The sequence below is a fragment of the Eurytemora carolleeae genome, unplaced genomic scaffold (assembly GCF_000591075.1).
Source record: "Eurytemora carolleeae unplaced genomic scaffold, Eaff_2.0 scaffold378, whole genome shotgun sequence".
NCBI classification, from domain to species: domain Eukaryota; kingdom Metazoa; phylum Arthropoda; class Copepoda; order Calanoida; family Temoridae; genus Eurytemora; species Eurytemora carolleeae.
In genome coordinates, this window is record NW_019396287.1 from 1 (window position 1) to 127,776 (window position 127,776).

General features: G+C 32.4%; 7 protein-coding genes across 17 annotated transcripts; 4 read left to right on the plus strand and 3 right to left on the minus strand.

Annotated features, from left to right (window-relative positions):
• Window positions 1–8,111: 8,111 nt before the first annotated feature.
• Window positions 8,112–10,703, minus strand: LOC111700195 (RE1-silencing transcription factor B). 2 transcript variants are annotated; one of them, XM_023471044.1, is made up of 3 exons: window positions 10,371–10,703; window positions 8,824–9,484; window positions 8,112–8,320 (listed from the first exon to the last, which is right to left on the minus strand). In XM_023471044.1, exons 1-2 carry the CDS (start codon window positions 10,696–10,698, stop codon window positions 8,862–8,864), a joined length of 951 nt encoding a protein of 316 aa, XP_023326812.1. In that variant the 5' UTR covers window positions 10,699–10,703; the 3' UTR covers window positions 8,112–8,320; window positions 8,824–8,861. The 2 variants fall into 2 exon arrangements, with proteins under 2 accessions (XP_023326812.1, XP_023326811.1); XM_023471043.1 differs by lacking the exon at window positions 8,112–8,320 and having other exon boundaries at window positions 8,362–9,484.
• Window positions 10,704–18,726: 8,023 nt separating this feature from the next.
• LOC111700187 (probable phospholipid-transporting ATPase VD) lies at window positions 18,727–46,255 on the plus strand. Of its 3 annotated transcripts, XR_002764931.1 has the most exons (48): window positions 18,727–19,168; window positions 19,343–19,717; window positions 20,279–20,398; window positions 20,839–20,898; window positions 21,486–21,569; window positions 22,220–22,292; window positions 22,568–22,621; window positions 22,772–22,870; window positions 23,797–23,900; window positions 24,606–24,726; window positions 24,828–24,889; window positions 25,203–25,270; window positions 25,470–25,524; window positions 25,825–25,858; window positions 26,102–26,177; window positions 26,570–26,644; window positions 27,040–27,144; window positions 27,909–28,040; window positions 28,500–28,567; window positions 28,993–29,103; window positions 29,224–29,343; window positions 29,446–29,543; window positions 29,736–29,826; window positions 30,022–30,079; window positions 30,361–30,420; window positions 31,749–32,052; window positions 32,738–32,800; window positions 33,033–33,207; window positions 34,034–34,174; window positions 34,271–34,493; window positions 34,616–34,671; window positions 35,060–35,130; window positions 35,565–35,636; window positions 35,737–35,845; window positions 36,127–36,250; window positions 36,835–36,899; window positions 38,144–38,187; window positions 39,027–39,080; window positions 39,766–39,828; window positions 40,195–40,362; window positions 40,676–40,764; window positions 41,543–41,649; window positions 42,108–42,198; window positions 42,454–42,550; window positions 43,200–43,277; window positions 43,594–43,662; window positions 43,921–44,736; window positions 45,286–46,221. XR_002764931.1 is itself a non-coding variant. In XM_023471029.1 (47 exons), exons 1-47 carry the CDS (start codon window positions 18,762–18,764, stop codon window positions 43,985–43,987), a joined length of 5,040 nt encoding a protein of 1,679 aa, XP_023326797.1. In that variant the 5' UTR covers window positions 18,727–18,761; the 3' UTR covers window positions 43,988–46,255. The 3 variants fall into 3 exon arrangements, 2 of the variants coding, with proteins under 2 accessions (XP_023326797.1, XP_023326798.1); XM_023471029.1 differs by having other exon boundaries at window positions 43,921–46,255; XM_023471030.1 differs by having other exon boundaries at window positions 39,027–39,077; window positions 39,763–39,828; window positions 43,921–46,255.
• A 26-nt stretch (window positions 46,256–46,281) lies between these two features.
• LOC111700189 (protein N-terminal glutamine amidohydrolase) lies at window positions 46,282–75,256 on the plus strand. Of its 5 annotated transcripts, XM_023471032.1 has the most exons (11): window positions 61,204–61,275; window positions 61,405–61,438; window positions 63,509–63,623; window positions 65,958–66,024; window positions 67,381–67,603; window positions 67,888–67,934; window positions 70,701–70,773; window positions 71,661–71,710; window positions 73,600–73,672; window positions 74,226–74,308; window positions 74,668–75,256. In XM_023471032.1, exons 3-10 carry the CDS (start codon window positions 63,547–63,549, stop codon window positions 74,306–74,308), a joined length of 693 nt encoding a protein of 230 aa, XP_023326800.1. In that variant the 5' UTR covers window positions 61,204–61,275; window positions 61,405–61,438; window positions 63,509–63,546; the 3' UTR covers window positions 74,668–75,256. The 5 variants fall into 5 exon arrangements, with proteins under 5 accessions (XP_023326801.1, XP_023326802.1, XP_023326800.1 ...); XM_023471033.1 differs by lacking the exons at window positions 61,204–61,275; window positions 61,405–61,438 and adding an exon at window positions 46,282–46,344; XM_023471034.1 differs by lacking the exons at window positions 61,204–61,275; window positions 61,405–61,438 and adding an exon at window positions 55,474–55,616.
• Window positions 75,257–75,353: 97 nt separating this feature from the next.
• LOC111700186 (uncharacterized) lies at window positions 75,354–94,631 on the plus strand. Of its 3 annotated transcripts, none has more exons than XM_023471027.1 (17): window positions 75,354–76,997; window positions 86,566–86,826; window positions 86,965–87,244; window positions 87,361–87,877; window positions 87,963–88,046; window positions 88,104–88,156; window positions 88,291–88,866; window positions 89,142–89,779; window positions 89,870–90,543; window positions 90,648–90,732; window positions 90,817–90,866; window positions 90,940–91,780; window positions 92,216–92,304; window positions 92,771–92,861; window positions 93,005–93,106; window positions 93,275–93,442; window positions 93,703–94,631. In XM_023471027.1, exons 2-17 carry the CDS (start codon window positions 86,623–86,625, stop codon window positions 94,510–94,512), a joined length of 5,262 nt encoding a protein of 1,753 aa, XP_023326795.1. In that variant the 5' UTR covers window positions 75,354–76,997; window positions 86,566–86,622; the 3' UTR covers window positions 94,513–94,631. The 3 variants fall into 3 exon arrangements, with proteins under 3 accessions (XP_023326795.1, XP_023326794.1, XP_023326796.1); XM_023471026.1 differs by lacking the exon at window positions 75,354–76,997 and adding an exon at window positions 84,627–84,733; XM_023471028.1 differs by lacking the exon at window positions 75,354–76,997 and adding an exon at window positions 84,627–84,733 and having other exon boundaries at window positions 88,324–88,866.
• Window positions 94,632–99,096: 4,465 nt separating this feature from the next.
• Window positions 99,097–108,040, minus strand: LOC111700185 (myosin heavy chain, muscle). Its single transcript, XM_023471025.1, has 8 exons — window positions 107,951–108,040; window positions 106,352–106,412; window positions 105,674–105,801; window positions 104,941–105,123; window positions 104,492–104,884; window positions 99,919–104,412; window positions 99,635–99,861; window positions 99,097–99,577 (listed from the first exon to the last, which is right to left on the minus strand). The coding sequence occupies exons 2-8, from the start codon at window positions 106,395–106,397 to the stop codon at window positions 99,220–99,222; spliced, it is 5,829 nt and encodes a 1,942-aa protein (XP_023326793.1). The 5' UTR covers window positions 106,398–106,412; window positions 107,951–108,040; the 3' UTR covers window positions 99,097–99,219.
• Window positions 108,041–109,401: 1,361 nt separating this feature from the next.
• On the plus strand, window positions 109,402–121,408 carry LOC111700188 (uncharacterized). Of its 2 annotated transcripts, none has more exons than XR_002764933.1 (9): window positions 109,402–109,747; window positions 113,672–114,646; window positions 116,426–116,467; window positions 117,701–117,763; window positions 118,075–118,115; window positions 118,431–118,495; window positions 118,763–118,809; window positions 119,748–119,824; window positions 120,447–120,491. XR_002764933.1 is itself a non-coding variant. In XM_023471031.1 (9 exons), exons 1-9 carry the CDS (start codon window positions 109,687–109,689, stop codon window positions 121,346–121,348), a joined length of 465 nt encoding a protein of 154 aa, XP_023326799.1. In that variant the 5' UTR covers window positions 109,460–109,686; the 3' UTR covers window positions 121,349–121,408. The 2 variants fall into 2 exon arrangements, 1 of the variants encoding a protein (XP_023326799.1); XM_023471031.1 differs by lacking the exon at window positions 113,672–114,646 and adding an exon at window positions 121,319–121,408 and having other exon boundaries at window positions 109,460–109,747; window positions 120,447–120,485.
• Window positions 121,409–121,769: 361 nt separating this feature from the next.
• Window positions 121,770–127,642, minus strand: LOC111700190 (uncharacterized). The gene is made up of 9 exons (XM_023471037.1): window positions 127,579–127,642; window positions 127,411–127,458; window positions 127,084–127,234; window positions 126,780–126,873; window positions 126,324–126,406; window positions 123,394–123,508; window positions 122,618–122,677; window positions 121,920–121,983; window positions 121,770–121,860 (listed from the first exon to the last, which is right to left on the minus strand). Exons 1-9 carry the CDS (start codon window positions 127,593–127,595, stop codon window positions 121,845–121,847), a joined length of 648 nt encoding a protein of 215 aa, XP_023326805.1. The 5' UTR covers window positions 127,596–127,642; the 3' UTR covers window positions 121,770–121,844.
• Window positions 127,643–127,776: the final 134 nt, after the last annotated feature.

A 127,776-nucleotide genomic window follows, 5' to 3' on the forward strand; every position in this document is an offset into this window, starting at 1 on the left:
TAGAGTCTCTGCTATTTTAGCTGTTCATCACCAGAGCTGTTCCTACATTCTCTGCTATGTTAGCTTTTAATTACTGGAGCTGATTCTAAATTCTCTGCTATGTTAGCTGTTCATTACCGGAGCTCCCCATCTCTAATATAAGGATGAGGCAGCATCTGATTTATTGGGTATCCTAGTTCTTCTCTGTTTCCAAGATATCCCAGTGGGTTGTTCAGATGGGCTGCTACGAGAGCAATTAGTCCAGTTCTAGAAGCTATAGAGATGAATCTCTTGTTGAGGTCTACAAACGAGTTTGGAGAACTCTTATGTTTGTCTCTCCTAAACCAGCCTCAGAGTAAAGAGTGTCCTCTGATATACTCAGTGATGTGGAGGACTCCGCAGGTGTAGACTCCTGTATATTGAGGTGGAAGGAGGCCAGTGTCCTCCTTAATTCCCTGGTAGGCATGATAAAGATATATTTATCTGTTAGCTGTCTGTTAACCATCTGTTGTGCAAGTCCCCCAGCCTTCCTATACAAACGGGAGATTAAACTCTGCGTCTGTATTCTAGAAGTATCTGGGGTGCACTGTCCAATCTTCAGGTTCTATATTCTGCTTTGAATCAGAAAACAATGAGAAAAAGGGGCGAGACAAGGGGGTGGGGGGAGTTTAGTATGAGTAACCAATGCTGTAAATATTACAGGTACTAGTCAGCTATAAATGTATTAAATCATATTATTAGGTGGAAGGGGGTGACTCCTGCTCTATGTCATTCCTTGATTTATCTCTGTAACATTGTAAGGCCAAGAAGGCAGACCACCACATCCCAGAACTAGGATTACTTAATCCATTTTTTGACTAACCTCTGCCATCGTTTAGCCTCACAGTAATTGGATAACCTAAAACAAGACACCATTTCACTTTACTTCTTTCATATTGATAATTTGTATATCAAAAGTGTGATGAAATTCTATGCATTCAAAGATTGATGTCCATGAAAGTCAAAATGCCTTTTTTGACAGTTAAATTTCAGTCAATTACACAGTACACAGAACACTTTTAACATTGAAATAGTTTTAAAAATGTGTTTGGCTATTTTCTAAATCCAGAGACCACATCAAATTGGGAAAAATGGATTAATTTTTAAATGAATTATTTTTTGACACCCTACTGAGTATCTGTGTTCTGAAAAAAGAAATTGATTTTTAAATTTAGTAAAAACTCTCCAGAAGAAATTCTGTGGCAGTACTTTCTTCAGATTACTTCAGGCAAGTATTTGGGCTTCAAGTAATTAAGATCCTCAAGCTATCTAATGTTAAAAAGACACCAAGACTGCTGTTAAAAGATAATTGATAGTAGGTTTACCTGCTGATATGTAACAACGGCCAGTCTGTGTGTCAAACGGAAAAAAAGGAAAATCCTGAGTTCGTTGAAATGTTGAAGTTAACCGATGATAATAAGAATCTTTTAAACTGAATATTTGTAAAGAAGGGTTGCAGCCCATCCTGGGCCATTGTATTTTCCTTAAGATATATATTCCAGTATTATTTGTTGTTATATCCATGGATGTTAAGTTCTTGAAAAATATTGCAGCAGCATGAAAATTTGTTTGCAAATGACCAAAGAGAACTTTTTGTAACTTATTGTTTTTGTAAAAGTCCTTGTACTGGATTTCTAAATAATAATTTCTCTCAGAGCAGTCATTTTTAGTTAAAACTATTTCTGTTAAATTGCTGAATATCGGAAAACTAGTTTTAAACACTTTTTCTGATAAGTAGTAGTTTTGTTCATTCTGAAGTCTTATGTATGAAATTTCAGAGCAAGCACTAAGATTGCTTAAAGCTCCCCAGTTGTCCACTATTATGCTACCATTTTCTATTCTAAAGTATGCATTGGCTGAAGTTTTGGAGTCGGACAGAGCTTTTATATATTCTCTTTCTGAGTTCCAATCAACCATGTTTGTAACCTGTCTCTTAATTTTTTCTGTACAACCGAAAACCTCTGAAATATCATAATAATCTCATTTATATTACATAATCTTTTAAATCTATAAATTTAGCTTGTCTGTTTGTTTGTATCCAATCAACGTCAAAAAAGCTGAACCAATTGGGCGTGTTTTGTGGGACCTTACATGACCCCAGGGAAGGTTTATCAATGATCAACATTTTAAAAATTTGTGTTTAAAAGTTTTTAATTTTTGCAAAATTTTGAAAATGCGCAAAAAAAATATTATAAAATCTGCAAACTTTTTTTTGCGTTTGTTTCATACTGTACAAAGAGAAGATGCTCACAAATAAAGCCACAATAAAAGTTGAAATAGAAGATGGGCGCGAAGCGCCCTAAAAGCCTATCTTTTAAATTTGATATTATATCATTTTCATTTTTGAGAAGAAATTCTTCATATGGGCAGTATATCATTTATTTCATTAAACGCAGAAATAAACTATTAATTAAAGTTTTGAATACCTAGAGAGATATTCACTTTGAAATTTTCTCCATTTGAATTGCATAATTCTAATCTACCAAGCTGAGAGGAAAAGTTAATTTTTTCTTGATTTTTAACTCTTTGAATCCAGTTAATAGTTATATTCTGCCCATTATGAACTTCCAAGAAGAAGTTAACATCAACTTGTTCTAAATCAGGTGAATTCCACCCATTTATTTTAAATTGGATTTCAATTGAGTTGAGATCTGTGTTATCCCATTCTTGAACACTCTCTATACAATCTCCATTTGCATTTCTTTTCGTATTGAGTACAATGGTTCCAGTACTGCAGCTAATGAAATTTGCAAAGAAAAGAAGAAGTATTTTATTTAACATTAAAAACACCATTATTAAACAAGAACTGTGAGTGTGACATTGTCCTTATCAAGACCATTAACAGGAAGCATGTTAAATATTGAACAATAACAGGTTTGATTGGTTGAACAATTTACACTACAGAATATTCTAGGATAAAATGACTACACTTTTGGAAAAAAAGCCATTTATGAATTAGACTTGCGTGCATTAGATTACACAGTTCATAGCTTTTATCAATTTAAGAACATTATCTTTCAACACTTCTGGGTTCTAATGATTGATTTGAAACATATAGGATTAGGGTTTCCACAAAATGGCTAAATCTTTTGCGCAAAATTTGCACTATTTTCGGGCAAATTTTTTTTTGCGAACTTTTGCGCTATTTTTGCGCATGTAAACGCAATGAGTTTTGCGCTATTTTTTTTCGGCAATTTGTGCAAAACCGGAAATATTTTTTGCGAAAGTTGCGCATGAAACGAAATTTTAGTTTTGCGCAATTTTTTTTGCGCAATTTGCGCAAAACCGCAAGTTTTACGCAAAATGTAACTTTTTAGGCACATTGTCAAAAATTGATATTCTAAGCTTAGAATTAAACAACTGAAGATTTATTCCATATACAAAAAAAAATATTAACATACGAGTATGATAACGATTATACTACACTCAATTGGTTACTTCCAGTTACAAAAAGTTTAAATTAAGGGACCAAAATTAATAAAATAGAAATTAGAGAGTGTGAAACTTGGCAATATTTTAATCCTATTAAATAATTTCAAGTGACCCTTAAAAGCTTTGCCTAATAAAATAAGAATTATATTCTTAAATTTTTTTAATCAAATTTCTGAAATCTTTTTAATCTCATATAAAATAATGCAAGAAAGTAACCAATGCCTGAAGAATCCAGTTTTAGGAAATATGCATGTCCAAAACTAAAATTGTCGAGAAAATTGTGAGATTTGAACTCTTCATAACTATCATTGGTCAATTATGTAAAAGTGACCAATAGGAAAACATTCCAAAACAAGATTTTTCCAGAATTAAATTCTAAGAAACACACATCGACACCAACCGTTTGATATTTACGAAATTGCGGAATTGCGCAAAACTTGAGTTTCGCAAAAGCGGAATAGGGCAATTTTGCGCGAAATGACTTTTGCGAATGATTGCGCAAATTGTTGTTTTTTCGCACAAAACTGATGCGCAAAGAAAGAAAAATTTTGCGTTTTGTTCCGCAAAAATTGCGACAAAAGTTTTGCGAATGGAAACCCTAGTTTAAATGAACTAATTTAAAAAATGTTACCACTTGAAAATAAGTTTAAATGAGCAAAAGTCCCCTTGATCATTAAACAAGGTGTCCCTTATCAAATTAGACCCGTTTGGGGGACAAATCAGAAAATTTAAGAAAAATGAATTATTTTGAAAAATTTAACAAGGCTAATAGAAATTTTTTTGTCCAGAAAATGCAGTTCAAATAAACGTCAGTTCAACTCACGGTACATTCCAGTTCATTTCATGTACCGGGCCGAATTTCAACTTCAGTCTGCAGGGCAAGTAGTACAGTACAAAGACTGTATAAAACCAAACTGGACTGAACGCTAAATGAATGATCTCTTTCTATTGAAATTTATGTGAATTCAATTTAAGTTTAATCAGCAATTATTTCTATTGATTCTAATTTCACTATTGTTGCAGGACAAGTATGGGAGAGAATATGAAGAGTGAAACTGAACAAGAAGAAGAAGAAGAGGATGAGGAAGATGAGGATGAGGAGGAAGAAGATCATGAGGAAAATGTTTTCTTCCCGATAGACAATCGTTGCAAGTTCTAAATTCTGAATAAAATGCTGGCTTACAAGTTGCAGCTCTCAATCTCGGAATGAAATGCTGCTTACAGCTTTAAATCTCGGAATAAAATGGTACCTTGCAGCTCTAAATTTGGAATGAAATGTCGGCTTCCAGCTCTAAATCTCTGAATGAAATTCCAACTTTCAGCTCTAGATCTTGGAATAAAATGCTGGCTGGGAGCTTTAAATATCTGAATTAAATGCCGGCTTGCAACTCTAAATTTTAGAATGAAATGCTGGCTGGCAACTCTAAATTTTAGAATGAAATGCTGGCTGGCATCTCTAAATCTCGGAAGAAATGCTGGATATGCAGCTTTAAATCTCGGAATGAATTGCCGGCTTACAACTTCTAGAAATGAAATGCTGGCTGGCAGCTCTAAATCTCGGAATGAATTGCCGGCTTACAACTTCTTGGAGTGAAATGCATGAAATGCTGGCTGGCATCTTTAAATCTCGGAATGAAATGCTGGCTTGTACAGCTCTAAATCTTGTAATGAAATGCTCTCTCCTAATTACTATGGGACTCGACACAAAATACATCATAATTATTATAGAGAAATCTAATAACTGCATGCGCAGGGCTTAGTTTCCATTTCATTTAAATTTAGGATCCTGGAATTATTCTGTAAAAATAGATAAGGCTCAAAAGCTGGATCCAGATTCACGTCTTTCACAAAAAAGTTGCAAACACATTGTCTTTAGTCAACGCACTTTATTCTTGACAAAAACTTGATTTATACATTGAAAGCTGATTAGTTATTATCAGGGAGCAAGGAATATTCCTTGCTCCCTGGTTATTATAGGTGTAGTGCATGGGTTCAACGAGGGGAGGAAGACCAGCCACAACCATTTCTCTTCCGAGCCACATTCTCCTCATTTTCTCGTCCGAGCCACCTCGAAATCCGCGTCCTTCGATTTTTATGTGTTTTAAAGTTTCTAATCCTTGAAGATAAAACTATTTTATGAAAATCTGGCCACGATGGGGCATAAAATATGGATACACTGAAGTATTGCAATGATTACATCATGTTGGAATCTTTGAAGCCATGAGAATGATGTCAAACTTTATTCAGGTAAAACTTAAATCTCTTTTGCCTCCGTAATGGCAAACCTTTGCGATATAAAATGAATAGCAAAATAGATAATGAGGAGAATGTGGCTCGGACTAGAAATTGTTGTGGCTGACCTTCCTCCCCTCGGTCAACTCCCTGCATTGAAACACTTCCCTTGAATCATTCCGAGTTAGACATAAAAAGCTATGTTAAAACATTGCAAATTATTAGTTGACATACCCACATCATATTAGATCGTCCATCGGTCTAAATTACGATTTCGGGACTAATCAGAAAATTTAAGAAGAATTAACTGTTTTGAAAAATTGAATAAGGCTAATTGTAAGAATTTTCTTGTGGAAAATGCAAGGTTTTTCGATTATTATGGGTTCATTTTGGCGTTAAAACTTGGAGATAATCTAATATGATAAGGGACGCTCTGTATATTAAATACGCATTTAGTTCTTAACTGTATTATTAAGGGGTAAAGGCAAAAACAGTTATTTCATCTTGAATGTCGTCTTCCCTTCAAATCGTCCAACAATTGATATTTACTCGAGACATATAGATAATTTGTAATGTGGTTTTCCAATCAAAATACGTTAATAAATATCTGAAAATGTCATAACATTGCTTTAAAATTTCTAACATTGTGTTGAAATGGTTCAAACTTTAGGGGGAGTTGTCCCCAAGCACGACTTAAGAAAATAACTTATCAGCAGTTTTTTGATGTGTCCGAATCCAGGAACTAAAAATTTTGCGGATCAAATAGATCCTATAAACACAATGCGCATAGATTTGAAAGAATGATTTTGAAAATATTGTAATCCTACTTTGTTATTTTGTAAATATTGTAATCCTACTTTGTTATTTTGTAAAAAATCTGTGTTTAAAAACATCAATAGATATGTATTGACCAAGAAATATATATATTTGTTGGTATTGACGAAAACCTTTGGTTAAAATACGTAACTAATAAAAAGTTGATCAATTCACAAAAAATGTGGAATCAAAATACTTCCAGTGGTCGGGGATTATGTTAATACAATTAAGGAAACTTTTTATTATTAGTGCATGATCCCTTACAAGCATTTTTCAAATTTGAAGTTTAGAAACATAAGGAAGCTTTTAAATGAAAACGTATCTATTTTTTACATTTTGATGCGTCTCCTCTGTTTAAAAGGTTTCTAGAAATCAAAATTGTATTAATATCTACGGCAACGACGGTTTGTCAAATAAACCAAATTAAATTCTTTCTGTAATTCTCTGAAAACAATGTGGTGGATAAACACTTTATTTTATATATATGTATTTCCATCCATTTCTTACTTCTATCCTCAAGAGGGGATCACAAAATGAGAAAAATACAAGTTGTAAACTAAAATATGTTAAATTAATAAACGTTAACCATGTTTATGACTGATGAGGATCGAGAGATCTGAAACAATTTGAATTAATAAATATGAGTACTGAGAAGCTGTTCTGATTATTAATTTATAGTTATATATATATAAACATATATATGCACCATGCAATATATATATATAATAATAACCAAAAAAACTCTGGAATATTAGGACGACTTTGAGAATCAAGTTTCATTTTAAAACAGTTCAATAACCTTGAAACGCAGCAATTGTGCAGTGTGAACAGACCCATTTCACAAAATAAGTGATTTTATAAGAGTCTAGTAAAACTATTTGCCTTCCATGCTGAACGCTATTTTATTGGACAAGATATTTAAGAAAAATTTTCCATAATTGTATCAAATCAAATAAAAAACTTTACAGTTTACACCTACCATTTATAAGACTGAAGTGACTATACTAAAAAATAATTGGAAGATTGCCCTTCTATATACTATTCTAAATAAATTTAGTTGGAAGACTTTTTAATGGTTCCGGGATAATTTTTATTGTAAATAGATATTAAACGTCAATTATATCAACCAATCTATCAATTAATCAATTAACTATAGCGATAAATTAAAAGATTCTCTTTGATTAATTAAAGAGTGTTCGCGAAAAATTAAAGGGGGTATATGCTTACGGCGAAAAATAATCTTACTTTCTATCTGTTGCGTCCGTAAAGAGAAAATTGTTAAAAATGACTCATACCGAAGAATGTGGCGTCCATAAAAATTCAGAAAGTTTCAATATTCGACTCGGATCATAAAAATACAATATGATTCCAAACAAATCATTTAGATATTTATACAGGTTTTTTGTGACATCCTTAAGTTCCGCTCTTAATGTTTTTAACCAAATTGATCCGGAAATAGTTGAAACTCCTAGATTAAGATTAATTCATATCCCATGTTTCGTAATCGCTCAGTTAGAGAATATTTTTTGTTGAAGTGTTTTTCGCAGTGTACCGAAAACCTGGGAATAACAGTCTAATCGTCTTGGAAAAACCTGGAAATAACTACCTATAAATCGTCTTGGATATGTTTATTTTTGTGAGAAAAAAACATTGGTTTAATTACGGAGATTTCTAAAAATCTGACATATCAACCATAAAGGAAGTATAGGTGTCATTGTTCAGTTATTTATCCGGTTTATTGGAACACTATATAACTAAGAAATTAACATAATAACTAAGAGAATTATATACATTCGGTAAAAAATTTATATTATTGTTTTGTCTGTGATAAAAAATTTAGAGAGGCTTGTATGTTGTATGTGGGGGGGGGGGGGGGGGTATTAATAATTATTGTGATATCTGAAATAAGGTTTGTTGAGTATGTTAAGAATAAAATAAAAATTCGAGCCTTTTTACATTAAAATATTCGATTCTCCATTTTGTGGAAGATTTTTTGATTTTACAATCTCTAGGAGCTGGGGGGCTATTGCATTACAGACAGATGTATCAATAATCTTTAATATTACTGGTTACTGGTTTGGAAGACAAGAAATAATATGACAACTATCACACTCCACATTTTTATAATTAAAAAAAATAAAACTGTGGATCCAGTCCGTATATGGGAGGTTTTCGAGATTTAACTTAAACATTTAAATTCTAAAATTGTAAAAACAAATATCACGAGAATTAAATAAAATTTCACAAAATAAATATACTTTAGCTCTATAATTGGAAATTTAGAAGAAGTGGTGGGGGGGAATTAGGAAAATTTAAATCACTGACCATGGACATTAGAGATCAAACTAATAATTATACAAATTTTACATGTTTTCATTGATGATACTGGCTTCCGGTGTTGAATAAATAAGTTGTGTAATTTCTAAAGGAGGAAAATGAAATGAATTATAAGTTAATTTATGTTGGCTCTCTTTGTGTTTTCTAACTTGTCCTGGACGCGTTGCAGAGTATTCACATAAATCACAATTGTAACGAATTCCCTCGTGTTTAACCTCTATGTGCTTCTTCAAGTCTCCCATCTGAGTTGCGGCGTATTCACATTGGTAACAGGGATATCTTATTCCTTCATGTTTTATCTCCTTATGTCTTTTTAGATATTTAGGCTGAGTCGCAATATAGTTACAGGTGTCACAAGGATACCGTATTCCATCATGCTTGGTTTCACAATGTTTCTTCAAATCCCCCCGCCGCGTTGCTGAATATTCGCATCGATCACAATTATATCGTATCCCTGCATGTTTTGATGCTATGTGTATTTTCAGAAGTCCTGTTTGAGAGGCGGTATACTCACATTGATCACAGGGATACCTAATCCCTTTATGCTTGCTGTCCGTGTGTCTCTTTAAAGTTCCTGATCTGGCAGCAACATATGGACAATGATCACAATGATGAATCAGTTTTGATTTCAGAGGATCCTGAATACTACCTAAACAAGAAGAAAAACATTAAGCATTTGAATTCTTAATCAGGAAAAACAAACATATATTCATCGACAATGCTAAGACAGTTTTTTTTTGAGAAATTGAAAATGAAAAATATTTAAATTATTTAAATTAAAATTTTTTTTCAAGTAAAGTTTTTTTCTCCAAAAATCACACCCATGTTCTGACTTTAAATTCAAATATTTCTCATAATTTAATAAATCAATATGTATTATGTAAAAAAGTTTTATTTTCACTAGTATTTAATTATATTCTAATATTGTTTTATTCTACAAGCCTTTTCCCCTTTAACAGTGAAAAAGTTTTGAAAGATGATTAACAAATAAAATTTCAAACATTTTAAAAATCTCGCCCTATGATTGATATCCAATTTTACATTTTCCCCAAGATCATCAAAAATCATTATCGACCCCCCACCCCCCCTCCCCAATTTGAAATCTATCAATTTACACGTTTACAAGTTTAGTTAAGAATTTAAGGGTGAAACTATTTTATCGACTCCCCCCCCCTTCCCCAATTCGAAATCTATTTATTTACAAGTTTAGTTAAGAAGTTAAGGGTGAAACTATTCAATCGAAACTGACGACTCATTTTTGCTGCAACACAAAAAAATTATTTAGTTCACAACAAAAAAATAATTTAATGAAAAATAAAAATTGAACAAATCTAAATTATGAATTCAGTAATTAAGGAATTAAAAAAATCATTAGGAAGTTAGATTTTTCAATTTTCAAAAGATGCGCCTCGAACCGCTGATTAAAGTCCTTTTTGTTCATTAAGACTTAAATTTTTTGTTTCTATGGTATGTGCAAGATGGATTTGAGCATTTTCATCAAAAAAGTGTCCCAGTTTTACCCTTAGAGTTGTAACCTTTAATTTCGTTCTCTTCTTTCTCCTCCTCCTTTATAAAGACTGTATAGGCGTCCTCAATCTCTGATTTATGATAAATAGGATAAACTATCGTTTCCTCTTTTATCAGGTTGGGGTCCATTTTTAGATCAGCGTCCATTTTCAGATGAGGGTTCATTTTCATGTGAGGGTCAAATTTCAAGTCTGGGTCTATATTGAAATTTACATCTTCTTGTTTAATAAACATTAAATCCATCGTCGGCCTAGAATATTCATCAGTTTCGTCTTCTGGGGCTTCCAGTTTTATTTCCGCTTTTATTTCACATTTCATCATTTCATTTTCCGACATTTTTTCTAGAAATTATGGATTAAGTTTAGAAGTTTCAGAAAGTTTAGAAAAGTTTAAAGCAAAAATAAAATGATAAGCTGTTGAGAACTTTCCAATACATTGGAAAGGAACCATGAACTTTATTTTCAATTTGGACAATTATTGAGGTCTGTTCTAGAGAACCCTATAAATTTTATTTAAGCGTTAGGCTAAGTAAAGAAGACTTCTATATCGAGCGTTGCGACTAGGACATTCAATGGGAAACAAGCTGAGCGCCGCGGCTAGGACAGGCCAGGGGGCCGGGCACTGCGGCCACACGACCAATTATATCCATGTGTTACATATGAGATCCATGTACAAAGTTGACACATTGACATGTTTAGGCTAAAAAAACACTCGATTTCCCCATTTTCTCAAAACTAAATAGATTTTGGTTTTGGTTTTGATTTAAATTTTAGAACCGCAATTAATAGGGGATGGTGATAAAAAGGTCGCAAAAGGCCAGTTGCGTTTTCGGCAGCCATAGCTGAAAAAATTGGATCAAAATTAACTTTGTGACACCAAATTTTGTACAGGCTGGATTTGGTCTTAAACATTGTGATAGAAGGCTGAAATTTTGCATGCAGCATCTTAATGTAATCATCCATACGAATCAAGGACACAATTTGGGATCGGAGGTCAACAACCTCCATTATGACTTCCATATACATTATAAAATTGGGATATACCAATTGGTTCACACCAATTCATTCATGAATAAGTGAAAGGTTTTATATTTTGATTGGAAAACATTATTGGTGGCAGTGTTAGTTTGCCGTATGCGAAATATGCCTTAAAATCTTGCGACTCTTCCTTGAAAGTTCTTCTGGATGCTCAGTAATCTTCCTGGTATGATCTTTTCTGGTCGAACGATTTTGAGCACCTTTATTTTCGGTCATCTAGAAAAATTCACTTCCTCTCAGACAATTTCAATCAAGAATTACTAATCCTTATAAAAAATGCTTTTCAGAGATATCCTTATTCACTATGTGGATGTGGACGCGCAGAGGAACCCCATCAAGAACACCGCAGTGGAGAAGAGAGCCACCGAAAATCAAAATATCAAGAAATTCATGCACCATCTATGTTTTTACTTATATCCTGAATTTTTTTATCCTTTGTAAACTTATTTTTCGACTTAGAGACTTCTGTTTTAGTCTAGCTTCTTACCTTATCCTTTGAAATCGTGTAGGCATTTTTTTAGTTCAAGTTCGTCAATCGTCATATGTCAGTCTTCATTTTTCGACTTCGAGGCTTAATTTATTTTTGTTGAAAATTAAGATTTATTTGTCGATTTTGACGATGGACTAAATTGAATTTTCAAAATGCCGGCAGGGTTGTCTAAGGTTAAGGTAATGAGCTAAACAAAACTGGAAAAATTAAGCAACAAAGTCAAAAAATGAAAACTAACAACGTCAAATTCGTCGATTTTGACGATATACGAACTTGAAATCTCAAAATGCCGGCCCTGTATTCAAAGGATATGGTAAGTAGCTGGACAAAAACAGAAAAATTTAGGCTCTAGGTCGAAAAAAGGATAAGGTAAGGTAAGCAAACCTAGACAAAAAACATCCATGATTTAAGTAAAAAAAAAATTATGATGAAGTTCTTGATATGTTGATTTTCTATGGCTTTCTTCTCCACTGTGGTGTTCTTGATGGGGTTCCTCTACGCACCCACCTGTGAAGTAGGATATCTAGTTGACTAAGAGGAATTGGATTGTTTCAAGAACTATTTAGGAGGGTGGGCGATGCAATCCGATAATTTTCGGCGACGTAAAGCCCAAAAAACATAAATTTTTTACGAAAATTAAATGACGATTTTGACCATGTGGGACTTGATAAGAGGAAAATGCCGGATCGAATATCGAAAGGCTATGTAAATTTGCAATTATTAAATTGAAGGTAATTAATGCTCTCTCAAATGAATTTGAAAAATAAATCATACAATTGTTTTCTATTTCCAATTTGTTGTTCGGCAATAGTTTAAAGAGGGCTGATCAGCTGTTTCAAAGTTTGAGAATTAGACGCGGCTTTTTGCATCCGTCCAACGTTACATTCGTCCAGATCGTCCTACGATACTTCGGACCTACCCGCACGTGATTTTTCAGCAGCTTCTAGCTGTTTTTGGTCCGATGAACTGTATGTCGGATGGTGTATCTTTCTATCTACGCAAATCCGCTATACTCCACTTCTGACCTAGGCCATCTGTGCTATGCTGCACATCCGACCTACTAGCACATGGTTTTACAGTTGCTAGATGGACTTGTGGCCGCAGCGTCCGGTCCCCTAGCCTTTCCTAGCCGCGGCGCTCGGTTCGATCTAGCCTTTCCTAGCCGTAGCGCGCGGTGACGCAGAAAGTGTCTTACCCTAACGCCTAACTCAGAACTTTTTTATTATACTAATAACTATAAATCTCTCTTTTCTTATAATTCATTGCGACATTCGTGAGTAACAAATATTGGCCGCTACAATTATCCGATTCGTTAACCATTTTCTAGCTGTGATTTGCTGCGATTTCCCAGGCTAGACAGTAGACATGCAAGGAAGTCACAGCCAAATTCATAGTTAGAAAATGTTTAACGAATCGGACTAATAATTGCCCAAAGTCAACGACATGTAAATGTTCCCTGAAAAAAATAAAAAAATAAAAATTAAAAAACCTAATAATCTGCTCTGAAAGTGAAAATAGTATTTTTTCACAACGAAATATTTTTTTGTTTCATTTTGATCTTTCAGGGCCCAATTTCATGGAAAAGAGAGAGAGATGTGTGTATGTGTGTATGCCGCGGTGCTTTGTGACAGTTCTAAATTTGTTGGCAGAATTCTCTCAGGGAACTGGGAATTACGCAATAATGCAAATGAAGTGCTGAAGGTGACTTTTAAAGTGAGAAAGGAAGTGTTAAACGATTAAAATTATTATAGAAAAATTATTGTGATTAATTTAGTTGAATAGATCTCTTTAAACCAACCGGATGCCAAAGTACAATGGTCATGCTCCGACATATTGTGACTCATCTTATTTGGGTCACATTATTAAAAACATTTAGAATTTAAAATTTATAATATAGTGTAGCATATTTTGGTCCGTTTGGTTATAGTATACGATTTTATGGTGGGATTTGTTAACCATAATTTAATAGAATATATTCGTGGACACAATTTTAGGAATAGTAGGGTACACCGTCCCTGAAGAATAAATAAAGTAAAAAATAGTTTTCACATTGCACCTAATTTGATGCCCAAATTTAAAATATGGTAATTTCCTAGTATACGATTTTTGGACCCCCCCCCCCCATCCAAAAATCGTTCCGGGTGCATCAGTTTTACATAAATTCATTGTATTTAAATTTTGAATCAGTTATACTTATTACCGCTGAATTTTTTTTTGTTTGTTTGGGGGGGAGAGAAAAATCTGAATTTCGACGAAGACCTGTTGTGCAGCATGGGACTAGAATCAAGATAAAACGAATTTCTAGTAGAGCGCCCTTGAGATATCTCACTTTTTTGTCTCTTCTAGTAGAAGTCTCCTAGCAAGGAAGAAATGTTGTAAATCTTAGTAAATTATGGTAACCGGTTTTATAAAGGAAGCAAGCAAATATAGTTCACTCTCAATCACTTGTCAGATAAAATTACGGGATACGACCAATGAGAACTTAGAAAATGATCAACTATAGCTTAAGTCAAGTTTGTACAAAACAAAGGGTTTTAACTTCACATTTAAAAAGTTTAAAACACTATTTTTAAACTGAGTATTTCTATTTCTTAGTCTGAAGAATACACAATACACATGCTTACTTCTAATTTGTAGAACCTTTAATGAAAACCCTCCGCTGGCAGGGAAAATAATTAAAAACTCTTTAGTTAGAAAGGTGTGTGGAACAAGAAAGAAAAGGTGGCTCAGAAAAGTTACGATAAATGCCTCAAATAAAATGTAGTTATTGAAATAATAACCAGATACAGTAAATTACAGCAATGATCTTTAATTGGTAGAATGAGTTTTTCTTCATCTGCGTTTACAGTACTTGCAATGTTTGCCTATTGGGCGAATTGGGCCCAATTGATAAATGGATATTTTTTTTCGTGATGAAAAAAGTTTTAAAATTTAAAATTTTTTAGCAGTTACAAAGAACAATGCTAAAGTCTAGGTTGGCTACAAAAGACATTAGGATTTTTTTTTATTATTTTATTCATTCATGCCTTTTTGTTTGCTTGATCCAATAAATGATGAAACGGCTGAACCGTGTGTATTGTCAATCCATTTTATTGGTTAACGCCGTAAAATAATGTTATTGCTTTTTGTCAACGATTTCGTTACAAGTAATCCCCTGGATTAATGATGTTTTCAAATTAACCACTTCAATATTACTAGGGTTGAAGGTTTAATTGAAATTTTTTCAATCCAAGTACTTTTTAAAATGATTTTTTTCTCACTTTTCTTTAATTTTTCACAGGTGTTTTTTTTCATATATGAATATTAATAATCCAGGACAAGGTTAAAAATTAAAGAACTTAATATTTTTTGTCATTATTGACTGACTGACTGACTGACTGACTGACTGACTGACTGACTGACTGACTGACTGACTGACTGACTGACTGACTGACTGACTGACTGACTGACTGACTGACTGACTGACGAATTCCGAATTCCTGTCTATTCTCGAATTACACTATTAATAGTTGCACCCAGCCTTCACAGTACAGAAGAGCTAGATTAAACTGCGTATATATTTATAAATATATTACTAATAGTTTGCGTACACTTGATACTTGATCCTTGTGTGTTCAGGTTCAGTCAATAGCTCATCTTACGAGTGTAAAGTTAAAAATCATTAACAGTGAGATAAGTTCTATGTAACGTTATATCTAAAGAAATTGTATTAAAATAGTTTTGAATATTCTATTTTACCTTTATCTAATACTAAATGAAAATCTATTTTTTTATGCCAACTTTAATCTACGCCATTTATATCTCAGGCGTTGATCTTATGAGGCAAAAAATTCTTACATTGGAGAATTAATTTTGACAACGATTCCATTACTTAAAAAAACATCTGATGCAATAAAAATATTGAATATGATAAGATAAGCTTGCACTACACTACTAAGAAAAGCAAATAAGAAAGAGAAAATTAGCATTAATTTTACATTATTTTATTTGATTTAGGGGGTGATTAACAAATTTCAGATCAAGACGAAAATTCTTCAATTTAATATTAATCCTCATCAATTCACAAATATCTGAATCTTAACGAAATTAAATTAATTTGTAATTTTATTTCATTTTTAAAGAGTGGAATGTTTCCTTTTAGTCTAAATGTTATTGATATAAGCAGCTGAACTTGTCCTTGCTTTAACCGAACACTTGTTTTTTAAATATATTTAATCGTTATCCTGTTAGTAAATTTAATACCTAAGCACTTTTATTTCTTCGTCTGAACGTCAAAGTACAGTAGAGATGAAAAATTACGAGATTCGAAAAAAATACACACGTTTTAAAAATGTAATTATTCAACCATATGCATTGACCAAGCTCACGAGACAGTTTGATATCCAAAGTGGCCACATCAATAGATTTTAAACATTAGACGCGAACTCAAGTTTTCTTCAGTCTAAAGCTGGTTAGAAAAGTAGAGTTTAAGTATACTATTATCAAGTTTGTCATCTTACAAATATCATCTGTCTTGCTTCCTTCTCCGATTTCAATCTCTTTAAAATCACAAGATCAAGAATATTTTAATTCTATGTGAATTTAAAGATAATGACGTCATCAGCAAAAATATATCTTAATTGTGCTTCTCATATCTATGAGCATCTTCTCTTTGTACAGTATAAAACAATAACAAAAATATATCTTAATTGTGCTTCTCATATCTATGAGCATCTTCTTTGTACAGTATAAAACAATAACAAAAATATATCTTAATTGTGCTTCTCATATCTATGAGCATCTTCTCTTTGTACAGTATAAAACAATAACAAAAAAAGGTGGAGGATTAAATAATATTTTTTGGCGCATTTTCAAAGTTTCACAAAAATCAAATACTTTTGGACAATTTGTAATTTTGAGCATCCATAAAATTTTCCTATGGTCATGTGAGGTCCTTCACAAAATTTGGGCCCGATTAGTTCAGTCATTTTGACGAATATTGGATACAAACAGACAAACAAGCAAGGTATATAAATATATGTATCATAGCTTACGATTCATTTTATTTTGATGCAGATCCGGATCCAGGTCATGAACATATCTTTAAGATTTAATGTTTTTTAACAATATAATATTTTTTAAAATATTTTTCTTCTTTTTTCGGTTTTTCATGCTGAAACTTCATGAACCATTCTTTCAGACATGAGGAAATTTTTGATAATCACTCTTTGTTCAGATTTGGGTTTTGGGAGTAAAAGATTTTTGTTTGCAGTTTTTGGTTGATATTTTGCCATTTGGATCCGGATCCGTGGATCCGCATATTTTTCAAGCCAAAAATTGGCGGATCCGACGGATCCGGATCCTGAGCACTGAATTTAGTTAAATTTTCTAAGGTTTTTATATCTCATATATTTGGAAGGGCTGTAAGTAATACAAACCCTTAAGAATAGAGTACCATGTAAACCATGGACTTAAATGTTTTAGTACCAGGGACGCGCGCGGTCAGAACATCTAATTGCTAGTACTAAGTCCATGATTTTTGAATAGTAACAATGTTAAAATGTACTCTATGCTGTACTGTACAGTGAACTGTGTATATGTAAATATTCCTGTATTCCTAATTCCCTGGTGAAAAACTAGAAATGAGTGCCAACTCTAGAATCATTATTACTGAATCAGTTCTTAGTTAGTAAAAGAAGATCTAACTCTACAATCCTGGTCTTTTATTATATATTTACTTTTCTGTTTCCCAGCATTTCCACTTCAAGTTATTGTCCGCTAAAAAAAAATAAAATTTAGGTTCCAAATTTACATGAGATGTTTGCAGCATATATTTTCTTGATATTGATTATATTGATTTATCATTCAGGAATACTGCAATGCTCTTAAAATAATTTTGTACAATTTCGCGGTTATTTATGGAATATTTTTTCAATATTAAAAAATGCAGCAATCGGAATACGCTTGAAATAGTCATTTCAACAAATGACCAAGAAAGAGTTAAAACAGATGACAAATATCATATTAAGGTCAGAATGGGGTTAACTCTATCTATCCCTGCTGGGGTACTTGAAAACCAGGATACGCGGGTGGGGGGGGGGGGGGTGAATTTGACCCCCTCTCTAAATCCTATGTTTGATGTCCAAATATAACAAATTATATATAATTGAAAAGCTCTAGACTTTGCTCTTCTTTATAATCTGCAACAAAAAAAAAAATTCACTTTTTTTTTGTTGCAAAATCCAGATATGTATATAGTAAAAATGTTTGCAAAAAATGTCAAAAAATAAAAAAATATACATTTTTGAAAAGCCCTTCACCATGCCATGATGTGTAATTAAGAAAAACTAAAAATGTTCAAATTTCTTTGAAGGTTGTCTGCAAATAATTTGCAAACCTTTCTTTGCAAAACTCGTGCTATCCGTTTTCCTTGTGTCATAGGCTTTCCAAAAAGCTAAAAATTATAAAATCTGATAAGTGATAACTAAAAGTGGGTCAAAGCAAAGATATTTAGTTTGTTACAGGAAAAGTAGTCATTCAGGCAGTGTACCTCAGGACTCTGACAGTTAGTATAAACGCACGGTTTTAGTCTTAAAGGAATAGCTATGGGTATTTAGGAAAAGTCAGAAAACAGCCTCCGATCAATACTTTTTGAGTTATGTAAAAAAAAACTACAGGGAGGGGGGTCAGGAATAGGGTTAAAGTGTTTTTTATCTGTTCAATGCAGTACCGCAAAAATCAGAATAGTGAAACATTGGAAATGAATATTGAATATGTATAAGATAAGGGAAGAGAAGGATCTGAACAAATCTGATTCAAAACAAATTTTCAAGAAATGCATGATAGTTTTGAAGAAAATAAATTAAGTTAGATAAATTTCAGAATGAAATAAAATGCCACATTTGCCTGCTGGTGGAGAAAAGAACAAAGCTTCTGAGGCGGAGAAAAATCCGCCAGAATCAGATCAGGAAAATCCACGATTACAGTCGGCGGATGCAGCCCCTGAACCAGATATACAAGACGAATATCTTGTTGAAAATGTCCGACCAGTGTTCCTAGGTCGGACCCTTTCCGCCGGGACGAATGATGGATTGGCGCCATCCGGAAAAACACAACTGCCCCCTATCAGGGCGAATACATTGCCTGCTAGTGGGGCGGAATCTAATTTTAGTGAACCTTTGATAGTAAAGTTACCCGTGACCAGTGGTGATCATAAAACCAGTTTTGCCAGAAACGTCATCGATGATGATGTTTTCTCAGCTGATACAAATAGCACGTCTAGTACAATTAGTGCACTTAGGAATTCATTTCTTAATGATTAAATGTGACTTTTTCTTTAATTCCATTAATTTTCTAAAAATCTGAAGTGTTTTATGACGAATCAAAAATTGTTTCAGAAAAAGAAAATTTCAGATTATTTCAAAATCAAAAATGTAATTTTAATTTTTCCATTTTAAAGAATGATTTTGTTTAGTGGATTGAGTGCTAATGATCTAAAAGAGGATATTGACGCGTCCTCTAATCTCCAGCCTCCGATTTCGGCCATAAATCCCATCTTTGCCTCCCATCCTCCTCTATCCAAAACTAGCAGCCATCCCATCCATCCCATCACACAGACGGGGGCCCTCGCCCCTCCCAGCGAAGAGGTTCGAGGGCGCAGTTTGCCGCGTAATGCAGAAGCTCCTCCTACTTCGTTTCCAAGCCCTATCCCACACTTTAAAAAGTTCACTGACCCGAAGGCCACAAAAAGTATATTTTACGATGACACCATGACCTCCCCCTTCCATAAGTCCGTTAATAACGTCAAGACTCACACGAGGTCGGTCAGCCATGGAGGTGTTCATTTCAGGCAGGAAAACTCGCAGTTTTTATTTATTCTCTATTTCCATTAATTTCAGCTCGAATCTGTAGTTTTCTTAGATCTTATTTTTAACTTTTTTGGGGGTTTTTGAAATTATTAAATATAAGAAATAAGTTTGAAATGTTGCATTTGTACCTACTTTTTATTCTTGATAATTTTCAAAATAATATTTTTTGGCCCCAACTAAGTTTAAAGGCGATGACGTCAGAAACCATGTTCGTGTTCGTGATTAAGATTCAATATCTAGTTACTGATTTCAAAATAGACATATAGAAGAAAATAAAACTTAACATCTTAGTATTTTGATTATATTCTATCGTAAACTTAGCACATAAATGTCAGAGTGTTAAAGAATATTTTTTATTTCTCATGACTAAATAGGGTTGAAATATTCATTTTCCCACATCGAAAAAATAACCAAAATATATTGGTTTCGTGATATTTTGAATATTTCACCTTCATTTTAAAGACATCTAATATCTACATAGTATATACCTTTTTGTTTTCCTTGGGATTTTTTTAAGTACTTAAACAACGAGAACTGTCTAGAACCCCCTCCTTGAGAGAGCGCGAAGCGGCCGCCGCGGCAGCAGCAGGAGGAGGAACACAGTTCAGTCAGAATCTACAAAACCAGAAACTAACCTCAGCGCTGAAAAAGCCCGGTCATAGGTAAGAAATAGAAAGAATTTGTAAGAATGTGTTTGGTTTATTGTTAGCTAACAAAAAGATCCGGATTCAGTTTGTTACAATCTACAGCAATAGCAGTATATAATTGGGAGCAGAGGCTAGTCCAGAAGTCGTCTTCAACTTGTTTATCCTATCTAGACAATTCTTGTCAGTAGCCTAAACAACGATTGGTTTCCAGGCCGGAAGTAAAATGTTTCTCATTTAAGTTATTTAACCCGACCGAATCGCAACCCTTAAGAGGGACGTAACTAAAATGAAAGTTGTTAGGTTTGACAGGTTTAAATAAATAGCATATGTCGATTTCTCTTTGCTATTGGTCGATTTTTTATTTTCACGGGCAAAGCCGGCTACTTCAACTACTAATAGAATTATAAGACTTAAAAAAGGTAAAAGTGATGAGGAATTAAGAAAATTATTTTCAGGCGTGTATTCTCTCAAGGAGGAGTGGGTAATCAGGAACCTTATAAACCAGGGCATACAAGGTAAACTTTACATAATTGATTTCTTTAAGACATTGCTGGGGACTCATTCTCATATGTCATGGGGTTTATCTATCATGGGGTTTATTAAGTATTTCTCGCACATTTTTGGATCAGATAAAATATGTTTTTAATTCGAATAATAAATGATAGTGAATTTATGATTAGTTACAATGAGGTGGTCCAAAAATCTTAAAAGTAATATCGGGGGTTCTTTCAATTCCAACTTTGATTTTTTAATATATTTATATTCTCAACCTTCTTTTTGTTATCTAGGACATTTTTCATTAAGAATTTTTGCTTATTTTTATTTGTTCGATTTAAATTTGCTGGGGATCAGGAAACTTGAATTTAAACCTCAAACAAATTAGAAAAAGAAAATTTCTACCAAAAATATTGACTTGTATAAAAAACATTGTAAATGAATTTACTTACTGTTTTCAGGGCTTTTGTTTAATTGTCTGTCTGTAAGTCTATTTGAATTTTGTATATCTATTATCTAAAGCCATTTTTTTTTCTTGTAAATGTTATTATCATCTAAAATGCATTTGACACATGAATAAATAATACTTTTTTTATTTTCTCGTTAGGAATGGAAGCAGAACTGATTTTTTACTTCCCCCCGATCATGAGGAGAGAGAAAGAAAGAAAGTTAATCCTATAAATCCTTCAAGGTCAGATTTTATAATGAGTTAATCCTATGTATTAATCCTTCTGTTTTAAGTATGCTAGCATTCTGTCGGACAGCTTAAATACTTAACAAATTCTACTTTACAAAAACCAGAAAATATTCATTTTTCGCCTGACAAAAATTTACATCAATGGTCTTTAAATCTTTTTATTTTGTTCTCGTATTTGTAAGTAATATTATTGTAGTATTATTCCTTGAAATCTTAAATGATTATGGATATACCATTATAATTTTTACACTAGATATTTACAATCATTTAGTTTGAACTTACTTCATAGCAATATATTTATTCATTTTTCTCATACACAGGGCGGATATAAGAATAGGGGGGNTTCATATTTGTTTTTCATGCTCTCCTTGTTACATAGAGAGTATTAAACACTGATTCGCTTACCGCAGTGTTTTGGAACTATTTCATTTTGACTGTTAGTATTATTGACCAAAAAAGTCGAACATTTTAAGATGTTTTTGAACTTTTTGACAGTTTCCAACATGAAAGGGGTTAACAAGTTCATAAATTGTTCTTACAATTTTGCTTGCAAAAATGGTAAGATTTTACAGTTATCTCTTTTTCAAATATTTTAAATTTATTTTGGCTGCGTGTTTAAGTTTTTTAATTTTTTATTATTCCAGGCCTGGGTCTCACAAACGTAATCACTCAAGAACTGATAGCATAACAGGCTTTTTTAGAGGCCATAGTAGACAGGTAAATAAAAGGGGTTCATTCACGATAGTTCCCTCGCCTGTTGCAAAAAAACGTGCTGTGTCACCCATATACTGGGTAAATTAGAAAGTTTGGTAGGAGTATTTGGATTACAAGCCTTAGATTTTGAGGTTCAGAGGTAAATATTAAGCATGGGTGTATATTTTCTTGAACAATTATTTTATCCCCCCCACCCTAGTGTAAAGTATGTTTGTCGTCTAGGTAAGTTTGGACTCAATTAATACTTAATTTGTTCTACAAACTGTATTTTCATTTAGAATTCAAGAAGCGACTCCATTTACACTCTAAGACAAACAACAACTAACTACAAGGTATTGTTTAAGTCTTCCAAAAAAAAAAAAAAAAAAATGGGCGCCTCTTAATATTGCTAACAACTAGTTATTTAACATGCCAAAGAAAATATGAATTCTGCGCCCCAATCTCTTAACCGGTAAAGTTAAAAACAAAATATTTTATTTTAGAAAAAAGTATTTTTCTGGAATAAACCTGTTCCAGCTGTTGAAATAGAAAGGAAACATAGAACAGTTGTTCCTAATCATCTTGTTCCAGGCTCACCAAAGGTTAGAGAGTACAATCTATATATAATATATATTTTGCTTGTCTGTCTGTCTGTTTGTATCCAATAAACGTCTAAACGGCTGATCTGATCGGGCCCAAATTTTGTGTGGGACTTTACAGAACCCCAGGGAAGGTATATGAATGATTAAAATTTTAAAAATTTGCTTCTAATAAAATTCTATTTTCAATTTGAAAATCCAAGAAATTAATTTTAAATTTTTTTTGGTTTTGTTTTACAATGTTAAGAAGAAATGTTCACAATTGAAATAGAAGATGGTGCGAAGCGTCCTAAAAGCTAAGTTATATAAAAACTAGGCTTTTAGCTCCCTCTTCTATTTCAACTTTTGATTGTGAGCGAGAATCTTTTTTTCCGGGGTCATGTGAGGCCCTACACAAAATTTTAGCCCAATCGGTTCAGCCGTTTTGACGTTTATTGGATACAAACGGACAGACAGACAAGCAAAGTATATACATAATTATATAGATACCTGATACGGTTAGTATGTATGTAAGTTCTCAATGTTCTTCTCAAAATACGTTTAAATAGTACGTTCTTAACGTGCGTCCTAAATGTGTGTGATCAATGTTGGTTCCGACTGTGTGTCAGATTGTGATTTTTCATTCAGCGCTGATACATCCTCCTTTGAATAAGAAAATGTTAAGAAAGGTTTTTTTATCAAAACGAATGTGAAAAAGTTTTTTTTTGGTTTGTTTCCGCATTTTGATTTTTTCTAATTTATTAAAAAATTAAGAACATGTGTTGGGGGAGAAAAAAATACATACAAATTTGTTTTTCAATAAATTCTAATTTGATATTTAATTAGTATTTAAAATGAAGTCATTATTTCAACCTGAACCACTTACTCTATAATTAATCATAAATCAGTTAATTAATCAATAAGTGATTATGAAATTATTAATCTTCTAGGATACTGAACATCCAAATCACTCTTTCCTCTCGAACAAGATTCGAACCACTAAGTACACCTTCCTCTCCTTCCTACCAAAGAACTTGTTTGAGCAGTTTCACAGGTATAATGTTTATGTACACAACAACTATTGCCTCATGCTTTATATATTTTATGTTTGGCCTTGATTCTTAATTTATTTCTATTAGTATGTTTTTTATGTTTGAACTTGGTTCTTGATTTGATTTTGGATGCTTTATATTTTATTATTGACCTTTTTGATTCTTGATATTTTATGTTTGGCTTTGGTTATTGATATAATTTTTAATGCTTAATATTTTATGTTTGACCTTCATTCTAGATTTGATTACTTATGCTTGTTTTTTTACGTCTGATGCTTAATTCTTTATGCTTATATGCATTAAAATAAGTAATTCGTGATGCTTTTGTTTAATTATTGATGCTTGATGTTTGATGCTTGATGCTTGATGCTTGATGCTTGACGCTTGACGCTTGACGCTTTATCCTTGATGCGTGATGCTTGATACTTGATGCTTGATGCTTGGTGCTTGATGCTTGATGCTTGATGCCTGATGCCTGATGCTTGATGCTTGATGCTTGATGCTTGATGCTTGATGCTTGATGCTTGATGCTTGATGCTTGATGCTTGATGCTTGATATTTTAAGTCTAACATTTTCATCGTATTAACCCTGCTGTTCATGTTTTTTTTGTCTGGAAGTCAATTGTTACAAACTGCAAATCACAAATGCTTGACATTTCATTAATTGCTTGACACTTAAGCTCTTAAAAATATGTTTTTAATTTAAGGTTTGCGAACCTGTATTTCCTGTTCATTGTTCTATTGAACTGGGTTCCTGCCATCAACGCTTTCGGAAAAGAGATCAGCATGCTTCCAGTTATCCTGGTTCTAGTAGTTACTGCAATCAAGGTTTAGTGTCTTAAGTCTCGTTAGAAGTTACTAAAAAAATGTCGATCCCTCCACATAAATAACCACTAAATGATGAAAAGTCTTATAATTGTTGTTTCTAGGATTTGTTTGAGGATCGGCGACGATTAACTTCAGACCAAAGAGTCAACAACTCGACTTGCAGGAAAACATCAAACTTTTTTATTGTCATAATAGTTTAATTTTAGATCGTTGATCACTTTTTATTTTCCGACTTAAATTTTCTTTCTTAATTATTACTTAAAAAAAGTCCCTACAGTTGGATTAACATCTTTTACTAACATCCAATATCTTATTTATTAGTACATTTAATTCATTCTCCAAGCTACCTTTTTTAATACTTTTTTCAATCCTAAAAATTTAAGTTTTAATCTCTGATTTGATTTATCGATTTTTAACGATCAATAGTATAGAAACATTCCGATAGAAAATTTGATTAATTGATTGTGTTATGATAGAGTATTTAACCATCAAGAGAGTAGATATGAGGCTAAATATTGGAAGGATATTCGCACTGGGGATATAGGTAATAAATTTATTACAAAATGTATTTAAAAAATGTAACAATGGAGAATTTTAGTCTCCGAAAAAAGAGATAAATCACAATGAAACTCAATACCCGAGGCATTTTAATGATTGAAATATTGAAATAATTGTAATTTTGTAGGGGTTCCTAAAAAAATAACTATGAGGTATTTAAAGATTTATTATATCTTTTTTTTCAGTTCATTTGTCGAACAATGAGCAGATTCCAGCCGACATTCTTCTTCTTCATTCAAGGAATAATATTTTTATGTTCACGTCTGGGTTTTAGTCCAGTTGTCTGTAAATTTGGTTTTTAGTCTAGTTGTCTGCTTACCAGTAACAAATCTCGGACATTTTCCGCAAAAATTTACCAGTCGGTCTCCAAAAAATAGAAAACAAACGGGGATAAACAATTTTTTGATCAGAAAAAATTTCTGTTATGGACATTTGGTACTGTTGTGTTTCGTTGATGCAGGGCCACCTAAAATCATATTTAATGTCTGTCATGGTATATGTTAGTTTATTTTTACTTAAAATAAAAATTAATATCTGCAGTGATGCCTCTGGACTTTGTTTTATTGATACACAGGTTAGTTATAGAATATTATTATGGAGTTCTACACGGTTCAGTTTTGACTCCTTCTTTATTAGTCCTGTTAACGTTTTGAATATATTAAATATTTCATATCTGAACTGGCAATATGTGAAAGGCAACTTAATTTTTTTAATATCTTTTGCTTCTTTTGGTCGTTAACACTGTATTGTGTACACGCTTTGCTTTTTCTTTTCTTCATTTTTTATTCATAATTTATATTCATCTTCCATTTTTTAGAATCTTGACGGTGAAACTAACTTGAAACAAAGAGAGATACCGAGAGGACTTAAACTTGGAACTGGACCTAATCTAGGCAACCATTCATTCATTTATTCATTGTTTAATTCATTTATTTATCCTTTCATTCATTTATTCATCCTTTTATTCATTTATTTATCCTTCCGTTCATTTATTTAACATTTTATTAATTTATTTATCCTTATATTCGTTCATTCATGTGTTAATATATTTTTTAGTATTAATCGTTTCATTATTTATTGATTTCATGAATGGGTTATTTATCCAGATAATACATGTACTTAATTTTTAAAAAAGAAAAATGATTATTTCCTTTCAATAAATGGCGGAATTGCATAATAATTTAAAATTTGTAATTTTAAATTTAATTGTTATCATTGTATCCTGTTAGCAATGACAAATCTGTGATCATGATAACACTAAATCTGACTGGTTATATTTTATCAGATGTTCAAGAGCTACGATGTAATCTAGAATGTGATGCTCCAACTACTAAAATATATAGATTCCACGGCAGCTTAGGTAAATCATCACCCCCCTCGTTATTTTCTTCTGCTTTGATCACATCCCCTCTCTAGTATCTTGTTTTTATTCAATTGTCTGTCTGTTTGTTTGTATCCAGTAAACGTTAAAACGACTTAGCTGATCGGGCCCAAATTATTTTTCGGACCTCGGATGATCCCAGGGAAGGTTTATGAAAGCTTACACTTACAAAAGTTTGTCACAAAATATTTAATTTTAGTAAAATGTTAAAAATCACGATGAAAATTGTGAATACGCAGAATTTTTTCTCATTGTTCTAAAGAAAACGCTAACAGAGAGAGCAACAATTAAAGTTGGACGCGAAGCGCCATGTTAGCTTAGTGTTAAAAAATGATTTAAAAAATATATCATTACTTATTATATTTTTTATCTAGTTCAACCATGGGGAGAGCGAATACCTGTTGGTAAAGATAATCTGATCCTACGAGAGTGTATGCTCAAGAATACAGACTATGTTGAGGGTCTTGTTGTATATGCAGGTAGACACATTTACTCATGTACTTGGTTTGGTTTGGTGCTGCATTATCGTAGAAATGTTTTTTTTTACTATTAGGTGATTGATGGATTTATCCTATGGCTATGCTAAATACCACAGAATAGCGAATCAATAGTTCTTTTAAGAAAGATATTAGAAGTTTTGGTTTGATTGATTGATTGATTGATTCATCATTTATTGATTTATTGATTGATGAATTCTGTTTGATTGATTGATTGATTCATTCATCATTCATTGATTTGTTGATTGATGGATTCATTCCGAAGTTATGTTAAGCACCCAGAACACCGAATTAATAGTTCTTTTAAGAAAGATATTAGAAGTTTTGGTTTGATTGATTGATTCATTCATTCATCATTCATTGATTTAATGATTGATGGATTCTGTTTGATTGATTGATTCATTCATTCATCATTCATTGATTTGTTGATTGATGGATTCATTCCGAAGTTATGCTAAGCACCCAGAACACCGAATTAATAATTAATAGTTCTTTTAAGAAAGATATTTGAATTTTTGGTTAAATTGTTTGATTGATTGATTGATTCATTTTATCATTTATTGATTTATTGATTGATGGATTCATTCCAAAGTTACTTCAGAACATCGAATAGATTTACTTAAGAAAGTTTTTTGATTTTTGGTTTGACTGTTTGATTGTTGGATTGATTGATTGATTGTGCTGACTGACACTCTACAAGAGATTTATTATGACTAATCTCATTTTATTTAATATATTTTGTTTAGGACATGAATCTAAGGCTATGCTGAACAATGGTGGTCCTCGATATAAGCGCTCTAAACTCGAGAGACAAATCAACTCCGAGGTTCTATACTGTGTATTTATTCTCTTCGGACTCTGCCTTATTGGAGCAGTAGGTTAGTCACCATTAACTCAGATTTACTAAAAATAAAAATATTCGAAATCTAATTTAAACATATATATGTTACACTCTAGTGCGTTCACAATGTTGCAAGCTCATATGTGAAATACAGGGATGAGGCTATAGAGTTGACTGTGTGGAATTGTTTGTATTACTTAAATTCATGATTCCCTGCAACTGTAAACTTAGATCTTTCTTTGCTAAATCATTTTGGAAGCCATTGAAAGCAGAAAACTTAATTTAACCTTATGGTCTTATATTTAGAGTTTCAGGTCGTCTTTGTGGGTTTTAGTCTTATTTCTAGTAAAACTAAAATGTCAATGTACATGAAATTATATTTTGTTTTTGATAAATCATTTTAGTTTTCTTCTCATGGTAAAAATTTGTGTTTTATTTTCAAAAGAAATTCACATTTTTTTCTTTTTTCTTATCCATTGTTCAATGTTTATTTTAGGCGCTGGTTTGTGGATTAACTCCTTCAATGTGACAGCTCCATTTCTTGCAATACTGGAGATAATGGATGTAAGATTAAAAAATAATAATAATTTATTTCTGAATCTGTAAAGAATCTAAAAAAAAGTTTGACGTTTTTATTCAAATGTGCTCTATAGTAAGCAGTTGGAAGGTTAAACGTTTTAGTCACGTGTATTTTCTTATTTTGGAAATGCGGATCCGGATTTAAAATTTTAATTTCTGATCTAGTAAATACTGGTTTATGCAAGTAACAACAAAAAGAGATGACAACTTGAGGTCTTGACAATTTTGGTCTTTTATTTTTGTCTTTGTTTGAAAATCTTGAACCGGATTTGCGAGAAAAACGGAAAAAATGATCCGGTTCTTCAGCACTATTATTATTATTATTATTAAAGGACAACCCATCATTCAATGAAATAGGGGTCGGCGCTCCTAGAAAATGGACTTTTAAAATATTATTATTATTATTTCAGGTAAACCCGTTGTGGGACGGGTTCCTTGCTTTCTGGACTTTCATTATCATTCTTCAGATTATCATCCCTCTCTCATTATATGTTACCATTGAGCTAACTAAACTCTCACAGGTTAGTTTCATCTCCTTTTTTAATTAATTTTTTTTCTGTAACTCCTTTCTCAAATAAGTCTCCAGTGAATTTTTAAGTCTTGAGTTTTTAAAATAATATCTTAACTTTATTATTATTTAGGTTTATTTAATTCACAATGATCCCCTCTTATACGATCCTGTCCACGAGAAGCGCGTGGAATGCCGCGCTCTCAATATTCCCGAGGAACTGGGACAAGTGCAGTACATGTTCTGTGATAAGGCAAGTTGACTTTAAATCAATTAATCATATGTTTTTTTAATGGAGAAAAGGGAATTAATCATTAAGCTAACGCATAATTATATATGTTTCTATTATGTTTAGACTGGTACATTAACAGAAAATAAGATGGTGTTTAAGCGTTGTAGTATAAATGGTCAGGACTTCGGGCATAATAGTTTCTCTCATCCAGGCAGTTCAAGGTAAATTTAGGAAAAATTTGGATTTAAAATAAAAGTTAAGCACTAGAGAAAGATTCATAGCTTAATTCGCTAATTCGAATTTTCTAGTATTTATTTCAATTATAATGAAAAAATTGATCTGTTTACATTATAATCATTTGTATACTATAGAAATGACACAACAAGCTCCAAAAATAATGTCATTTTTTTCAGGGCAATAATCCCCACAAATCCTAAGCTAGCTGAGTACCTGAATACTTTAGAGATTGGGGCTTTAGTTGACTCCACCACTCCACCCTCACAGGAATTCAATCAATTAATCAATCATTCTCATTTATGTGAATTAATTAACTGTAAAGATGATAAATAGGAAAAATTTGTTTTGCATTAAAACCTAATTTAAAAACAACCAAACCCTTTCTTTTTCATTTGATAAGACTGCAGAAGGTTTAAATGTTTTGAAAAAATGTTCATGATTGATAAAATGTTTGATATCCAGGGTTCCCTGCTCGTACAAGAATTCTTTCTATTATTAGCTGTGTGCAATACGGTCATAGGTGAACAATTTTAATATTTTTATAAAATATTAATTTTCCCTGAAACTCGTCGGGATTATATTTACCTGTACTCCACTTTTTATCCGTCGCTTCCAGCAATAAAAAGTAAAAATCCTGTTAACAAAAGATTATTGCTGAAATTGTTGCTTTTTGGAAAAATTTATTTTTTAGGAAACTAAAATTTATAAAACGCTTGCTAAACTTTCCTCCTGAATCCTTCCTTCATATGTTTTACGTAACTTTCATGCGCACATCATTCCATTTTTAAATATTTTTTTTAGTGGCGAACAAACCTCACAGGGATACAATGAATGCAAACGGAGTCATACAAAGTAACCCAGGTAACTGGATATATTCAATATTGACAGATAGATGGAGTGAGCCTACAGATTAAAGATTTACTGAAATTATTTTTTTTATTGGCATAGAGGTAAAAGAATAAAAAAACTGAAATAAAATTTTTAAAATTGACATAAAGATTTCTAGTAGATATAAGTCTGATACAATTTCAGAACTGAATTCGAGTTAAATTACTGGACTGGACAGTGGACAAAGATTAGTTTAGTTTGAAATCAGTTTGAGATGAGTTTGATATCAGTGAGATCAGTTTGAGATCAGTTTGAGATCTGTTTGAGATCTTTTTGAGATCTGCCTGAGATCTGTTTGAGATCTGTTTGAGATCTGTTTGAGATCTGTTTGAGATCTGTTTGAGATCTGTTTGAGATCTGTTGGAGATCTGTTGGAGATCTACTTGAGGTCACTTTACCAGTTCGAGATCAGTTGGGGAGAAGTTTTATCTTAGCTTAAGCTATGCTTTGTTCGCTAAGAGTTTTGAGTTCAGTTGAGTTTGTTTGTTAAGAGTTTTGAGTTCAGTTGAGTTTTGAATTTGTTTGTTAAGAGTTTTGTGGTCAGTTGAGTTTGTTCGTTAAGAGTTTTGAGTTCAGTTGAGCTTTGAGTTCAGTTGAGTTTTGAGTTTGAGTATTAAGTTCAGTTTAGTTTTGAGTTCAGTTTTCGTTTAGTTTGATTTCACTAAAAGTTGATTAAAGAAAGAGGAGAAAAATCTTATAAAGGTCTAGACGAAGAAGCTGTAAAATGGGGCTTTCATATGATTCATTTGAAGTTCAAAACATAGTCAATCCCATATTGAGATATGTTCTACTTAAAGATGATATTTGTTTAAGCTTGTACAAGTGAAAGAAAGAATTAGTGTAAGGGTAAAGAAAGTTGACTTTTAATATTTACTAGTCTGAGGAAAAGAAGAATTGGTATGTTGACTGAGCAATTAGAGTTTTTATTCTAAACTATTTAACACTTCACAAATTATTCAAACAAATTAGCATTTAGCACGCTGATAGATATCACTTTTATTACAAAAACGAGTTAAATGATTCATTTGATGATAATTGTAAAACATAAAATATTCCTTGTTTGAGAAATCTTGAAATGCAGCAAGGTCAAGCTAAGTGCACTGTGTAAATAAGTCAATGCACTTTGTACACAGCACACCTTATAAAATGCACTAAATAGTTTTATGTAAGTATTTAGTAATTTGAGATGGTTCCTTGCATGCTCATTACTCAAGTATAATCATCATTTCGGGTCAAATTATTAAATTTCAATTGCCAATTAAGTATTTTTTATTTGAAGATAAATTAAAGTCAATTTACAGGAACGGCGAACTCATCGCTTCGGCGTCCTAAGCGGAATTCATTAATTGCTCCGCCTTCCGCCCTTGCTTCATCATGTGCCACGCCCATTCAGGCATCACGTGAATCCTCTCCCTCCCCGCCTCCCTCCCTAGTATCTACAGTGTCATCTACAGCTGGTCTAACCACTCCTCCTGGTTCCCAGCCAGTCCGGCGACCAAAGTTTTTAGATTTTCTACCTGCCGGTGCTCGGCCCCTCTCCCCTATACAATCCAGCCCGGAGACAAGTCCAGCTGATTCACCAGCTTCCGGTCACAGATCATTAAGGAAATAATCAATTCTAAAATATTCTCAAGACCTTTTATATATTTAGAAAAATCTGTTTAATGTTGATTGCAAATTATAAGAATTATCTTTAAAATATTCTGATTTAATTGAATGATAAGTAATAACTTTGTTTTTTATTTAAAAATAGTTGATTCATTATTTTTTAAAGAATGATTGTTTGATCGTACGTTTATTTTTTATTTAAGAATGATTATTCAGAATAATTTACAATTTTTTTGTTTTTAATTTAGGATTGCTTGTTTGCTTACTTTAGTTTAAATTAAGAAATGGATTTATTATTTTATGGAAGCATGTTTCATTTTATCAATGGTTTGTTTAGTTAAGAAATTTTTCTGCTCATTTATTTCTTTAATAATTACAATTGATTAATTGATTGATTTGATTTATGTACTATTTTGAATCCTATCTCTAAACTTACTTCCTATTATACAATTGATTAATTGATTGATTAGATTATCTACTATGTTGAATCCTATCTCTAAACTTACTTCCTATTATACAATTGATTAATTGATTGATTTGATTTATGTACTATTTTGAATCCTATCTCTAAACTTACTTCCTATTATACAATTGATTAATTGATTGATTTGATTTATGTACTATTTTGAATCCTATCTCTAAACTTACTTCCTATTAAACAATTGATTAATTGATTGATTAGATTATCTACTATGTTGAATCCTATCTCTAAACTTACTTCCTATTATTCCAATTCATCACTCAGGTAAATAATAGGTTCAGGAAAGTACATGTACTACACACAACACAATGAACGCACTACGCAATGTTTAGTACATGCACAGCACACAATGCAATGAACAACGCATGTACTGTTTTCAGTACATAGTACGACGTACATGAAATTAAAAACGATTTCACACATTGCTGCAGGGTGAATGTTTAAACTTAAAGCTAAAAAGTTTAACGTAATTTACTCAAATTATTTTTTATTTTAGCAAAGTTAGCCGTTCATCTGTTCCTGCCGGGGAGATTCGGCCAATATTTGAGGCAGAATCCCCTGACGAACTGGCACTGGTTGACGCAGCATTTGCGTACAATTGTAAACTGATAAAGCGTACACCAGGGCAGTTGACGGTGTCCCTGCCAGGGGACGGAGAAGTAGAGTTTAAGGTAAGAACTAATTTATAATTATAAGAAATTTTAATTCAAGGTTGACATTTTCTATGAAATGGGTTTTTTTCTAAATCGCAAAAACTCCGTACCGAGTGTGAAAACTGTAAATAAGTGCTTAATCCGTGAAAAACAGCTTCCTCTTATCCCCGCGATCAACCTATTGACCTTTTGAAAGATATCCAGAAGGGTTGAAGATGTCAACCTGGGGTTACAACTAACTCAGGTTCATGGAAGCCCTTTACCTGGGTTTGCATGCATCCATGAATCATTAATAGAACAAAACCTGGGCGGATTAAACAGAGTCTCTGAGGCGTGTAGTAAATGCATATCGAAAAGGGGGGGGGGGAGGACTGATGGGGGAAGTCGACTGGGGGCCAGAAAACCCAGCGATTCCCTTTAATTAATCCATAAGCAGTAAAGTACGAACAACACTTATCAGGACTTTTAAGGGATTATAATACAAAAGTTTAGACATCAAGCAAATTATAATAAATTTTATCGTTATTATTAAAATACAAAAAAAAAACAATAACCACTCAAAACAACCAACCATGTTTAGGCGGGCCCAAACTGCATAGTAAATTGTGATTGCTTACTTGTAATATCTCATGCTTTGTAGTTGAATAAAAATATGAATATAAAATATTATTTTTGCATTCCAGACATCAATTGATGAAATATAGTTCGTATGCTTAAATAATCGGTTAAGGATCGAATTGCATAAAATCTTCATTGTCAAATATTTAAATTGCAAACAACCAGGTGCTATATTGTGCATTCTGAATAATCCACATGAAAATAAGAAAATAATGTACTATTGTAGATCCTGCATATTCTACCGTTTGACTCTGTCCGTAAACGAATGGGTGTAGTTCTACTGAATCCTAAGACAGGGAAGAAAACACTGTACTGCAAGGGGGCAGATAGCAATATGTTTCCCAGAATATCCAGACCTAAATCTCAGGTATACAACTATACAAACTACTAACCCCTAAAGCATAATTTTCGCAATGTGCATTTTATCTCGTTTAAGAATCTCGATTATAAATCATACTATCAGGAGGAGGAGGCGTTGTTGGAGTCTACTAAGAACCACCTGGATGTTTACAGTCAGCAGGGTCTCAGGGTCCTAGTGATGGCCTCCAGGGAGCTCGGGGACCCAGAGTACGAGGACTGGTTGGAGCAGCACAAAAAGGCGGAGAATGCTCTGGAGCGGCGTGAAAAGCTTCTGATGGAGTCATACAACTCGATAGAAAATAAGATGAAGCTTCTGGGAGCTACAGGTAGAAAAACATTTCGGGCAACTTTTTAAATAAAGTTCAAAATTAATTATCAATTAATGATAAAAAATGGTATTTTTTAATGAAACTTTTCGAACAAATCTTTATTCCAATATTTTTTCTAGGAATAGAAGATAAATTGCAGGAAGGAGTACCAGACGCAATATTCAGAATTAGACAGGTGCAGTACATTGTTTACTTTATTAGACAGGTGCAGTACACTTCATTGTTTACCTTATTAGACAGGTGCAGTACACTTAATTGTTTACCTTCTTAAACAGGTGCAGTACACTACATTGTTTACTTTATTAGACATGTGCATTGTGCAGTATACTACATTGTTTAATTAATTAAACAGGTGCAGTACACTAAATTGTTTACTTTATAAGACAGGTGCAGTACACTACATTGTTTACTTTATAAGAAGGTGTTGTACTATATTGTTTACTTTATTAGACGGTGCAGACACTACATTGTTTACTTTATAAGATTGTGTAGTACTATGTGTTTACTTTATTAGACGGCGCAGTACACTAAAAGTTGGTGTACCGTATAATGTACATGTTTAGGCTGGTGTGGTTGTATGGGTACTGACCGGGGATAAACAGGAAACTGCGATAAATATAGCATTCAGCTGCAGGTATCTAGTCAATTATTCTGATTTTCTGTAAAGTTGTAAACAAATATATCATTTTTTTCTTCTTCTATTCTTATAAAGATTTATTCTCAAAAATGATACTATAGTTTAATTTAAAGTTAAATTGTTTTTGAATATATAGGTATACAAAAATATGCAAAATTATGAAAAAATATATTTTTAGATTATTCACGCAGAATATATTTTCAGATTATTCACGCAAAATATATTTTTTATTATTCACGCAGAATATATTTTAGATTATTTACGCAGAATATATTTTAGATTATTCACGCAAAATATATTTTTTATTATTCACACAGAATATATTTTAGATTATTCACGCAGAATATATTTTTAGATTATTCACGAGAATATATTTTTAGATTATTCACGCAGAATATATTTTTAGATTATTCACGAGAATACATTTTTAGATTATTCACACAGAATATGGAGATTATCAAACTAAATTCTAGAAGTAGAGACGCTGCTGAATCATCAATCAGGTTTTTTATTTTATACTAATAACAGATATTTGTGATTCTTCTACCTACCTACCTACCTACCTACCTACCTACCTACCTACCTACCTACCTACCTACCTAGGAACTACCTGGACCAGGCTAAGCACTCAACGCGCACCCGGGATAAGCGTGCACTTGTAGTTGACGGGAAAACTTTGGTTTATATTCTGGACAAACGAGCAAATATCCAGGTATTTATTATCTATCTATCTTCTTATCATCGTTGTCTATCTCCGTCTATATTTATAGATCTACTTATCTAACTATCTATCTCTAGCTCGATCTATCGCTATCTTTCTCTTTCATTTATCCATGTATCCATGCATCCATACTTCCATCTATCCATCCGTCCACCCTCCCTCTATCCATCCTTCCATCTATCCTTCTAATGTATCCATGTATTCATCAATTCATCTATCTTTCTATCTATCTATATCCATTTATCCATCCATCCATCTATCTGCCTATCCAGGAACTGTTCCTGCAGCTGACTGAGCAGTGTTGTGCAGTGCTAGGGTGTCGAGCTACTCCTCTACAGAAAGCCTATATTGTCAGGATTGTCAAGGAAGAGTTAAAAATGCATACTCTTGCTATAGGTATGGTTAATCAATCAATCAGTTATATCAGTTAAATCAGTTAAATCAGTTAAATCAGTTAAATCAGTTAAATCAGTTAAATCAGTTAAATCAGTTAAATCGGTTAAATCGGTTAAATCGGTTAAATCGGTTAAATCGGTTAAATCGGTTAAATCGGTTAAATCAGTTAAATCAGTTATATCAGTTATATCAGTTATATTAGTTAGTCAAAGAGATAAATAGTTAGTCAATGAGTTAAATAATCAATTGGCTAATAACTATCAATTCAAATATACCATAAATTAAATTCATCAATTAATCAATAATGTAATTCATCTACTAATAAATTAATTAATCAATTTATCAATCAATTAATTAATTAATTAACCGATTTATTAATCAGTCAGTCAATCTATCTTTTAATCGATGTTTTCCATCAATTCAGTCAATATTGATAAAATAAATAATAAAAAATTTATTCACAATTCGTCAAGCAACCCATCAATCGATAAATCAATTAATCATTTAATCAATATGTCGAGTGATAATGAATGAATTAATTAATTAATTAATTAACTAATGAATAAATAAATGAATTGATGTAGGAGATGGAGCTAATGATGTATCAATGATACAGACTGCTGACATTGGAGTTGGAATCTCCGGCCAGGTAAACTTCATAACATGAATAAATTTGAAATCCTGAGGTTATCTACCCTTAACCCCCGCCCCCCCCCATTTCTTCCCTTCCTACCCCTCCCTGCCACCCACCCGGCCTCCCCGTCTAAATTCTTTCCCTTCAGTTACCTATTTCTTCCATATTTAGTTCCAGTTTTCCCGCTTTTGAATTCATCCTTCAAAAATTCACTAATAATATTCCCCCCCTCCTCAACACCCCAAGCCTTTGCATACACAGTCCAGAACTCTGAAGACATATTTGGTCCCAAAATTATTGACCTTAAGTGAAGCAACAGTTAAGCCTACACACAGAAGCTAAGAACAATTATACTATGATACAAGAGATTCAATTCATATTTTATAATTATTTACACATTATAACACATCATATAATGCATATTGTAAAAATCCTGAATCGAATATAAGATTGTTTTTGTTTTGTTTTTTGTTTTCATTGATTTAAAGAACCTTGAAGTGGTGGGTTTAAATTATTAATTTAAACAGAGAAACATACCAGAGGGTCCATAAAGAAATTGTATTTTAACATCAAAATGTGTTTTTCTTAAACAAAATTATTTACTCAATCCAACATTAAGAAATATCACTATGCATTAATGTAAAATTTATCTATGTGACGATTTCTTTCAGTAGGAAAAAATGAGATATCCAGGTTTTTTCTTTAATAAATGACAATTTTCAATTGTGGGTTCTCAGTAAAAGTCACTTGTGGATTTAAACAATGTTAGAATAAAACAGTCAGTTTTCAAACCAGAATACTATGAGGAAGGGGTAAAATATCAACCAAAAACTGCAAAAAAAAACACCTTTTTTACTCCTAAAACCAACATCTATACTTATGAAAAAAAAAGATTATAAAATTTTCCACATTTCTTAATGGTTTATCAAGTTTTAGGATAAAAATTTGCGAAAAAAATAAAACAAAAAATTTTAAAATTATTTTTTGTTAAAAAGATTCAGTAAATCTTACAGAAATGACCTGGATCCGGATCCATTTTTTTCCAGTGCGCATCCAGGATCCGGATCCGTATCAAAATTAAATGTATCCTAGGCACTGGTTTAACAACAGAACCACGTTGATAATCAGGTTCGGCCCTCTTTAAATAGAGACTCAGTTCAAATTTCAGTTAATGTCCATTTCAAAACTGACGAAAAGAACCATTTGCATATAACAATCCGTTTTTAGTAATTTGTTAAAACATTTTGTATAATTTCTAGGAGGGAATGCAGGCTGTCATGGCGGCAGATTTTGCAGTTTCAAGGTTAACTTTTATACAACATTAATTTAGTTTCATTTCATTTCAAACATTTACATTCGTTAATCTCGACATTGGTATTGTACATTAAACTAGGTCGTAAACAATTCATTAATGTGTGCACTAAACTAAATTTAAAACTGAACTGAAATCAAATTATATCATATCATATCATATCATACAGCTAGGGAAGTGTCCAACAGCTCCTTGACCTACAATCTAGAAATAATCAGATTTAAAACTGAACTTAAAGGGAGTGTTCGCGAAAAATGAAAGGGGGTATAGGCTGAATGCGATAAAAGAGCGCTTTGATCGCTACTAATTTTACTTCTATCTGTTGCGTCTATAAGGAGAAAATTGTTTAAGACGTCTCATACCGAATAACTTAGCGCCCATACAAATTCAGAAAATTGCAACATATGACTTAGACCGTAAAAAATCAATTTAAGTTCAAACAAATCATTCAGATATTACAACCTATAGTCATCGATTATCTTTCGCCACATTTGTGTATAGTTTATATTTATAATATTTTAATTTTTTAGAAAACGTTTTAACGGATTTCGAAAAATGTGAATGGTGCGTGCATTCTTCGATAGTTGCGCAAACAAAAAGAGAAATAAACAACTTCAAAACAAATTAACTAAAAAATATTACAACATATAAACTATATACAAATGTGGCGAAAGGTAATCGATGACTATAGGTTGTAATATCTGAATGATTTGTTTGAAATTAAATTATGATGAATGATGAATGATGAATGATGAATGATGAATGATGAATGATGAATGACGAATGACGAATGACGAATGATGAATGAGACCTAAACAATTTTAATTTAGATTTCGGTTTATTGAGCGGTTACTGTTAGTTCATGGACACTGGAGTTATGACAGGGATGTGGCAATATTTTAATTAACCTCTAGAGGCTGTGCTAAATTAACCTCTAGAGGCTGTGCTACATTCTTATTAATGTTATAAACTTGGAACTTGGAGCTGTTAAGATCTAGAATTTCTACCTTTTAGTGAATATTTTTGCATATTACAGCGGTGATTTCACACTTTGTACAACTTTTTTCTTTTTTCACATATTTTAATGATATTATTTACTTTTTTCCCCCCAACAATATATCAGTGTAAGTTTTCTTATTTTATTGCCAAGAACTGAATATCTCCCAACAACAGCTTAAACAGACTCACTTTAATATGGTTCAAATTAGTTCAACTTATTCGCTTGTGTTTCATTGTTCAAGAGATGTTTGAATTAAGAAAGAGTTTGTATTAAGTTCTGCTCATTTAAACCGATTCAAATTATTTCCGTCAGTGCAAAAGTTGCCAGTATTGTTAAACCTTTAAATAAATAATAATTTCTTAATAATTGATATTGAAAAAAGAAAAGTGCTATGATTGATTGATCTATTTTTAGATTCAATAATTTTATTGTGCATTCTGCAAAAGTAACAATAAAAGCATTTAGGAAGAATTTAAAAGTGAGGCTCTGGAAAAAACGCTTTTTTCATTATTTGTTATGAACATTTGAAATATTTTCCCCTGTTATAAAAATATTGCTCTGTATCCTAGACTGGGTCGGATGGTGTTGCACTTTTTCTTCAAAAATGCAACTTTTGTCTTTGTATGTTTCTGGTGAGCTTTTACTATTCAGAGAAACAAAATAATTTAATTTTTGTCACGTTTTCTAGAAATTTATAAACTTTTTTATACATTACATAGTTCTTTCTTTTCTTGGGGAATGAGGACGGAAAAAATTAATTACAAATATTAAACAAATTTTGATATTTAAGAACTAGGGTGGGTATTTCTTATTTTGAACCATCCTTAATTTTGTCATTTTTTAATAAGATTGTTTTTTTGTTTTGTTTTTAAAGCTAATTATAGATATATGAATTAGGGGAATCAACATTTTCTAAATACTTAAAATATTTAGAAATCCCCTGCCCTCAGGGTTACTTTCCTTGTATAAAGTAATGTTAAAGAAGGAATGTACTCTAGGTACCAGCTGTTCTGTGGCTGGTCAGGTCAAGTTATGATTGACCAGATGTACTTGATGCTGTTCAATCTTCTGTTCACCTCCCTGCCTCCTGTGGCAGTAGGCGTGTTCGATAGGAACGCCCCCGCGGACCTCCTTACTTCACAGCCTAAGCTCTACAGTGTTGGCAGGTCGGTTTCGTTTCAAAGGTTAAATAAAGGATTAATAAACCCATGGATTAATGGGTCGATGATCAAATTCCATAAACGGCTTTTAGATAAAGATTGAAATTTAAATTGATATGATGTTTGATTATCAAGTAATTGATTTATCATTGAGCTAATTAAGTTTGGAATTAATTAAATCTTTAACTGATTACTAATAGATAGAATAATAAGATTATTAAGATTGAATAATAGTTTGGAAATAGGGTTAGGAATAGTAGTTAAACAATTCAACCTTTTGATAAATATTTTTTAATAGTTGATCAATATACTATTCAAGGTTGAGTACTGTGTATAAACCCTATAGTTTCTGGATCAATATGGCTGAAGCACTTTATACATCAATTCTTCTCTTCTTCATTGCATTTGGTAAGTGTTAATTCATAAAGGGATTGTCGTTGTACTTTAATGTCAACCTCCATTTATCGAGGGGCATGGGCCCAGTTTCGTATTCAGGATTTTGTCCAGAGGGGGGCTCAAACTTTTTTTCTTTCCAAGGAGCGGGACTCATCATCCGTTGGTACCTAAAAACCCCTGAAATCCATAGATTTCATTGGTTCGGGAGGGGGGGGGGCTACACCCCCATAGCCCCACCCTGAATACGTATCTGGGCATGGTCAATTCAGAACGTCACCTTTAGCTAATTAATAATATGAAAGATACAGTCGTTTTTCTAGCATTAAAGGCATTTAATTCTGCAGTAGAATTCCAGTCGCTTCATTAGTATAAATTAACTATTGAAATGATCTTTACTAAGAGTAACATATTAATATCTTACTTATTCTTGATGAAACAGTGTTGTCAAGGGTACCGTTCTGAATCTGACAAACCACTGTAGGTCTTAGGAAATAGATTTTTAAAATAACTTAAAATTATTGACCTCAAGATCGTCTAGTTTAGGCCTCCTATCACACGAAGTCATGATAGAAGACTTTTAATTTAACAATTAATAAATCTTGATTTGATTTGATTTTTGAAAAGTGGATGAATAATTTTATGTATTTGCCATTAATTAATTTTCGTGATTTGATAATAATGTTGGAATTGAGTAGTGGTTTGATTTAGTTACCTAAGTTAATTAGAATTGAATGACTAAATCAAATATGACTGATTTAATAATTTCTGATTGATTGATTGTCATGCCTAGGAGTGTATACAGGTAGTAGTATAGGAGTATGGGAGTTTGGAACTCTAATCTGCTCCCAGTGTATTCTGGTGATGCTTATACAACTAGGAGTAGAAACGAAATCATGGGTAAATTTTAACTCTCTTTAAGGGTCTTTCCACAATTTTTGTGTAGACTGTCAAGGAAACGCGATCGATAAAAAATTTGTCTAATTTTTATTAAAATGTAAAAAATTGCTTTAAAAACTTACATAAATGTCTCACATGATTTTTCTTTCTCATTTTTCTTCTCCATTTCCTTTCTCATTTTCCTTCTCAATTTTCCTTCCTCATAATTCTTTTTCATTTTGTTTCCTCATTTTCCGTCCACACTTTTTATCTTCATTTTCCTATCTCATTTTCCTTCTCCATTTTCCTTTCTCATTTTCCTTTCTCATTTTCCTTTCTCATTTTCCTTTTCCATTTTCTTTCTCATTTTTCTTCCTCACTTTCCTTCCTCATTTTCCTTTATCGTCTCGTGCAAGCACAAAATACCCACCTTATTAAACATTTAATCTTAATCATCGTTTGCATATATAATATTTTAGACTGTTGTTCACTGGCTGGCCATGATTACGTCTGTAGGTTTATACCTTGCCTTTGGTCTCATTTACAATGCTGTCTGTAGTGAATGTGAAGGTAATATTATTATACTTTAAGAAACTCATAACGGAAATATGGTAAAAAGAAATTGAGGTTTTGTCACAAAATGCATCATGCGGTGTAATGCAGCATGCTGTGTTATATTATATAGACCTTTTTAAGGATTAACGAACCCGTATCTTGTAATGCAGCATGCTGTGTTATATTATATAGACCTATTTAAGGATTAACGAACCCGTATCTTGTAATGCAGCATGCTATGTTATATTATATTATATATACCTATTTCAGGATTAACGAACCCGTATCTTGTAATGCAGCATGCCATGTCTGATCCTAAACACTACCTAGTTCTTCTTATAACTGGAGTAGTTTCTGCGTTGCCCAGGTAAAACGTTGTTAATATTTTGTCTAAATTTTGTTTTTTAGCTGATTCCATGGACATGGAATTTGCTGAAAATTGTTTATGCCCCTCCTTACCCAACCAATTACGTTCCATATGGTTTTTCGGGGCTTTTTGGTAAGATTTTTAAAAAAGGTTTAACTTGGATGTGTTTTCAATATTTTTGGAGACCCCTCCCCCCCTTGAAGAATACATATAGAGTTTACATGTTAATATTATTGTAAAACATGTTTCATCAATCCTCAGCATCACAGTTGCATTTTAGTTCTGATTGCAAAGTGTTCTATATTGCTTCATGTTTTCTTGTTTGTTTCTAAATCCTGTAAAGTGTTGAGAAGAACAGATTATAATCGTTAGAAGCATTGTGCTGGGATCATATAATTTTATGGAAGGAGAAGAACATGTTTAGAAAATTCTTTAAACTGTGAATAGAAAAGTATTTTTTTCTTACTTGAGAAAGATGCCAATCTTACGTTATTCTATTTATTCCAAAGGATTAGTTTTTACTTCAAAGATTTTTTTGTTGATTTTACTAAAAAGAATCTTTTAAATCCCGGCGGACAGGACCTTAGATCTTACTCAAAAGTCTTGTCTTGATGTTGAACTCCAATTTATCAATTCCTTTTCTTACTAGGGTCTTTGGGAGAGTTATACAGAATACATTCAATCCATCGGATGTTATAATAGCTGTCAAACAGAGACGGTTTGCCAGGTAATTATATTAAACAGTTCGACACAGAGTGACAATGAAACAGACACTGTAAAAGTTCCGACACTGATACAGTTCGACTTTTTGACATTTCCGACATAAGGGCAGTTCGACAATGAGGCAGTTGGACAATTCNTGAGACAGTTTGACAGTGAGCCAGTTTGACAATGAGACAGTACGACAATGAGACAGTTTGACAATGAGACAGTTTGACAATGAGACAGTATGTCAAAAAGGCATTACATTGAGACGGTATGTAATGGTGCTATTTCACCTTTATGATTAGAAGTTACATCTTAGACCTATATTTAATTTAAAGGGATGAGGAGAAGAAAGTAGCTAAAGCAGCTTCTAATCAAGCTCAAGCTGGATTCAATAGATTTTACAGGTAAACATTAATGAGATAAAAATAATTTTTGAGCAAACTGATTTCAATTTTAAGTAGAACGACTGGAAGGGTATGAATTATAAATAGCATCTATTTTATAATAATAATAATAATAATAATAATAATTTTTATAATTGCAATCAACCTTTAATCCTTAGAAATCAGACTTGAGCTCCCACCCATAAGATTAAAATTTAAAGAAAGAAAAAAATAATTTTGTTACTCTTAGTATTATGAAACCTTTTTTTTTAATGTTAGATCCCCAAGTGTTGAACAGAATGCAACAGCAGCCTCCACAACCACTGTCGAGATGACCAACATGTAGCCTTAGGACAACATTATTCAGTGTACTTCAGCCAAGACTAATGTTCAAGCATTTATTTGAAAAATAAGATGGCCGATAACTAAACTAGATTGCCGACCATTTAACAAGATGGCAGACCATTTAGCAAGATGGCCGACCATTTAACAAGATGGCAGACCATTTATCAAGATGGCCAACAATTATTTCTCATTTCTCATTTTCTTGCCGTCATAGATGTAGTTTAACGATGGCACGACCAAAGCCAAGTCCAATATTTAGCCAACAAAGTTTCTGATGTCCATATTACCACTTCCAAATTCTCTTGACCAATGACCAATGGTCTCGGATTTCTAAACTTTCCGCGCCATTACAAATACTAACCCACGACCTAACTACAGTACTTAGGTTTACGTAGTTTCTTATTAGTATTTTATTTTTTCAGATAAAAAGGTTGTTTCATCCACGCCAACTAATAACTAGAAATTTTTACGGTGAGCAGATCATTATTATGTTAATTGTACAAATGCTTGTGCCATGAGCAATTATTGTTTTTTTTGGCTACTCTGTTGCTCTACCCACTTTAAATATTTCGGTTCCCTGAAGAAGAAATTATTATTTGAATTTATTAATCAAGATTTTTTTTCTTTGTCAGACTCATGTGAGCAGAATTAACATTTTTCTCTTAAAGTCGTCTGCAATGTCAACCAAATATTTGCCAAAGTATGTCTTTACTTCAGATAAAATGACTAAAGCTCAACACTTAATGATAGGTAGAAATAAGAAAAAGAGTCAAATTAAAAAGTTTTCAAAAAGATTTGGCCCAGGTTTATTGTTTATTGTTTAATTGAATTCGGAGTATTTAACCAAAAGTTTGGATTTTTTTCTAAGCTTCCGAACGCTCCTCTTTAGTGTACGTTTTATAAGCACCCTGGTAATTTTTTAATTTTGATCAACCTTAAATTTTTGTACATTTTGAACAACTGTGGAATAGAAAGTTTATACTTATTTCTTGGAAAAAACCCAGAAAATCTTACTTTTGAATAAAAATAGATTATATTCTGTCCAGTGATGACTGCACATATTGTACATAAATAGTAAATCAGACAGTTCTAGTACTTGACAAGCTTTCTAAGAACTCCGTTGCCAAAAGTTGTGCTCGTCTTCCGGTTTAAAGTTTTAAGGTTTTCGCCCCCTCATTTTTTAGAAATTATTATTCGCCATCATTCCGCCGATCCGCCATTGAATAAATCAACTCTTGATTCAAGCCTACACTGATTTCGAAAGCTCTCTTTTTCACCTTATTATCTTCTGTTTAAAAGAACTGAATATAAAAGCTCTAATTTAAAAGAATTTTATGCCAAATATTGTATTATCGCGCTAATCTTTTGTATTTAGATATTCGACATACTAGATCATTATTTATATCAATTTTTCATTTTGTATTGTTGTATTTAATTTAATTTTGCTTTTAGAAGATATGTATTTATATCATGATTTAGGAATTAAACATTTAGTAATTATATTATCATTTGTATAGCTGGTTCAAACTGGACCCAGGGACCGAAATTAATGAATTGGTGAGGTCGCTGAATTTCCTACTAGTGCACCGGTTCAAATCCTGAATCACCGATTCAATAACCCATGAGTATTCATGAATAAATTGATGAGTGGTCTGGCAGGATTTGAACCGGTGGTAGGGAGTGCAACGACTTCAAGAAATTCTTTAATTCCGGTCCGTCTTGTAATTAAATTGATCTTTTTATTGTAGCAATTATTATCACGAAAGCATATAAAGTATACTCTAAATTTTTTTATTTTTTATTATTGAAAGTCTACGGGTTTTTGAAGCCATTAGAAAATTGTCCATCACGCTCAACTGAAGAATCTGATAGAATTATGAATATCAATTGTAAACCTCCCCTCCCCCCCACCTCTTTCTCTTTGCGCATCTGTCCCTTTTTACTACTTCCGGAAAAGGGAAGTAAACTTCCGGTAAATGGAAGTAAAAGGGAAAAAATAAGATTGAATATGTTTCTTACCAATACAATCCTTACCTGTGATGGCCAGCTTACCATTTCATTTCGTCAAGGATTGTGTTTTTAAGAAAAAATATTATTTCTATGTTTCAAACTGTTATGCGTATGCCTAATTAAATTACTGTACATCACTGTTAACTCTGTTTATAATATCTTGTTGTATAGTTCTCAAGTAATTATACTTTGAATTGTAAATCTGTGATAAATTTACAATATTTTTACCGTCGTTGTGTAATTATAGAAATAATATGGATTGGTAGGATATTAATTAATTGTTTCAGAGGAAAATGTAAAAATATTTATTGTGAATGTATCGTTATTATATAGACGACGACAGACCAGGTATGATATTTATAATATTTAAATTGCCATTTTTCATTTCGAGTTGATTCACCATTAATTATATTTGATTTGTCTTATCATGATTAAAACATCGACTTCCCATTTCGAGTACATTTTCGAAAGTTTTAAATAAATAGGGTGCACAACATAAGCTAATCAATTTTCAACCAGTAAAATAAGGATAACAGTTATCCTTGATCAGACCAAGGTTGAAAGGGTTGACTGACAATATAATTTTATGAAGAATTATTAAGTATATTTCTTGATTCCAAGATTGAATTAATAAATTGTATAAATTATTCCCCTGGGATTAACACAGTACACGGTGTACTACAATTTCTCGTTAGGTTAGATAAATTTTCGATTTGCATGAGAACCCAATATATAATTTATTGGAATTCAATCAGAATAGAGATTGATCATCCTCTCAGTAGTATCTAGTATCTACCTTGGCATTATGGATTAAACATTAAAATATTAAATCAAAGAATTTCGTCCAGGACGGTAAATGACCGGTCGAAACTGAAAAAAATTTGCTTAGAAAAAATGTGGATTTTCGAATTTTTTGAAATTAATCAATATTAACAATAACTGTTTAATAAACAATATTTAAAAGCTAAAATATTTGCTTTAGAAGCCTTTTAAAGCTAAAAAGTTTTCCAAAAACTAATTGAGACTTTATCGCAAGCTCTGATTTTCTAATCCCAATTCTAAGAACGGTGGATATCAAGATTAATGCTGAACTCCTAATTTACTAAACCCATGGTTATTTTAATACGAATTCGATATCCAAGAAAGAAGTTTAAAATTTAACCAATCAGCGTGTCATGATAAGATGTACTCTTTAACTTTTGAAAACCGCTTGTGATTTCTGGTGTTGATGGTGTCATATCAATTGATCTAAACATCGATTAAAAAAAACGAAAGTTTTGGATTAATGTTTATTAAGATTAATGTTCAAAATGACAATAGTCCTAAAATATGTTTTTTAATAATTTCATATAACATGATTGAATTTATATTTGTTTAAATGCTCTAAAAGCCGGTTTGTGAACAACTGACTTTTTCAATCAGATATTAGTCCAATCGATATAGCATTATATCTTTAATTGTTCTCAAACGTAACTTTTATACAGTAGAAATATCCAAAAAGAAGATTCTAAGAAGAAAATCAAAAGTGTGTACATTGGATAATCAGATTAAGCGATCGGGATTAAGGATATCTTTCACTAAAGTTTTCAGCTCTGTTCATTGTACCTTTTCAACACAATGTCGTTGACTTTAGATATTTTATACAATAAACTCTGTTAAAATGTCTATAATATCAGGTTGCAAAGATATAGGGATTAGAAAAATTGAGTTTGGGGCAAAACTCAATTCCTTTAGATCAACTCAATGAATATTTTAAGAGAATCGCCATTATTTTGCAAAGTACAGAATATATAATGACTCACTAAGTAATTTATCATGAAATGTGTATAAAAACTATTGGTCACGGGCAACGGAACAAAGGAAAAACATGGTCAGTTTGTTTTGGTAAAAATTGCCATAAAATATGTTTTGATCCACTATTCTACGTATAGGTTCGCTTTCATTATCAGCAGAATAAACTAATGTTTTTAGTGACTATTTAACCGTCGTCTCATAAAGATGCAAATCTCCGTTGTTGTTCTAGCTTTCTGTATCAGTTTAGTATCCTCCCAAGGTTTCATCTACGGACCTCATCCCTCCTTGATATGCGAGGACGGATCCAGTGCATCCTGTCAATGTGATATTCCTCCCTGTAAGCTGGGAGGTAACTCTCCGACCTGTAGTTGTGAAGATGGTTCTACTCCTCGTCCTAAACCTCCCTGTCATGACGGGTCCTATCCTGACTGCCCTGGAGCTTGTCCTGATGGATCTGATGCTAGTTTGAGCGGAACATTCCTAGAACCACCATGTGCAGATAGATCCAGGCCTGACTTCAAGAAGTGTATATGTGCTGATGGATCAAGGTTACGAAGGGGACCTAAAAACTAAAACTAAATGCTTGAGAACGACAACGAAACACTTCGGACTGGATAAAAAGAATAATTGTTGGCTTGAAAAAAATCACTTTATGGATGTTCATCAAAACTTAATTTTTCTATGGAGAAGTTACTCCGAAAGATTTCAGTTTAGTGGTCTTTCCAAGACTTGAAACATTTATTAGGAAAGATATTATTGACAATCACTCAGGAGCTATGAACAAGGTCCAATGATAATTACAATTTATCTGAAACGATTATTTTTATTGGTGCTTAAAATTAAAAATACTTGTATTTTGTAAATGATCTGACTATTATGATGAGATTTTTTTATTACTGATGCTTAAAATTAAATGAAATAAATATTGAGAATTATATAATTTTAAAATTGTTTTGGTTTTCTTTTCTTTATTAAATATCTTTAAAAAATCATCAAAAATGATCAAAGACAATATCATTAATCAAACAATCTCGATTTATCTTTTTTTTAAATTACATTTTTTTGCCTTTTAGCTTAACTAGATGAGGTTTTTGTTATAGTTTGTTAGTTAAATTCAGAAAGCTGTAACTCTTAATTTTCCTTGACTGAATTTAAATGAATGCATTACCGTCTGAGATAGGTAGATAGATAGATAGATAAGTAGGAAAATAAAAGGTTTTGATGTTTTATCTTACTTTGAGAATACTTGTTATGACTAAGATGTTTATTTGTAGTTTTGTTAACCTCTAAACTCTGAGGTTTTCAAAGGGTTTTATTATTGAGAACCCTTAAATTCACCATCTTCAGAGCTTTAAAATCAGTATTGAAAGTTGAAACCTTTTTATTTATTAATCAGAACTTTTAACTCTTTCCTCTTAAACCAAGTGAAACTAAAGTAGATTGAGCGTTATATTAGAATCTTGTATGTTTTCATAACTCAAAAGATCAATTTTAAGAACTTGAATTTTGAAGAATGTTTTGAATATCTAATATGCAACCAGTGCAGAGCTGAAAACTTTAAAATGAGATATCCTTAATCCCGATTATTTAATCTGAGTATCCAATAGACACACCTTTGATATTCTTCTTAAACCGTTCTTTCTCGGACAGTACATAAAAATCAAAAACCGTTTTTTTTTTAAATAAGAGAGCACCTCCCGTTTATAGAATATAGATACAGGGCTTCAAAAAATAGTTCTACCTCTGCAATTTGGCTAGCTGTAGAAAACATCCAAAAAATTCATTTATTTTTATTTTCAAAATTAGCCATAGTGTGATTGAAGGATGGACAAGGAATGGAAGATCAAGAAGAAAGGATTAAAAACAAGAAATATAGAAGTCTCAAAATGTTTCCATCTGATATCATATTAAAATTTTAAAATATTGTAAAATTTAATTGAAATAAATTATTAAAGTTAAAAAATCTTAAATGGCGCGCAAAATTTCAAACTTATCGGCTTCATATGCGCGACTCTGATTGGTTGAATTTTAAACACTTTTCAGGATACAAGTACAAGATTAGGTTAGTCTCGATATTAAGAAAAAGAGAGGATCAAGCATTAATCTGTATATCCACTTTTCTAAAGTTTTCAGCCCGGATAAATTTTCTTTTTCTTTCCTTGTGCTTAATATTCATATTAGAGGAGCTACAAGGTCACAATGTCGTGCCAGTATTGGTGGGTCACACAAATTTGAGCTTCTTCTTATGTCTAGATCATTGTGAAAGTTTAAGAATCAATCATAAAGCGATCCTAGAATCTTTCCATCAGCGTTCGATTATCTTTTTATCAATCCTATGTCATAATGTGCCCTTCAATTAGCACTCACAGATATTCTTGATCAATTCCAATTATTTCATAGAGCATAATCGTTCTTTACATTTTTTTTCCAGCATGCAGCAACCACTTCTGTGTAGGTTCTATGGTTAACTATCTTTTTTTTAGGTTCTTGTAACTATCTTCTCTCGGTGTTAAAATTTGAAAAAACTGTATCAAAATGTTGTGTAACCTCAAATCGTCCATTAACTTAAAAGTCTTGAAAAGCGAAAAGTTGTCTCAACGACATTTCTGCCTTGGAATTAATTTGGTACTGTTGGAAAACCCTATTATTAACTCTTCATTCATTCCTTATCCTACAGCTGTCCCTAAAAACCCTATTTTGTAGTTTCCCCCCCCCCCCCTGAATTTATTCTAAAGTTTGAAAGGAAACGGATTTCCTGAAGTTTTCTCCGCTCTAAACCATCTCCCACACAAGCAGTTAAAGATACACTTAGTTGTTTAACTTCTTCTTGAGCCAACTTGAATGCCCCCCTCAACTTTAATGCACCCCCCCCCCCCACCACCACCACTACAATCCAGGCCAGGTTATAACAATAAAAAGGCTGTCTGATTATTAATGGTGCCCTTATAAACATATTATGATAAAGAATAAATAGGATATCCATGGGTTCATTAAACATGTAGGATTTTTTTTTACTAAATATAGATGAACTGATAGAAAATGATGGTTAGGTCTGCTATTGTAATAGTTACAAGTGTTTTTCTGATTCAATTTTAACTTTCATTACTTATTTTTAATTTTTTTACAATATTTTTAAATATATATATGATATCAGATAGAAATTTTTGGAGATTTCCATATTTCTTGTTCTTCATTTTCTTTCGTACATCTTTTAATCATATTCCGCTAATTTTGAAAATAAGAAGAAATGAATTTTCCTTGTAGTTGACCACTTTTTAAAGGATCTTGCTTTTTTTCTGAACCCTGTATTTAATTGAACTAGCTGTTGATCTTGCTGTCTTTCTTGGAACTCTATATAGAATTGTTAACTCTTGAATTGCATCTGATTAAGCAAAAACGCAATTTCCATAATATTTTCTTGTGGGTGGGGAGGCGGGTGGGGGAGGGAGAGCAATCATCTCACCCCCTCCCCAGGGTGGGACGTCTTCCAGTGAACGTATAAAATGCCTTTTTTTGCTGAAAAATAGGTGAATTTTTAATTAACATAGGTATGTATGGTAGTTAGCAGATACCTTTCTTATAAAAGTATAAGATTTTTTTGTAAAATCTTGATAAAAAAAATATTTAGCAAGAAATTCAACTTTACAAATCTTTAAATTGCCTCTTTTTTTTTCTTTAAGACTTGCTTAAGTTTTTTGTCTTGGAAGTGACGGTAGTTTGAAAATGAAAAAAAAATAATAAATGTTGAAATTAAGATTTTGAAAAGTCAGTGGTAGTGAGGGTAGTTTTTTATTTAAATAAAATTCTTGAATAAATGTTGATAAAAAAGTTTCAACTTGTCGGTGGTAGTGAGGGTAGTTTAAAATAAAAAAAATTTTGAAAAAAATGTTGATTTATAGATTTTAAAAAGTCAGAGGTAGTGAGGGTAGTGGCAAATTGAAAAATAAATTATTGAATAAATGTTGATAAAAAAGTTTCAACTTGTCGGTGGTAGTGAGGGTAGTGGGGAATCAAAAAATAAGTTATTGAATAAATGTTGATAAAAAAGTTTCAACTTGTCGGTGGTAGTGAGGGTAGTGGGGAATCAAAAAATAAATTATTGAATAAATGTTGATAAAAAAGTTTCAACTTGAAGGGTAGTGGGGAATTGAAAAATAAATTCTTGAATGAATGTTGATAAAAAAGTTTCAACAAGTCGGTGGTAGTGAGGGTAGTGGGGACTTTTTAAAATCTATATATAAACATTTTTTTCAAAATTTTTTTTTATTTTAAACTACCCTCACTACCGCCGACAATTAGTTGAAACTTTTTTATCAACATTTATACAATAATTTATTTTTCAATTTGCCACTACCCTCACTACCTCCGACTTTTTAAAATCTATATATCAACATATTTTTCAAATTTTTTTTTTTATTTTAAACTAACCTCACTACCACCGACAAGTTGAAACTTTTTTATCAACATTTATTCAATAATTTATTTTTCAATTCCCCACTACCCTCACTACCACCGACAAGTTGAAACTTTGTTATCAACATTTATTCAATAATTTATTTTTCGATTCCCCACTACCCTCACTACCACCGACAAGTTGAACCTTTTTTATCAACATTTATTCAACACTTTGAGGCCTCTCCAAATAGTTCTTTTGACATCGAGTTGTGGAGCAGGTAGGAGAGAGATTTAAAGAGGTTTGTAGGAGGAACGATATAGGGGATTGCTGTCTGTGTTTCTTCTATTATACTCTTTCCGAGTAAAAGGAAATAATGAAAGTCATAACTGCACCCCTTATGCAAAATGGGGAGGTGTAAGCCCTAAAACCCCATTGAGAGGAATCTTCCACAGCAGTCCAGTCCTCACAGCTGATCAAGTAAAAAACGGTATCATTGTGCATGGCTTGTATACCCATTAGGGATTAGACTCCTTCTTTCATTTACACCAGGCTGAAGATAAAGTCTTGATTTTATTCTATGTACATTTCTCACTTCTCCTGAAGGATATGAGATGCGCAACTAAACGCAGCGCTCCACCAAACTAAAACCTGGTCTGCTATAATGTAAATGAATAATTCAATTTGTGCTTTGAGATCTTTAACTTTTATGAAGCATTAAGTTTTACTACTTTCTACACTCTGAATTTATTTCTATTTGTTCAGGCCTCCGGGAAAAGGGAATATTAATTATTAATTATATTTAGCTTTAACAATATTTAAAACATTAAGTTCGTTTAATCAAAGGAACTACACTAGGAACCCCAAACTGAAATGTACTCAGTACTCTTTGGGAGTAAAGTTCCCACAACCTGTGATATAGTAGGACCAAAGCTTTAAAAAATACAAGTAATTTTCTTTATCTTGTGTTGTGACAGTAAATATTCAAGAAATTATTATGAATTTTTTCTTTGTTTCTTATCTTTCCATATTCTTGCCTTTTAAGTGCAAATTTTAAGCTTCAGATCTTCATTACCCCCTCCCTCAAATTCTCATACATAAATGATGTTTTTCCCCCGGATTCTTTGTTTTGATCTCCTCCCACTGTAGTACACACACATATTTGACGCATCTGATCAGGCAGTTCCTAGTCATTACTTGGTTTAATTAAAAGAAAATATATTTAAAATAAGTCCCAAGCTCGCCGCTCTCAGAAATATTCCACAATAGCACATTAATGAACTATATTCTGCAACTTTTCTGTACTGAACTTTTAAGAAATAAAAGTATTGCTATCCTCGATCAAATACAGTGAGGAACAGTGGAATTGAGAACAACCAAGTTTCCCAAAATGCGGTCACTTTACAATTACTGTTGAAAATTGGGAGAATAAGTATATCGGATAATTTATGAAGATTGAAAGTTGTAAAAACTCTTTCTGAAGAAATACAGACAATCTTTTTTTTTTCTTTTTTTTCATGCCGGCCCTGTAGTACACATCTCTGAAGAATGCAATGTACTATAAATCTTGATAATTTCATTCATGAAAGGGTGGGGTATTTAAGTTTTTTTTTTTAAACTACTTAATATCTCCTAAATCATGTCTTTCATTTTAAATAAATGGATTTTTATTAGATACAGCTTTTTACAGTATATTGTTTTTTTTTGTAATATTACCAACTATGTGTCTACCTACTATCTCGGTGTGCTGTCTACTCTTTAAAACTAGTTTTGAACTTGAAGTATTAGGACTGCAAAAACAATATTAAGTAGATGAATGCCTCCCGCGTGAATCCAAGACGAGTAAAAGTTATAACTTCCAAGTTAGTTCTGATGTAATTATCAAACAAATTTGAAATGTTCAGGTTTGCTGGTGGAATATCAAATATCAAATATCATGCTGCAGTACACACACTACCCATTCAACTTGAGAGAGTTACGAATTCTTCAACCCAACTCTCTCTCTATTCCCCTCCACCTTAGATCTAAACCACCATCATTCATAAAATTCAAACTCATATTCAGTTAATCTTTGGTCGAGGTAAAGCTAGGTATCACATTTGAAATCTGTTTTTGTTTTTGTTTATATATTGTTACTTTTATCTTTTATGACGTGATTATATTATTTACAAATATATTACTTCACCTTTGACTGGTCATTGAGGCCGGAGAAATCTGTGTGTTTATCTTTCATATAGTTTCCAGATTGCCGTAAAACTAAGTGGAGTTTACGCTAGCAATATATGAATGTTTTCCTCTTCAAATTAAGACATATATAATATATTAAGTAATATCTTTGGCGGCTTCTATGATCCTGTTTTATCAACACATTCCAATTCTTGTTCCCTGTTAACAGGGGTGAGGAGTAGGGTGTGGGGGGGAGAGTCTACACGTTCCCTTGTAGTGAGGTGGGGGGGATGGCTACCATGTTAAAATAAATCATTGCATTTATCAAGATTTGATTTATTGCAACATGAATTTTATTTGAATGCAACATTTAGGTCCCCCTCATAGCATGTTGACCATATCATAGATTAAGTGGATAAACAACACTTCAGCAATCTGTCTGTCAATTGTTCAGTTTACACCCTTGATTTAATTACCAGTTTGGAGAGGAGTTTTTTAATGAATAAAGTAGTTTGACTTACTTAGATACTTATATACAAAGATACATACTCCAGTAAAGTTTATACAAACTGCTCTCCTGGGATTTTATTTAATCCATCCTATCCACAGCTCATTAATCATCCATTACAATCCAATCCCATCATTCACTATCATTATTCAGTCAATCTATTTTATCAATCTTCATTGGCGTAACTAGGGGGTAAGGGAACAAAGTCTATGTCCCCCCCCCTCTAGCTACGCCTAACATTTTGGGGGGAAATTATCTTTGAAGGGGGGGGGGGCGATTTTTTAAAGAAAATGCAACCATGCGTGCATGAATAGTGATAAGTTTGGACTAAGTCATTGAGACCTCATATTTGGGAATATATAATCACCCCCTCTTACCTTTATCTTATACAGAACCTTTTAATATTCTTTTCATGTCATGGAAATTTAAGTTGGAATAAAATTGACTGTATTAATTTGTATTTGATTTAAATAATTCAAGATGGGTCTAGAAGGGGGGGGGGGTAAATAGGGTACTGAAAGGTGAGGGGGGGGGTAAGGTTATGGTAAGTGGTTGGGGTGAGGCTGGTGGGCGAGGCTGAAATCAATAGAAGTTGAGGCCGCAGCACACATACTTAGTTCTTGGGTTAGTGTCATACCAAGCAGAGTCCTCTCCAGTCGATACCTCACCACCCTCCCCATCCTTTTCTCTCCAATATTCTCCGATAAATCTAGTTTTGGCGGACTACCGCGAAGGGAAACAACGCATCATGATTTAACGGTATAATTATAAAACATTTTCAACATTTTTTTTTACTTGATGGATGCCATCTGACCCTAATAAAAACCCAACTTTTTTTTTAAGTTTATTGATTTCATGTTTTTTTTTTAAGATGCCCCATTATTAACTTTCGGTTTGACATGGGGTGGGTGCAATATTTTAGAATAGAAGTTCAGAGGTTTTAAAAGAATATACTTGTATGATGAAATTCAACCTTGACATTCTATGTGTAAAGTGCTGTCTAGTTTTAGGGAGCTTATAAATTTGTAATTCCGAAAACTTCAATTTTTTTTTGCATTTTCGCAATCTTTTTGGTTGTGCTATTAGAATATAATTTTTTATAATAAGGTTTTACAAATTTAATGGGATTAAAATGTTAATTTTAAAAAACAGTTTTAATCCATCTTCTCTCATTTAAAAGAATTGATTATTACTCAAATCCAATCCCAATTTTTGCAACCTTGCAACCTGATGTCTTCCAACTTGCAAAAATAAGGATTTGAAAATTAGAGCAGGAGCAATTGTTCAATTCTTTTATTGAAATAATTTAGAAGGAATCTATATTTTACACACTTTACACGGCTTATTTTTTTAGCTTTAATTGTTTCGTAATTCCAAATATATAGCAATAACAGGCTTCCTGGGCCAGTCTTCATGTTAGTAATTATCTTTGCTCTTGATCCATCAGCAATCCAGGCTTCTTCTGATATTTAAATCGTATTATAATCAAGTAATTTGCTGAATATTCTGTTTCATTGGGCTTCCATAATTCATATAATAGTTCACATCAATAACAGTTCTGTGAGGTCCTTCCAAAGATTTAAGCCCGATTGGTTCAGCCGTGTTAACACTCAATCCCTTAAACTGTGTGTACAAACTTCTTGAAAAGTTTTGTTTGTCAGGGTTTCAATTTAGAATTGTTGAAAGTTTGATGAATGCCAAGTTCTTGTGAACCTCTTTTCAGTCTTGTCAAAGTTTCAAAGTTGAATTTAAAGTTGTGAACTAGTCTGACCGCAACTGCAGGATTTCTTTCTAAATACACTTAAGAAAAAAAAAACTTAACTTTTTAAAGAAAAAATAAAGAAAGAGAAGAATTAAAAAACTGAAAAATAGTGAATAATAGAATGCATTAATAATTAAAGTTAATTATAAAATGGCAATGGAGAAAGTAAATCAGAAATGAAGGGTAGATCGTAGTAGCTTGAAAAAGAAGGGAAGGAAGGTTAAGGAGAAAGGACAAAAAGAAGAAAATGGAAAAACACTCTGGACTAAACAGGACTAGATGTGTTCGGTTTCTTTGATTTTAATTCTGTCAAATTCAGCAATCTTTTTAAACTTACACAGGAATTGAGTCGTTGCCACAAACTTAATTATTTTAAATCCCCATATCTTTGCAACCTGATGGTGTAAACCTTTAATATTTTAAACTTATAATTTTATCTTTTGAATACATAGTTCGTACGACATTTGATTGCATAGATTAGAAAATCAGAATTTTCTTTTACTTCTTTTTGAATTTGCCTATACAAAAGCTTAAACGAGAGAAAAAGAAAAATTCATGTTTTATAGGTCAAATTGGGATTTTATAAACATAATGTAATATGGTGCTTTAGAATTCTTATTCTACGTACATGTTTGTTTTGGTGTAGCCAAATATGTAGTTTTATACAGCCCACTGAACACACACATTAATTTATAAATTACAGCACAACGATTATTCTCATTATTTAGAAATATTCAAAGTTTAATAGTGACCAAGTATTAAACAATGTTGATTTAAACTTGATTTTCGCTTGCATTATTCACTATTATTTTGTATTGTTGTATTTCAGTTTCCAATGATTTTTAAAAATAAGTTAAATAAATGATTGATAATCGTAATCGTATATCTAGAAATAGAAAATCCAACTCAGTTTTTAACATTTTTGTCAAATGACATCCATTTATTTAACTATACTGACTTTTAAATGCTACTATGCCCGCAAAACATTTTGTCCTCGTATATTTTAAAATAAAAACAAGAAAAAAAGTTTCTTTGAAGGCCACAATCTTAGATTTTAACCGACTGTAAACATTTCTTGGCATAATTAAAAGTTTCTTCCATATATGCCTAGCTTTAGATATATTCTCTAATCCTAGGAATTTCTAAACAATAATAGAATAGATTATGCTGTGCAGTTGAAATGATAGATTCATTCCGTTTCATTTAATTTCTGATCAAAAATGGCCTTTTTTATAAATATTTTAGAAAAAGTTCCATTTAGTGATAGGGTATTGCTTGGTTCGTTTTTTAAAAACTTTAAAGGTTTTTGGATTTTATCGTAAACATTTGCTTTTCTGACACAATGCCTTACCTTAATCCTTAGAGAAAAATATTCAAAAAATGATCGTATTTGTGTGCAAAAAACAATCGTTTTTGGTTCGTGTTTCCCTTATATTGCTCTTAGGATAGAAATATTGCAAAGATTAATTGAAGTAAACTTTTACAAAAAAAAACAATTTTAAAGTATTGGAAATTAACAGATTGCAGACAGAAACAGTTAGGTATTCTTCTACGGATTCTGAGACATGTTTATAACAGGTATTTTTCACTAAAATTATTAATGGCCGTCCGCCGCATTTGGGGTTAAATGGGAATAAAAAGGTAAACATATCATTATCAATAGTAAAAGTAGAAATAAAAAGTTTAAAATCATATTTTAAAAATTCATTTCTAACATTATTTATTTTTTGCTTATATCTTTAATATTGTAGGAGAAACTCCTGATGAAGCCAAAATATTCGGCCGAAAAATATTGAGAAGAAAATTATTTAAGTCTAGTGATAGAGAGTAGGGTGTGTTAAAAACTATTTTAAGTTCAAAAATCATATTGATATGGGTTTCAATAGAACCGTCTTGAAACCTCTAGTTCAAAGAGGGAGGGAAGGCGATCCGCACCTGTTTGTCATCCAACTTGCTGATGACGTCACAAAATGGGTTTGCAGCATGCGCTTACTCCTATGCCATCCAACCCTCACCCGTTGGCCTTCTGTAAAAATTTCTTGATTCGTATATGCATAGTGCATAGTTGTAGAGTCGCAGGTTAAACAACTGGAACATGGTTTAGGTTTAGGAACCGGTGAGGATGAGAAGAACAAAGAGAAGCTCTTAAGGTTATTCATATAGGAAGCAAAAACCCTCAGAATGCAGATCACGGAAAAGGTCCGGGAATGCCGCCTTTAAAGTAGACTGCATGCAAGAACAACCTTGATGTCCAAGTAGTTCTGGAGATTAGTCATAAGAACTGGTAGAAAGAAAGGAATACTTAAACAGTTATAAGAATACACAATGAAAATTAGTTACAGATAGAGCAAGAATAGTCTAGCAAAAATCTTTTCTGGTCAGTGATCAGCAATATTTTCACACAGAGGAGAACAGCTTTCCACTTTGTCTTGACAAAGGGTTAGTTAACCACCTTTCTGAACACCATGTTGTGGTATCTTGTCAGGTAGTGGCCTATGAAAGGTCAACAACAGGAATACAAGCCCTCATGACAAAAAAGGTCTTGAGTAGCACGGCAACCCTTACACGAATCCTAGGGGGAGCCAATGCTTCTAAAGAAGTGCTGCTGAAACAAGCTGACTAACTAAACTTGATCCGAGATCACTGGATGTTCCTTGCAGGATCACTAATCCTGGCAACTGTTTAGGCTTCACCTAATAAACGGTTGTCAGATACCAACCAACCAATGGAGTTAATTAGTTTGATCTCCATGATTCCACCAGCAGCAGGGGAATACCTTTAGGGGGGGGGGGGGTGAAAGGTCTGGGCTGAATGAGTGCGGGATGGTTGCTTCCCACACCTGGCGGTGGTCTGAGGGGTCCTCATTGGGATCTAACACAGATTCCATTTCCTTGTGTTCCTTATATGCTAATTATAGACGAATGCAGCATTATTTTAAATCTTAAAGACGTCATGGAATCTATTTGCAGCATTGAGCTATTTACGTCATTTACCCGTATGTCTTCTGACCTGCATTTCAGTATATTCATAAGATTTTTAGATAAAACAGAGTGTCCCATATCATATTAGATTATCTCTAAGCGTTAATGCCAAAATACGCACATAATACTCGAAAACCCTAGTATTTCTGCAAGAAAACTTTTATAGAAACCCTTTACATTTTTAAAAAAATTATTCATTGTTTTTATTATAGAATTTTTAAAAAAAGTTTATGTTTTGCTTGGTCCAAAAAATGTTAAAAAATGAAAAAGTAACTGTAATACATTATTTTTGTTTATGACTTTGCAGTTTTTGTGAGTGCACTGACGTTGAACATCCCATGGTAATAAATGCGGTTTTTCGCAATTTACTCTTTATTTAAGTATGTACTCACTGACAATAATCTACTCAAAAAAATCTTGGAACACCAAGAAAAAATCAGTGCTTAAATAAAATCTGGCATTTTCTAAGAAAGGGTTAATTTAATATGACTTACAATAATTGCCTTTACAAATTAAGACATTTAGCCGGAAGGCCAACGGGTAAAGGTCGGATGGCATAGGGGTAAGCCCATGCCCCAAACCTGTTTTGTGACGTCATCTGTGGGTCAAATGTCAAACTGGTGCGGTTCAGCTTCTCCTCTCACTCAAATCAGTTAACAGAGTTGAAATTTGTTGAAAACTGGTGAAGAAGTGCCTAAAATAATTAGTGTTTCGGCCGTAACTCCATTCAATTTGGGTATTTAAGCAGGTTTCAGCAGTACCTATATCAATAGGCTTTTCAACATTTTAATTTTCATCTTTACTAGTGATTTTTACACTTAAATTATCATTAATTAAAACCTATTTGCGACGGCAATTTTTAATTTCTGTGATAACATCTTAGAATTGTTTTTATGGTACCAAAAAAAAAATGTTTCCCTCTTATTGCCTAAGTCCAAAAACCACCAAAATATACCAAACTAGTTCCAATACATAATTTTCTTCAGTCAATCCATTTGTTTTATGCCTGATACAGTATGGCATGTATTGCTCTGCTCATATAGAATTTGTTAAAACAAGTAATTAAGACCAAATTGCTGGATTTCATGTTTAGTTTCTGAATAATCATGATATACCATCATTAAAGCGGGGCTAACCCCTTTATAACATAACATACAGTGTATCAAATTGAACATGATAATATGATAGTTTTTTTGTTTTTTGCAAATCAAGATCCGGATCCAGAAAGCCAAAATGTTACGAATCCAACAGATCCAGATCTGAATCCTTAACACTGCCTTTTACTTTCGCTAAGCAAGAGTTAAACATCTTGTTTAAAAATCTGTAAAATAAATAATCATTACATAATGTTGGTCTGAAACAGAAACAGCTGGAATTACAAGTGTTTCCCAAATTATAGCCTGGACTCTCTGGGCCCCGAGGTATCCTGATTGTAATTCAGTTACAGATTGGATTCTCACTAAGTGCTATTCAAACATATTTATGGTCATCGAATACATTTCCAACTATAATCTGTAGCCCAGAGAAACTTATAATTCTAATATAATAATAACTTTGTCCTGAAGTTGGCATTAATAAAATAAATCTAAAATATTTTTTTCAGAAAAATGTCAAAGTAGAGTTAGAAGGAGCTTAAATTACTCAAGTACTGTTCCGCGATAAAGTAAAAATAAAGGAAAATCTTTGGCTGTCAAAATAAAGATGAAAGAATCTTTTAAAACAATTTACTTCTTTTCAAAGGAATTTTCTGATGATACAATTTTTGCCTCATCTTTTTCTTATTATTTTCAAAGATTAATTTTAGATTAAATCCAGACAAAGAATGTTTTGATTAAAAGGTAATGAAACTGATAATGAGTTTTCTAATTATCAATGGACTTAATGAAATTAGTTTGATAATATACCTTAATCTTTTTATTTTTCTTAAATGAGTATTTTATCTGAAAAGAAAGATAAGATGCCACTTAGTGCTACTTGGACCAAAAGTTGATAATCTTTGTGTGTAAACTTAATTACTTATTTTCTAACCTCTGATATTAGTTCCCGTCTGTGAAGATGTGCTTTATAGAAACTGCTCTTTGTTTTTTCTTTTACATTCTATTCTATTCTACTCTATTCTATTCTATTCTATTCTATTATATCCTATTCTCGTCTCCAATATTGGTTCTGCTTGGACAACCACTGCAGTCTGCAAATAATGTCGTTCAAACACTTGAGAAGGAGAAACTGAATTGTAATCTTGTTACCTTATCCTTGATTGTAGTAAATGCCTTACTTCATAAAAGTCTTTCAGACCTGTATCAATCCAGGTACAACTCAATCAGGGACTCAGGTTCCAGGAATACTTTACTATCAATGTCAATCCGGACATGGCTTTATCTGCATCGATACTGGTTCCCTCTCGTTATGGTTGCCGAGGCATGAGAGCTATTCAGTTCAGTAATACTTTACTGTCAATGTCAATCCGGACGTATTTATCTGTATTGATTCCCTAACTATTTCTATATTGCAACAGAGTGATTCAGGACGCTTCTTGGTCGATAACCAAGAATAAATTACTCTCATACTGTAATCAGAGGGGAGTCTAATTCCAACTAAATGTATATTGGATTCTAGGTTACAGATTAAGTTTAATCGACATAATTACAAGGTTTGCGTTGTTATGTACCAACGTAGTTCAGCTAATCACAATACAGGTTTAACGTAGTTATTTGCAGACATAGCTAGGTTTAGGTTACAAGATTTGCGTAGTGATAAGCGCATTTAGATTTTTCAGACAATATACAACGTAATTTATCTATGGGTAACTATGGGATCTGCCGCGGTATTTATTACATACTTTCCACTTTATTGTACCGGCTTACCATTTTATTTTACCTGCTGATTATTTTATTGTCCCGACTTACCAATTTATTGTAATGATGAATTATGAAAAATTACTGCGTATTTGTTGAAAATGATTTGATTAATATTACAACTTTTATACAAAATTGCATATATATGAATTTTCGTATAAATTTGGCACAGTTTTAAATCAATTTCTCGAGTCAGGAACATCAGATAGATATCTTGCATTGTATCATTCAACTCCTGAGCTTCATTTTTCCTTTACAGTCTCTTTAATGTCTGAATAAAGTTTATTTTTGTTAAAAGCCATTGTAACTGCAGGTCAAAAGTTCGATTTTGATAGTTTAGAATTAAATTCGGATTATTTTATGCTTAGTAATTTTAACCTTCCGCCATAATCTTATAAACAGTTGATAATATTAACTTCTATTTTTTACTTTTACTGATGTTTGGAATTTTTTGTTTTTGTTACTTCTTTTTAACTTACAATTAAAGCACATTTTCAAATATCAAAAGTAAGATTTTACTAAATCCTCTGAGGTATTCCATTCTGAATGAAATAGCAAACACGACATTTATTACACTTTTTAATGTTATCACTTTACAAGTATAAATACAAAAACTATTTTGTAAATTGGAAAGAATGTGGGACTGAGGGGACAGAGGGGGGGGGGGGCTGAGGGGATAATCAAGGAGAACTGATAAACTATTTGATAAACACTGAACAGATTAGCTTGATCGGTTAAATCTTCACGTAGGAACTGATACTGAACTTTCGCGTGAGAAACTTTAAAACTTCTCGACTTGTTAAAATTATTTTACATTCTTTGCTTTTCAAAATATTTTAAATTGTGACATCAACTTTTATACTAGATATAAAAATAATTTTTTGATTGGAATACAAGGTCGGTTAAATATTTTTCAAAATTTTCTTATTGGCCAATATTTTGAAAAGAAACTTTTTAAAAAGGCTTAAATTTTTCAGTACTATGCAAATAAAGGAAAGCATCAACTTTTTAGAAAACTCTTTGAAAAAATAAATAATTTTAATTATTGTTCAGACGGTTTGAAAGTAGTGTATAGATCTGACAAATAGTGAATGAAAGATTCCAAAATGGCGTCATTATCCAACGAGAGTCCCCTGAGAAGCGGAAATGGAACCGGTAAAACCGCCAGGTGAGTTCATACTATACACTGTACACTTACTGGGTGAGTTTGTACTGTACACCAGAGCCCGAAATTTGAAAGAGTATCGTTGAACGAAACTCCCGAGTTTCCTTTTTGGGGTCTTAACATTTGTGTAGATTTCAATTTAAGAGATTCGAAAAAAATGTAGAATATAAACAAACTGAAAAAAATAATTACAAAAATATTTATATTCACAAAACTGCCTAACCCCAGTCGTGAAACCCGGGTTTTAAAATTGCTTTTCATAACAATACCCTGTCTTAAGTTTTGGGCTCAGAGTGGCCAGATGACTTGGAAATCAAATGACCTAAAATGAGAGAAATGTATCCAAAAAAAATATCTAAATGTAGATTTTTAAAATTATATTCACCCTCCAGGGGGAGCTAATTTATATATCTCTGACATTTATATTCTATAGATTCTGTTCTGCGTAATCAAATAAAATTATAACATTGTCACTTATTATCAATAAAACTGTCACTCCTCATAAATATATTCATGTTCATAAAATTTTCATATTTCTCTTGCTTCATGTTTTTTACAATACAATTTTTCATTGAAGAATTTTGTTTGAAAAATTGCCTCATTTAGAAATAAAATATTATATTTATACTTCTGTGCCTGTTTTCCTTTGTAATATTTGTAATACACATTATTATTCTGTACAAAAGCATCCTACTTGATCATATATTAACAAATGAAAACTACAAAAATTATTTAGTTTTTAACTAAAAGTTGATTTTTTAGTCGAAAATTATTTTGTTAACACAACTTTAATCCTAAATCCTTAAATTCTGAAAAGGTATATTTATTCATTCATGTTTACTCATCTAATATTCATATTCACTTATCTAATGATAACTGGATACAAATATAGTAATAAGGTACATAAATCAAATAGAATGTTTCTTGAGTGTCGAGTTTACTATCTTGGGAACCCAGCTTTACCTGGAAATCTAATCTTTCCCTTTCTACCAACTCAACTTGGAATTTTTAATCTAAGTTAGTTCCAGTTCACGTTACACTTACAATGCAGGGGAAGCAAGTTCCTCACCATGATTTGGCCCAGACCTGACACAATTTTAATTGTTTATATTAATCAATTTAAGTCTAGAAGGAAAAAACCGACTGCATACTTTAATTCAGAATAGTTAAGACTATATTTTTATAAAAAAAATTCAAATACCCCCCGAAAATAAAGAAATTTCAATTTTAGATAATAATTGATTTCATTTTAGAACATGTCACCGTTTGAAGCAAATGCAAAGTTTGGGCGCAAAACACGCTTTATTTTGGAATCAAGTCAAATCAAATCAAACCAGACTTTTAGGGACAATCTAGTATTCCCCCCTCCCCCCCTTTTGTAAATTTTGCATTACTTTAAACTTTTGAACGACCCCTAAAAACCCACCCAATAGAACCGACTTAAAATGTTTAGAATTTTTTAAAACTTTTCTCCAACTCTTATAGTGATGAAACTCTTCAAGAAATGAGGTCTATTATCAATGATATTAGTTATTAGGAATAACCTTTACTATATTTCAGTGCTACTACCCGACCACTAACCTTTACTATATTTTAGTGCAACTATCCGACCACTAACCTTTACTATATTTTAGCGCTACTGTCCGACCACTAACCTTTACTATATTTTAGTGCAACTATCCGACCACTAACCTTTACTATATTTTAGTGCAACTATCCGACCACTAACCTTTACTATATTTTAGCGCTACTGTCCGACCACTAACCTTTATTATATTTTAGTGCTACTGCCCGACCACTAACCTTTATTATATTTTAGTGCAACTATCCGACCACTAACCTTTACTATATTTAAGTGCTACAGTCCGACCACTAACCTTCACTATATTTTAGTGCTACTGTCCGACCACTAACCTTTATTATATTTTAGTGCCACTGTCCGACCACTAACCTTTATTATATTTTAGTGCAACTATCCGACCACTAACCTTTACTATATTTTAGTGCTACTGTCCGACCACTAACCTTTATTATATTTTAGTGCTACTGTCCGACCACTAACCTTAACCATATTTTAGTGCTACTGTCCGGCCACTAACCTTTACAATATTTTAGTGATACTTTCCGACCACTAACCTTTATTGTATTTTAGTGCTACTGTCCGACCACTAACCTTTACTATATTTTAGTGCAACTATCCGACCACTAACCTTTACAATATTTTAGTGCTACTGTCCGACCACTAACCTTTAGCATATTTTAGTGCTACTGTCCGACCACTAACCTTTACAATATTTTAGTGCTACTTTCCGACCACTAACCTTTACTATATTTTAGTGCTACTGTCCGACCACTGTCCGCCTCTAGGATTCCTATGCCAGCTAATATCCCTCCTGCCGTACAGGTATCCCCTCCCCCACCTATATTTTCTGAGAATCATCATAAAAACAATCTAAAAATATGATAATGTAATTTTGTTGAAATATTTCTCTTCTTAGAAATATGATAAATGTTCATTTTTTGTTGTTTTAAAGGGACAATGTTGTGGAAAGCTTCTTTAGGGTTCATTTGAGACATATAAAACTTTTTAAAGATCTGTAAATCCTGAGTTTGAGAAAAAATTCGATGTACAAAACTTCTACTTCTGGGTGGATACGTTTTCAGAATCGGTTTTTTTGATTACTAAATAACGAGGACGAAAAATAAAGTAAAAATCATACAGTAATCTAATTAGATGGTTGGGAATATATTTCTCAGAAGAAAATTATTTTGTTTTCATCATTATATTGAATATCTTATTTTCTTTGAGTTTATTCGCAGATTTCTTCAAATTCTTCAAATGTCGTCTTTTCAATAATAATTCCAGAAAATCTGCAGAAAATATAGGTGAATAATGAGAACTAGAATGATGAGAAAATATAAACTAATAATTGAACAAGATTACTTATTTTCGAAGGTATGATTAATTTTTGATTTTCTCAACAGGTTCCTAAACAACCAATTAGTTTACTGTAGAGTTTTGTTTACATTTTTCGTCCTCGTTATTTAATAATTTAAAGAACCCAATTCTGAAAACGTATCCACCCCCAAAGTAGGAGTTCTGAACGTCAAATTTTCGCTCAAACTCAGGATCTTTAAAAAGTTTTATATGTCTCAAATGAATCCTAATGAAGCTTTCCACAGCACTGCATACTCAGGTTCAATCACCTTACAAAGCCGGTCTGTCCCTTTAAATGTTACTTTTAGACTGAAGAAAGTTATGGATTTTTAAAAAAAGAACAAAAATTTATTAGAAGTTACAAAATGTTTTTATTTCAAATATTTGTTCACGTGGGCAAATTCCCATGGGCCTAGAATTAACATATTCAAAATCTTCTCCAGTAATGCACCAAACCTGGCATTACTCTAGTCCATCAGCAAATATTGTGAATTTGAAATGAAAATATTGAGAACAGGAAAAAAAGTCGAAAATGTAGTCATGACTCTTGATTTTAGCTACCTTCTTTAATCCTTATCTCTAGGTCATTTCACAATTATTTCGAGAAACTGCAATTTGTGTTTTTAATTTAACTTTATTCTTTTCATGACCTAGCATGAAAGGAAACAACTCTAATAATGTAAAACGCAACTTCCAACTTGTTAAATTAAAACATAATCCTTCCAAACCCTACCAACAACAAACCGGGAAAACAATACATGATGCGCATATGCTTTTTGTGCTTTTCCAATGTTAAACTTTTTGGTAATAACGTTTTTTTAGTGTTCATACGCTGCGTGCTACTGTGAAGAAAACGTGTACAAGTTGTGTGAATCTGTTAAAGAGACATCTGGTAATGAAGTGGAGAAATGTGTTGTCGTCTTCGTCTCTAACAAGAAGCGTGTTGTGCCCTTGTGGCGGCAGAAGGCTGGGAGGGAGGAGGAGAAGTTAGTTATCTGGGATTATCATGTTATTCTACTGTATAAACCAGATCACCGAACACTAGGCAATCAGAGTTTTCTCTCGTTTTTTCATTTCAACTTTTTTTCCGGAGTTTTTAATAATAATAATAATAAAGAATAAAGAAGTAAACAATCTATGAAGAGAAGCTAAGAACTCCCAAATAAATTTATGATGCCTGAAACATGGATATGGTGCCTTTTTTGCAAACTTGAAAAGTGGTCAATTATTTAGGACGGGGAGGTTTGATCTACTTAGGCCTTCTATTTTTTCAGATTTTTGGCGGGAGGGGGGGAATATTTTTAAAAGAAAAACTCTTTTTTTGTACAGTTTATGATTTGGACTCAGAACTACCTTTTCCAACATATTTTCACAAGGTAAGATAGGTTGTAAAAAATTCATTAACATATTTTTTATGAAACGTGTTCTATTTTATTAGAAAACATGTGGATCAAATAGTATTTTTGTCATTGCAGTAAACTACATGCACAAGTGTTTCTTTTTAACATTTAATCTGAATTGTCATTCATTTAATGTCTCTTCCCAAAATAGCCCATTAATTATTGTAAATCAACCAAATTGTAATTCAGTTGTTTTTTTACCATAGATTTAAAATCTAGGTTAATTTTTTTATTATTTCCCCACTACTTTCATATAAGCATTTTTATTTAGGGTTTAATTATTTCTAAAAGAAAATTCAACAATTTATTTTCAAAATAAATTTTTAGCTGATGAAAGTAAAAAATGGAGAATATAAAACGGAATGCATGGCTTGTAAAACATGAAGCATGCACCATAATGCTTATTTAGTGTAAAACTATTTATATGGAAAGAAGTATCGTTTGTATGTTGCAGAGCAAACTCTTATATTTATACAGTTGGCCATAAAATAGAGGAAATTTGTATTGCTTAATGTGTACACACACACACGCTCAGTGTAAACAAATAGTAAATGTTAATGGATAAGAAATATATGTAATATTTGGTGTATATGTACAATGTACATAAACATTATACAATACAATAGTTGAATACTTCAAGGAGGCTAAATAAACATACTTTACTGTACATTGTATATAGACATATTAATCAACACAACAGCTTCATACTTCATGACAGTATTAAACAGAACAACAAAGATTTTCTTTTTCATGGTTATCATCCAAAAGTATGATATTATTATAACAAGGCTCAAATTCAGACTACAGACATTGTTCAATATTATGAAAAACTCCCCTGGTTGGATTTAGGTGAAGGGTTACCCACAAACGATAAGACTGTAAAGACGACCTAAAACTTTATAAATTTGATGATTCCAAGGTTGAATTAGGTTCTCTGATTTAAAAGAACGAAAAAGTTAACAGTTCATGAATGTAAGGAAACAGACAGTGTAAATTTTCGTACATGTAACCCTGTAGCTGTTCAGATATTTCTCATATTGACAGAAATAGTTAAAGTTTGGGAAAAACTGTAAATGGAACAGCTGCGACATTGAGTAATCTTTACAAATTGCTTTAAGTAAATTTTAAAATATTAGAAAAGGCAAGATTTTTTTCCTCCTCAGCTATTACAAATCTTTAAATAAAGTTGTAATCTCTGTTTGTTTGTATGGCCGATCATAAATCATAAATTCCTTGACTTATTTGCCTCAAATTTTCATTGGAGAACTCGGTAGAACTACGGGAATGTTCTTAGTTCGGTTTAAAAATTCTAAATTAAGTGGATTTACTTTAATAGAAAAAGATTAGTTTGAGGACAGAGTTGGGTTCCCAAGCTAGTACAGTGATAATCAGAACTCTCTGGAATAGGAAGACGACCTTATTTCAATGCTTAAGTGTATTTTATGTTGTTACAAAGCAAATAGTTTCACTAGACACTTTTCAAATCACTAATTAAGTGAAATGAGTATGTTTACCCTTCACAATTGCTGTGCCCCATGCTTATTGGACAATGTAAAGTGATAACTTGAGTCTAAAAGTCGTCTTCCTATTTCTGAGTTTTCTAGTTATCACTGTAGTATGTAATAAAACCATACAAACACCTACACCAAATATGATTAGATATTGTTGCCTCATAAAGGCATGTAGATCCTGTATATTGGTTTATTATGTGGAGAACTGTATATGTACCCCCCCCCCCCTCTTCATTGATTGTATAACAAATCCAATATCTGATACAATAAGAAAGGATATAGAAAAGTAGTCTTGAATAATATGAAGGGGAAATATAAGATATATAAGGAATAACTTACTCTTCCTCTATGGTTGCATAACATTGCTTAACTTATTCTTATGACTAAACAATTACTTTAAGTTATCACCAATTGACGGAATTGAACTTCATGTAAACATTATTTTGGTTTTAACTTTTACTGAAGTTCTAGTGAACTATGAATATTAATTAGATGAGTTGCACAACAGTAATGGTGGTTTATTTACCATGGGATGTTAAGTATAATTAACATGATCCTTATTCACCGATGGGATGTCTTGAATAATTAACAAAGTTCCAATTAACTAATACCCAACTGGTTATTGCATACTGAATTGCTATGTATATACTTTAATCATAACTACATAGCTAGGGAAATCTTAATTTTCCTTTAAAAATCGACCAAATCAACTTAGAATTCTGAAACCGAGCTAAGAAAATTTCTTTTTATACTTTATATATCTAGATAAATCTATATAATAAAACAAGACATTCATAAGTATGTTGCGTATAGCCGGCCCTATTGGGCTGAGCATTTTTGTGGACACTCATGGGTGGCAGGGGGTGTTATTGGCTAAAAAAAATCGATTTTTTTCTTTTCTTAAGTTATATATAAATTAGGAATCTCTGTTTGTCTCTAATCTAATTTTATGGATTTTTATTTAGTTCATGGGGAGGGGACTCCCATCTTAGAATTAAAACATTTTTCTCTTCAGTCAATGTTGTCAAGGACAAAAGTTGGTTTTTATTACGATCAAATTTGTTTAACTCTCTAATGAAATCAAAAAAATTCTCCATGCAAATCCAGTTGAAGCAATAGATATTTTAAAAATTCTAAAAAAATCAACCTTCCGTACTGGGAAGTCTTAGATATGCATGCTAAGTAATTCCACAACTAAAGTTTAGTAGAAAAATCTCTATTTTATTTTTAGTATGTGACAGAAACATTCAGAACAGATGCAATCCTAAACCAGGAGTACCATAGATTATTTAGAGTTATACCAGGAACAAACATTCATTCAGTATCATATCAAGATGATCCAGCTGTGGGCAGTGCTCAATGGGGTTCTCACAGAAACATTCAAATGAAATTAAATTTGTACATATCTCTTTTCATGATTTTTTGATTGATTAAAGGGACAGACCGGCTATGTGTAAAGGTATTTAAACTGAGTATGCAGTGTTGTAGCCAAATTCTGCAGGATTCATTTGAGACATATAAAACTTTTAAAGATCTGTAAATCCTGGGTCGTTATTTAATAGATTAAAAAAAAACGATTCTGAAAACGTACCCACCCAAAATCATGATTTTGAACGTCGACTTTGCGCTCAAACTCAGTAAATTTACAACGTGGAAACGGTTTATATGTCTCAAATGAATCCTAAAGAATTTGTCCACAACACTGCATCCTAAGTTTAACTACCTTAATACATAGCTGGTCTGTCCCTTTAACTTATGTACCCCTTTTGCTTACTGTTCCACTTACTGTTCTGAAAATTAAAGTAAATCCATTGTTTTGTTATGTTAGGAATGTACTAAGAGTGAAGATTATATACAAACATCATACATAAATAAATTTGTCAAGAACTCGATCAAAGAAGAATTAAAATAAAATGAGTTCATATACAATTATTAATATGGAATAACATTTGATATTATGTATTCCTGTCAGCTAATATCCAACCTACGCAGTTCTTTGTCATTTTCTTATTTGATATTGCTACATTTTTATTATGTTGATTTTTGTTTTATCATGGAAATTATTTATTAAAATTCAATTTAAAAACAATATAAATATATTATATTTGAAGATGAAAACAACTTTACAAATCATGAGGTCTTAAAAACTAAAACTATTTTCTTATGACATTTTTGAATGATGTTTCTTCAGCCACGACCTTCCTTGCAACGTTTGCCTCAGACAGACGGCATATGAGAAAGGTGAGAATTAAATTACCAACTTTTAAAAGACAATCTCTGGGGAAATAAAAATATTTAAAATTGCTTAAAAAGAAAAAAATAATATTAATATATCATATATTAACTTTATTTAGATTTTTTGCCCATTTTGATTGCCAAATGTAGATGTATAAATACACCATTGCTTTGGGCCCATTTTATTTAAAGTCCTAATTCTGCTAAACAAACCAAGAACAAATTGATATCAAAGTTAGAAGGGAAAAATATGTATCGCGACCTCAATGAGCAAGGAATTTTATCTCTGTTTGATAGTAAACCCCTAAACTTTATCTCCCCCACCCCCTTAAAAAGATTGCCTGTCTTGTCTTCCTCTGTAAGATAAAATGTCCAGTTGTATAGAACTAAAACTTTCTGATGGATTAAAGATTTAAAAATTAGTAAAAACTTGTAAAAATATATTTGATAATATTCAAATCACGTAAAAAGATATTTAAAGAGGAACTGATTCTAAGGAAAACCAGCATATACTATAGACATAGAGAAGAGTATATCAAACCTTTTGATGTGCTGAAAGCATTCTATAGAATATGTATTTACCAGGGAACTCAGTTTACATACAACGATTCTTCTTCTAAATATTTAAAGATTGACACAGGAGAGTTAAATATGTATATCTGGTTGCTTTTTTATTCATAGATTTCTTTGTCTTGGTGAATGCACTTACTGGACCAGGATCTTTTCAAAAATTAATTGATTTCTAATGGAAATTTGATATCACACACTTTCCTTCTAGAACAGTCTGAAAGCTATAATGAATAATTAATTGATTGATAAATGAGGGTCTTTACATGGAACAGTAATTAGATCAATAACTTAGTTATTACAATTAATAGAATATTAATGCATTGAAGATACCTTCTAATTAATACTTTCATTTTTTCCTTCAGGGGTAAATTATGCACCTAAAAGGAACTGTCTTCAAAAACATGAGGTTATTTTATTTTATTCTATATTTTAATATTTACAAATAAACATTGTTGTACCTCAAATGAAATCAGCTTTTATTTATTGATTAAATTCTGATTAAATTAAATTAAATTCTAGTTATATCCGACAGAAAATGTGCGCATAACAAATGTGCCGTTTTTTCTGGTTGAACATGAACAAGCCTAAGTGCGTTGGTTTTCAGAGTTTATTACCTTTTCCATTGCAAACAGAGAAAACACATTAATTATTGATTTTTTATTTACATCATACCCTGAAATTCGGAACAGCAGAACATAAATCTAATTGTTTTATTTGAATTCTTATCATTTTCCAAACTTTAAAAGTATTCATAGAACAGTGCAGGGGTACATATATATATTACATACTTTTACACCTAAAATTTTGGGGTTAAACTAGTTTTCAAAAGGGGAGGGAATAAAATATATTTTTGCAAGAAAATATACACCCCTGGAGAAGAAAAATTCGAATTTTCAAAGAATCGTGGCTCTAATAATTTAATATAGCAGTACGTACAGCTACCTTTCAAAGTTATCAGATCTGAAGGGAGAGCTTATGGGTTTTGAATCTCAGAAAGAAGCATCGATCTCCATCTTATGGAGACCTTTGATGGTCACCCAGATCCACAGATAGGTCCCCTCATTGGATATTGATATCAAGCGTTCAATATTCCGACCTCAAAAAGAGTAACTTTTGACGTTCGTGAATAAGTGCGTCTTTGGTGCCAACACAAAGATTTATTTAGGAGGATGGTAGCTGGTTGAAACCTGCTCCTACCTATCCTTGTATATCATCACCTACCAGCCAACATAAAGATTTATTTAGGAGGATGGTAGCTGGTTGAAGCCTGCTCCTACCTATCCTTGTATATCATCACCTACCAGCCAACATAAAGATTTATTTAGGAGGATGGTAGCTGGTTGAAACCTGCTCCTTCCTATCCTTGTATATCATCACCTACCAGCCAACATAACCTTGGTAAAACACTTCAATCGCTTATCTTGGCCATTATATTCTTTGAGAAGAAAGAAACTGCACATACAATACTAATTCATATTTTCTGATCCTTATATCTTTGCAATCTGGGGATGTAAACCTTTGATATTTCAAACTTAGACTATTTGATCTAACAGGCCTAGAACGTATAAAGAAGATACAGATATAATGATTAGAAAATTAGAGTTTGTGACACATTTCGTCTATATTCTTCCGGCACCGAAAGTACTTGTGGAAAAGTCTTTCCTAATGATTCAATCAGGGCTCTTATGCAAAGAAGTATCAGTGCAGGCTTTATAATTATATATTAAAGGTTTGACAACTTTTTTATTCAAGGAACTTTTTAATTCTTTCTTAAAAATAAAAATAATCACAATCCCGGACTTGCAAGAAAATTTACCTCTTCAAAATATACATTTTTTAGGAAATTGAAGTTAAGAGGAAAATAGTGTTTGCTGAATAAATTGATTCAATTATTAATACATTTAAGAATTTTATCTTTGTTTAACCAAGTTGAATCAATTTGCTGGTTTAGATGAGTTTATCAGTATGGATGCTGGAGGGATAGGAGATGTTCTCTCTCTTACAGAGTTTGTCAAGATGTTCCACACAGTCTAGGAGAGCAGTATTTTTATACTTTTTAAAGCCAACAAGTTTCCTTATCAATAAAACAGTATAAAAGAAACTAAGGATAACATTTTGCCTCTAGGATCTGGATACCTGGATCCGTATATTTTTCCAGATCCAGACATCAAAAATGTTGATCCGGATTCCAAGGGTTGTTTACTTTAATGATACTAGCTCTTAGTAAATTTAGAACACACTTAGCTTACTAAATAACCTACTAACTACCTTAAATATCAGAACAATCAAGATTTTAAAAAAAGATAAAGATGTTATTTTTTAATTTTTAATTTTTACAAAAAAAGTAATCCGGTTCTTAATTTTTAATATTTATAAATCAGCTGCTCTTGTAGGAGATCTAAATACAATGCAGTGATTAGATCTATCTGTTTCAAGTGCAGTGGACAATTTGCTTTCATTTCATTCAAAAATAAAACTATTTCAGCTGTAAATACTAATATAAAGTTATTGCAGCCGCAAGTATTATGTGAAAACTTACTTTGTCATATATTTTGCTCTTCAGCTTAAAAAAAAACAATATATTTGTGGCTGGAGTAATACTGTAAAGTACATCATATATTATTTATTTGTCTGAAATATGAAGCAGTGTTTAATGTTTATACAATGTGAACTAATATATATATTTCTCTGTCTCGTTATGCCTTCTCTATTCAGCTTGATACAACCGTATATAAAGCACGCTAATTTCTACTCAATTTTAATATTTATACGTTTGTTTTGTGATAAACTATCCAAATATTTTTATAAATCATTTTACTGAGATCAGATGTGGTCCACAAATCATATTTTACATGTAAACAGTATTTAACGAACAAAAAATATGGGACTTAATAACAATGCAAAAAATTATTCAGTTCTAAATTTTTCCCTACATAATCTATCGAAAAAATTTATGCTTTACACCATACTTAAAAATTTCAGGCATTCTGAATAATTCAACCAAATTACTTTTCATAAAAACTGGTGTTTGATATAAAATCGAAGGATATAAAAAGTATACTTTCAATAAGTAGTGGGGGTTAGTTAATTAAACCACTATTAACGTTTACAAAAACAATACAGGTCAGATATTTTTGGCAAAAATAGGCGAATCCTTTCCTTTGGATGGTGAACAATTAAACCCTGTCATGGTACCCAATACCTTTGTTATAATGTTGGGATCCTCTAACAAAGGAATCAAGGAAAAATTACAATTAAAATATTTGTAAGATACTTTGATTTTAATTTTTAATTGTACATTTTACATCATCAATTACTGAATCACAGATCAAAGATTTATGTGTGCATTTAAATTTCTTATATCAATTCGGAGAAGATTTTAGTTTTTATATATTTGAATAATGCAAACAACAAATTTGCCTTTTCACATAAATGCACAAATCACAATCAAATTTTACTCTTTTTCTTTTGATTGAAAAATTGCACCTTTAGATCTTTTCCGTATGCATGTAAAAAGAAAGACATTTTCTGAACCCTTTACTGTAATTTTGTAATGTCCTTTATAAGTCGTTTTAGGTAAAGATAATAATTATATCATGTTTAACTGTTTTCATTCTAAATTGTTAGCCGCCAAAAAATGTAGACTCTAAGATTTTGAGTTTTTCAATCCATATTTCTAACCTATCTAAATGTTGAGAGTAAAAAATGATTTTGGGGCGAATGTTAAAACGAAAACCTTTGAAAACAAGACATTTTCACTGGAGCTGAAATATTTTTTCTGTAAGAAGAAATTGAAGTTTTGTGAACATAATTTGTGTGATACTAAGTCATTTACTATATTTTAAATGTTTGATTTAATATTTATATTTATATAAGGATTTGTGCAGGGATAGTATCAAGAACTTGTTTAACCTTTTAAACCTTTCCCTTTTAGGTTGATTGTTTCTTTACACTTTAAAATCTATCAATTTTTAAATTGATGACCAAGAAAGATCAAAACAATACTATGCGTAATCCCTCAAATTTTTTCAGAAAAAAAAATAGGAACGATTATAGTCACATTGTGTAGTTCCTGCACATTTCTCTGTTAAAGGTTGTTCAAAAGATTTTATACTTGCACTGCTTATGTCAAAAAAAAACTAATCAAAGCAAAAACTCATTCAGATCCCAAAAATTGATGATGCTCTTCATTCTTGGGAGATAATCTAAAGTTTGGAAATTGTGTTTGAATTTTCCACCCTTGTTTTTACCTAATTCTGACAGTGAGCATGCAGTTTAGATCTCTATTGTTTCGATACATACAAAGTTGTGATATTTACATTTTACATAATTTAGCAGGATATATTTATATGTATATATATATATATATATACATATAAATATATATTTATATATGTCGATATACAAAGGATACAATTGGAAAAAATTAATGTTTCTGAAGTTTCCTGTTTTGCTTCTTCCTGCACTTAATTTCTATTAAATAAATCATAAAACATTAAATTATATTTGGTGTGCTTTTTAAAACTGTTATTTTTTAAATCATGTTAGCAGTTAGCACCATAACGTTCTGTAAAGTTTATGGGAATCGTCTTAGATGTTGTATAAACAATTTGTTTAGAAAGAATGAATGCAAAGATGGTAGAAAATTCAGACGTGCCCGACTCGCCCGACAATGTGCACAGAATGCTGAGGGCTTGTTTAGACGCCATTAATTTCTCTTTTGGTAAACCGTAGTAAATTGAATGTGAAAAATGAAATAATAATTAAATTATTAAGTAAGTTTTAACCTTAATGCTATTACTGTTGGACAATACAATGTCCTAAGAGGTGCACTTCTATTTCACTGAACAACTCAGTCAGACACCCCTAACCAAGACCAAGACCAAGAAAGCCCTGCAGGAATACCGACAAAACATACATTAACGTAAAATTATCATGCCATCTTGTTTCTTTTTTTGGAACTTTAACTCATTTAATTTTTTTCTCATAAATCCCTAGAATTGATCAGCATTCTTATAAAATAAATTGGTTGTAAATCCTAAAATCAAGAAAAAAAGCTAAGCCCTCCTAGACAATATCTGAATACGCCCCTAAACATTTCATAATGTAAACAGAATGATACAACAACTCTTTTCTGTTTTCTACCGAACACTTTCACTTGAACGTGTCTTTCCAAAACGAAAGTTAAGTAATGCAAAATAATGTGAATAAATCAAATGTCGTCTTGATATTGCTATTTATTCGAATTTCAACATCCAACGGGATCTATTACATTGCAATACTTGCAATGAGGTATCCATGTACATTGTACAATGTACATCCTGGCTAATATTCAGACTGCTTGTTACCAATCATAACCTTAATTAAAAAGTTGTCTTAATTTGATTGAATAAACGCTTAATAAAGTTGCATGTTTTCCTATAATTTAGATTATAATTTAAGCAATATTAAAGATATTTAAAACTTTCGTTAGAAAATTCAGTGAATTTACCCAAATCCTATCTTCCAAATCGTAAACTAAACTGAAGAATTTGGCACTGTGTCCAGCTTTAGTCCCACCGATCGGTTCAACGGCCCTGTTACCTTTCGTTCTCTGCTTTTGGCCAATTTCTTAGACGCTCTACCTTTGTTAGAACCATAGTCACACTATGGTTACGCTTTACCAGAGCAGTGTAGATAGATAGATACGACTTATAGTTGTACCTATGGTTAAATAAATAAGAAATTGGCCATGAATGTATGATCAGAACAGATCGGAATGAAAAAGCGGAGCGATTTCATCAGAATTCCTCAAGTCAGAAATCGGAATTCCGATCATGAGAAATTTTCCAGCTGGGAAAACTTAAATTCTTTTTAAGAAAACGGTGTTTTTGAAATTTTTTTGGAAAATGCAATAATGTCTTTTCTGACATTTTAGATATTTAACATTTCGGCGATTTCGCAAATTGAGCGCATTTTTATGCAATTTGTATGCCTGAAAAAAAATAATCCATATCTACACAAATTCAGGATATTATATATTTATATATATATATATATATATATAATATATAATTTAAATATAAATATAAATAGATATTTAAAATAATTTGAAATCCAGAGTTACTCAAATTTAATACTGTAATTGCATCATTGGAGCCAAAATAATATTGTTGTCGGATAGCAGCAAGATTCTCAATAATGAACAGATAGACAATGGAATAACCCTCAAATCAAAACCGATAATGCAGAAAACTCTTTATTTCCTAAAAAAAATTAAATGGATAATAATACATAAATTGTTACAAAGTTTTATAATTTTATAATGAAAAGATTCTTACGATCTAATGATTGATATGAAGGTTAAAACTTCTGAAAAGAATGACAATTAATTGTTAAATTCACCAATTCTTTATATGAAATATTTTGTTCACAATAATAAAAGTGTTTAGACTCCGTTACCGGAGAACAAAGAAAATGGGGATAAAAATTATTTGGTTTGGTGTCTCCGAGAGGGGAATAAAGAGAGTTAAAGACGACATTACATGGATGGGCGGAGGGGGGTTAATGGTTGACAAATATGCGGTTTCACTGCTTACGCAAATTGAAAAGCTGGGTATATAATTCATAATAAGCCAAAAAATAGTTCAAATGAACCAAAAATTGTTCGAATGTCGAGCAAAAATTAGTTCAAACGAGCTAAAAATAGCTTGATCAAAGAAATAGTTTAAATGAACCAAAAATAATTCAAATGAGCAAAAAAAATTGTTCAAATGAGCAAAGAATAGTTCAAATGATCAAAGAAATAGTTTAAATGAACCAAAAATAGTTCAAATGAGCAAAAATAATAGTTCAAATGAGCAAAAAATATTCCATACATGAGAAAAAATGATGCTATCCTCCATACTAACCCGAAAATGACATACGTATATACGCAATTTTAGGTTAAGGAATACTGTAATATATATGAAAAAGTGAGATATTTTCTCAAGCCAAAAGGGCTAAAACTGAGTTCATTCTAACCAAATATTAAGCGATGTACAGTTTAGCTAATTTATTTAATGATAAAATAACAAATGATGCTTGTTACGAAATATCAGAGAAATGAAGTTTATGGTTGAGTTCTGACTAACGATCCAGTTTTCTTTATAACTCCTTGATGTGAAGGTTCGTCGCCAACTAACTATAGATCAGGTACAGGTTGACCTGCTCGCTTCTTTCAGGAATTCCTGATGCCAACAAATTTCTCGGTGAATTAACCTGGCCTCTTTACCCGGGCCCCTTCTTAGCATTGGATCAACCAACTTGAATTTCCCGCCATACTATTTATAGATTCAAACTTGGGATAAATATTTTCATCTCTGAACTATCATCAAAAAGATTACAACACCACGACAGCGTTACAATACGTAAAAATACGTATTTTCCATACGTTTGACATAAATATTTTCGTAACCATTTCTTTGGTAAAAATACGTATTTGACAAACGTAAAAATACGTATGTAAAAAACCTAAAAAATCCAATGAATCAGGAATTTATAAGTTTTACCTTTACGTAAAAATATGTATTTTATATCTGTAAATATACGTATATGACATACGTCAACATGTGTATGTAAAAAACCTATAAAATCCAATGAATCAGGAATTTTTTTTAGGTTTTTCCTATACGTAGATTTAAGTTTGATAAAATCCTAACATTTCTTAATTTTTTGAATTTTTAGGTTTTACCTTTACTTAAAAATACCTATTTTGAAGTTCTAAAACATGGGAATTCAGTGACGAATTCGATATCGTCTTTTCAAATAATTCTTTGATTTAGTATAGTGATACCTACTGAGAAAGCTGTAATCTGTAAGAGTTTCGTCTGCTATGTTTACATTTTGTTTGTTTATGTTTTGACTGCATACGGTTGTACTTAGTAAAACAAGAAAATTACAGTATACAAACAGAGTAAACTTGTCCGTCTCCACTGTTCATCTTGCAGAGACATTATAGACACATCTTTACAGTCTTTTACCCTTTTCATTAAATAAACTCTAGCAGACATAATAATATTATAGGTTTTGAAATTAGGTATTAAAATGCTAATTCATAACAAGGACGATATCGAATTCGTCACTGAATTCCCATGTTTTTTGGGACACCCTGTATAAACTGTATAAACTTAAAAATACCTATTAATACGTACACCTATAGAGACTTTGGTATTTTTTGGTTTTCGGATTAGTAGGGCTATTTGAACTACTCCCGTTTGAACTATTTAAACTATTGTTCATTTGAACTATACTGCACGTGGTACCACGTGAATAGTTGAAATCAACAATAGTTCAAACGAGTTTAAAAGTGTGTATGCAAAAAACCTTAAAAATCCAATGAATCAGGAATTTATAGGTTTTACCTTTATGTAAAAATATGTATTTTATATCTGTAAAACTACGTATATGACATACATCAACATGTGTATGTAAAAAACCTATAAAATCCAATAAACCAGGAATTTTTAGGTTTTTCCTATACGTAGATTTAGGTTTGATAAAATCCTAACATTTCTTAATTTTTTGAAATTTTAGGTTTTACCTTTACGTAAAAATACGTATTTTGAAGTTCTAAAACCAAAGTTTATACTTAAAAATACCTATTAATACGTACACCTATATATAGAGACTTTGGTATTTTTAGGTTTTCGGGTTAGTAGGGCTATTTGAACTACTCCCGTTTGAACTATTTGAACTATTGTTCATTTGAACTATTGTTCATTTGAACTATTGTTCATTTGAACTATTGTTCATTTGAACTATTGTTCATTTGAAGCATTGTTCATTTGAACTATTGTCTGTTTGAACTATACTGCACGTGGTACGACATGAATAGTTGAAATCAACAATATTTCAAACGAGTTTATCTAATGCTCATTTTGAACTATTTTTTAGTTCATTTAAACTATTGATCATTTGAACTATTGATCATTTGAACTATTGATCATTTGAACTTGTTCATTTGAAATATTGTTCAGTTGAACTATTGTTCATTTGAACTATTATTCATTTGAACTATTGTTTATTTGAACTATTGTTCATTTGAACTATTGTTCATTTGAACTATTGTTCATTTGAACTATTGTTCATTTGAACTATTGTTCATTTGAACTATATTAACATTATGAAATAAACATAATGAAATGAACAAAAAAATAGTTCAAATGGACATAAAAATAGTTCAAATTTGAGCATAAATATATATCTTCATGAATTATAAAAAAATTTAAAAACTGAATTGGTAGAAAAATAGTTCAAATGAGCAAGTAATGTGTTGATTTGAACTACAGGATATACATGATGTCATGTCAGTAGTTCAAATGAACGATAGTTCAAATGAACAATAGTTCAAACAAACAATAGTAGTTCAAACGGGATTAGTTCAATATTGAGAATCCACCATTTTTTTGCTCATTTGAAATTAAATGCTTTGAACTATAATCAGGGGCGGATATAAGGATTCTGTAGGGGGGGGTAAATATTTATAATTTTTTACCCCCCCCCCTAGAAATTTTTTACCCCCCCCTGGAAAAATATCATGATGTATATCAAATTTTTGGTTTTAATTGGGGTTGATTTGCATTTTCCACTCATTTCTGGGATTTACAAACTCAATCTAATAAAGGCTTCATGACATACCTTTCAGCTTTCACCTTGTTTTATATCTTTCATTATAGTCATTCATTTTACATTAACTACAAAGATCTGTAAAAAAACTGAATTTATTCAAGTTTAACTAAACTTTTTCCAAACATTGACAAAAAAGGCAGTAATATAAAAAATGATAGTTTTACTCTAAGAGGAAAAAGATGTTACTTTTTTTAATCTTTAGAAAAGCTACTCTGCAAAACTTTGAAAAAATATGGTCATTACTCATTGTTAAATTTTCTTGTCGTCAATGTAGTATGTTAAGATATTAACGAAATCTAATGTGGAAATGACATTATTTATAAGTAAAAAATAAAAATGTTTTTTTATTGTCCTCACCATTTTTTTTCTATTAAAAAACATCTAATTTTAATGACATTGACTATTACTTTAGAATTTAGAATCATTTAGAATATGTTGACTTAAAATTTGAAATATCTGATTCCGACCTATCTGCACAGTGAACATTTTATTTGTTTTCGTGCAAATTTAAAAGATATTTAATTTTAAAATCAACCATTTTTTAAAAACAAAAACAAAGTAACAACTCTTTCCTCCATTATAAAGTCGGCGCGGCTTGGAGCTTAAGAACTTGTTCAGAATATCTTCATTTTTGATTCAGAGTCTTAGCTGGCTCAAAAATTGTCTTACATATGATATGATATCCATGTACAAAAGGAGGGGGAGGGGGGTCCAAAAATCGTATTTTAGGAAATTAACTCATAATATATATATTTTTTATAATGACGAGTTGTGTGTGAGTGAACTTTGCTGAAGTAACCGAACTAAAAGTTTAAGCATCTGCAAAATGCCGCAAAAACTTTTACTATCATGAAAATAGTCGTCTTTACACAAGTGCAGACTAATGAATAGGGAATGGGAATGTATTTTTTTTTGAAGGGAAGGGGTCAAGGCAACTGGAACTGTTACTTGTAGAGGCAGCAAATGGAGTAACCCCTGCTATTCAGGGCCTGAAAATATGTTCAGGGGTAATTACCCCTAGAATTCTCCCCAGGATTCTAGGGGGGGTATTTACCCCCAGGATTCTAGGGGGGTATTTACCCCCAGGATTCTAGGGGGGGTAAATAACCCCAATAACCCCCCTTATATACGCCACTGACTATAATATTAAACTAAATTTTTTTGGTCATTTGATATATTTTTATGGGCCATGGTAAAATATTTTTTGATCATTGACCAATATTATTTCACGAAATATAAAAATTTAAACCGGCATTTAATGAGCAAATAATGTGTTATTTGGAACTATACAGGAAATGCAGACGTCATTTTCAGTAGTTAGAATGAACGGTAATATGGAAGTATATGAATACAGAGATACAATACTATGGGGATGCCGACTAGAGAGGGAGCGGGGGGAGGGGTTGACTCCGAGGGATCAGCTGATTTGGAGAGGGGGAAGGGGATGACTCCGCGTATACACTATACGGAGTTATGACTCCACTATAATGAGTTAGTCAAACGCGGGAAAACAACTAATATGGACATGAAGATGATTATGGAAATGGGGGACCAGGAAATAGTTCAATGGTTGAATCATAGCAACAAAGATTTCCCTTTTAAGGACCCAATAACAGGGGTACATACAAATCGGATCGAGGGCTACTGGTCAAAACACAAAAGACCTCTTAAGGCAATGTGCGGAGTTCCAAGAAATCTTCTACAATCCTACATTGATGAATTCCTCTTCAAAGAAAGAATTCCATCTGGAGTTAACAAGTTCCAGGCAGTCTGTGATTTAATCAAAGATACACATGTATAATACAGGATTAATACATTTTTTTAACATTAACATTTTTGATTTATATTTAAAGTATATAGAGAGAAGGAGAGAGAAACAGAAAAATAGAGACAGAGAGGTAGAGAGTTAACCAAATGTAAATATGTCAACCTTATAGATACCTCAAAACTCAAAATCCCCATCCTCCGAATAATATCTTTTTAAAGTGTTCATGCTCCAAAATAAAACAATTTTTTAAGAATCAGGTCACGTTAAAGCATAAACGAAATATTAATTTTTTTTTAAATCGTAGAAAATACTTTTAATAGAATTAAGGTTTTTGAGTAATGTCCTAAAAAATATTCACCTTTTTTACCGCATTTTCAGGTGTACATGCTGCAAATTATTCCAAGTTTATATAGAACTTTAATCTTTTTTGTTAATATTATAGCTGGTGGTTTCATGGGGCAAATTATAGGCAGAGGTATGCCAAATATTTTGCAATTTATTTTGTATCACAAAGATTTGCCATTACAGAGGCAGAAGAGATTTAAGTTTTATCTAAATAAAGTTTGATATCATTCTCATTGTTTTGAAGAAATCAACATGATGTAATCATTTAAATACTCAAGTCTATCCATTATTTATGCATAATAATGCATAATAAGCGAAGGACAAGGATTTTGAGGTGGCTCAGGCAAGAAAATGAGGAGAATGTGGCTTGGATGAGAAATTGTTGTGGCTGGCCTCCCTCCCCTCATCCACCAGTGTGTATCGTATGTTGAGAGAGAGAGAGAGAGATATTAGCTATCCGTGCAGTAGTGCGCAGAACACTCAAACATAAAAGTGCGCATCAGCTTACATCCAAACAAACCAATCAGAGAACAGATTAGAAACTGGGCATGCGCAAATCACAAGTAACCTGCGCAGTTAAATTATTTTGTACATTGAGTTGAAATCTCACGTTTAGGTTGGCAGTTTACTTTACCCCATAGTGTGAGAAACATTAACACACAGACTTAAAATTGTTAAAAATTTAAGAAAATGTCAAGGTAGGACTGAAGAAGTATTTTTTTCTGGGGAGAGGAAGGGTGTTAAAAATATTAAATGTTATTAATTCAAATTCAACTCAATAAAAAAACATTTAATTCCAATTCCAATTTTAGAGCTCAAATACATTTATACCATTTCACAAGTTGTGTCATTATAAAAATTATTTTTAATCCTTTAGTTTGAAGTAAATCTTAACCCGGATGAAACATTTATAAAGACTTAAATTGTCACTATAAAAGGGAGGTAAAGTGCAGTGAAAGTTTATAGTACAGCTAAAGCTGGGCATGTTCCAATTTTTCTAGCTGTTTTGTTAACTGTTAGTTCCAATCGTTAAAAAAATTTCAAGTTACTCTTAAAATCAACAATCTCAATTTATGAATGGTGTTAACAGAAGATATTCTGCTAACAACTGTTGTTTTTACATTTTTAATGGTATTTTTAATTTGAAAATTGAGTGAAGCAAAAAAATATTTTGTTAATGGTCTGTAAAATTTTAAGGGCACAAACCATTAAGAGTAAGTGGAATTACCAGTATTGCCAAAACTCCAAAATTTTCAGAAAAAAAAACATTAATGGTTCATTAAATTGCAAAATAATGTGTCATTCCATTATAAAATAAGGAGGGGTGGGGGGGGGGGTTAATTATAGACTATATTTTAAAATTTCACTGTTAATTTTTCTTTCAAAAAAACAATCAATTTTTTAATGATTTGAAAATTAATGGTTTTACAATTTGTCAATGCATGACTTTTACTTTGATTTTTGTAAACCTGTTCTCTCAACATTTTTCTGCCTAGCCCTTAAAATAACAGCTGAAAATAATTGTGAACATCAATTATATGTGAATAAAATATTTTGCATTAAGTGTTGCCAAATTTTGGGCATGGCCCCAAATTCCTCCCCCCCCCCTCCTCCCTATGTCAACATCAAAGAGAATAGAATATTTATTAGAGTGGAATTTACTAGAAGAAAGTGTAAAACGGCTATTTTGTTTCCATACTGCAGGTGTACTTCACATATTTGTGCTATATAACATTTTGGGCCCTGGAACATCATTTTATAGAAATTCTAAAATTAATATTAAATAAAACCAAATTATGAAATAGGCTGGTTTTATGGCTGGCTGGCTCCCTTTGTCAACATCAAAGAGAATAGAATATTTATTATAGTGAAATTTACTAGAAAAAAGTGTAAAACTGCTATTTTGTTTCCATACTGCAGGTGTACTTCACATATTTGTGCTATATAACATTTTGGGTCCTGGAACATCATTTTATAGAAATTCTAAAATTAATATTAAATAAAACCAAATTATAAAATAGGCTGGTTTTATAATTGACCAATGATCATTTCTCATAGACTCAATGCCTTTCACTTTACAATCGATGATTTTCCGTTAAGACTGTAAATCAAGATAATATTTATTATTCACCTGATTCATTTTAAAAAGTTTATTTAAAAGCTTTAAAAATTCGAAATTGAAATGGATAGTCTCGGGAACATACTGTATTAATGTACTTGTATATAATTAGTGAACATTTACATGATTTGTACACAAAATTCATACCGAGGGAATGACTAAATTCCACTCTAATATATATTCTATTCTCTTTGGTCAACATTAAAAAAAGAGGAACATGTACATTTGTCACAAATGTACACCTGGAATTGGATATTGTGAATAATAATGTTTGATTGTTCATAACATAAAGGATAAAATTGCATTAATTACTTAAGAAGTTTTCATCTTTAAATAACATTTTATTAAACTACTCAAATTTGGAATTTAATTTTGATTTTGTTTAAATTTTAATATCAAATTTTTTTGCAGACATTGAAAGCCCTGTATCACAGTATGATTTAGTCATATGGCTAGAATCTAAACATCATGGAAAACCCTGAACTAGACAATGCCAGGGAACAACATACTACAGCCATCTTTTTACCAGAAGAGAATGATAACGATGATGATCATGAGCTTACAGACCTAACTATACCCAACCCATTGGACTCAGATGATGATAAAGATGAGAGTTTAGAAAAAGTTGTTGAAAATTGTAATCAAGATCTTATAGATGAGCTAAATATAAAGGTAACTTTTTAGTTATATAAAACATTCTGATACTGAGATTAAGCACTTGCTGTAAATCAAATGATTGGTTTGTACTTCAAAAAAATTCTGAAGACCTTTTTCATTTCAACATTTTCAAATGGAAGTTTGACTGTGCAGGTTGAGTCAGCAGAGCATTCCTCCGGACTTGATGGAGCACTTGAGCCTGCCTCTGTTGATGACGAATGTGAGCATAACGCTGTTGCTGACGTATCTGATGATGAAGTTTTAGAGCATTCATCTTTTGATGAAGTATTTGAGCCTGTATCTGCTGATGGAGCATTTAATCAAGCATACAAACGTTTTTCTGTTGATAAAGCTTACAAGCCTGTATGTATGAAACGAGTATTGAAGCCGGCCTCTAATACTATATCTACTCAACCTAAAACAACTGAAGAATGTAAGTATATTTTTCATATGTATGAATTATTAAAAAGGTTCACTTGAAATTATGTTTGTTCTTCATAATAGTTTTCAAAATCATTGGTTTTACTAAATAAATTCTTAATATTTTAGGTAAAAGTGTCACCAAAGAAGTTAACAATGGCATAAAACTTAATTTAAAGAAACCTGATTTTACAATAAATAGTAATATCCCTAAATGGACACCAACCAATAGTAATATCCATAAATGGACACCAACCAATACTAAAATATCTTCAAAAATCCCAACTTGCCCGGTATCTACGCAATTTACAAAGCTCTTGAGTGGAAATTCTGTTGGAGGCACTTTTATACAAAATCATGGACTGCTCAGAGGAAGAATTCTACCACCTGGGAGTATCAATATTCCCAAAAGTGTTTCTAGTTCCAATATGAAATTTTTTCACAAACCAGTGCTTACTGGAGTGTTTCCAAGTCCGTCTAATGTTACCCAGAACATTATTGGAAAATGTTCCCCTCCCATCTATATCCTACCCAAGGGATGGAACCCTGAAACCTTAAGATCTCAGACAGTGATCCCAATTGGTAATCTCCACAATCCAGCAAAAAATCAGACTGGAGCTTACTTGAACCCACCAGCCAGTAATAGGCAAGTTTTTAACTCTTCAGTTTTACAATTCAGAATGTCCAGCATACAAAATACTGATAAAAAAGCTATAATTTTAAATTTTAAGGTGCCAAAGTTGTGAAAACTGCAAATATCCTCATTGTCTACCTGGTCATTTCTGTCTTGCCCAGCAGGAATTGAACAGATACATGTAAGTATAGAACTGAATTGAAAAGTTTTGATAATAAAAAAAATCTATCATGTTTAGACAAACACCATTTTGCTGCTTCAAACCCTGTCTCAACCCTCCAATTGTACAAGGTTTTATTATTTCATTCTATTTTTTTAATTATTTAGTAGAATGATGATTTTTTCAAAAACTCATAAACTTCAACCATCATCAATTTATTTTTTAATCAGAAGATTTATATTAAATTATATGAATGTCTTGTTAGATTTTCCTCAGATAGACAAAGTTTTCTCTCAAGGTCTGGAAGAGCTTTATCATGTGAACCCTGGGAAACATGTTATTTCAGACAACACATCTTTCATTCAATTAAATCCCTCCCTCAGCAGGTTTCCTGTCAATCCAAGTTCTACAGCCTCCTCTGTGATGCCAGTTAACCATTCTGTGATCAATAATCCAAACAATTTAAAATCAAACATATATTCTACTTCAAATGAGTCGCCATCAACTATTTATAAATTGATGCCTAGCAGTTTAGCCGGTATTAATGAAAGTAAGTTTGTGGGTTCTCTAAGCTTACCAGATCAGCAAGCAAATGTTAATCCTAAATCATGTGCTATCTTCCAATCAAACGAAGGTTTAATCACATCAAATCTGATCATCAATTCAAAAAGCACTAAACCAAAGCATCCACTTCCTCTTCAGCTTCCAAGTTGCTCTGTCAAATCTGCAAATGCAAGTTTTGTCAACCCTCCATGTTCAAGAAAAAACCCAATGCAGATTTTGCATTCTAATAGAAGAATTGATTTTGCTTCAGAATCCTTCTCGGATAATTTGCCCATAGGTAATTTTTTTAATATCAACAGTGCTATTATGATATCTATTAGTCAACAAATTTATTTAATTATAGACATTTTTAGGGGGGGGGGCTATTGGGGCTCATTGCCCCCCTGGACCATTAAAATCTTTGGTTTTCATGGGGTTTTCAGGCCCCAATGGGAGCTGATACCCCCCAGAAAGAAAAAAGTTAAGCCTTCACTCATGGACAAATTCCTGAGAATGCCCCTGAATTTGATCTGACAGATATGTATTATGTATGTTTATTAGCATATTTTTCAGATGAAACAGCATTTGATGATGAGATATTGAAGCTGGAACAATCACTAACCAGTGAATTATCTAGAACTCTAAATCTTACCAGATTCGGAAAGAAGATTATCAATAAAACAAAAAGTGTCTTTAACGATCTACCTAAATTTACAGAAGTAAACTCGGACCTTAATGATCTTTTTTATACTGAAATAGCTTTTAGCAAAGATCACCTACAAACAGGCCAAGATGATACAAATTTACTTGAACTTAAAGATCATAAGTTAGATATGAATCATACTGTTAACGAAATTATCAATGAAATGATTTCTAAAGCTGTTGAACATTATTCTAGTAAATTTGATCCTTATGAAGATCAAAGCTCTCAAATTAATCTACTCTGCACAGAAACTCCACTTGACAGTCCTAAAGCCAGATCTCCATTAGTAGTGCATAATAATTCAAACAATCATAAGCTCAAAGAAGATTCTGCAGCTAGTAGATTAAAGAATGATTCATCTGTTAGTAGATCTGAGGAAATTAATCCTCCATGTAAGAAAATTGCTTCTGAGGTAAAAGAATTGCTTAGAATCACAGAGATAGCTAAAGAAGTTTTGAAGAGAAATGAAGTTAAATTATCCACAAAGGTGACATTTAAAACTGAACAGGTAAAGGTTTCATGAGAACCTTTTAACTAATCAATCAATAGTATTTCCAGAAAAGATGTTGATAGACTTGTTAAAATATTTAATTTTCAGGAACTTTTAAATGAATCAAGATGGATTAGAAGGAAGCCCTATTCAAAATCAAAGCATTTTAGACAGATAGCCTATGAACAAACTCTTTGGGCTCAAAAAGAAAAGATCAAACATCTCGCCAGGAATAAAAACCAAACCCTAGAGGATGAAGAAGGCAATCAACTTTTCTTCATGGATAATGAAAGAATAGCTCAACTAAAGCCAATCAGATTAGAGAGTACCCTAAGTACATGTTATCCTGGAACATATCAACAGGAAAAGAGTACCCACAAACTAAAACCAAAAGTTAATCATTCCCCTAACCTGTCCATCAAAGTGAAGAAAAATATGTTACCTGACCCAACTTCAGAAAAGGACCAGTCAGCTGTTGCATTTCACAAAAAAACTAATGCTCCCTATATAGTGCTTGGTAGTGATCAGAATAAACCTAGAGAACAAGGCAACAATCCTGGATGTCTGCAAGCACAAGGCAATACTCACAAACATTTACAAGCAAAAGGCAACACTCATAGATATCTGCAAGAACCAGTTTTAAAATTAAAGAAAAGCCCAGTGTTAGTTGAAACCGTACCAGAGTTTCAGCTTGAAACGTTAATTAAAATTAATCGACCAAAGTCAAAATCCAAAGAAAATGTTGTACCTTTGATTCCAGACACTGAAAATCAATGCCCAAGGTAAAAATCTAAATCTACTAAAATAAATGAAAGGGTTTTCAGTGCTAAAAGTGATTATCTTAAATATTTTAGCATTTTATTTCTCTAGTACAGTCAAATTTTAGTGCTCTGATGGACCACTGCATTTCTACAGTTATAAATAAAGGAATAGCAGTCTCTCAGTTTTTTGAAACTCAAATGAAAACTGAGGTAAAAAATTAAGAATAAAAAAATCATTGCATTAGTAACTCTGTTTAATTATCAAAATTTAATACTGATGATTTGATTTTTAAGAATAAAAAGAACACATTATGGACTGTCAAGCTTATCAGTAGGAAAGAACGGTAAGCTCCTCTTAATGAATCAAAACCATTAAGAATAAAATGGAATTTAGAGAAATGACATTATTTGTTCCAGATTGCCACATCTAGAAGATCATACCTACTATAAACCGTTTGGGACAATGATTGAGGAAATGATGAATGTTGATTTGACAGATTACGCACTAGACCCTTTGCTAATTGAGGGACAGGAGGGGATGGAGAATGAGAATATTTACTTTGGAACAGAGGAGGATGATATTTCTGGTACTTTCAACCTTGTTGATGATAATGCTATTGAAAACATGAAAAGTGCAAATTGTGAATCTTCTGAAGAGGAAGAAGAAGCAGAAGATTTCTTCAATGATGATGAAGTGGACAATCTTTCCATCATGGAGGAACATTTAAATGAATACTCTGGAGTTAGACAGCAGAGGAAAAAAAAGAAATCTGAGGATGAGGACTATATCCCAGCGTCAAACATACAAATTTCAGGATGTTCAAATGATAAATTTATTTCAACAAGAAACATGCTAATACAGCAAAAAACAGCATCAATAGCGAAAGAGAATAATGAACGGGAAATCTGTGAGGAAGGTGAAAGCACAAAAAAAGGTAGAAAGGGAGGTCCATTAAAATCTAAAAAGTTTGAGAACAAAGACATAAATGTTGTGCTCATAAAAAAAATAAAACAACAAAGAGAAGCATACGAGCAATTTTGGAGGGACAAAGACCCAAACGGAAAGGACAGAGTTCAATTACTTGAGGATTGTGAAACTGATCCGCCTAGAAGAGACAAGATTCCATCCAGGAATGATAAGGATCTGTCAAAAAGGGAAGAGGTGCTATATAGAAAGGAAAGAAAACAGGAAAAGAAGAAACGTGTAAGATCACCTTCTTTAGAGATTGAAAAGCATTCCGAATATGAATTTATGAAGGTAACGATGAGGGGGGCGGGCAAAGAAAGTAGGACCCTAACCTGTCCCTAGAAATCTAAATTTGTTCGAAGAAAAGTAAGGTCTAAGATTGTATTTCACATGGAATTTCTAAATTGAACAATTTGGCCCATTTCATTTTGTGTCTTGCATAGATCCCTATAATAAAACCCTGTATACGCCCTTGAAAATCAATTTCTATGTTTCTTATTTTAATTTGTATATTAAAAAATTGAGTATAGAGATACATTGACGTTGCTATAGAAAGCTAGACCTTATTTAACCCTATTTAAATCAATGTTTCCAAAAAAGTAATGTATACTTATAGATTTTTATGTAAAATATTTCTTAATAGAAAGATATTTTAAGAGATGAAGAAAACTGGATTATTATATTTAACAGTTTTTCCCCCCTTGACCTGATCTAAACATATTTAAGGAGGTAGATGGGGTACTTGTCGATTACCGTTGCTTCTGGTGCAAAGTTCTTCCTAGAAAAGGAAGTGCAAATAAATCTGAATTATACAGGTAAAATCAAAAATAATCACAAGAGGTTGAAAGTTATTTTCAGGGGTGTATATATATTAAAGAATCCCCCCCCCCTCCCCAAATTTCAAATTTCTAGGTTGAAAAAAAATTATTTCCAAAGGGTGAAATGTTTTTCTTCCATGAAAATATACCCCCCTGGTTCCTTGTAATTTAGGTTACCTCTAAAATAGAGTGCTATTAACAATTTAGAAACTTGCTCTTAGCCATTCAGCATATCGATGTCCACGGAATGAAGATTGATCTTTTATTTATTTAATTATTTAAAATCCATAATGGTTTTCTGGAATTAAGAATTTCCATTCACTTTCCTGCGAAATTCGGTAGTTGTTTCTCATAGAAATGCCGCAACAGAAAAGTTGTTAATTTTCTCCAGTTTAAATCTTGGTTGACTTGGTTTCATTTATAGATTATAGCAGTTTGATTAATTTTATTGTAATACTTCAAGGCACTACACCACCGCTCATTTTTACTATGAATTGAAGGAAAAAGTTGGACATTTTACCTCCTGTCCAATCTGCAGGAAGGATTTTTCAAAGGTATTTTTTTTTGGCGGATTTAAGGTTATAAGCTTTTTTGGTTTTCTTTTCAATGCATTGAACATCTTTGTTTTGCATAATTAATGATAAAAAATTAAGAATAGGTTTCTATCCATAAAAGTGGCAACTTTATGTATTTTTAGGGTTGTTCTTCCACTGCCGTGAGTCACATGGGTCAGGTGCATTCATATGTTGAGGCATTCCTGCCTGAGGAGGCCTGGATACCTGAAAGCCGGGGGGTCAAGGTAATGTTCAACCTACATGGCGCATCATATTCTTTAATGCGTCTAGGAAAATCTTTTTATATTTTGCGTTCGGGGGGGGGGGGCGGTATTGAAGGCCTTTTGCAAAGCAATTGCATTTATACTTATTTTTTAAGAAATCAATAATATAAAAATGATTTCATATTACAGAGAAGAAGGGTTCCTGTCTCACCTTCGGAGAATTTGAAAACAGAAGAAAGGAAGGATAGAAAAGTTAAAGAGGATTGTAGAAAGAATAAGGAGGAAAAAACTGCTGAAAATGATAAAAGTTTATCAAAAAAGTTTCGATCACGTTCTAGAGAAGGGCTTCTTTTAGAGGTAGAAACTTTACAAACTCTAGATATTTTGTATTTAAGATTTTAATTGGTTGATTTAATTATTTATTTGTTAGTTTTAGATTTTCACAGCTAAACAATATATATTTCTTAAGCTGAATTGCATACTAACTGATAGATAAATTGATTAATTGATGTTTGAATTATTGATTGATTTTAAACCTGATTGATTGATTGTTTGCATTATTGATTTTATTTCATGGCTGGAATTATCGTTTTTCTTTTTAAAAGTTAAATATTTAGGTGAGCGGGAAACAGGATAAAACTTTAACGGAACCGGAAAAAATACCATCCCTAAGATCTTCAGCACAAAAACTACGGTTAAACGGCTTAGATAAGAAACCACGATTAGATTCTTCTAAACAAAACTCACAGCCAGAATCAACAGATCGGAACCTTCAGTCAGATTCATCAGATCCGAACCTACTGTTAGATTCATCAAGCCAGAAACCACAGTCAGATTCATCAGACCAGAAACCACAGTCAGATTCACCAGATCCGAACCTACTGTTTGATTCATCAAGCCAGAAACCACAGTCAGATTCATCAGACCAGAAACCACAATCAGATTCATCAGGCCAGAAACCACAGTCAGATTCTTCAGATAAGAATCTACTGTTATATTCATTAGATCAGAATCCTCTAGCGGCCTCAACAGAACAGAAACCACAGTCAGATTTTTCAGACCAGAAACCGCAGTTAGATTCTGATTCATTAGGTCAGAAACTCTCATTATATTTATCAGAACAGAAACCAAGGTCCGATTCAGCAGATCAGAAAACACAGTCAGATTTATCAGATCAGAAATCCCTGACAGATTCAGCAGATCAGAAACCACAATCCGATTTATCAGAACAGAAAACACGATCAATTTCACCAAAACAGAATCGAGGTGTGGTGGCTATTAATGAAGGCAAAACTGCATCAAATATTGCAACTATTGCCGGCCAATCTGGCAATTGGATTCAAAACGAAGAAGATAATCCAAAGATTGAGGTCATTAAAAATAAGTATGACTATGATGACTACGATGAACTGCTGGATTCAGATTGATCATGTGTTTTATATTAATTTGAAAAAGACGAGCTTGTACAATGTTCATATTCTTCTATGATAAAAAGTAACTGTGATATTTTAAAACATTATTCCAAAAAATTATGACAAGATACTGAGATATTTGTTTAATATTACGTTGAATATTACTAGTAGTGTGTTCAATTCAACTCTATTATCTAAATCAACTTTCAGATTTAGTTACTCAATAGAAAAATTTGTATTAAATTATTTAGTAAGATTCTCTTCACTACTCATGGTTCATTTTATCTTGATGTTCTCTCATTGGTTGAAATATAAATGTGTGTTATAAGAGAAAATCCGGATCCAGGGAGCTAACATGTTATTGATATATTGTATTCCTCTCCAGGAGCTAACATATTATTGATATATTGTATTTGGATCCAGGGAGCTAACATGTTATTGATATATTGTATTCGGATCCGGGGAGCTAACATGTTATTGATATATTGTATTCGGATCCGGGGAGCTAACATGTTATTGATGTATTGTATTCGGATCCGGGGAGCTAACATGTTATTGATATATTGTATTCGGATCCGGGGAGCTAACATGTTATTGATATATTGTATTCGGATCCAGGGAGCTAACATGTTATTAATATATTGTATTCGGATCCAGGGAGCTAACATGTTATTGATATATTGTATTCGGATCCAGGTAGGTAAATGTTATAGACCTATTATATTTGGATCCCGGGAGCTAACATAATTATGGATCTAGTTAATCCGGATCCAGGGAGCTAACATATATTATGGATCTAGTTAATCCGGATCCAGGGAGCTAACATATTATGGATCTAGTTAATCCGGATTTAGGGAGCCAAGATATCTGATACTTTAAATGGGGACTGTATTACATCTACCTAACGTTACATCCGTCCTACGATACTTCGGACCTACCCGCGCGTGGTTTTTCTGCAGCTTCAAGCTGCTATTGGTCCAATGTACCGTAGGTCGGATATTAACTTAATTTAAAAAAAGTGAAGTGTATCCGACCTACTTTAGTTCGGTTGCACAGATTTCTTAAGTTGGTTGCACTCTTCTGTATAGGTCGTATGCACAAAAAAGTTAGTGTATCCGACCTACCGTAGGTCGGTTGCACAGTTCTTAAGTTGGTTGCACTCGATTCTGTTAGTCGGACGCACAATAAATGTCTTAACCTAAAGGACCTAAAGTAACCCCACATCGGCTAACTTTGTAATTTTGATAAATGTGGCCGCAGCGCTCAAGGCCCAGAAATGTTCTTAACCTAACCTAACTCCACAAATTGTCTATCGCTTGGTCATTTTGATAAATGTGCCCGCAGCTATCGGCCTCATAGCCTGTCCCAGCCGCAGCGCTCGGACCAGAATTGGTCGATTAACCTAATCTTGTGCACCTGACCTACAAAATCTGTGCATCCGAGTTACAAATTCTTCAATGCATCCGACCTACGAAAGTTGTGCATCTGACCTATACAATCTGAGCAACTGACCTACGAAAGTTTTGCATCCAACCTACGGGGAAACCGATCTTTTTCGCAGCAATATATCAACTATATATATAACTGACTATCTGCAGCTCCTGCAGCAATTCCTGTGTAGGTCAGAGTTTAACAAAATAGAATGTACATCAGACCTATATACAGCTGTCGTTGGTTCGATGTTGCGTATGTCCGAAGTATCGTAGGACGGAAATGCTTTAGTACTGAAGTAAAATTACCCTACCGTGTGCATCGGTAATTGCATCTAGTCCTGTTTCATTATCGTGAATAGTTTACTTGCTATTAGGGTCCTCATTGCACCGACCAGAGAAACATCAGAACAAGATCCTCGGACCAGTTAGAAACCGCAGTAACCGCTAACTTTTAAGGTTCCATGGTCTTTTAAGGTTTTTAAAAAATTTCTTAAAAAGTTAGGAAAATGTTTATTCTTTATTTAGATTTTAATTAACAAATAATAGCATATGTGACCTTGTTTTCATCTTAGTTTTTCAAGGGCTTTTCAAGAGTGTTATTATTTATCCAGAATTATGGTTGAAAATTTGAACATAAAATGTTGCAAAAATTACTATTTCTTAGAGTCAAGAAATGTCAAGAGGGGGGGGGGCAACATATTTTATTTCTGAAAAAGCTCTGAAGACTGAACTGTCCAGATTCAGATTTATTAATTATTGAAGAAATAATTGTGTCGACATTTACTTCACTCACTTTATAGTAATAATTAACTGAAGGATGAATTTTAAGAATTGAAACTTTTATTTCGAAAATTAATTATTTGGACAATATACTAAAGAATTTCACGAAGATAGAATTAGGTTGATAAGCTGTGGAGGGCGAGGAAGGAAGGCACGACACACTTTCATTTCGTCCGACCACAAATAGCTTAACAATTCACCATTTTTGTTTGATCAGACCTGTCTTTCGTCCGGCATTGCTAATATTCGCTTTAAAGACCTTTACATTATTTTATTCGAATTTTGAGCCACGTCATGTTGTATTAATTATGGTTTAACATTTTTTTGTAAAGAATCTTATGAATTTCAATAGACATAAAACAATGAATGGAAATTTTTATTTCATAATACTTCGATCAAATCAACCCCAATTGCTAGGCTCCTTACCAAAAATATTAATTTTTAGTAGTAGATTCTAAAACTCCCGGCGAAGCTATTACCTTAAAGTTTAAGTTATAGGAGTGAATTAAGAAAACAGAAAAGTGTGTCGTCCACCGGACGAAAAATAGCTATTTTCCGTTTTGCGCTAAATTGGGCTAAAATTGTTCTGTTTTTAAAACAAAATGCATTCTAAACAAAATCAAATCATTTTACATAACATGACGTTGCCTATATTTAAGAAAAAAAGTGTTCAAGGACATAAAAATATACATCTTAAAACACAGAAGCAACGCCCAGCGAAAAGGGAATGGTCGGAAGAAATAATGGTAAATTGTGACGTCATTTGTGGTGCGGACGAAATTGTACGGTGTGCCTTTCCCGCTCACAGGGCATCAAGAATGTAAAAGGGAAAAGACATACTGAATTCCATGAATATATATGAGTAGTTTGATGTGGTCGGAGTAGTGAGAGTAAAATTATCATTGAAAATCATTAGAGTTTACTTATTAATCAGGAGTTTAGTTATTAATCAGGAGTTTGGTTATTAATCAGGAGTTTACTTATTAATCAGGAGTTTAGTTATTATTCAGGAGTTTAGTTAGTAATCAGGAGTTTAGTTATTAATCAGGAGTTTGGTTATTAATCAGGAGTTAGTTATTAATCAGGAGTTTAGTTGATAATCAGGAGTTAGTTATTAATCAGGAGTTTAGTTGATAATCAGGAGTTTAGTTAGTAATCAGGAGTTTAGTTATTAATCAGGAGTTAGTTATTAATCAGGAGTTTAGTTGATAATCAGGAGTTTAGTTATTAATCAAGAGTTTAGTTATTAATTAATCAGGAGTTTAGTTAGTAATCAGGAGTAATCAGGAGTTTAGTTATTAATCAGGAGTTTAGTTATTAATCAGGAGTTTAGTTATTATTCAGGAGTTTAGTTATTAATCAGGAGTTTAGTTATTATTCAGGAGTTTAGTTATTAATCAAGAGTTTAGTTAGTAATCAGGAGTAATCAGGAGTTTAGCTATTAATCAGGAGTTTAGTTTTAATCAGGAGTTTGGTTATTAATCAGGAGTTTAGTTATTAATCAGGAGTATAGTTAGTAATCAGGAGTTTAATTATTAATCAGGAGTTTAGTTATTAATCAGGAGTAATCAGGAGTTTAGTTATTAATCAGGAGTTTAGTTATTAATCAGGAGTTTTGTTATTAATCAGGAGTTAGTTATTAATCGGGAGTTTAGTTATTAATCAGGAGTTTAGTTATTATTCAGGAGTTTAGTTATTAATCAGTTCAGCTTTTTGTTTTAAACCTGTGAACAATTTAGTCTAAGGTTCCTAAAGGTACTTGAACCATAAATATGGTTTTGTAACAAAGACTACATTAAACCTGTGGCTTGAAAATCATTATTTTATTTGTATGTCTGTGAACCCTGCACAATTGCCTTGTTTAAAGTTTAACTTGAGTTCAAATTCGTATAGCTGTTCCACAGAGTCCACTTCATATTCTCTATTTTACTTTTCATTTTATCATTCAGAAATTAAATGTATTTTGTGACTTTGTTAAATCATATTTTTGTTCACGAAGCAACAAGAACTCATTTCTTGGTACTTCACCACTGATTAAGTTGAGTAAAATTTTTGAAAAGAAAATAATGAAAAATAAATTATTACCTTAAAAATTTTCAATTTCTACCGATAGGGCAACGGCAAAATTGGATATATAATGTCTGCTTATGATTGTCTCTATGTCTTAAATTGGTTTTATAGACTTCAGACTTATATTCCTTGTTTTGACTATTATAGAAAAGTCAAAAAGTTTATGGTGTATGGTTAAAAACATTGCATTATTTAGGAAAGTTTTAGATTGTTTCTTATTTGGCTGAAGTTGGTATATATTGAAATATTCAGTACCTCATTACTCATCTTAACAATCATTTAATTGGAAACTGTGCTAACCCTGTTCAACATTATAAGCATTTTTACATATGTATTTTAATACTCATCATATAATATTACAGATAGCTATTCACATAATGAGCTACAAGTACTTTTACTTGGACTAGCATCTACTAAGGACTAACGTTAGGGATTGAGTTTACATTGGGCCTACAGAAGCTCCTCTTCCCTTTGACTTGTATCTTGCTAGAACCTGCTCCTTGATATCTGCCCTCTCTTCAGCTTGTTCAAGATCAGCTTGCACCTTGCGGAACTTGGCCAAGTTAAGTGCTGCAATTTCTTCAGCTTCCTCTATCTGCTTCTTGTAAGATTTGACCTTGTTCTGGAGTTTATCAACAAGTTCTTGCATGCGCTCATGGTTCTTGTGATCCTCATCTTGTGAAAAGGTGAGCTCGTTGATGCGGCGCTCTGTACGCCGTTGAGCTTTTTGAGCATCAACATAACGTCTTTGCTCATCATCAAGTTGTGTCTCTAGATCCTTGATCTTTTGCTCCAACCTAAACAATTTAGAGATTAAAAGCAAAAAGTGGGTTGTTTTTATTTTAGAGCTTTACCTTGAAGTAATTTTTCTTCCTCCTTTCATAGCCATCTGTTCAGCCTCATCAAGCTTTGTTTGCATGTTTTTGACATGGTAATCCAAAGCTTTGCGTCCTTTCTCACAATTCTGGGCATTTTCCTGCTCTATGCGAAGCTCATCAGCTAGACGAGCAGCATCTATCATTGCTTTTTTGGCTCTTTCATCAGCAAGCTGGCTCTCAGTCAGCATTTCTTCCAGATCAGCCTAGATTTAAAAGTAATTAAATATAGATAGTTCACTAAAATCAAGGAAAATACTTACATGCAAGGTCTGCATTTCTGAATCAAGCTTTCTCTTGCTTGACTGAAGAGCTTGGTTTTGCAGAGTACTGTCAGAAAGCTGTTCCATTACATCCGACATTTCTTGTTCTGCACCTCTTCGTTGGCGATCAGCATGCTCTAGCTGAGTTTTGCATTCCTCAAGTTCATTGTTGACTGCATGATGACGACGTTCAGCCTGAATAAGCTGCTCCCTAGCTTTGTCTCTAACTATTTGCTCCTGCTCTAGGACTAGTTGAAGATCCTTAATCTGCTGCTGATATTTCTTTATTGTTCTCTGTGATTCAGCATTAGAACCATTTGCATGCTCCAAAGCAATGTCTAGTTCATTAATGTCAGACTCAAGCTTTTTCTTCTGGCGGATTGATTCGCCTTTAGCTCTGGTCTCATTTTCAAGTGATGCCTGCATGGATTCAATTGCCTTTTGATGCGTTTTTCTAAGTCCATCAAACTCTTCCTCTTTCTCCTTGATTCGTCTCTCAATTTCCTGCTTAACTTGACTGAGCTCTAGTTGAGAACGAAGTACCTTGTTCTCTTCCTGCTCAAGAGCACATTCAGCCTCCTCAAGTGCAGCTTGAAGCTCAAGCTTTTCATTTTCAAGACGCTTCCTGATTTTGTCAATTTCATGAATGGTTCTGCCACCTTCTCCAATCTGGTCCATGATATCTTTAATTTCAGTAGAAAGATTTTTGTTTTCTCTCCTTACACAATCTAACTGTTGTTGGGATTCATCATATACAGTCTTAACTTTAAAGAGCTCAGTAGAATAGCTGCGGCATTCTACCTGATTCTGGTCTAGCTCAGCTTGCAGAGAATCAATTTTGTTCTTCCATTCAATAACAATTTTGTCAAAGTTCTTTGCCTTCTTTTCCATTTGGAAACATCTAGATTGAGCATCGTCAAGCATGCCTCCCATCTCTTCAATCTCAGACTGAAGTTTCATCTTTTCCTTCTCTAAAGCCATTGCTTTGTTGTTAAAATTCATTACAGTGCCTTCTGCTTCAGCTAGTCTTGATTGAAGCTTCATTTTTGCAGACTCAAGCTCTTCTGATCTTGCCAAGCCATCTTTTTCATACTTCATGCGCCACATTTGAGCATCTCCAACAGATTTGGACAGAAGTCTCAGAGCATCTGCCTTTGACTGAGTTTCTTCCTCAAGCTGTTCTCTTGTTGTATCCACCTCATGCTCAAGGTTTCTAAATTTTCCCAGCAGGAAAGCTCTTTCCTTTGCCTCATCATCAGAAATTCTTCTCTGTTCATCCAATTGGGCTGAAAGAGTTTGCTTGATCTTGCTGAGAACATTGTTATTATTGTCTAACTCTTCAATATTTCTCAAAAAATCTGCATTTTCAATGACAATTTTTTTCTTTGAATTGTCAAAGTCTGACAAAGTTAAATTAGCTTCCTCACACCTACGAGTAGTATCACTCAATTGTTGGTTAAGATGATGATTCTGCTTTTCTACAGATGCTTTCTCATTCAGAACTGTATCCATTGCTCCCTTCACCTCATCAATCTGGAGTCGTTTTCCATGCTTTTCTTTTTCAATCTTTTGTTTCATTTTGTTTAATTGATCCACTTGCTCAGACATTTCTGCAACAGCATCCATATGTTTCTTCTTTAAGCTGGAAAGTGTAGACTCATGCTGAATTGCTGCCTCTTCCAAATCTCTTCTAAGTTTGCCAATCTCTGCTTCTCTCTTCTTATTAAGCTCAATCTGGGCTGAAGTTGCACCTCCAGCTTCATCTAACCTCTCTGAAAGATCATCAAGTTCACGAGCAAGCGTTCCTCTTTGTTTTTCAGCCTTTGATCTTGCTTGCCTCTCAGCTTCAAGTTCTTCCTCATTGGATTCGATACGAGCTTGCATTTCTTTAATCATTTTTTGAAGTTTGCCAACACCATTTTGCTCCTCCTCAAGCTTAGAGACATTAGAAGATATATCCTTTTCTTTCTTTGATATAAGGCCTTCCACTTCCTTCTTGTCTCTCTCAAGATCATTGACAACTTCTTGTGTAACCTTCAAATCTGCCTCAACCTTCCTTCTCTGTTTATCCATGTCAAGGCGAGATTTCTTTTCTCTCTCAAGAGAATCTTCAAGCTCATCAAGTGTTACCTCTAACTTTGCCTTTATCTTATTAAGATGGTCAAGCTTTTCTTCAGCTGAAGTAAGTTCTTCGCTTGACTTGGCTTGATTTTCTTGCATATGCTTCTTTTCTTTGTTGAGCTTATTGATCATCTCATCCTGGTGTGCAATTTCATCATTCATGTTTCTTATGGTGTGGTCTCTGTTTGTCTTTTCCTGCTCAGCTTTTTGAATAGCCATATCCATATCATCAATATCCTTTCTGAAGCTTGAAAGGTCATTTTCAAATTTTCGCTTCTTTTCATTTGTTTCATTTCTTTTTGATTCTGTGTCTGAAAGGGTCCTCTGAATTTTAGCTAATTCATCCTCTTTTTCTGCCTTTGCTGCACTAGCTTTTGCAAGATCTTGTTGGTAGGATGACAAGTCACCTTGTTCTGATTCTATTTGGTGCATCATTTCTTTTTTTTCATCAGTCATCATTTTTATTCCTGCGTTGAGCCTATCCCTTTCAATAACTTCTTTGTCAAAAGCAGAGCAAGCTATGGCAGCCTCTTCTTCCAGAGCTGCAATTTCATCTTCCATATTTACTTGACCAATAAACCTCTTAGTAGCATTCATCAAGAAATACCATGTCCAATCTCTGAAGAAGATGTACTTTTTAAAATTCCTCTGCATAACAGGAATGAAGTTTCGTTTTGCTACTTCTTTCTTGTATGCAATTTTACCAAGATATCCTCTGCATATACCTTGGAAGTAGTTCAAGATAGATTTGATACACTCATCTCTAACTTCCTCTAGCATACCAATTGTACCAGCTCTAAAGAATACCTTGGTGTGTCCAAGGCGCCACCTGTCATCAACATCTTTTACACTCTCAAGCACAATTTTAGCTGCTGCCTTGGTATCATCTCCACATGCATAAACCTCTTTAGGTTTAATGATGATAAATCTATGCCTGAAATCAGCATAAAAGGTTCTATTAGGGAAACCTCTTCTGCAAATTCTAATACCTTCCAGTACACCATTGCAAGTTAGCTGATGCATAACAAGTGCTGAATCTAAAAGTCCAGGAGTCTTGAAGTTGTTTGGCACAATACAACGAATAAAGTGGGGATCTGTAGAGTTTAAAGTGCAAAGTAGAGAATCAAGCTGATTTCTAAATGCAGAAGACACGGTTTTGAAAACCTTGGTATCTTTTCCCTTCTTTCCTTTATCCTTCTTGTCAACTTCTTCTGGTTGACCCGGGTGATCTCTGAAAAGATAGACAACCAAAGCATTGTCACTTTTTTTCATTTGGTCAACAACAGTGTCATTTACAGGATCCTTATTCTTAGTAAGCCAGTCACCCAAATTGTAGTTAACAATACCAGCATAATGAGCAATTGCAAAATGAGCATTCTTGTCTTTGGACCCTGGTTGTTTTTTCAGAAAGACTGGAGACTTTCCCAACAAATTTTCCTTTAGCTTGTCTTCAAAGGATTTGTCTGAAGCTTTGGGAAACAAAGTTTCTTCCTCCAGAATGGCAAGAAGACCCATTGGTTTCTCCATTAACTGAATTGTTGCCTCTAAATCCATTCCAAAATCTACCATCTCCCACTCAATTCCTTCCCTTACATATTCTTCTTGCTCAAGAACAAACATGTGATGGTTGAAGAATTGCTGAAGCTTTTCATTACAGAAATTAATACAGATCTGTTCAAAGGTGTTAAACTCAAAGATTTCAAATCCTGCAATGTCCAGGACTCCAATAAAGTTAACTTTCTTCATTGTAGGATCAATCAGAGTACGGTTGCAGAGATCAACAAGCCACATGAAGAGACGATTGTACATTGACCTTGCAAGGGCAGCAATTGAGTTCAAACAGTTATCAGCATTCTGACCCTTGTAAACCCACTCTGTCCCTACCTTAATTTTAGGCCTGATAAAGTTACCATAGAACAACTGCCAATTTTCAATTCCACAAAGTTTGCAGACATTTTGACCTGGGATGGGATCATCAAGTTCACAGGACTCTTCACGACCCTTTTGCTTGAATGTCATCTCTCCAAGGTGAATAACAGTAGCAGTGAGCCTGAATGCATTCTTCTTCTCTTCTTGAGTAAACCCAAGTACATCAAAGGCTTGATCAGTAAACTCCAGCTCTTCATTATCATCAATAGAGTCAACTTTTACTTTACCTTGAGAGATAAAAAAGTAGTCATAAGGGTCAGTTGAAAGACAGCATATCTCCTGGAGACCTTCAACAGGCCCTTCCTCAACCAGCTGGAAGAAGATATGGTAGCATCTCTCATTGGGTTGCTGATAAGTAACCCTGGACTTCTCAAGAAGATAGACATCAATGAAACCTCCAGCAAGTTTACCCATGTGGTTAAAGTAGATTCGAATGAACTTACCCTAAACAGTATTAAAATTATAGGTAATAAAGTTTAATGGATGATTTTTATAAATGTTATCTAGATATACGTAAACTTACAAATCTTGAAGAGTTGTCATTACGGATGGTTTTAGCATTTCCGTAGGACTCCAAAATCGGATTAGTCTGGACAATCCTGTCCTCCAAATTGGCTTTTTTCTCCACTGGTGGATCTCCATCCTTCTTGGCCTTCTCATTGGAACCAAGAATAGCAAAGTAGGTAATAACCTTCTTGGTGTTCTCTGTCTTACCAGCACCAGACTCACCAGTAATCAACATGGACTGATCCTTCTGGTTAGTCATCATCTGCTGGTAAGCACCATCAGAGATAGCAAAGAGATGAGGTGGGACCTCACTTCTCCTCTTACCGATGTAAAGCCTGACGACCCTGTTGGTGTAGATGGGATACCTCTTGTAGGGATTGATGACAATGCAAAAGAGTCCAGAGTAAGTCTAAATACATATTTTATAAGAAAAATTAGATTTAACTATTGATTTTTATTACTTACATAGATCAGCTTTGCAACATATCTAGCCTTCAAGTTCCAGAGGACACTGGCCTCATTCAAATATGTCATGTTGGACACATCATCGAACTTCTCCATCTTGGGAGGATTAATCTGCATGCACTGTGTTGCCTTGTATGTCTTTGGTTCCCAGCCCACTTTTACATCAATCATATCTCCCTTCACCTAAACAGTTGTTTTCTCTTAAGAATGGCTGTCATTAGGTTTGTAAGTAGAAACTTTTGAATGTGCAAGCACTAATCTAACGCTGATATCCAAAGCGGAAACTTTAAATTTGAAGCTAGTAATCTGCGACTCGTATTTTTGCGTTATTCTCTGGCATGGAATTGAATTTTATGTGGGCCTCTGATTGGTCGAACCTTTAAACATATTCATAAAGATTTTACTTCATTCACCAGAAACAAAAGATATGGATTAGTGCTTTCTGAAGAAATTAACTATTTAAAAGTATCGAAAGTTATTTAACAGTACATGGCTTCTGGCGGGTAAAGAAACGGCCAAAAAATGATCTGGGATACAGTCAAAAATAATGCGGTTAACTTTTAAAAAAAAAACTCTTTAAAAATCGATTGAAAAATGTTTATTCTTCTCTACTTCAAGGTTTCGGAACGAAAAATTAAAGGGACTGTCAATATAATTTTCAGTAATCCTTCACTTCCTGTGAAAACTCGATTTGCGGATTTCTAGAGCAAATATACGAGTTTTATTTTGTTACCTCAGTGATCATTGCCTCGCTATATCCCCCCTCACCGTCAGGAACCCAGACGGACTTCTTAGCATCATACGGTTTCAGAGAATCCTCCTTCTTCATCTCGAAGGATACATAAAGGAATGGTGCTGGATCTGTTAAATAAATAAATTTTTAAAATCTGAATTTTAACAAAATTTTTATTATATACAAGCACTTAATGAAGTCCTGCAGCTAGTTTTGAAAATAAAAATGTTAAAAAAATATCTAACAGAAATCATTATTTGAAATATTTAAAAGTCTATAACGGTATTAGGGTGGAAAGATGCGAAGATTAGAATTTGTGGTGAATGTTTACTTCTTCAGTTTAGAACAAATTCTTGAACGTAAAAAGTAACTGATGAGTTCTTAGCACAAATTTTGATTTTAATGCCTATATTTTTGCAACCCGATTTTGCATACTCCTGATATTTCTAAATATGAATTTTTAGAACGAATATGAAATAGTCTTAAGTTTGAAATATCATCAGGCTGCAAAGATATGTGGTGTAGACTGGAACAATTGAATTTTCTAGCAAACACTGAAAAAAACATGGATTTACAGAGAAACCCCGATTTTACATGGCAATTTCCAATTCAAAATATTTGTATGATGTGCTTTTCCTAAACGGTGAACAACCCCTTTATGGAGATTAAAGTATTTACCTGGATCCGGTTCCTTGGAACCACCTGCCTTCACATGACCGGGCATACTTGATGCTCAAACCTTAATATTTAATAAATTCGCGTGACCGGGCATACTTGATGCTCAAACCTTAATATTTAATAAATTCACGTGACCGGGCATACTTGATGCTCAAACCTTAATATTTAATAAATTCACGTGACTTTATATATCTATATATATATAAATTTGTAATCTTTGTTTGTCTGTATGTCTGTTTGTTTGTTTGTCCAACCATAACTCAGGAACCTCTGGACTATTTTGCCTCAAATTTTGATGAACGAACATGGGAGAGCATCGGGAACGTTCATATTTTGGGGTTAGAAGTCTAAGTTACGTGGGTCGAATTTTGATGGGAAAAATTGGAAAATCGTAATGGACGACACAGTCCATGTAAACGGCGGGAGTAACTACGAGGACTAGAGGAAGGCCAACCTAGTACGAGCCATATTCTCCTCATTTTCTCGTCCGAGCCACCTCGAAATACTCGTCCTTTCAAAAATATTTTTATTTTGTGTCTAATCCTTCAAGAGGAGAATATTTTTTGAAAATCTGGCCACGTTTTTTGGTTAGTCTAAAGTTTTTCAATGATTTTATTTTGCTGGAATCTTCAAATCCAAGAAAATGATGTCAAACTTTATTTAGGTTAAAACTGAAATCTCTGCGTCCAAAATGGCTAACTTTCATAATTCAATAATTATAACAAAGTATTAACGTGGTATTAACTTAAACATGGTCTATAATCTTTTCATTCCAACACATATAAAAATCATTGATTTCTGATATATTTAAAAATAAAGCAACATTTTAGTTCTCGTGTATTTGAGTGGGTCGAATTTTATTTTGAAAATTTAGTTTCTCGATAAAATCGACCTAGTGCGGGTAAACGGCTGGAGTAACTATAAGTAAACTGGGCAAATGCTGGGTCCCCGAGGCAGTATGTGATAATATGCTATTTGATTAAATATGTATGTATTTATAAAAATTAAAAAAATCGAAACATGAGAAATTCTTTAAAAATAATGTGTCGTTCATTCGTGAATATATGACTCTTTGTTAAAAATAATTACAAACTTACTTAGTATCTTAAATATTCGTCTGGCCTTGATGGGAGTTCAAAATTACTGCATAGTACACAGGTGTGCCGTTTTAGTAACTGTAAATTGGCGGTACAGTCCAAACTAGGAACGCAAAGGTTGTCCCAGCTAGGATATTCAAATGTACATTGGTAGTGCGGGTATAAGAATTTTTCTAAACATTATATTTGCAACCTGATGTTGTGGACCTTTAATATGTCATTAATATGAATTCAGGCCTTATAGTCAACGTATGAAAAATAAAGGTTTTCACCATCAGCTTGCAAAGATATAGATAAGAAAAATATAAATTAAGGTAAAGATAAGTTAATAAAATTAAGTGCATAAGTCGCACAAGCTTACTTTGTATTCATACTTTTCATTAATAGATGAATATCAATTATTATATTCATATTTAGTGTGACACGCTGTACTTGAAGTTTAAATATCCCGCCGTTTTATCTCCAGACTAAGACGTTAAATTATTCCAAACTTTGCTCTTACCTGAACTGATAATCAGGAGAAGTGCTGCTCTTCAGGTTTCCCTAGAGAGTGAACGGTCAACCTGCCGTAAACCTCGATGTCAACTTTTAGCCTCAACGTCGTCAGAGGCCCCCCAATGCACCGTCATCTATATTATTGGGGAAGATGCCAGAAGTCCCAATAAATCCAGAAACTAAAAGTACGAATGATAAATTTTAAAGAAAAAAAAATACGATGAAGATTCAAATAATTTTCTTCAATTAATATTTTTTCAAAGTTTCCAAAGTAACTCGGAACTCCTATTTAGTTTCAGGCTTGATCTGCCTGATTTTGACTCAGGCATAATAACTGCCGACAACACGGTTTTCATAGTTATAGGGTGGGTGGGGTGGGGTGGAAGGTCCCCCCAGTTCACTTCAAGAAAACTGATGAGTTCGCACTATATCATTATATCGAGGTTAAATGCAGTACGAATTTTACACGTGCATAAGTATAATGAGAATGTGCAGTACACATTTTGCATGCACAACAACGGTTTGCTGATATGTCACATTATAGGCAGATTTATGGAGCCGTTAAATATTGGAGTAAATGTGTAGATGAAAGGAAATGATGAAAACTAGAAAAGAATAAGAGAGAGGGGGGGATTGCCAAAGGAATTTGAGAAAAATATAAAAATAAGAGAAACTACAGAAAGTAAATTTTGATAAAGAAAACAAAGAAAAGAGAAACTAAAGAAGGTAAAGGAATAAGAAAACAAAGAAGAGAGAAACTAAAGAACGTAAAGGAATATTAAAACAAAGAAGAGAGAAACTAAAGAAGGTAAAGGAATAAGAAACACAAAGAAGAGAGAAAGTAAAGAAGGTAAAGGAATCAGAAAACAAAGAAGAGAGAAAGTAAAGAAGGTAAAGGAATAAGAAAACCAAGAAGAGAGAAACTAAAGAAGGTAAAGGAATAAGAAAACAAAGAAGAGAGAAACTAAAGAAGGTAAAGGAATAAGAAAACAAAGAATAGAGAAACTAAAGAAGGTAAAGGAATAAGAAAACAAAGAAGAGAGAAACTAAAGAAGGTAAAGGAATAAGAAAACAAAGAATAAAGAAACTAAAGAAGGTAAAGGAATCAGAAAACAAAGAAGAGAGAAACTAAAGAAGGTAAAAGGAATAAGAAAACAAAGAAGAGAGAAACTAAAGAAGATAAAGGAATAAGAAAACAAAGAAGAGAGAAACTGAAGAAGATAAAGGAATAAGAAAAAAAAAGAATAGAGAAACTAAAGAAGATAAAGGAATAAGAAAACAAAGAAGAGAGAAACTAAAGAAGATAAAGGAATAAGAAAACAAAGAAGAGAGAAACTAAAGAAGATAAAGGAATAAGAAAACAAAGAAGAGAGAAACCATAAAATAGTTTAGAGTATGAAAGCAATTATCAATAAAAGCATCTAAAGTAATAAAAAGTCTAAATGTTCAGGGTAGCATATTTAACTGTATCATATTTCAGTTATTTTCTTTTTATTTTCACCTTCCGCAATGTGAGCATACGTCTTTATAAGCTTTAATTTTTCCCCACGTTTTTCACAAGTTTAATTATCATTTCGTTTGAAATCGATCGTATCACAACAAATTAAAAAAAAGAATACAAATAAATTCGCCGTTTAAATTATGACAACCTTGTTTTCAGAAGTGAATGTTCAAAGAATAAACATATTGTATACTCTGAGTACGGTTTACTTGTGTGTTATGATGTGACTGTGAAGGGGTGTCATGTTCCGTATATATATTATTATATTCGTTACATTCATATCATTACTTCAGCAGAGTACAGGTAAACTTGGCTATTATATATTTCACTCTTCTGCGTCTTATGCATTCTGAAAGGGAATGTAAGCGTAATCCTAAGTGATCCTTCATGCAAAGATGGCACCTCCGCTAAAACCAATTATATTTTCGGTCAGTGTACTGTAGTTATCTGCAGTACATACCGAAAGCTTAGGTTAGGGTGGACAATGCCTGATTTACACAACAGCATCCTTAAATGCTTTGTCTGATCAATTATCAGACATTAAAGAAAGTGTTTGTGAAAAATGAAAGGGGGTATAGACTTACGTCTAAAAATAATCGATGGTGATCGCTACTAATCTTACTTCTGCCTGTTACTTCTGTAAGGAGAAAATTGTTAAGAACGACTCATACCGAAGAAGATCGTAAATAAATCAGTTTAATTCCAAACAAATCGTTCAGATATTACAACCTATAATCGTCGAATTTTATTCGATAGCATACAACAACCCATTTCATGTTTGCGAACACTCCCTTTAATAAGATATCAATATTTATAATTTTTGATGTCACAAGATAAGGGGACAACGAAGAGTTTGTCCCTTTCTGTCGGCCATCCATGTTTACATAGATGAAACGTTACCTGGGAACCTAAATGATCCTAGTTATTATATTTCATAAAAGATGTTGCCTCAATACTAAATTGCTGGCATATTTGCTTATTAGCTAAAAAGATACTAACGAACCATCAATGTTCGTATTTAGTATATTTTTTCTTAATTAATTATTACGTTCCTTCTGACACCTTGCTAATGAAGTCTCAATATTATTAAGACGAACCATCAATGTTCGCATTTATTGCTTTTCGTTCCTTCGAGTACTTCTTAATTATTCCTTATTGCACCTTGCTTATGAAGCCTCAATAATAACGAATTAACATATGTTCGCTTAAAATGTAGCCTCAATATTAACGAAGAACGTATAATGTTCCTCGTTATGAAGCTCAAAATAATTTTCTTTAATGTAAAAAAGGAAATTCGCTCTTGTGTATGTTTATGCGAAAGCATACACACTGATAATTGTAGCATTTTCCAATAAGAGATAACACACACTGTGTTTGTAGTATCTTTCAGTCAGTTTTCATAAAAGAACTCTATCATTTTTATATATAATGTAGATTTTTTCTATGGAACTGCTGCTTTACCAATACTTGAATACAAATTTACCAGCAATTCAGACATGAAAAAACGAAAATAAATCTGTTAAAATTAAATCTCGAACTGAATGATTTACAACTATATGTAAGAAAGTTTTGTGTTAAATCCACATTAACAATCTTGTAAACTATAATGATACGTAAAATAAATATCTAGTTTTTAAAAAAATATTTATAATTTTCAATGTCTATAGTTTTACGAAAGAAAAAATATGCAATATTATGCAAAAATAGGAGACATTGATCATTGAAAAATTTATCATTTCAGTTATTAAATTATTATTATATTGTTTATAAATTATTTATCATTGTATTCAATAGTTCTTGTAAAATAGGAAAAACTTCTTTGCATGGTCCAATGGGACATAAAAATATTTCATTAGTTTCTGAAAACGACAATATAATTCACACTATTTTTATTGATCAGAGAAAGGTTTCAACCGTTGAGAATCCGGCACTACCATTTTTACATTGAAGGACAGGTCCGTCTGAAATTATGCTTACGTTCCCATTAAAAGTGCGATCTTATTTCTAGTTCACCTGTAATCTGAATACTTAATTGCATCCTCCACGCAGATTTAACTTCCTTATCCCAGCAAGCTATGACTTTCGATCACAATTTGATCTATAAAACATAAATCTTTTGCCTTTTCTCTTTTGCGTTTGGGGTGAAAAAGTTAAAAAGAAACATTGTCATTTCAAAGGTTGTTTGTCTCTGCATCCTTAGAGAATGTTGATAAAAAGTAAAGAGGAGTCCCTTACACACGCCGCTCTCCAGTTTAATGCTGTATTCTCCCCCAAACATCTAATCCTTAGGGTTGATTATCCAAGTTTATGAAAATACAACAGGAGAGTCTAAGATACTGCAAACACCATAACATAATTTTTATTTAAGATTAGTTTATGATGATATAATTTACTGAATATATATAAATCATAATATATATATAAATATATATATATATTATAATTTACTGAAGGTCTAGAATAGATTTCTGAAAATAGTTTTATTTGAGTTTTTATTTGTAAAAGACTGAGTTCTGACAATTAATCTATTTCTAAGATTTAAGGGGTACTTATTGTGAATCGGACATACCACTCTGTAAACGGAGGGGTACTTGAAATCACGTACACAGTCCCTTTAAGGGGTACTATTGTGAATCGGACATACCACTCTATAAACGGAGGGGTACTTGAAATCACGTACACAGTCCCTTTAAGGGGTACTATTGTGAATCGGACATACCACTCTGTAAACGGAGGGGTACTTGAAATCACGTACACAGTCCCTTTAAGGGGTACTATTGGGAATCGGACATACCACTCTGTAAACGGAGGGGTACTTGAAATCACGTACACAGTTCCTATAGGAATGTCAGCGCCTTGCTTAACAACCAAGGAAACTGAGTTTGGCCACAAACTCTGATTTGTTAATCATTATATCTTTGCAACCCAATGTTTTCGACCTTTGATATTTCAAACTCACCCTAAACTCAGCTTTCCGTGCATTCTGCAGTAATCTGGAGTACACTGACCGAAAGAAAAGTGCGGGTTAGCGATGAGTGAACTATGAATTCTGTCAGATCAAATATTCTAAGTTAAAAATATCAGAGATTTTCACCATCAGTTAGAAAAGATATAAGGATTAGAAAATTTAAGTGTGTGGCAAAAATTCAGTTCCTTTGTAGGTCTTTATTCTGATACATCTGTATCTGTAATACCTTTAACTGGACAATCTAATAAACCAGCTGAATCAACTTTTAAAACAGTTTACAGTTCTTCTCAAACTCAGAGCTCTTCATCAGATCAGAACTCTAAACCAGCTCAGAACTCTTTATCAGATCAGAGCTCTAAACCAGCTCAGAACTCTTTATCAGATCAGAGCTCTAAACCAGCTCAGAACTCTTTATCAGATCAGAGCTCTAAACCAGCTCAGAACTCTTTATCAGATCAGAGCTCTAAATCAGCTCAGAACTCAATATCAGATCAGAGCTCTAAACCAGCTCAGAACTCTTTATCAGATCAAAGCTCTAAACCAGCTCAGAACTCTTTATCAGATCAGAGCTCTAAACCAGCTCAGAACTAAATATCAAATCAGACCTCTAAACCATGCACAAAACTCTACATCAGATCTAAGCTCTAAGCCAGCTCAAAACTCTTCGACAGATTGGTTGCAAGCCATCATATCACAGAATTTCACAGAACTTGATTATGAAACACTTTTAGAGACTTCAGATAATCTGAGTAATTTGACCGTCTCACAAAATTTGATAAAATCTAATAATATTCCGAATGATTCCCAGCGTCTAAAAATATTCCGAATGATCCCCAGCGTCTAAAAATATTCAGAATGATCCCCAGCGTCTAAAAATATTCAGAATGATCCCCAGCGTCTAAAAATATTCAGAATGATCCCCAGCGTCTAAAAATATTCAGAATGATCCCCAGCGTCTAAAAATATTCAGAATGATCCCCAGCGTCTAAAAATATTCAGAATGATCCCCAGCGTCTAAAAATATTCAGAATGATCCCCAGCGTCTAAAAATATTCAGAATGATCCCCAGCGTCTAAAAATATTCAGCATGATCCCCAGCGTCTAAAAATGTTCAGAATGATCCCCAGCGTCTAAAAATGTTCAGAATGATCCCCAGCGTCTAAATGCTACCTTATTACATAATTCCAAAAAACTAGGTCAGAATTCTACTATTTTAGGCCAAAATTCCGCTAAGCTGAACCAAAACAGCACTGAACTAGGCCAGAATTCCACTAAGCTGAACCAAAACAGCACTAAACTAGGCCAGAATTCCGCTAAGCTGAACCAAAACAGCACTAAACTAGGCCAGAATTCCACTAAGCTGAACCAAAACAGCACTAAACTAGGCCAGAATTCCACTAAGCTGAACCAAAACAGCACTAAACTAGGCCAGAATTCCGCTAAGCTGAACCAAAACAGCACTAAACTAGGCCAGAATTCCACTAAGCTGAACCAAAACAGCACTAAACTAGGCCAGAATTCCGCTAAGCTGAACCAAAACAGCACTAAACTAGGCCAGAATTCCACTAAGCTGAACCAAAACGGCACTAAACTAGGTCGAAATTCCGCTAAGCTGAACCAAAACGTCACTAAACTAGGCCAAAATTCCGCTAAGCTGAACCAAAACATCACTAAGCTAGGCCAAAATTCCGCTAAGCTGAACCAAACTACCATTAAACTAGGCCAGAATTCCACTAAGCTGAACCAAAACAGCACTAAACTAGGCCAAAATTCCGCTAAGCTGAACCGACATACGGCTAAACTTGGCCAAAAGTCCGCTAAGCTGAACCGACATACGGCTAAACTTGGCCAAAAATCCGTTAAGCTAAACCAAAACTTCAGTAATCTGGACCAGAAATCCATTAAGCTAGACCAGAATTCTTATACAATAGGCCAGAATTCCATTCAGCTAAATCGGAATTTCACTAAGCTAGACGAAAATTCAACTTCGCTAGGAAGGAATTCCACTAAGCTAGACCAAAATTCCACCAAACTCGATCAGAATTTCACTAAGGTGAGCCAAAATTCCGCTAAGTCAAAGTTGAGCCTGAATCAAATTTCCACTAAGCTTAAGCGGAATTCCATTAAGCTAGACCAGGATTCCACCAAGTTAGATCAGAATTCCATTAAGCTAGACCAGAATTCTACCAAGCAAGAACGAAAATCCACTCCACCATAACGTATTCAAACTGATGGTAATTATTATGTATTATCATACAGGGCTAATCATCAAAGGATAAGACTTTAATGGCGACCTGAAACTATTTAAATATTATAATCTTAAAGTTGAATTTGGTCTCCTGCTTTGGATAAACTTAAAGATTTACCAAGCAAGGTTCCGTTCTAAAGTCTCACCCTTCATGGCACGCGGAGATTTAACAGTTCAGTACTCATCCCAACAAGATTTAACAGTTCAGTACTCATCCCAACAAGATTTAACAGTTCAGTACTCATCCCATCAAGATTTAACAGTTCAGTACTCATCCCAACAAGATTTAACAGTTCAGTACTCATCCCATCAAGATTTAACAGTTCAGTACTCATCCCAACAAGATTTAACAGTTCAGTACTCATCCCAACTTTTGATCATAGTTTAACCTACAGTGCTCTGCGTTTATATCAAAACAAAAAGGATGAAATTTCGATTCAAGTTTTGATTTCTAACAAGATTTTTTTTTAATTACAAGTTTACAAGTAAACAAGAGAAGCTATTAAACTAAAAAGCTTCTCTGTGTTTCTATGGGTTCACTGACATAGGGTCAAACGACCTATAGGTAAAACGGCCTAGGGTCAAACGAGATAGGGTACAACGACAATCGGTCAAAAACACGACAAAGAGTAAAACGACAAAGGGTCAAAATGTTAAAAATATTTATTTTATTTTTTTCTTTAAAATGTGAAATAATTGTCTGTCTCTCACCTTATTCTGGGCTAGGTTATGTCCAGAAAAATTCTGAACCGAGCGCTGTCTCTTAAATGTTAAATAATGTGCTGTCTCTCAAAACAATTGCCCGTTTCTTGCACTTTTTGACCCTATGTCGTTTTACCCTAAATTACCCTTGGTCGCGATTTTGACCCTTTGTCGTTTGACCCTAAATCAAAGCACTAATTTAGTGAAATGGGTCTGACACTTAACAATGGCGCTGCAGGGTACCTTGTTCATTGGACTACTTAAAGTCATAGCTTGAGTCTAAAAGTCGTCTTCATATTGCAGAGTTTTCTGGTTCTTACTGTATGTTGTATGTTATCAAAAAAGTTCCCAACCCTAGCACAATGTATTACACCGATGAAACCATAACAATACAATTTTTGGTGTTTTCTTTGTAAGGTGTGGTGTACTATAGTAGTGGATGTCGATTTTAAAAATACTATTTGCTTTACCCAGAATAACATACATATTGGTTATTAAAACATCTTTGAGAAAAAACGTTTTTCTTTCAAGTCCGTATTACTGGGCAAAAACCGGTTTTCTCTCAAGTCCGTATTACTGGACAAAAACCGGTTTTTATTCTGATAAAATTGATCAACGTGACTATAAATGCAAGCGAGAAAATTGTTGGTCAAATTATGACTTTAATATCAAAATATCCATCATGGAACACAGAATTAAACACATGTAAAACATCAAATCAGTTCATAAAAAAAAGTTAGTGACGAAAACGGTTTTAAGACAGAAAATTTGTTAGAGTCCGAAAAGAGCCCGTTTTTGGGCAATAACTCAACCAATTTTGAAAATATCGAAAATCAGCGGACTAAGGCGGATCTTTAGATCTTTTTTTGCTAGTGGGTTTTTAAACAAAATTCTTAAAAGTCAAATTAGTCATGCTAAAATTAATTCTAAATAACATTTTTTTATCAAAGTTGTTTAAATTTTTATGCTCCATATAAATCCGGTTGAAGCAATAAAAATTTCGAAATTTTTTTTTAAAAATCGACCTCCCTTATAGTGTGTTTTAATATTTTTCTATCTTCAGGAGAATTTGAACCATGGACCGGATACTGGGAACAACCTTTAGGCAACAAACATTTTAGAAAATATAATTATTTTGAATCTGATCTAGAATTCAATATGTGAAAACTCTTATAGAATCATCTAATAACTTCTATAAATCTCTTTATATAATTTTGTTAACTCTTATGTTTAAAAACAATGAATGAATCATATAATACTCTAGTAGCCTATTAACGTAACATTTCAAAACTATAAAGTGTTCGGACTACAGGGTTACCCACAAAGGATGAGACTTTAATGACGACCTGAAACTCCTAAATTTGCAGATTTGTAATTAAAATTTGGCTTTTTGTCTACAAAATATTCTTTAAAGGTCTCGTATACTAAACGATTTGAAAGTGAAAGAAACAACTTTACTGCGACAGGGAACAATGAATGTAACATGTAAAATGACTGCAGGGAACAGTGAATGTAATATGTAAAATGACTGCAGGGAACAGTGAATGTAACATGTAAAATGACAGAAAGCAATGAATGTAAAATGTAAAATGACAGAATGCAATGAATGTAAAATGTAAAATGACAGAATGTATTCTGAAAATTCGTCTCTGAAGTATCATCCTTTGTGGGTTACACTGCACTGTAATTGAGCCTTCTCACACAAAGTATTTTGTTTGTTTATACCGTTGAAACTGTCTTGATTTATGGGACACACTTTATGTCTTATTTTAAACACACTTTACCAAAATGAGATTATAGATACAAATATTATCGTGTACCATAATGACCAAAAATAAAGGTTTCAAAATTTCGTATTTCTTTTTTATGTTAAAGTTATTTTTTTAGCAAATTGCCAAAAAAGAAAAATTTCCCGGCAATTTTAACCTGTCCCCGTAAAAAGTAAAACTTAACGCTGTAAACTTTACTGTAAGGTTAGTTAGGTAGACACAAGGTTATAATGCAAGGAAAGTTAATTGCAGTTGCGTATACTCTGCGTACATTATAACCTTGGGTAGACAGTACAGTTTACACTGAGCCCGAAACTTAAAACAGGGCAATGAAACCCAGTATCGAATTCTCGGTTTCATGAATGGGGTCAGGCAGTTGTGTAGATATATTTGTAGAAATATTATTTCATGTGGTTTCTTTGCACTCTCTTTTTGTTGAATCTACGCAATTGCTTATATACATAAAAAGGAAACTCGGGAGTTTGGTTTAACAATTAATACTCTCTTACGTTTCCGTCTCTGTATATAGTAAACACGTTCTGTACCGTAATGTTTGGTTTGCTTAAAAGTTGCAGTTCCAGAAAAATACTATTTTTCCTTCAACAAAACTCCAGGGGAGTGGTCTGGAAAAGGTGAAGTAAAATCCTAAATTAATATAAAGATTTAAGATATTCTTGATTAATTAAAAAATTTAAAAAAATAAAAATTAGAAAGATATGAAAAAATAATCTAATGTTTAAAAAATCAATGTTTATTTCAAATACAATATTGTGTTGTGCCTCGAAAAAAGTTGTTTAGTTAGATTTCCAAAACTTCCCCTCTCATGTTCCAAAATCCAAGTCCATTGAACTTTTTAATATTAATAAACATAATTTCGTAAAAAGGAATTTGTTTTTTGTCATTAAGGAAATCTTTTTTAGATATTTAGAATAATTATTTTTAGGTTCCATGTACCCACTGGGTGATATTGTCATAAAAAGTTTAGTAAGTATGTATACTTTTTTTGATTTTTTGATATACGCATACTTCGTTTTAGACTTACACGTATTTTTTACACTGACAAACTTACATTTTGAGATATTTCAAAAAAAATTTAAAAATCTTATTTTTGAATAATTATTGTGTAAAACAAACCTTTGAATTCGCTTAGCTATATAGTCTTTCTTTAAAATCAAAATCCTCTAAATTCAAAGGGAAAAATTAAACCTAAAAATTTCTTGTTTATTTAAACTTTGATTTCTAAATTAAGCATAAAAAATGTTAAAAGATTTTTTATAATCATGAACACAATTTATTTAGCCGCCTAAACCTGGACTTTCTGCACAGTTTTCACTGGAATTCCTTTCTACCAGGATTCACTGTAAGTAAGTAATTAAAAATATTTTAATAAAGAGAGTGAACGGCAATGTATGGAAGTTGAACTGAGAATGTAGTATTGTAGAGAAATTCTTTAGGATTCATTTAAGACATATAATGATATAACACGTTTTAATGATGTATAACTACTGAGTTTGAGCGCAAACTCGACGTTAAAAATCATTCTATTACATTCTCTGTTCAATTACCATACATTGCCGGTCACTCCCATTAAAAGAATATAGATACATTTATGTCTTACTTCACCTGTCTAGAGATATGACCTATAATGTCAATGAAGAAACAAGTACAACTGCTTCAGGTATCTATATATATATATAAAGTAATAATCTCTGTTTGTTTGATTGAATGTTCGAACTCAGGAACCACTGAACCTATTGACCTTAAATTTTTATTTCTATTTTCTATGTTTTTAGTCTGTAAGTAAGCTCAAAAATATCCATCTTTTCCTCCATTAACCTTGCAGCCATTCAAAATATGGTTTGTAGTTTCTTGTCTTCTACCTTGCAATTCAGCGCCTACCTGTAAACATAGCAAAGCAAATTTTCCCCATTGTAGAAGGTTAGTTTGTGTTGGCAGGGTGTCCAAACAGGAGTTGAGTAGGAATTTCAGTGTACCTTTCTTCAGATTGAACATGTAAGATTTCCAGATCATGTCAGATTTTTCAAGCATTGCCAGGCAGAGAAAATGTCCTTGTTTTATAAGTGTTTCTGTATGTTCTCTCCAGAAAGTTTCGTTTTCAAAAGATACTTTTTCACTGACAGTTGTTTTCATTTTTATATAGCATTGATGTTTGGAAGCTTGTTCTTCCCACTCAGGCATTTCTGCTTCACCATAGTTCTCTAATGTGGCTTGTTGAAACATTTTTTCTGCATAGTCTGTGATGGAATTTTTGCAGAGCCAATTTTTTCCCCTGTCTAATTTAGATTGTAAGGCAGAGTTAACTGTTTCATAAACTATAAAAGTTTTCGTCATTTTTATATCTATAAAGTGTTGAATTCTGTTAATTTCTTACATTTTCTAAAGCAAATATGCGCTTGTCACTTTCATAGAAAACCAACAATTGAAAAATGAAAATAATCAATTCTTTTAGATTATAATAACGACATATAATGTGAAATATAAGATTATAATAACGACATTTATGTGAAATGCATCCTTGATTAGACAAAAGCTTTAAGCGTACCATTGTAAATCGAACATGTCACTTGAAATTACAGCCCCTGCGTGATTGTGCAGGTAATCTGACCTATCAGGAGTGTATCTACGATGATGGAACTAAAATGAAGAATGATCATGGAACTTGGAATATGCAGGTTCAAATCAAATACAGATTATCTTAAGCCAGTTTCAGATCACCCAGTTTCAAAACATCTAAGTTAATTGATTTTTATACATTTGATTTTATGTCTAAAGTAATTGAGTCTTTGCCACAAACTCTATCCCTATATCTTGATAACTCTATCCCAATATCTTAACACCCCAATGATGTAGACCTTAGATATTTCAAACTATGACTTCTGTTATATCAAACAATCAAAGTTTGAAATATCAAAGGTTTACATATCTTGGTTGTATACATATATAGGTATTAGAAAATTGGGATTTGTTGCAAAAACTCAATTCCTTTATAAAGCACCATGACTCAATCAAACTAACTAATCAGCTGCCTGCCCTGTGTCCTAGCCGTAGTGTTTTGATCTTGTGCTTATGGAAATTGTCTTAAACAGAAAACTCCAACGATTTGTCATTGTCAAGCAATAAGAAAAACGTATAATAGGATGTTAACAAAAACAATCTCCTCACCACTTTTTAGACATTTTCCCCGGATTTTATCATGTTTAGAATTTAGATAAATTCTAAAAACGTTTTGCGTTTCTAACAAAAAATTTAGTGAACGCTTCAAACAATCAATTTTGAAGAAAGAAATGTTTTCAGCTTGATACTGGGACAACGGTGAAACCCTATATATACAAGGAATACAATGTCATCACAGATCTGAAATCAATCGTATAAAATTAAAAATAAAAACATTTAAAACCTTGGGTCACTGTAGCAGTAGTGCGTTTGATCCATTCCATTTTGATTCTGTGAACAAATATTTATTTTATTGACGCAAAAATTTTCCCTTTTTATTTTCACGTAGGAACCTGAATGACCAATGAGAAACCAGTACTCTTGTACTATTTATTTAGAGATCGATGCTTAATCTCAATCTTTTGTTAATCTGCAGATTAATTTAAATTTTATTCGATTATCCGCATCCTAGTCAGGGGTTGAAGGGAGCTTTGATCAGGAGAGGAATAACTAAATGAAGATCATGGAAAGGTATATTTTATATAGATCCTTACATTAAAACTGCCCGCAGTGGATATCGGGTATCGAGATTAAACGATCGGTATTTTGAGTATCCAAGACTAGAGTTCCCAACTTAGGGGAATTTCACCAACCTTTTATTTGTAAATATTATAGCATATTTTTGGTTTGAGAATTATAGAATTCTTCTGACACAGGATCACTGACGGTTTTAAATAGGTATTATTTTAAAGTCATGTATAAATGGTTTTATAAGAGAAGGATTATTTTATTTCTTTTTAGTTTTTAATGGATTTAAAAAATTTTGTGCTCTCTTCAATGTCTATACTGTTTAAAGAGACATGCCTTTTGCAATTATTATAAAAGTCGGGTTATGTTTAACATCCCTTGTTCATTCTTAAGATTAATTATTTGTAATAAAATTTTTGTCGTAAAACTGTTTCATCATTTGAGTTTTTGAATTTTAAAAAATCTTGAACATTGTTTTGACCCAGCCTGGAGAAGACTACGTTTATGAAGAATGAAAAACTAATTTGTACCTTTCAGAATTCGAAAAAAATTCAAAATAAATATTCCATCTTATAGTCTGTTAACTTAAGTTAACTCAGCTTTATTCAACGTTTGATATTAACGCCCGCCACTGTAGCTTTTAATTAATAAAGGAATTGAGTCTTTGCCACAGACTTAAGTTTTCGTATCCCTATATCCTTGCAACCTGATAGTGAAAAGTTAGTTATTTCAAACTTTGAATATTTAATCTAACAGGGTTCATAGTTTGAAATACCTAATGTCTACGACATTGGGTTGCAGAGATATAGGGATTTGAAAATTAGAGTTTGTGACAAATACTCAATTACTTTCTAACTAAATTTTCGAGTTTTTCGATTGTCAATGAAGGTCTACTTTTCTTTATACATTTTAGTATCAAATATTTTACCAACAAAATATCATTTCTGTTTAAATATATTTAATCATCAAAAGCTAATCAGACCAGAGTAGATTCAACCATTTCACCATTTCTCAAGCAGGGATACACCTAGAAGCAAGGATATTAATTCCTCGTTAAATTGAACTTGAAATTATTGCTATGAATACCTAAGAACAAGAGTTGTATCGTAGTACCACTGATGAGTATTTCCATCAAAATATTGCCATCCGTCTAGATAAATAATCTTTAAAGGGACTGTACAAAATAATGCCATCCGTCTAGATAAATAATCTTTAAAGGGACTGTACAAAATATTGCCATCCATCTAGATAAATAATCTTTAAAGGGACTGTACAAAATAATGCCATCCGTCTAGATAAATAATCTTTAAAGGGACTGTACAAAATATTGCCATCCATCTAGATAAATAACCTTCAAAGGGACTGTACAAAATATTGCCATCCGTCTAGATAAATAATCTTTAAAGGGACTGTACTTTGTACTTTTAAGGGAATTTAAAGAGGGCGTGCCTGATTTTCAACAATACCCTTTAAACACTTAAATAATGTAGAAGATATCCTCGTATTTCTAGCTTAAAATTGTTCAATTTTCATAATTTTCGTCATTGCTTCTTTAGTAATAATTCTGCAAGTCACTGTTAAAGAGAAACCACAATTGAAAATAAACAAATTTTTTTCAAATAAATCTTGGATATCTCATTCATTCATGATTAGTTAAAGTTTTCAAAGAGACCTTTGAATCAGGCCTCAGGGCCATGGCCTTCTAGAACTGGAGGATAAATTACAGCTTCAGTCCCTTTAAACATATTCTTTTTCTTTTGCAAAAAGAAATCATATTTTTTTACCTGGAATCAAATAAGGACACTGTGATGGGTTAGCACTGTAGATAAACCCAGCATTGCTTCCTAGCAAAACAAGGTTTAGAAAAGATTGCATCAAACTTTAAATTCATTTTCCTAATTATTTTCAACCCAACATCGTAAACCTTTTTATATTTCATACCGAGAATACTGTATAGACAAATATCTGAAGTTTGAAAAATCAAAGGTTTGCACCATCAGGTTACACTGATGTACGTGTAGGAATTAAAATTAAAATTAAATGCTAGGCGTTTGAGGAATACGCGTTCAGTTCCGCTGTCAAGTTTTTTTTGCAGAAAAAGCGGATTCTTGGTAAAGTCCTAATTCTCTTTGAGAATTCATGCTGCCTAAAAAAATCAACATTTCTGTAACATGTTTCAAGAATTTGTTGAAAAAAGTTCATCTGAAAAAAAATAATTTTTGTACAGGGTTACCCGCAAGAATGTGACTTTAGAGACTATACCCATGAAACTTCTAAAGTAACCGATCTCATTGATGAATTTAACTTTCTGTCTCCAATATATTCTTTTAAAAAGTTTAGTTCATAAGAGAGAGAAACAAGTGTACAAATTGTACAGTACAACTTCAGGGAATAATCAACGTAAGAAAAAAGAATTAAGAAATCCGTAAAGTTGTACCTATAAAGTCTCATCTTTTGTGAGTAAACCTGTAAATTAAAGATAGATAGAAATATTTGGAGGATCTAATTTAAAAAGTAAACTTGTGTATCCATAGTTAGAATCCGGTTAGAATGGGTTTACCTAATTTATCTCCAAGCATCCAGAGGTTGTATTGAGTAGAGAAGAATAACCGATTTGAAGAATGAAGGTTTGTTGGACCATAGTAAACCGGTTTTCCGTTGTACTCTTGGTAGTACTGTACAGTGTAAATAATACATTTTTTATCTTTGTTTGAATAAATTGTATTTCAATATGGTAATTATATGTCAAAACAATATTTATTGTACAGTGGTCGGTGATTATATCAATACAATAAAGACGACTTTTTATTAATAATGCATTGATCCCTAACAAGAATTTTTAAAATTACAAGCTTACATGTCAACAATTAAAGAGAAACTAGTGATTAACAACTTCTATTTGATTAAATGTTTAAGCGTTTCTGATGTTTGAACTCCTGGTAAACATGAAAATTAAAGCAGAAAGTCGTCTTCATTATATTTATATATACAACGACAACTGTATTTTGATATCAAAATATACAATATCAATTACTTTGACATCAAAAAGATTTAGATTGCAATTGTAGCTGTAATTGTAATTGTAATTGAAATTGTAATTGTAATTTTAATTGCAATTGTAATTGTAATTGTAATTGTAATTGTAATTGTAATTGTAATTGGATAGTTTCATGAAATAATCGAAAATGATATAGATATTGGATTTAAACATTGTAATAGAATAATCAAGAATAATATGTTGTATGTAAATATTATAATGAGATGATAAAGTATATTGTATAAAAAATGTGTGTTGAAAGAAATTGAGTTTTTTTCCACAAGCTCTAATTTTCTAATCCGCATATCTTTGGATTCCAATGCCGTAGATCTAAGATATTTAAAATTTAATCTATTTGATCTGACAGAATTCATAGTTTGAAATATCCAAGGTCTATGATATTGGTTTGGAAAGATAAAATGGTCTGAACATCAGAGTTTGTGGCAAAGACTCAATTTTTTTGAAGTACTGAGAACAATGTTTTCAATTAAAATATTGTAATACAAATAGAGAACGAATCGATTGAAAGAAAAAGATGAAAATCTTAGATATTTGTTTGTTTGTTTGTTTGTCATGGTTGAATTTATTCTCTGAGACTTTATAAAAAATAATTATTTTTAACCATTATTTTTACCACATCGTATCCGATTAACAAGAAACCCAAACCCATGAGTGCCATGACTTAATCTACTTGAACTCATGTTTTACCCGTTGACAGTTCTGCACGCATTAATGGAAAATAAATTGGAATGAAACGTACTTAACATTTTACCAATATTTTCCTTCGAAAAAGATAATTCAGTTTATTTTTATTATAGTGACGGGTTTATTGGTTTATTGGGAAACCACTTAACCAACAATTACATTGGGTTCACGATATAATTGGCGTTAATTTCTTTATAAACTCTAAAAATACTTTTAGTCAGGGTGTCTGGAGTTTTATTATTAGTATTTACGATAATTTACGGAAATTTTACTTTAACCACAGGTTCCATTAGAGATGAGCACGTTCCATATTTTTTCATTTCGTTCGTTCATCGTTTTTGAACGACCCATTTTGCCAGTTTTTTTTTCAATCATTCAAAACAATTTATTTCGTTTGTACTCAAAATTATCGTTCAGTAAAATTGTTCGTAAATTAAAATTATTTGTTTATTAAATAGTTAGTTCAGGAAAAAAACGATTGTTTTTTAACAAGTTTGTCTCAAAAATCGTTCGTTCAGTAAAAAGTTTGTTCGAACAAATTTAAATCATTAGTTTTTTCATTTGTTTTAAAAAAACATTCATTTTTTTATTTCTCTGAACGGTCCATTTCATTTATCCATTGTTTTTTTTTCTGAACGACACCATTTTTCACACCATATTATGTTTCTTCTTAAAAATTTCGTTTGCTCAAAAAACGAAGCCCATCTCTAGGCCCCTAAACCCCTGTAGATTGTAGATACTTACTAAACCAATTCCTTGTAGAGTGTAGATACTAACTAAACTAAACCCCTGTAGAGTGTACATACTAACCAAACTAAATCCCTGTAGAGTGTAGATACTAACCAAACTAAACCCCTGTAGAATGTAGATACTAACCAAACTAAACCCCTGTAGAGTGTATATTTTAACCAAACTAAACCCCTGTAGATTGTAGATACTAACTAAACTAAACCCCTGTAGAGTGTATATATTAACCAAACTAAACCCTTGTAGAGTGTATATACTAACCAACCTAAACCCCTGTAGAGTGTATATACTAACCAAACTAAACCCCTGTAGAGTGTAGATACTAACTAAACTAAACCCCTGTAGAGTGTACATACTAACCAAACTAAATCCTTGTAGAGTGTAGGTAGATACTAACCAAACTAAACCCCTGTAGAATGTAGATACTAACCAAACTAAACTCCTGTAGAGTGTATATATTAACCAAACTAAACCCCTGTAGAAAGTGTATATACTAAACACAATAAACCCCTGTAGAGTGTATATACTAAACACAATATACCCCTGTAGAGTTGATATACTAAACACAATAAACCCCTGTAGAGTGTACATACTAACCAAACTAAATCCCTGTAGAGTGTATATACTAAATACAATAAACCCCTATAGAGTGTAGATACTAAATATAATAAACCCCTGTAGAGTGTACATACTAACCAAACTAAATCCCTGTAGAGTGTATATACTAAACACAATAAAACCCCTGTAGAGTGAAGATACTAAATACAATAAACCCCTGTAGAGTTTATATACTAAATACAATAAACCCCTGTAGAATGTATAAACTAAATACAATAAACCTCTGTAGAGTGTATATACTAAACACAATAAACCCCTGTAGATTGTAGATACTAAATACAATAAACCCCTGTAGAGTGTAGATACTGAATACAATAAACCCCAGTAGAATTTGTATATTAAACACAAAAAACCCTAGTATAGTGTTAATAGTAGATACTAACCGAATAGAGTCCAAGTGTAGCAGACTGTTTTTGTGAAGCTGGACCAAGTGAAGATAGTAAGAGTGTTTTACAGGGACATGAAGCTGGTAAATAGATGAAATAGTTGCAGATTTTATGGTAAATAGATTTTATGGTAAATAAGAAAGTAAGGAACTTAACACTGGCTTTCAACTCTTCAACTCTTATTTTACAATCATTTATCTTTGAAGACTATTTGATCTAATAGAATTAATGACTATGACAACATGGTTCTAAGGAAAAGAGAAAATTAGAATTGTGGCGAGTGTTCCATGACTTTTTAATACAGAAACTTGTGGAAGAATGAATGAAAATTCATAAAATTCATCTAAATACGTGACATTTGACAAGGGGTCAAGTAAAGTAACTATTTTTGTTTATTATTCTATACAAAGCATTTTCGAAAATAATTTTATTTTGAAACATTGAAGCTTTTACCAGCTGTTGAGTTTAAAGTTTTGAAGAGATTCCGGAACAATGACTGAGTTCTGTGGCGCACTTCCGCGGATTTATCTTCGATTGATTGAAAAACCTTAAAAAAAAGTTTTTTATCATTTTATTTTTTCATCTTTTCATTTGAAATAAAGAATTTAACTTTACATTATAGAATTTAAATTGCGCTTTTTAAAATTGACTTTAACACAATTTGTTCATTATAATCAACACTAAATCGGCGCAAAAAGTTTTCAGTAATAATAAGATACACACATTATTTTGTGATAAAATGCCTTAACAAAATTGCCTGTTTTGAAGTCGACAGCAAAGGGGAACCCTGGTCTATGAAACCGGTTTTATCCTTCGCATCAGCTGATTTGGAGCCATTCTCATTCTCAAATAGAAACTGATTCTCATCGGTTTCAAAGTCTGCTTCATCTACTTCTATTGTAAACGTCCTGAATAATTAATCTTTTATTACAAATTGGTAACATGATGTGCTTTTTTTTTGTTAAAAAACCTTCAATGTTAATTGCAATGGTTTAATGTTATATTGTATGAAACTTTAATGTTTTTTTATGAACGTGAAGTATAGTAAAATAAATATAAATGAAATATTAATTTTAAATACTACCTTCCTGATACTATGACACATGCTGAATACAAAAGAAAAATTTGTAACCTAAGAAAAATAAAACATATAAAATTTAGTCACAATTCACAAATTCTTAAAAAATGTTTTTTTTTCAAAAATCTCACAAATATTTTTTAAAAATGTTGTTTTCTTATAATGAGATTAAACCTCATGTTGGGCCACATGTCAGCTAAAGATTGAACAAACTTGAATCTTAAATCACAACTAACAAATGTTTGCCTATCTTGCAATCAAACTAGTAGCAACTAGTTGTACATATTTATCATAATATCTACGTTAATCAAGCTATTTATCTTTCTATCTAGTAACTAGCTTGGAACTATAGCTGGATCTATATTTATCATA

What these genes read in the sequence shown, in the direction of transcription:
- LOC111700185 (XM_023471025.1), bottom strand. Translation starts at nt 106,397, where the DNA reads ATGCCCGGTCATGTGAAGGCAGGTGGTTCCAAGGAACCGGATCCAG. An exon ending in CAGAAATGCAGACCTTGCAT is followed by an intron (nt 99,862 to 99,918) that starts GTAAGTATTTTC and finishes TTTTAAATCTAG; the next exon opens with GCTGATCTGGAAGAAATGCT. An exon ending in GGAAGAAAAATTACTTCAAG is followed by an intron (nt 99,578 to 99,634) that starts GTAAAGCTCTAA and finishes TAAATTGTTTAG; the next exon opens with GTTGGAGCAAAAGATCAAGG.
- LOC111700188 (XM_023471031.1), top strand. Translation starts at nt 109,687, where the DNA reads ATGTTCCGTATATATATTATTATATTCGTTACATTCATATCATTACTT. An exon ending in AGGGGAGTGGTCTGGAAAAG is followed by an intron (nt 117,764 to 118,074) that starts GTGAAGTAAAAT and finishes AATTATTTTTAG; the next exon opens with GTTCCATGTACCCACTGGGT. An exon ending in ATATTGTCATAAAAAGTTTA is followed by an intron (nt 118,116 to 118,430) that starts GTAAGTATGTAT and finishes CAATTTATTTAG; the next exon opens with CCGCCTAAACCTGGACTTTC.
- LOC111700189 (XM_023471033.1), top strand. Translation starts at nt 63,547, where the DNA reads ATGAAAGATTCCAAAATGGCGTCATTATCCAACGAGAGTCCCCTGAGA. An exon ending in ACCAGATCACCGAACACTAG is followed by an intron (nt 67,604 to 67,887) that starts GCAATCAGAGTT and finishes TTTTTTGTACAG; the next exon opens with TTTATGATTTGGACTCAGAA. An exon ending in ACAGACGGCATATGAGAAAG is followed by an intron (nt 71,711 to 73,599) that starts GTGAGAATTAAA and finishes AGATTTATTTAG; the next exon opens with GAGGATGGTAGCTGGTTGAA.
- LOC111700190 (XM_023471037.1), bottom strand. An exon ending in TGCTGTCGACTTCAAAACAG is followed by an intron (nt 126,874 to 127,083) that starts GCAATTTTGTTA and finishes CTTTTTTTTAAG; the next exon opens with GTTTTTCAATCAATCGAAGA. An exon ending in AACTTTAAACTCAACAGCTG is followed by an intron (nt 126,407 to 126,779) that starts GTAAAAGCTTCA and finishes TCTATTTACCAG; the next exon opens with CTTCATGTCCCTGTAAAACA.
- LOC111700195 (XM_023471044.1), bottom strand. Translation starts at nt 10,698, where the DNA reads ATGTCGGAAAATGAAATGATGAAATGTGAAATAAAAGCGGAAATAAAA. An exon ending in AGAAGAGAACGAAATTAAAG is followed by an intron (nt 9,485 to 10,370) that starts GTTACAACTCTA and finishes CTTCTTGTTTAG; the next exon opens with GTAGTATTCAGGATCCTCTG.
- LOC111700186 (XM_023471027.1), top strand. Translation starts at nt 86,623, where the DNA reads ATGGAAAACCCTGAACTAGACAATGCCAGGGAACAACATACTACAGCC. An exon ending in CTCGGATAATTTGCCCATAG is followed by an intron (nt 88,867 to 89,141) that starts GTAATTTTTTTA and finishes CATATTTTTCAG; the next exon opens with ATGAAACAGCATTTGATGAT. An exon ending in ACTGAAAATCAATGCCCAAG is followed by an intron (nt 90,544 to 90,647) that starts GTAAAAATCTAA and finishes GTCAAATTTTAG; the next exon opens with TGCTCTGATGGACCACTGCA.
- LOC111700187 (XM_023471029.1), top strand. Translation starts at nt 18,762, where the DNA reads ATGCCACATTTGCCTGCTGGTGGAGAAAAGAACAAAGCTTCTGAGGCG. An exon ending in TATTCCAATTCATCACTCAG is followed by an intron (nt 32,801 to 33,032) that starts GTAAATAATAGG and finishes TTTTTATTTTAG; the next exon opens with CAAAGTTAGCCGTTCATCTG. An exon ending in TGTCTGTAGTGAATGTGAAG is followed by an intron (nt 42,199 to 42,453) that starts GTAATATTATTA and finishes TACCTATTTCAG; the next exon opens with GATTAACGAACCCGTATCTT.